Consider the following 143,560-nt stretch of genomic DNA (forward strand, 5'->3'; position numbering starts at 1 on the left):
ATCGATTCGTAATAAGAAGCGTCGAGAAAACAATTGGTGATTGTATGTTTTTGATTTCGAGAAGGCGAGAAGTGTACGGGACCGCACCGAGCCAGCTGATGATTTGATATGCTCGCGGGATGTGGTGAGCAGTCGCTTTTCGCGCACCGGTTCTAACCATGCTACAATTTCGCTTTCTGAGCTTTCCACCCTTCTTAAAGGTGAACCGGAATCATCGATTGGCTGCAACCGAACCTTAAAATCATCGGATTTGATTTATGGTCACCGATCTTTTTAATTCAATTGATTATCGTATCCCGCCCGATCTGGTTTTTGGTCTCGGGAAACATAATGAGGGAGCACCGGTTTGGTGTGAGTCCTGCAGCAGAGCGACTTCTTTGGCCGTCGACGACGAACGTACGCCGCCGGGATGGTTCATTAATCTTTCTAATGGATCAATTATGGTGGGCAAAAGCATCGAACACTTTAAGCAATTTTTTCAAACAAATGTTTATGCGATTATGTAAGCGGTGGCTTAAACCTGAGTGAAATAGGGTGGTTGTGTTTTCAGAATTTATTCTGAATCCCAAGCACGAGTCGTCAAAGCAACGCACTAAATAAATAATAGCACCGGTGCGTGACTTCTGAGCTCGAAAATCAATTGTCATGAAATGGCTTGAGTGTCATTTTTGGAGCCAATGTGTAAAATGATGGAAACTTTCCTCTACAGACGCTAATTGCTTGCTCAAACAAAGCATCACGTCAGAACTTAGAGTATTTACACGTATAAACGTGTGTTCCACTTGGAGAAGTGTGCTTTAAATGAAACCTCTCTATAAGACATTGTCCATAAATTAATCTTAGCTGTGATAAAAAAAATCCCCACTTCTCATCATTTTCAAAATGTCACTTCATGACACACCAAAAACTAGTCACCTCCAAAACTAGCTCAACCACCGCTAGTGAATGCGATCATTTATCATTTCTCCTGCCAAAAGGATCGTTCAACTAACCAGGGAATACGCGCCCAGTGATGTCGCATGTGCATTTGGCTCGATTTACGCCATCACAGCAAAAATCCCAAACCTGTTCTGGATTGCGAAATCTAGCCGAAAAGGATGTGCGTGGACACGGGCATGTATTTCTACCGGCGTTGGCATGCAGTGATTTTCTAGGCACGTTGATAAATCGCTTCATTGTCACGCCTTTCCGCTGCTTTCGGCCAAAGCGCGCTGTCGCTATCGCAGCTCGCGAGTTGGGCCCTGCTGTCAAACAGTCAACCCACGGAACCTTCCAGCCCGGGAGATGCATTGGTGAAAGTTTTGCCTACCCTGGACTCGCTCGAAGCCCTCAGGCCGACGAACGGGCTCACGTTTCGGTGGGCTTATTATTCGCCACCCTGTTTGAATCCCGCTGCTCGAAACGGGATGACGTTAAAGGGCTAGGATCGCGCATTCCAAACTCACGGGAAATGTGGCCTCACGCCACCCGTTCGAACCGGCTTCGAACGCGGGGAAATATAATAATAATTGACACAACATTAATAATATTATTTTCTAATTTCTTCACCCAACTCGTGCGCCGGCAGTCTCGCGAGGACCCACGAGGGATACGGAACCCGTCCGCTCGCTGGCTACACATGACTGCACAATGTTTGACCAGCGCGAGTTTGCAAACCGAGGGCGAGCGTTCACATCCGGGCAGCCCTACCAAACCCTTTTCGAGACCCCTTCCCTTTGAGAGGGCGCTCTGCTGGATCAGCTTTCGATTAGCCGCGGAAATGGCCCGGTTGTCTGCCCACCAGCGTGCCACGATCGTGAAGGGGGTTCCCAGTTGAAAATGCAACATCTCCGTTGATTACTCTGAAAATGGTGGAAGATGAAAATTTATGGCTTTCATCGCGATGCCGCAAATGAAAACTCTCCCTGTGGAAGGTCTCGGTGAACCACGCGACGACGCGGTCTATGTGGGAAGGCATTATTTGATAGCAGGCAGCCGAGAAAAACCGGGACTTAAGACGACTAGATCGCCGGTGCAACATCGAGGATCGCGTAGGATGATCGATCGTGTGCCTGGGATACCGTGCATTAGGTGGGCCGGGAAGATGGTTGGATTTGCTTTTTTATCGTCACCTTCGAGCAAGCGACAAGCCGGCGGGAATGATACCCGTTCGGTCGAATCAGCTCATTAACGCCCAACGTGATCAAATCCAATGAACTATCGGAAGCGAAGGCGCACAGCTGATGCGTTGACTCGCTCCACCCAGAACCACTGGACCACCCTGTACGATCATCCACTTCGACGCTCGAAAATACCGTCAACCACTTAATGGCACCCGGAATGGGCCATGTTTGCACTCATCTGCCCTTCGTCGGTGTTTCAAAGCCTTCAGCCGGGAGATGCGAGCCGCGCGCAATAACAATACCATTACCATTAGCTTTAAAGCGAGCCCTTTTTTCAGCTGCGCAGGGTGTGCATTTTCTCGCCCTGATCGGGAACGCGTCCCTTTCATCAGTGCACGCGCACACACGAGCACAGGATCGCATTTCTGGACGCAAATTATTCGCTCATTCTCTCCAATGCACCTCACGGACGAGCCAGATCGCTCTTTCTGGCTGCCTAATGTGAGGTTCTTAGCACGAACGATACATGCCCTTCTGTCCAACGGTACCGTTCGCTTTAATGGTGCTATGCTTCCACACCTGCTCGCACTTGGAGAACGGGTAATTGTCAAGGGCTGGCGAAAGCGCAGATTGCTCAAGTGCCGGGTGCATCCGATACTAAGCATTATGTAATGCTTTAAATTGGTCCATAAATCTGTACTCCCGCGTTCTTAGTGTTTGTTGGATGTTCATGATTTATGCCGCTCATTTAGTGCCGCTTAACGAAAAGCCAGCTCAAACCAGCGTCTAGCTGATCGGTGTTCATTTCTGTGCGAAACAATGACCGAACGGTTCAATCGTTGACCCGCAGGGTCGAGATATTAGGTGCACATTCAGTAGCTGCGCTCGAAACAGGTCTTAAGAGAGATGCCCTATTCTGTGAATCCCGCAAAGCTGCCATGCGGCGTTGAGCTTTCGCCTGAACCCGATGTAAGCGCGCACACTAACGCCGGTACGTGTACGTGTGCACTTTCAAGTTCACCCGAAGCGGTCACTTTCGCGCGTCGAGCTGAGTCGCGAAAAACCATCCAGCCAGCCGTCGCGCGGAGACACGGAAAATAAATACACGCACGGCACAACCAGCCGCCATTTGCATATATGCAAACAACGGTCGCGCAAAAGCGTGAACGCGCCATCACGAAAGGGGGATTAACTCGACCAATTCTGTCCTGCTCTCGCACCTTAAGCGTAAAACAATGGCACCCAACTTGACCAGTGCCTTCTCGCCTGGCTGCACACTCGCGAACATCGGGAAAAAGCGGTCCATTTGAACCACATTTTCCACCACCAACAACCACTGCTGACCAGCGTTTATGCTTACTTCCGGGCTTTGCACGACCTGTGCACGTGCGCACGACACATGCCCCCACAATTAGCAAAACTTTCTCGCAACACAACGACAACAAAAATCATAACAAACTGGCTGAGCACTGGCTGAGGTGGCGGTGGCGTAAAAAAAACCGTCAACACCGCATGTTTGCACTGCAACCGAAACTCAACCGAACATGGAGAAATAATTATTCCGTCACAAAAGCACCCTTCCAACCCTGGAACCGGGTGGTTCTTCCCGTCCAGCAGAACGTCCCCGCTTTCTCTCAACCCTAGAACGCAATCGCAGGGCGGTTGTGTGCATTAGAGTGCACGCGCAATGCAAAGTGCAACGGGAGGCTGGCCTCCGGTAGCCATTTGAATTGAATGGAAGGGATGATAATTTATGGTGGACACAAACGTAGACCGCTGCCACACCAAAATAGGTCACGCTGTCGGAGCATGCGGTGTCGCTGGCCCGGGGTATAGAACGGACACGGGACAAAAGTGGCAAAAAATGACCGGAACGCAAGGCTACTGGAGTTGGTGTTCCACGGCTTTCAACAGACGGCGACTTTAGCGTGTGAATGCGGTTCGACAATCGCACGCGAGCCCGCCATTCTCGGGGCGTGAATGCGGCATAAGGACAAGAACTTAATGGTGGCTTTGATCGGAGCACATTTACAAACAATCACTAAAATCACCTACCGCTTTTCGCGGCGCAACATTACGCGCCAAAGCCTTTCAAGGGGCGCAAAAGTCCGGCTGAGTTGGTCCGACGCGAGCAATGAAAAACCAATCAGACGCAACTCACCTGCGCCCGTTTGGAATGCAAAAATGCACTGTTCTGAGCCTCAATCACGGCCCTTAGAACCTATCGCAGTGTGGTTCGCTGAAAAAGAACGCTGAAAACAACACGCCAAATCAGGAATTTGTAGCCAGCGAAAGCGCTCTACGCGGAAAACCACACACTCAAACGTCGAGAAGCAAATAATCCACCTTGCGTGACTCATCGCAGAGACGTTGCTATTTTCACTCGAAATCTTTCAATGGCACCGATTTTTCTAGAGCTACTTAAACGGGCAGGAAAATGGAATACTGGAATCTCTTTAGGAAAGGAAGCAATAAACATGCTTTTCTCCGAGGCACCAAGTATAGCCATCAATCGCGACTTATTCGAATTTGAGTTCCTGTAGCAAGAACCATTTCATTTCCTTTGCATCCACCGGCCAACAGACAAGCAGGTCGGTTCGCTAGGCTTTTGCTTCACCCATTCGCCCCACGGAAAGGTGACGCGATCTAATAACACCTGAACGGAAATTTAATCCATCACTGCCGACATCGGAGCGTACCAAAAAGGCGACCGAGAGAAGAAGATGTTGCCCGCGAACGGCTACGCTAGATGGTAACCTGATTTTCGTTGGTTTTAATATGTATTCCTTCCGCCTGTCGTCTCGTTTTATGTTTCGTTACCGGTTACCCCCTAAACCGGCTTGCCAGACGTCGGATATTCGAGACGATTGTCTAAGATCTGCGCCTTTCATGTGGGTTGCCCGGCCCGGTTGTTATTCTCGCTCCAAAGCCCGCAAAATGTCATCTTCGAGCCGGCTCAAACTGCGCATTCGAACCATCGCTAGCCTCACCACGCCAGGCAGTCTGCGACCGAAGAGGAATGAAATGAACAAGTTTTTGGGCGATCTACAGCCACCTTTTCCGAGCACTCACAGCGTGAATCACCGTGTGAATGTGCGCTGTTGTATATGTTTAAAACTCGAGTTGCTAATTCTGCGCTATTTAAAGCACCCACCCACCCGTTGCATCTTATTATTTCAAGAGCCACCAAACGGGGCAACGCAAAAGGATCGCAAAAGGACCGCAACGAGCGCGCTCGGAACGGTCCATTAGCGGGAAAATGCGGCAACGGGATTATGACCTCAATTTTGCCACCCGATCTTTTCGCTCGAATCGCTAAACGATTGCACCGGGGTGCTGCGCGATCGCATCAACACCGGCACCAGCGGCAACCGGCGGCAAAGGGCGCCAGGAGCGAGCAGGAGCGCAAAAAAAAGGGAACTAAATCATCGAAGAATTTATTACCATTCGCCGAGATAACAGAGAACAGAGCTCATCCGCGCAAGCCCACTCGTGTGCTGCCGCAGAAGCATAACCGCGCGCACACCGGAAAAGTGCGCGATCATTATTGCAAACCATCGCACAAACGGTATCGCTCGCCGCTCGCACGATCACAGAGGCGATGAAAGGGACGCGTGCACTTGTGCGGTCACGATTTGTGTTGCGGGTGCAGTTGCAGGTCCCGCATAAATCGCATCGTCGCGTATGTCCGGCTTGCATCTGCACGACGAGTCTGGTTTTGTCGAAAGAAGCGGCATTCGCATCTCGCGCAGGAACCACAAACCGCTGGGGCTGCTGCTGGGGCTCGCATGAAGGTGGTAGAAATAATGAAAATCAATTTCACCGTAATAATCAGCTTCGCAGAATCCAATCGGTTACACCTTTGAAGTGTTTGTGTGCGTGTTTGCGGGTAAGTGTGCGATCGCGCTCCAGATGGGGCCATATTAACTGGCGTAACATCCTTTCGATCGCCGTTCGATTCGCGGCCACTGATCGATGGTTGATCGGATGGGAGGATTTTGTATTAAAATAAATAAATCCCATCATATCGCGATTTGGAATACACCTCAGAACACGCAATCCGCTTGCATATTCGCGGGTTATCTTCTTTCCAGCGCGATCTGCCAAAGCAAAATGATCAATTTCATCTCGTAAGCGTGGCCAATGCGCAACTCCGAGCGCCCAGATCCGAGCGGCAGATGGCAATAAATTGAAAATATTATAAAACAGACGTCTGGATCTCGATTCCGGCAACGTCTCGAAGCAATTTCACGCGTAACGACGATCCTGCATCGTTCACTGGAATTCACCCGATCGCGAATTGATAACGCAAACCGGAGTTTTGTAATAAATTTTATTGCCATTAAGCGGTTGCCTTACCTCTTATACACGCCCAAACCAGTGTCAGTGTGTGTGTCTGTGCGTGCGTGTAGGTGTAAAAATGACGGGAGAAGATTCTATTTCACCGATAGGCTTCTTCCTCGAACTCCATTACCACCCATGGGGTGCGAAATGATCGCAAGAAAACACGCACATTTAGTCGGTTTGGTTTGTTTTCCAATTATAGAAAATTGGATCAATTATTGATATTGCAGCAGAATTCGCACCACAGCAGCCGTTGCTAGACGCACGAGAGATCATGAGCATACCGCCATGTTATCGGCACGTTTTTTGCCCGTTTCCTATGCCGCGGCCGCTCCGTTAATCATCTACGGAAACGATCGTTAAAACTTAGACAACCTGATTAGCGATTGGCTACGTTACCGGCTCCTCTCCGGTTTGAACTCGGAAAACGGATTCGTTACAACGCCAGGAACAGGCGTTCATCGAAGAAAATCCTGCTCGAAGGCGTCCGAGCGCGGGAAAAGCGAAATACTTCGAACGATGATAACGATCTGCGTAATTTGCAGCGAATGAGAAACAAAATGGACAACAAATGAAAACGAAACGTCCGGGCACGGTTGCGCGGCGGGTTGGATAGTTGTTTAAATTCAAGTAAACAACATTCATTACTGTCACGAAGCGACCTGCGCCGGGTTGTGTTGGGTGCGGATCCGGCAGGAATGCATTCCTCACGCAAGTAGCACGCAATCTTCGATTCTTGTTTGTTCTGCAAATGGGCTGCACCGAGGCGAGCAAAGAAGCCTTCGCGTTCTGCGCTCGTTAGCAATGTGCACGAACACTTTGTATATAATTTATGCGATAAGCCGCCGGTTGCTTGGGCGCAAAGTAGCTGCAGACAAAAAGTAGACAACTTGAGCTACCAATAACTGCTTTAGTTGAGCGACTCATAACTCAACTCTTTTTATAGAGCCTCTTCAGAACAGGACACAGTTCTGCGCAGTCTCAGGTCAATCAATTCGCTATCCTATGCGATAGAAAAAAAATGCGAGCCACGTCAATGGATTTTCCGACAGACGACCGTCAATCATATGGCAGACAAAAAAGTCCCGCACTCAAAACCAAATGGAAGTCAAAGCTTCCAAAATGACTTAATTTGCGGGCATATTATCATTTCATACCACCAACCCCCGGGCGTCATTCGCATGCTCGGTGCGTCTCATCTCGTGACGATAAAATATGAAATTTTATCCATTTTGCCCAAAACGGATTCAATTCGCCTTCGTTTTTATGACGGTTTGAGATGGCCATTACCACAAGCCGACATAAGCGCCGCGCCTTCGAAAACCCCAGTGGAAAACGGACGAGTAACAGAAACCACCTCAAAATTGAACCATCAATGGAGGGCTTACGGATGACGAAGAAGACAAAATTATCAATCGTAAAGATTGCGACGTTTTGTGGGAGTGTTCGCGACTAGCCGAGGGCTTGCCGTTAGAGTTTCGGGGTTTTTTTTTTCTTCTCAGCACCATCTTGAACCGATCCTGCCTAGTTGTGGGGACAATTGTGAAGCCAGCGGACGTGGTCACGATCGGCTGATAATGTCAAGATGCGTAACCATTAATCTGCATGACTAACGACCCGCTGGCGCTTTCCTAGAAACCAAAAGGGACACCGAACGCAAAACGTGTATGCAAAACGAATGCTGAGGAACTAACGGTTGAATTTAGCATACTTTCCAATGCAAAGTAGGACGCTCAGAATCGTTGGTGTGCAGAACACATTTGTGCACGGACATAAACATCTGGATAGGTTTTTGTTTGTTTTTCTGTGCTGCGGCGAATACGCAGGCAACAACACAAAAAAAAATTGTTCAAGTCGCATCCTTCGCGATGTGATTGCGAAACACTAGAAAGCTTCACGATTGGACATAATTTCTATATCGAAACCGATGTTGATTCAATCAATTCGCGATCAATGCCCAAATCATTACGATTGAAACACAATATTGAAACGAACGCTCCAAAATGCCATCCGATTGTTTGCCTTTTGACGTTGATTCGCTGGTTTCGCCGGTTTCGCGAAATCGGAACATCGATCGGCCATGAATCAGTTGGAGCACGAAAACGAACCGTTGACGGATTTCTTTCCATTTTCAATTTTCGCTTCGCCCAAGGCCAAAACTGTCGGACCCGAACCAAAGGCAACCCATTGCGGAACAACGCATTTTGGATGTGCACCCTCTCGTCTCTTTGGCCAGTACGGCTCAGGTTGGTTCGAGATCACCAAACTGTGGCTTTCTTGCCCAACGTTGGTGGACTTGAATTCTCCCGTCTCGAAGCCGGTTGAGGCTGCAGAATGGAGTTTGAAAAATGGACCACTGCAGCCGCATCGACAACAGCAGCCTCAATTGAATGCTCAATTTGATTCAATTAAAATTCTTTTCTCCAGCTCCATTCAGTCGGTCTGTGCTGTGGCAATCGCGCTCCCGAGCCACAGCATCCAAAGCTGCTCTCGAAGGGAGCGCGCCGTCCGTGAGTGACATTTAGCTGTCATCCCAGCGGGACTGACACTTGACATATCGCCACAGCACGGCACCGGCGTGGAGCCATCAATGTTGGTTGATTTTTCAGCCTTTTACGTCCGCCGAATCCAAAAACCCAATGACGCCAAACTGTTAAACCATCTAACGACTCCAGCACCATTTCCATTCTCATGCTTCGTGCCGTCTTGGTGCCATTTCATGCCTCATCGTCGAAGTGGATTACAATCATACATCCTCACGTCTCACCGCACAACGTGGCTGTGGTCTGGGCGAGGTAAAGTACGCCGTTTCTCTTACGATTTTATCATCACCCGTAAATCTGAGCCGGAGGGTGTCCTCCATCGCTCTCAGGTTCCCTCTCGTGTGAGGTGCGCCATCCTTACCCACAGACCGACCGTTATGACACCTGTTGGCGTGTTGGCAGGCACTCTGTGGTCTAGCAATCGAGCCCGAGAGGGACTCCGTATGAAAGTGATGCAAGGTGACCACCCGAAAACGAACCAGGCGTGCGAAAGGAATTCAAAGCACCTTTCGAAACACCGTGATGATGCTGGCCTAGGAACAGAACGATCGTACACAATTTGTCACCGGTTAGACAAAAGCCATCCCTAACACACGCTGATGGGCTGGGGTTTAGGAACCTTGACTTTACGACAAGACATAAACGTGTTCGTTGAGCTACAAACGAAGCACTAATATTGGAGTGGGAAAGAACGCCACAGAATCGACTGCGGATCGCTGCGCATAATTAGGGAGACCGCCTAAGCGGGAGAGAACCCCCAAAAAAGATAACATACAACGCCATACAACGGGCTTACATGTGTGGGGAAAAGGTTTCAAAATCTTTCACCAACGTTGCCCGAGCGCACGAACTAGATGGAGGTTAAAATAGGAAAATTAGCATAATTAATTGCTTGCCTTCATATCGTGCCGCCAGAACTAGCAGCTTCACTGAGCAAACGGCCAATAGAGAATGGATGGCTTTGGGTCTGCGAGATTACCCGGCGTTGCTGTCGTTGCTAACAATTTTGTGGATGTTGAGTAAAACGCCCGAGCGCACGTTTTGAGCAATCGAAACCAAACTGGTTTCCGATCATTTTGTTAGCGCAATAAATAGAAAGAAAAGAGATCTGCTCGCCCCATGGCCAGGGCTATGACGTTGAGGCAATTAATCGATAAGAAAATCCTGTTCTATCAGCCTGCGAAATGATTGCTATCGCTTGAACCACGCGATCCGGTTCGGGCAAGGTTTTCGCTAGAGTACTGACAAGGTACTGCCGACGCAAGCAAGGACTAGAACAAACACATGCCAGCCGTGATGGCGACACGAGCGCTTGACGGCTGTGGCTGTGCGCAAAACCCATTTGCTTGACTGATGTGAGTTTTGTTGTGCCCCTAATGTTAATCTAATTAATCCATCGAAAGGCAAACAAAATGGACAGCGAATACATGGTACATTTGAATTGCAAATTCGTTATCCTCGGTCCGCACAATGCGAGCACAAAGGAAGAGCTTTTTTTTCTATTCTCCACCGTTTTCCCATATCGATGGTACGTCCCTCATCGTGTAAATTAAGACGTATTTCGATGGGTTCAAGCTAAAGGCAAATCGAACTGATCCGACTCGGTGTGGAGCTCGTTAGAGGATTTAGTCCACCATTTTTTAATAAACCTTTTTTATTTCGCCCAACACCGCCCATAGGTGCTTTATCATGCTTGAGCTGGGCTGTTGATTAATTGGAAAAATAACCTGCGTGCTACCTAGCCTGACCCGCAGCCAGATATTAATGAATCGAAAAACTTTTTCTGCATATTTTCTCAAATCTACCTGTTTTAGATGTAAATGTTTCTTTTTTCTTCCCCTCTCCTGTCGAACAAACGCGATCGAAACGAACGGTCTCTCTCCGCGGCGAATCTTCACTGTGACCTTTTCAAACCAGCCAAACCCAACCGCGCTCGCTAACGGAGCCAGCTAACGGAACGGCATTTCACGAAATCGATTAATAGACACTGCTTCGCTATTTTTCATTCCGAGCTGTCTTCCGATGCCGCCGACATGCTGAGCGCGGTAGTGCAAACCGATTCGAGCGTATGAAAGAATTTCACGCCCTGTGCATCTAACGCCATCTAAGTACGAGCCCGAGAACGACTGGTGTCGGCAGTGAAGAACAAAAGACTTCAATCACACCACAAGCGAGGAACCCGCGATCGACTTGATGGTGAATTTGAACGTCACAACCCACACTAGCTGGTATTCTAGGGGCATTTTCGATTGCATCCCCATCCGGCCGCGTTTAAAGGCAAATACATTAGACGTAATGGCTTTCAAATGTTACGACGAAAGCATCGAGTAGCACATTTCATTTGCTCTTGCCTAGCCTGAAGAATGGGATGAGAACGTAATAATCCCAGCCCGTGGTTTCCAAGCGTATGCCCTCCGGTTGTGCTAACAGATATCGCTTCCCATGGGACAGTTGCGGCCCACGATCATTAACGCAGCGCTCGCCGGACCATTAATATAACTGTTAGCCCAAATCAACGAGACAGTTGTCCTGGACCTCGGGAGGTCTGTATGTGTGCCAGTTTTTTTTTTTGGTACTTTTGGTACAGAAAATTTCAATTTACTTTTCATAACCCCATTACGGTGGGCACCATTATCTTACAGTCTGCGTCATCATCGCGCCATTTCTCTTACGTCCGTCCGCGAACGTTGCAAGAAGAACACAAACTACCACAAGAAAACGACGTAAGGCTTAAGCGAGAACGTACTCTCTCAGCTCGATGATTTGCAGGCGCAACGTGTGACTACCGACAAACGGGAACCGCGGCTTAGCCGGGGCAGCAAAAGTAATGAAACACCACGAGACACTACGGAGTGTGATAATAATTTATGAGCGATATAAATCATTCCCGCCGCCCAATTTCGGACCACATCGGGAACGAGTTCGTCGTGCGTGTATGCTCGATAATATCCGTGAGAAACGCATCACTGTGCACCTGTTAACCCGTAGGCACTCGTAGTTCCCGCTAGCGATCGCAAGTCAAAAAAAAAACGGCGCCCTTTAGATGACGCCAAAGATGTGTATATATAAATAAAGAAAACCAATCAGTTCGTTGGGGCCACTTCCGCATAGCTTCGAGCGGTGATGGGATTCCAATCGTAGCCACGGGATTCACGCGAAATCATGCCGTCTAGCTCGAGCTTGAACGGTCGAATCTACCAACGGGTCACCAGCTATGATGCAGGGGTCAAAAGTTGGCTCCTTTCTACCCAGCGTGCGTCCAGCCAAAGACGATCGTAAATGGCCGTGCGTTGATAGGCCAGCATTAGGCGACACACGAGGCACACCAAATGGCAGAGAGAAAGTGCACTAAGTGCACCAGGCATCGTAGATGGCTTTCTCTAGGCTTGCGTGATGACGCGAAACGTTGGGAAAATGCTTCTCCAGTGTTCCCTGATGTGCTGCTAGCGTGCCTGAACCCCGAAAGCATTAGATTGGCAGAAGAATTTTTAACGAGTCTTGGGGGTTGTTGCTGTCGGCGCATGATTCACGCTGTGAAACGAAACTGTGCCGTTTGGTTTTCGGAGTTTTTTCTGAGCGGAAAAGGTGCACGGGATGAAGCAGTATCGAGGGCACGTTCATTATTTATAACGGCTCGCTAAAATATTCATAAACTCGCTTATCACTTTCGCAGCTTGAAAGCGATTAGCAACGGGGGCTCTGTCTCTTTTTTCTTTACTAGTAACTCCGGTAACCCATAAATTGTCACTCGTAAATTAGCAAAAGCGTGCACGGCGAATGTGTGGCAAGTGAAAGAGAGACAGAGAGAGAGAGAGAGAGAGAGAGAGAGAGAGAGAGAAACACAGTGCAAGGGCAAAAAAACACTCGCACGCGAAAAAAATCGTGCCGAGAAGGACTACGTCGCGATCGCGCCTTTATCGTCGGCGCTAGCCATTTGATATAAATTTAATTTCCCTTACTGATTTTCATAATTCGCTCGATTGATCAGTTTGTTAACAGCTTTTCATGCCAGTCCGGCGGTCAGTCCGTGCCGGGAATGCAATAATCTAACGCAGAAGAAACACACAACCGTAGACAAGTGGCATATTTACAAGCCGATGGAGGCAAATTTATGAAACAAAATATGTAAATGAATCGATCGTGCGGAGCGATCGAGGTTCGTTGCCTTGCAAGTCGTTCGTGATCGCCTCGTCTCGCTGTTCCCTCTGTTTGCTTCTCTCTCTCTCTCTCTCTTTCTCTCGGACTTTGACGCCGTCCCTTAGCCGTTCGCCGTTATGAACGCTTGTACAGCGCAATGCTCGAACCAAACAGCGCAAAGCGGGGTGCGATGGGCGCACATGCGCATGTGTTGAATTTGCCGGCTGTCATTAACATCTTCGACCACCAACCCTCGGGATGAAATTAGAAAACATCTCACCTGCCACCACGACATGGGGCTCTAAAATCGAAAGCTTTCACTGGCGGACTCGATGGAAAAGAACATTACCGGATTTTAGCACCCCGACCTAACGATCCGGCGAAAGGAAGTGTACGTGTTTTGCTGGGTGTTTGTGCTTTTTTTTCTCTCCCCACACCGACATGAGTAACGACACTCGAAAACAAGTGATCGGCAAGTCTGGCAGGTCTGCGCCAGACCCACGGAGCTTAAGTTCACCAGAGTTCAACATAGCGTGCGCTTTTGGACGTGTGAGGCGAAAATATAGTCGAACGTCAAAACGCAAATTCGAAAGATGTTCGAATGCCATGCTGAGACGCGCGCGCGCGCGCGTGGTACATCTTTGCCCCTTTTGGGGTCACGTGTGACTGGAGCGTGGGCTGGCCAGCAACGTCGCTTCTATCAGCGGTGAATCTCCACAATGACTCCTCCGTTCAAAGGAGTCCCCTCAGCGTGGCATGGCGTTTCGTAAAGCGTCGGTTTTTAGTTTTGTTGTCAGTCGAAGGCTTCTTTCTTCGCGATGTCGCGCATCCACGATGGGCGGATGGGTTGTCACGGTGATGGTAATTTCTAATTTATACCCATCCACCATCGATCCCGCGTGCTGTGCGAGGACCACCTTCGTTTTAGGCTCGTTTGCGTGACATTTTCGATAATCGATGGCTTTGCCACACGCGCAATTATCGTCTTCTTTGGGCACATGCGGCGTTTTTTATTGGATTCATTTATTTTATCTACTTTTACCTATTCATATTTCACCTTGCGAGGGAAAAAAAGGGGATTCATAATTGGGCAAAAAAATCAGTGACTTGTACAATCTGGCACAGCCTTGGAGGACGTTGTTTGGTGGCATTAATAAATGAACGTCATTTACCGGATGTGCCGATCAAAAAATTCGCCTCTATGAAGACCTTTATGAAAAAATGGTAACTACAATTATTGTATCTTAAACACACTTTGACATAAATTATTTACTCTATCAACCCCGCATGTAAACTAATTATTCGTTCGCCGCACATTTTCCTGTTAACCCTTCCATTGACAGGCCGTGATCGCCTCAAGTGTAACTCTATTGACTTCGAAACCCCTCCTACCGAAATCAAAAATCATTACGTCGATCCAAATCGATTGTAACAATGAAGATCGAGATCGCATCAAGCGCTGATCGAAATGCGCTGATGGCCGCAAACTTCTTTCCGAATACCGTTAATAGAAAAGTGATTCTATCGTCACTCCAGGGTCCGAGCGGGACTCGAAACGGCTGCACAGCACGCTGGTAACATAATAGCCGAGGGAACACCGGACCGAAGAAAGGCATTCCCGGAGGTTCCCGTTTTTCCCAAATGTGCCGCAAGACGCGTCCCAGCGACCGATCCGATGACGACGAGTACACTCGATCATACTAAACGCTCCACTGGACATGGCTTGAACACCTTCTACTGTCGCTGAGTCCAGCAAGCGAACCGCGGAATTTCGCGCGAGAAGTCTACGCCGGCATAGAATCGTTCGTACCGTTCTGAACTGGTTCCAAGAGGCTGGAATAATAGAAGACAGACCTCCGCCTACTCTTCGCATCGGCGGCGTCTAGATCAAGTGAGGATTAGAAGCAGCACGGCTTTATTTGATTTTTAAAAAATCGAGCCGGCTCGATCGCGCAGTCTAATGGAGGATCATCTCGTTCGGGATCGCGGTGTTCGATGCACACAATATGAAAGTAAACGGTAATTTCAAGACGCTCTTCCGCAGATGCCAGACGTCTTAGCCGACGTCGCCGACAGGTTCGGTGGTCAGTCAGTGAATCGATTGACGAATCGCGATTACCCGAAACAAAGCGTCTCAAAGGAGCTCGCTGCCGTCGCTTCCAGCGTCGGTGCGGATGCACTTAACCAGAACTAATCCAATTTCCGCGGTATTGTATGCGCTCGCACGAAGCCGTTGTGGATTGAAAGATCATAATCCGGACCCAAGCGCGCGCTGGATGGTGAGGTACGGCGTACGAGGTGAAAGCCAAAACGTTATGGCCTTTCGAGTGTATGTGCGCATCGAATTCAAATCGAATCGAATTGTAGAATAGATTATTAGGCAATAAGAAACCGGAGCGGTCTAAGCAGCGATTGCCTTCCGTAACGAGCGAACCACTGGGCGGAAATTGATTCGATCTCCAGCGCGTAGCTGGGCTGGAAAATTTAACCAAACACGCTTCCAAAGCATCCCCTAAATGGTGTGTTCCATGTGTTCTCGCATGCTCACCAGGGGTTCGTCGACGCCAAGCGATCAAGATGCAGGCATCGAAGATAATGTTAATTAAATCATTAAAAGAGACTCCCGACCCGATCCCAGACCCCGACCACGATCACGACAATGACAACAAAACGCGTCCTGCCGCTGGCGATCATCCCACTTCCTGGCGACATGCCGTGCGTCATCGCGATCGGACGGAGCATCCCGCGGGCGTATGTTTGAACATTTTTTCTCAATCTCCCACGATTGTCTGCGCATCGCATTTCTCGGGAACGAACGCACCCCTGCCGCTAGCTTTTCTACCGGTTTCATTGTTTCGTCTGGGGTCCTCCTCAAGAACGGCGTCGCCTTCCGGAGCCTTTTCATTATTCCGCCTTTCGGCTACCGCGGTTATATCATTATTGCTCTTTTTAGTTCATTATTCTTCCGTTCCCGGGTTGGGTCGAAATCAAAACGCCATCGCTTTTCCGGTCGAGCAGCAACATCCCTGAACCGCTTACCGATAACTGGGGGTTTGGTCTCGGAAAGCGAACCGGACAGAACAGCGAGCAGGATCCCACACGTTATACACGTTATATATACGTGTGCGCATTCAAGAGTTTTGTAGAAAATTCGAGGGCGATGTGCACTGGCAAACCCTGCGTGGCGCGTGAAGAAAAGCGAGCATAATAACGAGCAGTTTAAGGGTGGCTCTTGCGAGGACCGCAACCAGGAGGAATGAACAGAGCAAAAATAAATAAAACAAGGTACATAAAAAATAATGTAAAACCCCAGCGCCCGATGAAACCGACAGTTAAGCATATAAAGAACCCACCGACAATTCCCTTCATCACAAATGCCAGGCCGGCCCTTTGTGGGGGGCGAGGACATTTGTGAACAAGCGCGTTTGCAGATAAAATGAAAATAAATTCTAATTAATGAACCGAAAATCAAACGACAGACAAACAAGTCGACCAAGCGAAAGATAAATCTAGCGTGATGTTGAATCTCCTTGCCGGACCGGACAAAGCTAATGTGAAGAAGTGAATCCCGTCCCGAATCCCGAATCGTAACACGGGAGAGAGAGATTGCTGATCCGCGTGATTTAGTAGCGAGCTGGTCGGGAGGATTTTCTGAGCGGCTCAGTTTTCCTTATTTGGGGTTCCGTGGGCGCATTTTTGTTCCTACCTTCGCAGGATGCTTCCCTGCAGATCGTGGCCAGACGGCGAGTGGCAAAGCGCCACAAAACAGCGCCGTCGAACATAGGTAATCATCATTTGCCCACTCGCGGTAACACATTATTTAATTTTATTAACATTTGCCCCTCGATTGCCGCAACGGCTCTCAAGCGCCCCATCCGGGTTCTAGAACCTGCTGCCACAGATGGATTATTGCGATTATCAATCACGGGAAGCAAGATGATGATGATCGTGCACCGTGTTGTAGTGGCCGTGAAGCCGTGCACCGACGAGTCTTCATTTTTCATAGACCGTCAAGCACCAGATTCGACGCAGGAAAAAAAGGGAGCATTGCGCATTGTGAGGAGAGTAACAAAAACATATCGACCATATGCTTCGGACGCTCGCTTCTCAGGAGCAGGAAAACGTGCGCGCATACGTGGAACGGAACAAAAAACCAACATACTTTTGCGCAATTAAGCGTTTATTCACATAACCTCCTCTTCGGCAGCTTCCCGATTTTGGTCCACTCGTGAGCCGCAGGTGCAAATGGTGGCCATCGAAAACCGAAAAGCTCGAGCTATTCCTTGTGGACTCTTAACATAGCGCGATTAGCGAACCGGGCCCTCCAGACGCTAATGATTCATATCGAAGAGTGTTAATCTCACCACACGGAGGCACAAACGAAGGCACTCGATCACTCCTAATGCCACTCGTCGCGAACGGTCGAAGCCCAATCGGTTCTACTGCCGGTCGATGGTTCGGATTGCCCGGATAAACTTATCAGTTCATTAAAATGTTTCACCTTGCCTGACCACGACGTAAGCCGCAGAAGATGGGCGGTGCAAAAAAAGAGCGACACACATGCCGGAGCAGCGAACGCTGATGGCCAAACATTAGTCAGAAATGAGCATAAATGTGGTCGGTCGTAGGGTCATCCTTTTGACGGCCAGCACATTCCGGACCGCTTCAAAGGCGCTGTTCCGCACATAGGCTGGACGTTTGAGTGTGTCGTTAGAAACGCGCATGGGCTGGGAAATACGTAAAGGACGATCAGCTTTGGTTGAGGGGGGAGCCAATAAATAGGTAAATAAACTCTTAATTACCACTCGAATCCGAGCTCCGGTTCGGGCGTCAGAGGCGGATCTTATGCTGCCCGCCACGTGGAGCAGCATGCGAAAGAAAGATCGATCGACGCGATTGATCGACGGCTCGCGCAATCGTCAGATCGCGCGATTGTGCGCCTGTCAAGCTGCTGGCCGGCCACAAATGAGCAGTTCTAAGTGTTTGACTTCACGAGCCGCGGTCAAGCTAACGGGAAACGTCGAAAATTCTAAAGCGCTCTGTTTTTTTTTATGGAAGGTGCGAAAATATGCTTCGTCTTTTATTCTGGAAGGCGACGGCGAAGATGGGCTATAGAACGTTTGATTTAATCTACAAGAACGCCAAAATCTAGAATTTTTATACACACATTAAAGTGAGAAGAAATCAACAATCAAAAACAAACAAACTCAGTTTTAAGCTCTCACAAGTTTGATGGCAACTGACAGCCGAGAGGCTGACAAAATTATACTCAAATAACCTTTCGTGAAATAATACATGCTAACTAAGCCAATGTTTGGTTTAATAATGTTCCTTTTAACTTTGGAAACACACCTCTAACAGGATCTAGGTAAGTTGCATTTGAACTAAAATACGTGACTTAACACGCCCTTCGATTCTGCATTACTCAGTGATTTTTATTTGACTATTACATTCACGTCAGAAGCGTCAAAAAGCACATCACAGTAAGTCGCCGATGAGTAGCTGCGGTAATGCAGAACTTCAAGGTTTATGTCCACCAGCGCGGCATTGCTAGACACCTCCGTCCGTTCGACGAACTTGCCGAGCAAAGGACTCCTTCCCCGAAAGGACATTAACCCAGCGCACACAGACTGCTTGCATCCGAGACCACAGTTCTAGGCTAAGACCAGCGCAGATCGAACGGAAAAGCGATGAATCATGGCGTATGATTTTCCATCACTCCAGCGCGTCACAACGCTGACGCGAAGGGTGTGTTAATGTTTCAATTTCAATCACAGCGTGAAGGAAATACCGAGAGTGGAAAAAAGGTCAACATTCTGTACCATTCTGCTATACGAACGCAGCGAAGAACGGGTTCGGAACGAGAAGAATTCCGGCCTGCAGTCGAACAAGAAGGAAATCGTATCTGAGGCTCAAATCAAATCTAAATCAAACCATCGGACAATGGATCGCAGATGAACATTCCAGCCACACAGCCGCGCAAAGTCAACCTCACTCGTTACGCAGGGTTCGTTTTTTTCCTGTCTCTCTCTCTCTCTCTTATTCCTCTCTTAGTAAGCATGCTTGTGTATTTTTAAATTTCTAACGCAGTCGAGCGACAACTAGATGGTCAAAGATTTCCCATTTCATGCTGCTTGCATTTGTTCCGAGCCCTCTTTCGGACACATAATACAAGTAGTTCGCTGGTGCTGTAACGTGAATTTGCTTTTAGCTGCATTGCACTGTTCAAAGCTTGAAACATTCCGTTTGGTCCCGCATTTCTGAACGTTTGCCTCGCTTCGCTTCCAGATTTTCCCGCTTCAAACGCGGGAAAACGCCGTAGGGAAGGTTGGTATTTGCTTTATTTGTGTTTTTGTCTTGTTGTAATGTTAACATAAAATTTTATGAGTTTATTGTGTTTACCCAGCCTGCGAAGTCGGCGTACTTCGTCCAGCGTGCACGGGAAACCTGATCCGAACAGCCTTTCGCCCTGCATACAAGGAGACGACGTTTCTTTGGACAATCGGCATCTCCAGCAGGACGGTTCCGACATATTCGATCCGCTATGCAACCGATCCGGTTGCGGGCGTAGAGTTGCTTGTTTCAATTAAAATTCTTACACCACCATAGCCGCCGCATCGCAGCTGCATCATTATTGGTAAGCCGGCTTAGGAACGCACTGTTCTGTTCCCTCGAGCAACACGTGGATAAGAAATATGCAAACAAAAAAAAACTACCTTCACTAAAATCAGGATCAGCTGATTGAAAAATAATTGGATGAGAAAAGCTCCAATGATCTCTGGATGAAACCATCGGATCGTGTGTGCGTTTGCTCCCGCTGGTTGCAGCCAAACCGTCGAGGTGGTGATGATGCTGATAGTACAACCATCCGCCCTGATACTGCAGCTCCCAGCGTACGGTTTCTTGGAATTTTGCCATTTAATGGTACGGTGGAATGTCCTAACCAAAGGCGGCATACGGTGCACTTGCCCAAATAGCAGGCGCGAGTAGCATATGCGAGTAGCAAAACAAAAGGAAAATTCACCGCACGCTAGCTCGCGGTTCGGATACTCCAAATCAGGAGATCAGGCCCTTACCGATCGTTCTCTTTCGGGTTGAGGAAAAGAAGAAAAACAAACAGGTTGAGATTGGGTTTAACACACGTTATGGCAAGCAACGTCTATATCGTTAGATCTCGTTTCGTTTAGAATTGTAATGCAATTTAAGCTTTAAGACCCTCTTCGCCAGCTACGGCTCGGTAGGGCGAAGATTTAACGGAATTTCGTTTGATCACTTGATTGTTTATCCCGCGAAAAAAAAACGCTTCTTCAGTGTGAGAACGGAATGTTTAAGACGTCAAAGCAAACAAGCATTATTGTAAGAACACTTGCGTTAATTGATATTTTGTTTAGTGCTGTAGGATAACAACTAATAACTAAACAACTTTTTGTTAGTGCAAACAAAAAATATACGAACTGCCCCTACCTAGATACATTAACATGTACAAAATAATCCAATTACCTTTACGAACATGCACTGTTATATGGCTTAACTTTGCAGATTGTGCTTTTTGCATCAAAATAACAGTTGTCAACTAAAATGACTTGAAATACAATGTAGATCGAATTACATTTTCCACTCAAGGGCGTCAAATGCAAGCGGATTTTTTCAATCCTTTAGGGCAGTTTAAAAATAATCCCTTTGAGCAAGGCAGATTCACAAAAAGCGTGGAAACGCAACACCCTGTTTCGGCACGGTGCGACACGGTAGGGCATCGCACTTGATCTGCCGGTGGCAACGATGTGCACCCTGCAAGAAATATCGAGCTGAAAATTTATGTAGATGAAATTCAAACACTAGCCGCATGCCCGAAACTGTTCCACTATCGATCGAAGCCGACCACAGTTCGGCTCATTTGGAAGGGAACGGAGATGACGATCGAATCCAGGGATCGGTTACGGCCAGGCGTCGGCCCAAGAGACAGACGACAAAGCGCGTGTATAGATTTCAGATCACGTTGTAGCGCTACCTTACCTATGCCTCTCTTTTTTATTGTTTCCATGTCATTTGTGAGACTTTTCTCTTATCGCCCCCTTCGTGGCGACCACAAAACTAAGATGTAGACTATTGGGATAGCGCTTTTCTTTTCTCCGGTTGTCGTGTGTATTTAGTTTCTCTTCTCGAAACGTACACGGAAGGCTCCCGTGTTTGTGGTTCCATTTCTAGCATTCCAGTGTCGCTTGATTGATGGGAACCATATTCGATCCCGAGCCACGCACGGAGCAGATGGGCCGTCGAAAAGCCAATTTCAACATGGAAACATTCTTGCTGCAATAAAATCAAACCAGAAGCGTGCAATGCACACCACCCGAGAGCGCTTGTCACCGTTTTTTGACAGGGTTGCCGTTCCTCGGAAACGATTTGGGTGGCCGCTCCCTGATCAGAAGCCGAAGGAACGCTATCGAGATATCCGAAAAAAGCGACCTAAGCTCTGGTGGCTTTACGAAAATTCGCTTAAAAACACCTCGGAAGTTTATTGGTTTTTTTTATCACACTTTACCGTAAACCAGAAATAATATTCAACAGCTTTCCAGCAGGAAAAATATCCAACGAAAATCGAGCAGGGGAACAGAGAAATAAGAAAGGGAATAATTTAAATATTTATGTGCACTAATACGCGGCGACCAAGCGTAGTGACGAGGTAGAAGTCGATCTATACGCGAGGGTTTTTTTTACGATTATTATCTGACGAATGTTGGAGTAGGCAAATTTTATAGGTACCACTGTGGCGGCGAACCAATGCAGAAAGATGAAAAGCATGGATTAGAAATTCGACACCACGTATACAGTGTGCCGCCTTTTTTCCAGATACTCTAAAAATACATACAAAGAAGTCCTAGGAATTTGACTTTCAAGAATCTCGCCTTATCAAACAAAACGATAAAAGCGATCGATGGCTTACACAAATTACATACAATCAATTAATTACCTCTTGAAAGTGACTAGCCTAATCCGAATTAGAGTAACTGCAGTGTGAACGGTAATCCGATTACGGGTGTGGTCGATGCAAGGCTTTCTCATGTGTAGCTAGGAAGACTGTTCGGTTTGCTGGTTGTGCTGTTATGTTCGGTGTTGAACGACAAGATATTGCACTTAATCCAATTTGTCACATGTACACGGTTGGTGCTGGATTCTGGAATTGAACATTTGTTCCCGGTGCCGATGGAAGTGGTTTGAAAATACTGCAAAAACACACACCCACACGAAATACACATAGCACACGTATTGCTCAGTGCCCTTTTCACGGTCATCCTCGGACGCACTTGCGCAGAAACCTGATTCTTTTTGTATGCACCTTACTGAAGAATGCTTTCAGAACGAAAATGGCTCCTCGGTGTCGGTAAATCGGGCAGGAACACTTGATTAAAATTCTTACACCAAACAAAACGATTCGCGCCGCCTGCTTTGTTACACCGAGCGGTTACATGAAAGAAACTGGACAGCTTTTGCTATCAACGAGATGCACTTTTAACCCGCACGAAATTCAAACATTCTTCACGGGTGCTATTGGCCGTCTTTCTCGACATTACCATACCAAGCTTCTGCAAGAGCTTGACATTCACCGGCGACCTGTTCTCTACACGCATCGATGTCACTCCCCAGTGGGAAAGAAATGTGTCACTTTCTTCGAACACAACACGTTGACACACTTCTAAGCGAAATGATCACGGTGACAGCCCGTGGGATGTCCGCAGCAACCTCGGTGAGTTGTGGACAAACATACTGCTTCCGATACGATTCTAACTGATTTTATAATTTACTAACAGCCCTTTGCTAATAGGCCAACGAAAGCACCAGTTTCGCAGTTTTACATTTGGAATAAACGATTGGATGCTGACCATTCAATTATTACTACATCAGAAGCTGCACAAATCCACTCCACATGCACGTGTATCCGACAACGAAACGAACAGGTGCATTTTGACCAAACAACACAATTATTAGATTCGAAGTACAACTTGCACAGAAACCCGAAACCGTCACTATTCCTGCACCTGTTATTGGTTTCCCCTGAAGCCGTCACGACCAGAGCGAAAGGCAGACCCTTCTTAGGCAATAACACACACCGTACGGCGTCTGTATGCTTGTTCGAGCTTTCACACGCGTTCCTGAAGAATTGCTCAACCGTCGTGGTGTCGATGCACACCGTACCGTGGTCTACGCTCGACTGTTTTCCCGTGGCGCAGTGAAGCCGGCGGATCACGGTCCCTATAGGCCAGGCTTGGCGGTTGCAAGCAACCACAATCCGACGGCACCCTGACAGGCGGTCAGCGGGTTCTTCTCGCGGACACCAACACATAGGAATTGGCCGTGCATGCGGTTGCGACTCCCGGACTCCCAGCCGGTCCGGTTTAGTGCCGGAGCAAAGCCCGCTTCGTGCGCTCAGGTGAACAAGCCAAATCCGATCGAGTGGGTCGCGGCTTGGCAGAACCGGTTTTCTGAGCTTTTCTGCGCGACTTTCTTTCGTATCTTTTCACATGTTTCGTCGTAGTTGTCGGATACGGTTTGTTCTCTTTCTTTCATGGTGGTCTCATGGTCTCGCTTCGGACCATTTCTACCCTCCGGTTTCTATTGCAACACTAAATAAGTTCTGGCCCCATCGCACATGGGTTTGTTTACGGTGCGAATGCGCTGGTTGCGTATCGAAGTAAAATACCGAATGTTACATAGGTAGAACATTTTTATTTTATGTTTGAACAGTATAATTCATATATGTACATAAATAATTCTTTATTACCACTTTGGTAAAATTTCAATGAGCTCAGTACAGGGGAGCTATAAAACTCGTGATGTTGTATTTGGTACGGCTTTTGCAATTCTTGAAGTTCAAGCTTATGCTTCTAGGTATCATTTTCATAGGAATATACCGTTGATTAAGTGTTTGAGTTATTTCAGAAAAGTTCATAAACAAATGTAGCCCCAAAGCCCTACACCAAAAAGAATTTTAATATTTTTTATTAAACTTTAGAGTTTATATTTTATGGTTACTTTCGAAGGTATTCGGAGATTTTCGATGACAATAATATAGAAAAATAATTTTAATATTGAGTGAAAATGTGATGATGAACTATCCTTAAAATCTAAGAAATGCAATTTAGAGGTTTTATGACGCCGAATACCAATGGAAAACGAAAAAAAAAACTAATTGAAAAATAACCATCATGCAGAATATTATTAAAGATAAATGAGCCTACACAAGACTATTAATCCTACTAATATAAATTGATCTGATTAACTTTATTAATGAGATTAACAGACGTCTTTCGTTCAACATATTAACCATTTCTTTTTTGAGATAAAATTTAAAAAAAAATGTTTTTTCGAAGGCACCTATTTAGCGGATATTTTGATTAACGATTTGAACTATTTATTAATCTCCTGTTGCTTAAAATAAATTATGATGTTGAACATCCCATTAGAATATACTTGTGTTACAGTCAGTCAATAAAATCAAACTTATCGACACCCCTTCTCCCCATTAAAGGTAATGCAAAAAGAGGTGTCACTTACAGTATTCTTGCTAAGCAAACAATAAATACTACTTTCATAAAGGAAACGTTACTTATGATATGGAACATACCAAGCAGCCAGTCGATACGCTGAAATCATTTAGGAAAAAATCCTATTTTTGGAGATACGACGTCGTAGAACTTCAGTACCATCGGGTTCTTCTCTTTCAAAGCCTGTGTAAGAACTTCGTGCGGTGATAGAGGGTAACGGAGAATAACAAATTGAACCTGCCCCGTTTCGTATTGACGAATCTCGTAATAAATACGGTACTGCGTAGCTAGTCTGTTGAGTGTAAAAATGTAAAAAATCATCTATAAAGAATGCAAAAGACACTTACTTAGCCAGAATGGTTAGTTCCTTATCGGTGAATTCGGGTGAAAATATGAGATCGTAGAAGGGTGTACGGGATAAAAACGCTTTCATCAGTTCTTCATAGAATTCTACATCTATGTTGCATCCATCTTCTTCCGTTTTTGCCGTTCGTTTCTTTTTTGTGATCTTGTTACAACCAAGCCCCCGGCGATCATTTTTGATGGTTATTTCAATCGGATCCACAATACCCGTTTTTTTGTGTCCTAGTGGGCCACCAGTCCAGCCAAGTTTTTGAAGCATGCGATACCCAATATTACTCTGCTTCAGGCTACCCACACTCTCCACGTTATCCGATTCATGCAAAAGCCTCTCGACGTTGTAGTAAAGGCAAGGGAAGGGTTGTTTATACTGAAAATAGGAATGCATTATTTTGTTTTTGTCAGTTCTGAAGCATGTTCCGTTGCCGTAAGAGATTCGCACTAACGTTTACTTGAAAGCAGTTACTTTTAAGTATCTCCAGTGATTGTGCGATACATTGCGCGTTCGCAGTATGATACGGACCGATTGCTTTTGCGATGAAATGGTTTGCTGCATAAATTCTTATATCGTATACGCTGTAAGCTAATGGGTTCATCATTAACGTAATACTACCTCCTCCTAGTCGCTCAAACCATTCATTTGTTTCTCTTAGTGAATTGTTGACCACTACAATGTTCTGGAATAAATCCGCTACAGAGCACATCGGGAAAATCGGACGTATTCTTGCAATCTGCATCTGAGATAATTCAACCGACTCGGGTTCGATTTCTATGTTGTCTTCGTAATTCTCGTGCGAGGATGCCATAGCTGCCTTCGTGGACACTAAGGTACGGGTGCACTTGGATTTTTTTAAATTGCGATAAACTCTTGCGATGGGTTCCCCGAGCTCTGTAACACGTTCCATTAGCTCAGGTGGATACGTACAACCAAACGCTTCAACATTAGCGAAAGCATGCGCAAGAGGAATCAGCTCATCTTCCTCAATGCTTTCTTTGTGCAATTCCATGAACCATTTCTTCAGATTCCACAACGATTTCATATCGCATGCTTGGCGATAGTTTTCTATATTCCAGGTCGTATCAATAGATTCCACGGAAAACGCGTCTGTTTGACGAATGACCACTATGTTCCTCTTTCTTACACGTGCTTTAGAATTCTTGCGTTTCCTACCCAAACAAAACGATTTCCAACCTAGTAAGGCAGTAGTGTGTTTGGGGATCTTAATACGGCGACCGTACTTTGCTTTTTTGGAACTGGAAAGTTTGACATTCATAGCTCACTCGTCGTTGATCTATTCAGAAGTACATATGCATTCGATATATCGCGACATTTATGCCGCGTTAGTGACAGGATCGTTACAATCAAAATTCAGTATGTTGGTAAACAAGGAGTCGATAGTGTGCGGAATAAGTAACATCACAAGCGGCCCTGACGAGTTAACAGTTAAAACACTGGCCCAGCAGTACCATACAACTTGACAAATTGTGCTATTTCTAATGAACATTCGCCAATATACACAAAACGCATATACTTTTCAGCTCTCGTGACGTCACGCTGTAAAATAAGCAAGTGTTATGTTGGATGGGTGATTCTTAAAAAGCTCACCTGAATACACAGCATACAGTAAAGGAAAGTAGTTATTTTTTTAATTTTCCTTTGGAATCAGTACCGTTTCTTTGAAAATAACAATTATCTGTTTTTAATTAACAAGGTCATCTTTGTCTTCAAATTAAGTTAGTTTAAGTTTAGTTTAGTTTCAAATTAAATCCTAAAATTTGTTTCAACGTTTTCTTCTATGGTATGTTAATTTATTATAAGCTTCCATGTCTGCTAGTGTAAGTCGTAATGTAGTGTGTACGAAGGCTAATGTCTCCTATATTTTTCATGTAAAATTACAGTGAAAATTTCAATAACTAAAAAAAAATGGCTAAAAAAATAAAAAGGATCATGATAAAAATGGCTGATAGACTACCTCATAAAGTGTGTTTCTATAAGATGGATGATCTTGGATGTATTTGTTAAATTTTGCGAAAAGTCTAAGATATCTTTGCATCACGTGAAAGGGCATTGTTATTCCATACTCGAACTTTGATAAACATTCCTTTTTTGTTTGCGTGGTTGCTATGTTTTGTTCAAGAGTCGGTTTAAACTTCGGCTTATCGATGACTTATATCTAATTAAGGTTTTTTTGCTTTCTGGTCGTATCAAAAGGCATGTTGAATGGTTGACGTTCCGCTGAAGCGTCAATCTAATCGTTTTTACAGTTCATAAGAGCAGATATAATTATTTCCGACGCAATGCCAAGATTATAAAACGCAAAAAGTACGTCGGATGTGGGAATTTTTAGCAACACGATTGGCCTCGACAGGCTTACAAACATGGCTGTGTAGAACTCCTTAATTTTTAGGGGAAACCTCCTATCGATCGATCGAACAAACATGATACTTTTTATCAACTTAAAATAAACAATCAGATGCCCAGAGTGATTTACATAAAGTATATGATAAAAAGTTCGAAGATAATTCGTGTTCGGATGTACAGGATCGAATGTCAACGTTGAAGATAGTTTAGTAACCAAAGAAAATGTTTTCCCTCAATTGGCCACTCGTCAGCAAACGGTTGCAGCATCGAGCTCATACCTTCATACCTCATTTTAAACGTTGGTTGCGATGTTTCTACCTTTTCTTCACGTAAACCCAAAACCTGTTCTAATTCTCTTTCATCCCAACTCCAAAACCATTCCCTAACTAGAGAATCGTCCAATATCATTTAGATTCAAAAATCTTTACCTTGCATGGATATAATATAATACGTTAAGATTGCTAGCGATAGGTGTGTTGAGGGCATTCATGGAGTCGATGTAACACCTGTTTTTTTAAGATCTTTAATGTCAATGCAAGGATCTGTAATAACCCACCCATTCCTTGGTGGGATCGAGAACATCAGGCAGCAATCTCAGCGAAGAGAATAGTCTTAGGTCTACACAGAACTACGAACTTCGCTCGATTAGTTCACGACATGTATAAAGAACTGTAGCCAATGTGGAATAACTTTAACCCATCAAAACCAGTTGAATCGTTTTGAAGTATGACTAGAAGTATTCGAAACCGCACGACCGATATTGAAAGTGAACTATTTCAGAAAATTTTATGTCAGTTCTTCGTGTTTTGTTACACTTTGAAGTTTAAGATAATCCGAAATCGACGGTGTTTACTTGTCTGAATCATCACATTCTAAAGACATTTAAACACTAGCAAAATTCAAAGCGTGGTTTAGCAAGGTTCATTTAGGTATACGGTTTTTGCAGGAGCCATTTCAAATGATACAATTCTGAAAAAATCTAATATTTTCTCTACAACACGGGGAGAAACAGAGCAAATGTCTTAATGAGTCACAAGTTTTTAGGTAATTTAATTTTCTTTATAGTTTAATTTTCTATATGATAAGGAGATATCCATTATGAACTTTTTTTAAGACTTAGGTTTTTAGTTTTCTAATACGAATGTTGAGAGCATATAATATAAACTGTTGGAACGTAAATGCTCAAAAAACGCATATTTTATCCTAACAATAACAGGCTCCTAAATAGAAGGGTGAACACTAAATAGAAGTTATCAGATCGTAGAAAAACGATACTCCCCGTGTTAAAATATGGTTGCATCTACATTTATTTAGCAGTCAAGACAAACATGATCACACTTAAAAGGATTTAATATAATTGCTTGAGGATCAGTTTGGGAAGCATAAAGTAAATATAAGTAAATTCATGTGATGTTCAGAGTTACGCCGGTTTAAATACGTTTTGAAGTAATAGAGGCACATTAATTTACTCATGATTCAGCATAAAACTCCTTGATAACCGCAACATTTTATTGTATCACTTTGCTGCAAAAGACTAGTTCCATGTGTAAAATTTTCCCTCTCTTTAGGTGCACCCTTGCCTGCTACTGGATGTAAATCAAGCTAGTTTTATAGATTCTCCTTATAGAGCTCCCTGTTAAATATATACAATTTATTTTCCCAAATTTTTCAAAAATATAACCTCTATATGATATGATAAGAAAAATTGTGACATTCGTGGACAGGACAAATGCAAGAGTAGGCATTTAGTATGATGAAATGAAAATTAGAGAAGAGATTGTAATGTGTAATTAAAGCTATACAGGGCCCGTAATAGTGAGACTATTAAATTATCACTCTTATTTTATATGTGTAAGTAAATTTAAACAGAATCAACATTCAAGCAATCTTTCAACATGCAACCGAAATTCAATTCCCAATTTACAATTATGTAAGGATTTAAAGCAAAGAGAATATCCAATATATTCGACCAAAAAGCATGTTAAAATAAACAGTAATTATGCAGATGATTATGACGGATTATATATTCAAGAGTTTCGTCTTAAATTTCAAATAATAAATTTGATAGTTACTATATTTATAGCAACTTGCATCGCTGTTCGTTATTAAGTTTTGTTTTGAACATAAACGACAAATAATACGTCAGGCACTTTAATTGTCATGCTCCTGTCATAAGGCATGGGGCACGCGTGAATTGTGCTAGCAAAACAGAATTTTACAAAATAAACTTACAAACGTGACTACGCAGCGACAGAAATGGGGAAGAAACAAAGCGTAGAAGCAAATCTAATCCCATTTAACCGCCGTTTTGTACTTGGTTCAAAGAAGAAAGCAAACCTTAACAAAAAGTCTAAATTAGGTTCGCGTGAGGTTGAAAAACCTGCAATATCCCAAAGCCCGCCAGAGCAAACGAATGGATCACATACAGTGGATAAGATTGTTTCAAAGAAACAAACAAGTGGAATCCTCTGTTCGGAAGCAATGAATAGTAAAATTGGAAAGAAAAATAAAAGGGCAAATGTAAACAAAATGATAACACCAAGCACATCCGTGCAAACGATTGAATTACATACGGTAGATGGGATTGTTTCAAAGAAACAATTAAGTGGAATCCTCACTTCAGAAATATGTGATAATGAAGAGCACAACATTGGAAAGAAAACTAAATTAAACATAAAATCGACGATCAATACGAGCTTGGATGATGATTCTGATACATCCGTATGCCAACCCGTTGTTGCGAATGGATCGCAGTTAGTGGATGATATAGCTTCAAGTAACGCGGATAAAGCTGCTAAATGTAGTTTTGATGAAGAAACCATCGATGGCGATATTATCAATATTGACCAGTACCGATTACCATACGAGCATGACGAGCACTGGCAAATTCGACGAGCGTTTTTGGAGAAAAATCAGCATGTTTTACCCTTGCAAAAGCTCCTGTCTCTTGCTCAAGCTTACATGAACGTAAAAACACTGGGATGCCAATATGCCCCATTAACAATGAAACGAATTACTAAATATTCAAAAGGCATTGACGATGACTACCACCAATCACGTGTTCACACGTTGAAGCGTGTGCTCATAACAGCATCAGATGCAGCAGCTTTTAAGGTGCGAAGAGAGGACCCTATAGTCTCTGCCAAGCTAAACGATAGCAATGTAAAACAAAATCTTGATCAAACCGATCAACATACCACCATGCCGCCGGCACATATAATGAATATTGTCCGCAATAAGATAATTATCCTTAATAATTGCTTAAACAACACAATGGAAGCGTTCAATAATCAAAACACCGGGATTAAAATGATGCAATACTCCTGTAAAGGGTCATCGGAACATTGTGGTTTTATCAAAATTGGCGGCTTCGTTGTAGGAAAAGGCGAAGGCATCACAGCAAAACGTGCTTTAAAATCAGCTGCTGATGATGCGATGATTTTTCTGTCCAAACACTGTTACTCTTTAACGGTATGCGGGATGCTTTACTTTAATGTTACGCTTATTGAAATACCTCTTTTTTATTTGGCTCTCTATTGCAGCGTAAAAAACAAGCTACAAAGGTGGAGAGTATCGCCGTTATATCGGTGGAGGATTCAAAGTCGTCAAGCTCTACAACTAACGAATACATGAAGATCGGATCTGACAACGTTGGATTTAAAATGATGGCGAAATTTGGTTGGACCGGTGGCAGTCTAGGTACTAAAGATAACGGCATACTTGATCCCGTGAATGTAGAACAAAAACTTGGACGAGAAGGACTCGGCCAGAAAGGAAAACTGAACAGGAATATGATAAGACAGAAATTAAAAGACTTGCATGATGGAAAATTGCAGGATCAAGATCATCTTGTATTCAGTAATGAATATTCCAAAGCGGAACGAAAGTTGATCCATTCGTAAGTAGAAATCAAACGACGTGTTTAAAAACAGGAAACTTGCATATATTTATTTCTTTTTTCAGGCTCGCTGCTTCATTTGGCCTAAAATCGCAGAGTTACGGCAGTGAACTGCAGGGTAACAGGCAGCTCGTGGTCCAACGAAATGTAAAGCCATTGGATCTGCTAAGAAAAGTCATGATTGATAAAGATCCTATCTACACCGAGATGTACGATGTCACCTGTCCTACTGAAAACTCTCCTCAATAAATATAAAAACAACATAATTAATTCTATACTCATAGTATATGATCTTGATTTACTATAGTGGCTTTTTTTTTGTACTGACGCGAGTTTTCTTACGCTTGTACTGCTTTTTAACAAGACGCATTGCTTCTTCAATAAGTTGCTCTTTTGTTTTAGTGATTTTACGTTTAATACTTATGTCGTAGATTAGCTCAACCGAAGTGTCAGAATCACTCAATGCAATAATGTCGTCTTCCGACTCAATTTTTACTACAGTAGTACCCATGGTGTTCTCAGTGGTAATGTTATTCGTAATTGTGGCCGCGGTAGAAAGTAAGATGTTTTCTTCACCATTTAATATCGAATTAGTGTGATTGCCTAAAACATGCTGCGATGATGGTAAGCAGTTTAGGCCTAGAGTATTATTAGTAGATGCGACATGTTGTTCTGTTGTTTCTACTGCTGAAGAAACTGCTGTATTTGCTTCATTGTGAAAAGATCCCTCGGATGTCAATATTCCACTTGAATCAAATGTATGCTTCACTACATCTAAATGCATTAGACAAGAGAAGCAGACTACAGAGGAATAATCGGACTCGGATGTGACCTGGCACCCCGTCAACGTATGAATGGCGTCGAAGTGACCCGGTTCCAATACTAAATCACCATTTGCATTGTAGCAAGGAATCCAGGCCGTGACCGGACGGCTGCATACCCGACACGTTTTGACTGATTCCTGATCATCTTCTGGTATTATGAGCTCCGGTTTTGTTATGATCTCTTCAGACCAGTTAGAAGTCTCCTGTGGATACTCTAAGCATTCTTCTTTGATAGTAGCGTGTTCAGGCCAATCCCCCACTGGATGCTCTACACATTCCGATACTAGATCGTCGGGAACAACTGAAGATTCGGAATTCAAAGTTGCGTGAGTTCGCTTAAGTCTCGTCATGATTCGGTCCAGAGGACGGGTGGAATGTACCCGATCTAAATTGGTAAAAATATGACAAAGGTTTATATGTTATGTACCTTAAACATATTGTTTATCGCTTACCGACTTGTCTTTATTTGGGCGACACTTTGTATAAGGAAACTACCTTTTTTATTTACTGAACCACAGTTTTGTTTATTTCTATTCTCTTCTTCTTCTTCTTTACTTAGGTTTTAAAACGGTACGATGCAGAAGTCCAGCTGCCTGGTTTGTTTTCTCGAATAATCTAACCTTCTAATTAGATTGATGTTGACATCTTCACTGTTATATTACGACGTGTTTACAATCTGGTGTGCGTTACTCAAGGATTGTTCTGTCTGTCTCTAATTTTTATGGGAGTGTATCTCTTTTAAAATTTAATTTTGTTGTCTCATATGAAACTTATTAGAGCTTTCATTTTCTTAGTGTCACTTGTTTTTCACGCTTTTTCAAAAGTTTGCTCGTCTATGCCCATGGCATTTCTTCTTTCTTACTTACTTACTTATCAGGCGCTACAACCGCTTGGCGGTCTTGGCCTGCTCCAGGAGAAATCGGAACCGCTCGCGGTCGAGCGCCGTCGTCTGCCAATCGTTGATCCCGGCCTTTTTGGCGGACGCATCCACGCCATCACTCCATTTCAGTTTGGGCCTACCACGCCTCCTCTGTCCATGTGGGCAGCCTAAAAGGACTTTACGGGCTGGGTCGTCCGGTGCCATTCGAATGACATGACCAGCCCACCGGAGCCTGGCGAGTCTAATTCGCTGCACGACAGTGAGGCTATCGTACAGTTCGTAGAGCTCGTCATTGAATCGGCTCCTCCATTGTCCTTCCACACATACGGGGCCAAAAATCCTTCTGAGCATCTTCCTCTCGAACGCGGCTAAGAGGGTTTCGTCAGTTTTGGACAAGGTCCATGTCTCAGAGGCGTATGTGAGTACTGGAACTACGAGTGTTTTATATAGTTCCAGCTTCAGCCGCCGCGACAGGCATTTTGAGTGGAGAAGTTTATTTAGGCTGTAGTATGACCGGTTGGCTGCCAGCACCCTTGCGCGTAATTCAACTTCTATGCTACTGTTGGTGCTGACTTTTGACCCAAGATAGGTGATGTTTTGGACGACTTCAAAGGTTCGCTCACCTATCTGTACGTCACCCCTGCGTAGACTCGCATTAGTATTTGTTAGCAGGGCCGCTGACGGTGCCACCATCATTTTGGTTTTTGCTTCGTTAATCTCCAAACCGAGGTTCTCAGCCGCCTGCTCAATCCGTTTGTAAGCTTCTGCTACATAGGAGAGCCGCAAACCAATGATGTCTATGTCATCAGCGTATGCCAGAATCTGAATTGACTTGTAGAAGATGGTCCCCGAGGTTTCCACTCCTGAGTCTCGGATGGCCCTCTCTAGCGCCAGGTTGAAAAGGAGACAGGCAAGCCCATCGCCCTGGCGCAGACCCTTGGTGGTAGCAAAGGGCCTTGAGAGTTTTCCATCCACCATCACCTGGCATGTGACGTTGGTCATGGTCATTTTAACAAGCCTGGTAAGCTTGGACGGGATTCCAAAAGAGCTCATTGCGTCGTAAAGTTTTACCCTGGCTATGCTGTCGTATGCGGCTTTGAAGTCTATGAAGAGATGGAAAGATTGGAGCTGTTGCTCCGCCATCTTCTCCAAGATCTGCCGCATGGTGAAGATCTGGTCAGCGGTTGATTTTCCTTTTCGGAATCCCCTCTGATAGTTTCCCATTATCTCTTCTACGAATGGGACAAGTCTCTCTTGCAAGACTAAGGAGAAGATCTTATAGGCGGTATTCAACACCGTAATATCCCTGTAATTGCTGCACTGTAGCCTGTCTCCTTTCTTGTATATGGGATAGATGATACCAAGATTCCAATCACAAGGTATCGATTCGCTATCCCACACCTCAGTAATTATTTGATGAATTTCGCGTTCAAGTGCTGCACCTCCGTTTTTGATCAGTTCGGCTGATATTCCGTCGGTGTCGGGTGCTTTATTATTCTTCAACCGACGGATTACTTTTCGGGTTTCGTCCATGCTAGGTGGCAGTAGCATGATATCATCCGCTAGTGGAGCCTCTAGCTGTTCGTTGAACTGATCATTTAGTAATTCATCAAAATACTGAGCCCATCGCGAGAGGACCTCTGGCTGGTAGCTGACCAGATTTCCATCCTTATTTCGACAACAGGTCACCTTAGGTATAAAGGTTTTTCGATGACCTGCTATCTCTTGGTAAAACTTTTTTCCTGAGCCGTATCGCACTCTGATTCCTTGGAGCTCCTGCACTCGTTGTTCTTCCCACTGATGTTTCTTGGTGCGGTGTACTCTTTTTTCTTCTTGTCTGAGCCGTATGTAATTCTCTGCGCATGCTCGCGTTCTATGCCGCTGCTGCATTGCTCGGTATGCGCAGTTCTTACGTTCCGTCACAAGTCTACATTCGTCGTCGAACCAGCCAGATTTGGTGTTGCCCCGACGTGGTGGTAGTGTGGATTTTGCACAGTTCAATATCTTTGTTTTTAGAGCACTCCACCGTTCGCTCGTAGTGTTGTATGGATTTGCTGGTAATAGCGACTCACCTAAAGCGGATTCGAATGCCTGTTGGACTTTAGCGTCCTTTAGGGAGTCCGTGTTGAGCCGGGCCTGCATTTTTCCCTCATCCCCTTTGTCACGGGGACGGGCGATTCTGCAACGTATCACTAAGCCAACCAGATAGTGATCGGAATCGATGTTGGCTCCTCTAAGGTTCTGACGTTTAACAGGCTCGACTGTCTTCGGCGGCTTATCAGCACGTGGTCGATCTGGTTGGAGGTGGCTCCATCTGGGGACACCCAAGTAGCTTTGTGGATGTCCCGACGCGCAAACTTGGTACTTCCCACAACCAGATTACTTGCTGCTGCAAGTTGGACCAATCTATTACCATTGTCATTACTGTGCTCATGTAGACTGTGATCACCAATGTATTGGCGGTACATTGGCTCCCTACCGACTTTTGCATTGAAGTCCCCCAAGATGATTTTGAGGTCATGCTTAGGGCACTTATCAATGATTTTTGCGAGGCGGCCGTAGAAAAGGTCCTTCTCCTCTTCGTCTTTGTCTTCGGTAGGGGCGTGAACGTTTATGAGGCTGATGTTGAAGAATTTGCCTCGCATGCGCAGGGTGCATAGCCTATCGTCTATAGCCTTGAAGTCGATGACTTCGGATTTCAGCCGCGGACCCACGGCGAGCATATGGTGGCGGTCGTGGCAGCTGTAGTACAAGTGGTACCGTTTTTCACCACGTCTGCTTAGCACACCATTCCCTAGCCATCGTATTTCTTGTAGTGCTACAAGGTCCATGTTCAGTGTGGCTAGGGCGTCATCTAGTTGCTTCAAGGCTCCGGCTCTGTGCAGAGTGCGTACGTTCCATGAGCCCATTATCAATGTCCGGGGGCGTTGCAGGGATTGGTTGCCGTTGAGTCCAGTTCGAAAATTCTCCTTGTTGCTTTCTGTAGTCGTATTCTTACTCGAGGCAGGGTGACTGGCCCCGCGCTCGAACCCCCAGTACCTCTGGAGGGCCTCGGGACAGTTTAGTTTAGCGTCTGGCTGTCCCCCCGACGTTCAGACAGCCCGGTTACCCGCACTGGCCACCCCCCCCCCCCTGTTTAGCCATGCGCCACCATCCGCCCAAGGGGTTGGAACCAGCCCGTTTACCCAAGCTTAGATATACGATGATACATGTTACCGCTCTGCACGTCGGGGACGTGACGGAATAGGAGTTGGAAAGGAGAGCCTGTGTAGCCTTCTAGAGGCGTCGGATCCTAACCCATTAACAGAGCGGCATTTCTTCTTTCCAATCTTAATTTATCACAGTATAATATCTTATGTCTTGCTGTGTCTGGGGAGTTACATGTATCGCAGGTTCCAGAGTCAATACGTTTCATTTTATGTAGCCAGTAGTTGCTGTAATTGTGACCCGATATTAATCTGTTTAACATTTTAATGTCTTTTGCTGCTAAGTTTAATTTTGCATGCCACATTTTCCTAGTAAGGTGCGGTTGGAATTTTTGGAATGTTCTTCCTTTGGTTAGGCACATGTTGCTTCTGTTTGGGCTTTGTTTTTAAATTTGGTTATGGCATCTACTAGTCTAATTTTTTTCTTAATCCTAGTTTCACAGTTTGTACCTTCTTTGGCGAGTTGGTCAGCAATTTCATTGCCCTCTACCCCCACATAGCTCGGGATCCATTGTATTTTAGCTTGGGTTGTATCACAGTAGTATAGTATGTCTCCTATGATTTCATCTGTCACACCTTCCGTAGATGAGTTTTTTAGTATGGTGCAGGCTGCTTTACTGTCTGTGAACACTGTTGGGTGGCTCATACCTTCGTTTTTTACAAATTCCAGTGTTTCCTTTATGGCATATAGCTCGGTGGTGCATATAGAAGTTGGTATGCTTAATTTGCGGACTAGATTTAGCGGTTCTTCATTAGCTTTTCTAATGTGTATGCCTATACCGCATCCATTTAGGTTCTTGCAGCCATCAGTGAATATTCTAATATCTTTGGGGTAGGAGTCTATAATTTCTATAGTAAGTAGTTTTGTAGTCGCCGGGTTCATCTGTTTTTTACTATTGACACCTAGAATGTCGGTTGTGATTCTTGATTCAATGTTGGAGTTAAGATAAGTGTTGTGATCAAAGTTGGCGATAGCTACATATATTTCTTTGTACTCCAAGTAAATATTTTCTTGCGCTGTGTGATTGTTTCCTGTTTTTTGGTTTAATAGCTTGACTAATCTGCTGTTATTTGGTTTGGAGTAAGCTATAGATTTAGCCAGTTGCTTAGCTATCAGGAATTTGGATCTGATAGGTAGAGGGTTTTCAGCAGCAATCGCATATAGTGCGTTGATGGGAGTACTTTTAGTACATCCCGTGACTCTTCTCAAGGATTGGTTTAATGTAGTAGCTAGAGCGTTTTGTCTCATTTTATTCGAGTTTAGACAGAGCCCACTGCCATATTCGATGCTTCCTCTTACAATCGCTCGGTGAGCCTGTACTGCCCGCATATGGTTTTCATAATTTCTAGTCTACTAATAGCCTTGAGTCTTAAGTTTTTGGCATGCAAATTGAATTTTAGTTTGCTGTCTATAGTTATTCCTATGAATCTATGGTTGCGGTCTTGCACTAAGAGCGTATTTCCTAAAGATATGTTTATCTTGTCCTTGTCATTGGGGAAGCTCATAACTTTTGATTTTTCTACATTAATGCTTAGATTTAAGGAGTTCAGAGTGTTTTTAAGCCAGGTGGCCGTATTTTGTAATTTTTGTTCAACCTCCTTTGTCGACTTTCCTGCTTCAATGATTGTGAAGTCATTTATGGCGTGGCAACAGGCAGCGTATAAGTTGAAGAGAGTTGGTGAGAGTACGTCACCTTGTGGTAATCCATTATTTACTCTTCTCTTGATCAACTTATTTTCGGAGTGCAACTCTAATGTTCTATTGGATAAAAAGCTGCCTATCCATCCGATATCTTCCTCCAATATCATGGATTGGCGCATGATCTCTAAGAGTTATATTGTTGCTACACTATTGTATGCATTTTTAATGTCGATAAAAATTATACCAGTGCGGAGAGAGTCCCGCCTGTTTGCTGATACCATATTGGTTATCAACTCTATCATCGTCAGCGTTGATCTGTGTTTTCGGGAGCCAAAGCTAGTATCCGGTATGCTATTGTATTTGTCCAATTGGTGGTTAATATTTTTTAGGATTGCCGAATTAGTGATTTTGGTAATTGTCGGAAGAAGGGCAATTGGTCTGAAGTTTTCGGTTTTTTTAGGGTCTTTGCCCATTTTATGTATGGCTACTATCTTGACTTTTTTAATTTAGCCGCAACTTTGCCAACTTGATACATTTTATTAACTTCCTTAATGATGGATAGAGTATTATTTTTGATTTTTTGATTTTTGATTTTTTTGACGATACGGGACCAACCATTTTTTTGACGAGGACACCAACGCTCTCGCCATTTTCGAGCGGCGGGTGCTACGGACTATCTTTGGCGGTATTTGTGAGCAGGGCGTGTGGAGAAGGAGAATGAACCACGAGCTAGCTGAGCTGTTTGGCGAGCCGGACATCCTGACGGTGGCGAAGGCCGGTAGAATTCGGTGGCTGGGGCATGTCATGAGGATGCCGGACTCATGACCCACCAAGAAGGTGCTCGCCAGCGACCCGTTCGGCACGAGGCGCAGAGGAGCGCAGCGAGTTCGGTGCCTGGACCAAGTGGAGCAGGAGCTGTCGGAGATTGGGTGCAGCCGGGGGTGGAGGAGAGCAGTCCTGGACCGAGTTTCCTGGAAACTGATTGGTAACCTGGCCATGTCAGCACGACGTGCTCAACTATGAGCGGGTCAAGAAAGAAGAAGAGTGTTATTTTTGCTTAGCAGACTTAGTGTTCTGTAAGATATGTTGTCAGTTCCCAGCGATGTATTCTTTTTTTTCTCGAGGATATTTTGCCAAGACTCATAATTAAGTATTTCTTTTTCAGATTCGTAGTTATTTGTTATTCTTTGGTCTCTTAGCTTAGTGTGTGGAAAGTTTATTTTCAAAAACTCTTTGGCTTTTAGTTGGTTATTTGTAATAATATTGTTTTTGGGGGCTATGTTTTTTTTTCGTGGTTTTATTTATTATATACCATAGCTGTGCAGTGGATGAACTTGCATCTATCGATTCAAGCCAGTTTTCGAAGTTTTTTCTTTTTTCTTGTTTCTTTAGAAATCTGAATTTAGCAAGGTCCTTTTTGAATATTATTAGATTTTCCAATGTTCGATGTTTATTGTATTTGTTTCTGGCAAGATTTTTTCTTTCCCAAGTCTGCTGCAGCTCTGTAGTCCACCAGCTCTTGGGAGTATGGACCGTGGTATATTTATTGTTTTTGATAATGTTTTGGATGTTTTTTGAGATCGTGTTAATGTCCTTTCCATGATCTAAGTTGGCAATTTGTTTGTCTATGTTAGCCTTGTTGAAGGCTAATCTTCGCTCCGGGCGGTTTGGGGTAATTAGTTTGATATTTATCATGCGGTGACCACTCCCTCCTAAGTGTTGCTCCGTTACCTCTCTAGTTATATCTAGAGTTTTCTTACTCGGTATGATAGTCAGATCTATGGCTGTATTATATTTTCTTGGGTCAGAATTGATGTAGGTTAGCTCTTTGTTATGCAGAATGGAAAAACTAGAATTATTTATGAGGTTTAATAATCCTCCTCCTCTAGTGTCTGTATATGGGTTCCCCCACGTTTCATGGTGCGCATTGAAGTCTCCAGTAATTATCGTATTATTATGTAGGTTGGTTGTATTTAGAATTTTTTGCATAGTTTTTTCAAATGTTTTCTTTGGAGTTGAGGGTTTTACATATATCGATATTATTATTATATTAGGGTTTGCCACTTTAATCGCGGTAGTTTGTATGAATTTATTACTCTTGCAAATATTAATTTCTTCAAACTTATACCGGTTTTTTAATATGATGCAACTATTAGCACACGTTTTACCACTTTTACAAATTTTTTTTGTGTGCCCCAGTTTTAGGCAGCTCACGCATCGCATCAGCTTAGGTATGTATAACTCCACTTTCAAATCATAGTAATAACCAAAGTTTGCTTTATGTGGGGTACTGACAGAGTCGAACGTTAGAATGGCCGTACGGGTATTGACCCATATGCCGTCCTTGTCTTTTCTTTTCATGATCTCTAAGTCTTTAACTTTTTGTTCAGCAAGCTATGATTTCCTCCTTAGTAGTAAATGGGATGGCATCACATCTTATTACGCCTTTAGAGGAGTTAAGGGTCTCATGCTTGTCAACTTTAGTTTCGATTCCGTTGGTAGATTTAAGATCGCTTTTCTTTAATCTGTTTGCTTGGTTTTTGTTTCTTACCAGTACAATAAGTCTGCCATCTTTTAAAATGGTGACCTTTTTTGGCATTTCGTTAATTGCTAGTTCAATGGCTTTTTGTACTAAGAAGGGATTAGCTGCTCTAAGAGATTTCTCGAGAGTACATCCTTCGATAACCATAAAGGTTTGCTCTTCCGCGAAGAATTCATTCAGAGGAATTCTATCCCCTCTAATTCTCCTTTTCTTCTGTTTTCTGCTAGGACTCTCATCCAAAGGCTCGTAATACGAGCCAAAAGCCGGCACTCCCCCGGGGTCCTCGACCCTCTTCGCACTAGTACTGTGTTATTATTAGTGTCTTAGTTGTGTGAGTTTTTGGGTCTGTTATTTACGTGTTCCTTTTTTGTTGTTGTCTTCTTTTTTTATTATTTGGAGATGAACGAATTCACTGTTGTAGTTAAGTTTATGTGTTCAGATGACTATTCGCCTTGAGTGATAAACTGTAACTGTTTACTGAACTACAGTTTTGTTTATTTCTATTCTCAAATCATCGCCATATTTATTTTTCTTCTTCTTTACTAGGCTTTGGCTACGGTAAGATACAATATTCCAGCTTCCTGGGCCCTCCTGTATTAATCCGTGGCTAAGAGGACTAATCCTACATCCTAGTTATACTACGGACCGGCAGCTATAGACCATATGTCCTTACTTCACGATCTTTGTTATCACTTATGTTTTATTGTGCAGGAAAGGAATTTATTTGAGGCTGTTGTCAGATAACTTTGCCTTTTCCTAAACACGTTTATTTTTTGGTGTTGCTTTTTTTTGGAGCCGTTGATTAGTGCTTGCTTTTAGCTGCTTTTGTTACCAACGTTGGTGATTTAAAACTTGATTTCGTTGTCTCTAATAAAATTTGTCAAAGCTTTCAGCATTTTGCTTTCCCTCTTTTTCCAAGCGGATTTAAAGGATTTTTCATTTATATTGGTGTTATTTCTCCTTTCCAATCTCAGTTTTTTACAGTAGAAAACTTTATGTCTTGCGGTATCCGGGACATTGCAGGCATCACAGGTTCCAGATTCTGATAATTTCATTTTATGCAGCCAGTAGTTGCTGAGATCGTGCCCGGAGATTAATCAGTTTAATATTTTTTTGTCCTTAGCATCAATGTTCAAATCAATCAACCGAAACTTCAGGACATATTTTTCACGAATAATTTTCAACGATTTGAATATGGAAAGATATGACATGCTGAACGACATTGAGGATTCTACGAGATGGACCACTTGCAGGGCAAACAAAAGCACCCTAGCAAAAAAGGTGCGGATTGTACTATTGAATTCTATGAAGTTCAACGGGGATTCAACGGGTTTTTTTCCACTATTATCCGTTCGGTGAGCTCTAACAAAACAATGCTATCAAATGTGGCATCGAAATAAAGAAACACCGGTTTTCCTTCTGTACGAAAGCAAAATTTCACTTTTCCCTAGAAAAAAAATAAACAAACAGCAAAAATATTGCTCTCCCGAGTTGTGGTGCCATACGACAGAGCATCAATTCCAGGTTCTTCTGCGAGCGATGGATGAACGTTTAACAGATCAAAATCCACCAATTTATTACAATGAGCCTCCTTAGATTTTCCCAACACTCCAACTATTATCATTGTTTTATCGTTTTGGAGCAACTTCTTCCTGTGTGCAGTAAAGTTAAATAGATAAATGACGCGTCGTACGCAGAAAATGTAGCACTCGCCTTACGTCCACGGGGACGTTGGAAAATGTAAAACTTTCGAATGGTTTCATTTTCTAAAATAATCTTAATCGTTTTATCACACTACGATATTGGATTCCCCAGCTTCATGGGGATTCCTGTATGGCACCGTAAATAGCAGTAATATTTAGTTGCAATTTTTGACATAAACAGCGCAACTTAAGTCAATATTTGTTTATCATCCTTTGCTTATTAATAAGTAATGCTTTCTGACCATACAATCGTTGCTTCTCGAAGTGGACGGTTGTATCCGGTGTATTTCACTGTAAGGCATATGACTCTAGATAGTCGAGCCTATGAAGAAGTGGTCAACCTTTGAATTTATTGGAAGTGACTCTTTGGAGAATTCGAATATAGATGGCTACATCCCATTTCGCAAAGAAGAAGATGCTTTCTGACAAGATCTCATTGCAAATACACATTAACATACCAATGTTTTGTAGGCATACGCCCAAATTTTCCAAATTACCTAGTTTCCAAAAAATACTTGGCACGCAAGGTGTTAAACAATCGAGGAAATCGAGGAAAAGAGGCAATCGAGGAAAGTGCAAGATTTTACCAACAAAACACTACGAAATGAATTCATCATTGCGAACAATAATGTAATGTCCCTGTTTTCGGTACCAAAAAGCAGGCAGTTTGTTTTCTACAACGAGTCCAAACAACAGCCTAACAACATGGAAATATGTTACCTGAAAAAGATGAGCAGGTCATTCTGGAGCAGTCGAAACCGTATGATTGGTTGGATTCCCCTTGAAATACAAATGTCCTTTGAAGGACCCAACGCAAGAAGCATTTTGGGCTGGATACAGGATCACGTCGACGATGGTTTGGAATGTGGACTTGACGAAAGCGATAACCAATCAAGACAAAGAATCAGGACACATTTTGCTGTAAGTTGATTGCTAATGCTAATGTGCTAACTATTTCAAACATTTCTGCGCATTATATTCATATCCGTCTTACCGACATAACTTTTGTAACATTTAACAGCTCCCACGGGCGCTTGGTTTGAGATGTTTAAATTTATGCATGAACTGTTTATCGAACACCCAAACGATCCGTACTACGATGCCTACGACACAGATTATGTAAGTATGTTCTAAAAATGACACTGCGACAAATATGCTAACTCAAACACACTTGCACGTTTTGTTTCAGGCCGCTTATTTGCAGAATTCCCACAATATTGTCGACATCGGCGAACATTTCTTCGGTAAAATATGCGAGCATGGGCTGGAGTTGACCATGATCAAGTACAAGGATGTGCTAATACCACACTATAGTGCCTCATTCCACGAAACAAAATACCAGGACGCGCTAAACTTGCTTCAAACTTGCTTCTTGCTGAAAGAGTACTGCGACGCGATTTGGCAAAATGGTAAACAGCAGTGTGAATTTCTTAGTTTGCGCGGTAACCCATGCGTGCTAGGGAAGCATAAACAATTGATCCTACACAATACGACAGGCGAATTACGAGTTTTTTCAAATTATAGCTAAAAACTGTAGCAACCGCAACCGTCTTGAACGTGTAAAGTTTCCCATATTCGAGCCTTCTATTAGCGACTTTCGTGCCGCGGAATTTATCAACAAAAACTTTTCCAACCTCATGTCTTTCGATAGTACTGGTCGAACCGCTTAGCACATGGGCAAATATACGGCACATGGGCAAATATAGCTGGCAAATATACGGCCCATTCGTGACCACACGCCTTTCCTCTCGGAAAATCAGCGAAGTCAGAATAGTTCGGCTAGTTCAAGCTTCAACATAGTATCTGTAGGAGATGAAGATGAGCTTGCAAATCATGATGCTCAAATGGATGACCGACAAACACGTAGAGAAAGGAGGCAATCTGAGGGGAAACACCCAGTATCGCTGGTGCATCTTCGTCTACCGAAATTGAACAGCCACACGGGCCAACCCGGCTACCTTCTACTACCGAGTATCTTCCGGGTATGCTGCATACCACCAGTCCGGCGGGACTGCTTCCAAGATTTCCTTTCTGGTCACTGGTGTGCCTAGGATCGAGCTCCATCTACACACACAGTACAGACCTGCCAGAACATGTGCAAAGTGGGTTTTTGTTTGGGTCGAATTTTCTGTTATCGTGGGACGTAAGCGTGCGGCTAGAACACGCATAATTTTGGGCGGCATCGTATGATAAAAATTCGCAAATGCAAGAAAGTCAATCCTCATTCGGCAAAAAGTGTTGAGCTTAACATAACCTTTAGCTTGAAAATATTCATCGGTGTTGAATATGAATGTCTCGTAGGCCAACGATTTATCATGAGCGCGCCAGATAGTATTCTTCCAAAGGTGAAAATTTGTCAAAATAACATGCAAAACAGCATTGCATTTACGACGGGGATGGGGAACTCCCATGCTCGCATATTTCACCGAAGAAATGTTCGTCGATGTCGATAATATCGTGGAAATTCTGCAAATAAGCGGCCTGAAACAAAACGTGCAAGTGTGTTTGAGTTAGCATATTTGTCGCAGTGTCATTTTTAGAACATACTTACATAATCTGTGTCGTAGGCATCGTAGTACGGATCGTTTGGGTGTTCGATAAACAGTTCATGCATAAATTTAAACATCTAACTTCTCAAGAGGAGAGTCCAGTGTGACGCTTGCGATGAATGATTTCTTGATTGTGTGTACGAGGATGAGACTGTTTACAGTCGTGAGTGGTTTTGCGAAGTTTGCAAACCGAAACCTTTCCAAGGTCGAGAAGCTCTTCCTGTTCATAAAAGTCAACCCACATTAAATACATTTTATTCCCTAGAAATTGATTCACGTCAATATAATTATTTATTTCCTATTGTATGGTATGAATTACCCTGATTTTTATTCCGAACTTTTTCAGAACATAACATTCCCCGTACGACTTTATTGAGGTCTTGTACAGGTACACGTAATTTTTATCATATTGTTATTGTTATTTATTTAAGAACGGCGTGGCCGTATTTAGATTTGAAAAATGATTTGTGAGCTGAATGGCATAACCTCCCAACAGCCGCAGAGAGAGATTTTTATCATATAAAAGATATATTTTATTGACCCATGTCTTTCAAGAGGAATTTGCACAAATTCTAGTAGGCCATGTTTAGTCTCAGTGTACCATAGAGCAGTAATAGGTTGCATAAATTTTCTCGCCCTAAACTTTATTTTAAAACTCTTATTTTGTAGCTGTGCTTTTTAATATGAAGAGTTCAAAGGTAAGTAGGTGTTGATGTTTGAAAGTTCACAAGCTAAATCTACTAAATTTCTTCGCGGTCTCGTTTAAGGACCAAGATAAAGGAAAACGCCCTAAGAAAATTGGCTTCGCGGATCCGCAAGACGATACTGATGGCAGGAAAAGCACTGTGAAAACATATGTATGTGTCATGCAAATTCAAAAATGCACTTAATGCACTTTAATTTTATTACTTTAAAGTTACTCATGCTCTTACAGCGAAAATCAACCTATCCACGGGATAGTGATGTTGCTGGAGCTGCGGTAAGTTGAATCCGGGCCCAAATCTAATCAAAATTTCAGCGCGTTTTGGAAGGTAAAGTTCTACTTAAATTTTAACTATATGTTTCTATATTTCTAGCGTAAATCTTCATTTCTAATACTCTCTCGGCTAGTTGGACCACAAATGACCTCCTCCAGGTCGGACAGGAGCTTGTACACTCGAACCAGCATGGTATTCCCGTTCGTTGTTGGATTTTTGATTTTGAACCTAGCATAATTCTATGCATTTATTATTGCTCGTCTCAACAGTACACTGCGCCACGTTATCAAAACTCGTATCGCATGGAGTCCTACAAACCGTTTCAACGGGAAAGAATGCAGATCTTGCTGGGCCGTTTTATGGAGACTTTTCTGGATGAGTACAAGTACGTCCCGAAGCGATCAAAACGGCTGGCGGAAAACCTCAGTGAAGAGCTACGCAATCAGTTCAAAACATACCAGTTCGATCGATACCGGTGTGTGGCTTTGGTTACGGTCGGTGACAAGAAAATGCAGGATTTTCGATGCGTTGCCCGAGCACTATGGGATCCGGAGAAGGACGATTGCATCAGCTACACATACGAAGCACCGAGCTTCTTCGTAACCGCTAGCGTATGGGCTGTTTATTTCGAGTGAATAGTCTGCCTTTCCATGGTTATACTGATCTGGTTAGTCCTCTGATTAGTCGCTACCGCGTGTAGGTCTATCATACGTTATAATAAATCATCTGCTAAATCACTTTTTTATAAAAAAAATCATCTGCCTCATTCATTAGGTGCGCTTGAGTTTAAGGTGACCTGATGTCGATGTAAGGATGGAAATTTGGTCATTTACCAGCCAGAGATCATGATGGGATCAGTGCTTTGATGAATTACTCAATAATTTGATGAATAAGATCTTCTCCCTGGTCTTGCAAAAAAGACTTGTCCCATTCGTAGAAAAAAATTGTTGGAAACTATGTTCTACATATTCTACAAGTCAATCCAGATCTTGCCATACGCTGACGACATGGACATCATTGGTTTGCGGCTCTCCTATGTAGCAGAAGCTTACAAACGGATTGAGCAGGCGGCTGAGAACCTCGGTTTGGAGATTAACGAGACCAAAATGATAGTGGCACCGTCAGCGGCCCTGTTAATAAATACTAATGGGAGTCTACGCGCGGGGGTGCTTGCAGCCCACCGGTCATATTACAGTCTGAGGAAACTTCTTCACTCAAAATACCTGTCGCGATGGCTGAACCTAGACTTATATAGAACATTCATAGTCCAAGTACTCTCTACACCTCTGAGACACTTACTTTGTCCAAAGCTTACGAAACCCTCTTAACCACGTTTGAGAGGAAGATGCTCAGAAGGATTTTTGGGCCCGTATGTGTGGCAGGACATTGCAAGCGCCGATACAATGAAAAACTATACAAACTGTACGATAGCCTCATTATCGTGCAGCGAATCAGACTCGTCAGGCTCTGGTGGGTTGGTCTCGTCATTAGAATGGCACCGGGAGACCTAGCCCGTAAAGTCCTTTTAGGCAGCCCACATGGACAGAGGAGGCGTGGTATTCCCAAACTGAGATGGAGTGATGGTTTGGATGCGTACTCCCAAAAATTCGGGATTAATGATTAACAGACGATGACATTCTACCGCGAACGGTTCCAGTTTCTCTTGGAGCAGGCCAAGACTGCTAAGCGGTTGAGCTTCTGATAAGTAAGTTCGATTTCATTTTATTTATAACCTGGTTAATACTTGAGAAAATAAGTATTTGATATTCTCCTTATAGGTATAGAGCTTGGCCATATTATCTAATAAGTATGATCTTCGTAATGATATGTTATGTTACAACAAACCAATACCTACCGAAAAAATATGGAACGTATTGCATTTCATTAAAAATATAATTTGTATGTGAAAATTAAATTACTGATGCATGGTCGGGTATTTTAGATAGAAAACAAATTAACAGACATCTTTGAAGTTTTTCTATCGCTTTTTTATAGGTATATGAAATTTGTGTAATTAAGATTTTTTCGTCAAATATTTTTTTCAATTTTGCGAAAATATACACAAAGAATTTATCATCTGTGTGTAAACTTGCCATTATCCTGTTTTGTAAAGAAAACTCTGACGTGCTCATAACTGTCAAGCGATTTGTTTACTTTTTTACTGTCACTCGTGATGTGATAGAATTCAAAATATATGGAACAAAGTGATAATCAAAACACAAACATACGGTCGTACTTTTGCGGCAGAATCCGTCGTGTAATTTGAAATTACTTATGATAAGTCGTCTCTGTATGGTTATTTATTGAATAGTCGTTTTAAAAATACATTATAATTAGGCTTGTTTAAACTGTAACGTGACATTGATAAACATCGGAGTGTAGTAATACTTTTTGTACGTGATCATTTTCTGCTGTAGTGATACATTTCGCAATCGTGTATGTTCAGAATAGATTGTCTACAAGACTGAAGGTGCAAAACTAAAAACCGACGTAAGATGGCATTAATGCAAGAGAACTGGCGCGATATTATTGCGGACAGGCTGCGAGAGCGAAACAAAAATGAATCGGCCCGGTTTGCAGATATTATACATTATAGTAAGTGTCCTTGCGAAACCGGTTCATTGACGCGAATGCTGATAAATTGGATTATGCGTGTGAGACCATATGTCCTTGATGTTACCTATTCAGTCGGGTACCATTGAATGTTTCCATTGGATTATGGAAGCGATGGTTCCGATTTGTTATCAACGGCTGAACTGGAACAGTATGGCTAATTTTCGGACGTTGCGCAAAGTTCATCGCAAGAAGTGTTAATGCATGTGATAGCCTGCCTCATTACTTTTCTCTTATCTTTCAGATAATCGTTTGTTCGATACGGCGGCAAAGCTAAGACAGGAGAACCTGGATTTGAAAATAGACAAGAAAATAAGGGACAGTGTAAATGTGGGCGGGCCGGCTGGAGGTGGCGCAGGGTTTGGAGCGGATGTTTCAGCAATCACTAACGCTCAGATTCAATCACTGGAAAAGAAGGTACTCGCCCAACAGGAGGAATTGACTGAACTGCATAAGCGCAAGGGAGAACACTCGCAGATGGTGATAAATCTAAACCAGAAGCTCGCCGAACTGCAGCACCTACTATCCGAGAAAGAGCGAGCACTGGCAGAGCAAATGACTCTGAGCATCTCGTTAAAAGAGGAGCTGGATGAGATGAAAGCATCACATGTTACGATTAAAGATGAATCGCTGGCTTCGCAGTTGCGTGCCAATACGGCCGAGGATAAGTTACGCGCCGTGCAGGATGAGAACACGAAGCTGCTCAACCTGTTGATGGAGTACAAGTCGCGCGATGCAGAGATCATGAACAAAGAGAACGATAAGTTTGTTAAGGAGAAAAAGGCGCGCATCGAAAGCGAGCTCGAGCGGGCGATCCGTGATATTCCGGGACCCTCATCGCTTGGAGCCGACATGGATCGGTTCGACTTTGATGGGTTGCCGGAAGGTGTTGAGTTTAAGTTCGATGCACACGACGGTGAAGTAAACGCGGTTCGCTGGAGTCCTATTGAGCGCATAGTGGCCACCGGCGGCGCCGATCGGAAAGTCAAGCTGTGGGACGTCGGGAAAGGTAAAACAGCTGTGGTGCGGCAATGTCACACACCGGCTTATACGATGCGGTTTCATTTTAGGGATTTGTGAACAGCGCGGTGTTCTCGTAGGAAGCAACCAAGGTATCAATTCAGTTGAATTTGATACAACCGGCTCAATGATACTGGCTGCTTCCAATGATTCTGCTAGTCGCATGTGGTCGGTGGTGGATCATCGATTAAGGGTGAGTTTGATTTTAGCATTCCCAAATGGCAAAAAACGAAAAACGACAAACGAAGCATAAAATCATGCATTTCTGGGGAATTGTGTACTTGTGGTGGATATGCTACAGTTAGGATGGAATATCCTTTTCCTAGATGTGCTGATAGCGTGCGCCCATAAATGATAAAATACGCATGATTTGATTTTAAATTTATTCACTTTATTAAAATAATGCTTCACATTACAGTAACGTGTTTCTATTTTCCGCTTGTATCCCAAGATGTTATTTGTTGGTTAAGCCACTGTTGCCGCTGCTGTTCTGCGGTAGTGTCTAGCGAATACATAGAAAACATATGCATATGTATTTTATGTAGTACTATTGCGTTGTGACACGCTGTCGCGATCGTGATTGGTTGCACAATCTCATTGCGTGGCCATTTATTATGTTTTGCTTTTCGTAATGTTTTTTTTTCGCTTCCTCTCTCACTCTCATTGTTGCTTTTTCATGTCTACTACTCTAGGGTTGTTTTTTTCGCAATTAAGTTAATGTTAATTTGATTTTCGTTATATTTAAGTTAAGTTAAATTATCATTTACTTTTTTGACTTTATACGGAGTGTTGTTTTCAAGATTTTCGTTTGATTTTTGTTTGTTCTTTGTAAACATCTTTTTTCCGTTGCTTATTGTTTGCTTTACTTCGTCCGCCACGCGGGTCTGTCGGTGTGAATGGGGTTTAAACAGTAGCAATTGGCAAAGTGCTACAAGCCCCGCGTGTAATACATGTGTAAAGAATAACCGAAAAGTCTTTTACATGTGCTGGGAAAGAAGAGCATCTGTAGAAGTGGTTGATTGTTATACACCCTCGCTGCATGTTCATTCTCGGTCTACTTTTACTATGTGCGATAGTATAACCTATTGTAATGAATGTCTTATTTCCAGTAAGGTTAGTAGCATATGCAAGAATCCTGTGACATACTGACGCACTGTGAGGCAGTTGTATGGTTAGGTAAATCGTTACACTGTCCTCTCGGTGTATGGTGTTGTTGGTTGGTGTGGTAGGACTTCTGGATGGATAAAAGAAGTATGTCCAGGATGATTCGTGAACCTTGCGTGATGAGTATGTGATGTGGTCGTTAGAGCTACAAAGTAATTTTGGCTGAAGCCAAAGGTCGATGTATGCGCCACTTGATCAAATTTCGTTCAAAGAACTAATAAAAGTTAGGGATTATGGAGTAAAAATAAATTATGATAAATGCTTAAAATTAAGGCCGCACAATCCACTGGCTGACGGGTGAACGAAATTAGCTATGGAAGGGGGGAGTCGTTCGGGGATCCGGTCCCAGAGACGCCCCGATTCCAGATGTACCGATGGCACAATGTCCAACCCAAATAATAGCGATTGTTCGGTTTCATTTGAATTGACCATTGCGCTCATTAGCTCGGCCCTATATCGCTCACGCACGGTCGCAAACACGTCCGCCGGCCTGAGTGTGGCCTTAAAGTCCGGAGAAAAGGACAAATGGATATACAAGTCTACAGATTGGTCGTCGTTAGCCCTTGCCCCTGTTTAAATACCGCTGTTGACCGCTCTCAAAGGAGGGCGGAATTTTCCCTACCGTAATACTACGTTACTTCACTTGTTTTGTTCCTAGCAAAATTTTGTCGATTTTCGCCATTTTTAGCCGAAATTGCTCCTACTAAAGCTAACTCATTCATTCGTCATCACACGTGCACTTGCGGGTAATAGTCGCCGCAAGCACATGGCAATGCACTCACTCACGCCGTTCGTCAGTCACACAGATCAGTCTCACTAACGGAAGATGCTTGTTGTGCGTTTTAATTCGTAATGCCTATCACAATTACGCGTTCACCCTCGTACAGACATTCCCAGCTAACCCTTTCTTAATGATTTGCTAATTTTTTTGCTCTCCCTGTTTTTTTCGACTCCTTTTGCCTTTGATAAATTTTCTGCACTCGTTTGCCTGCCCCTCTGTTTTATATTCTAGTCGTCCTTTTCTCCAATATGTTTTCAATCATTCGATTGTACGATCTTTTCATGAGAATGGTGATAAAATGATATTTAATTGTGTGTACGATTTTGCTCTAAACGTGAATATGAGTTATGCATTTGCTTTAAAAAAAAAAACTTCATCATTTAGGGCACTTTCTTCGTTGAAAATAAGTTAGTGCGCACTCGCCAGCGGTACAGTGCATATCCGCCGTGGGATCTGTGATCGTGGATCGTTAGAGAGGTGATGCACGTTATTCCTCAAAAAAGTACGATTTCCCTCGTCGTGAACCTATACCCGGTCCGGCAAAGATTAGATGGCAGAGGAAGATTTGAATCGTAAGGTGGCGATTTTGTTCCGCTTCTGCTCGCTTTAAAAGTAACTCTGGACAGTTCGGGCTTCGGGCTGTCCGCGCCCTGCGTGCCAGAGAATTACGTGAAAATTCACTGTGTCCTAAGCGTCCTGCGTATGTTCGTGGGGAATGGAAGGTATTTCGTTATCTAAATAATTCCGTCGCAAATTTGGTGGGGATGGTCAGCCTTGGCGTGGGGAGTTTAAAAGTGCCTGCCTGCGTAACCACTGTCGTACAGCTTGCACATCGAATCCGCCCGGCTTCCGGTCAGTGTTGGGGTCGGCACAACCGACGAGCCCATCGAGGCGTTCTCAAACTGACGCTGCTTTCGGCGACGTTGCCAAAGGTAGGTCCAGATGGCAATAACGGCCAGCTGGCCGAGCAAGAACACGGCACCGGCCACGATGAGTCCTGTCGGAAGATGGCGTATGGTGGAAATTAGTCATTAGCCGTTAGTCACACTGAGTGGCTTTTTTTTTCGCGTTCGCTTACCTAAACCATTCACGCAGATTCCTTGTCCATCGTTGGCCACGAACACGGTTTCACTGCTGCTGAGCTTCGGTTTGGCACCCTGCTGCTTCTCGAAGCCGAACTTGTCCGTGATTTGGATCGACTGTACCAGCAGCATGTCATCCTGTGGAGCCTGGCGAGTTGTTTCGCGACGATGACGTGCAACGGCATCCATCAGTGCGCTCGCCGTAGCGTTGACCGATCGGCGCTTACGTCCGTACGAAACCATCGAGCGCAGTTCACCACCGAAATCGTCCTGATCGCACTGTACTGGCTCGCAGGTTGGCATGCACGGTGTGACGAGTGCACGGAACTGTACCATCTCCGACGACGGGAACTTGAACGCGTCGAAGTGCGACAGCAGGATCTTGCCCGAGGAGGCGCTCTTGTAGATCGGGCCCATGATGAAGTGATCCGTAGGACATCCGCGAGCATCGATGAGCGTGATTTCGCTGCTGTCCACGCCATCCATCGCGACCAGTTCGCGCACAAAGATCTCGTACGGAGACTGCGGGTCCAGGATCTCGAAGCGCAGTGCCAGGGGATCGCCAACTTCGGCCGTTCGCATCATCTCGCTGCCATCGCGCGTGGTGATCTTCATCACAACGTTCGGTGAATCGACGACGACTTCCTCCGACAGAGCAGGTTCAATATCGCCAGTGACATCCAGATCGACATCGTTGGAGACAGTCTTGTTGGTCAGATCGTACTGGCAGGTGACGGCAAGGCCAAGATCCGACGACGTCACGATCGTGTCGTGGTGCTGGATGACCACATCGTTCAGGTAGCGTCCGAGACCGTTCTGTCGCACGTTGCAGTCGATGTCCTGGTAACCCATGCGCAGCTCGAACTCCAGCGAATTTTTGACGTCGACAGAGCACGAGTTCGGCGATCCCTTGGCGTACACCTTGCCATCGAACAGCTTGGAGGTGCGAATCTTGGCGATCATATCACCGGCACGGCACTCAATCGAAACGTTGTAGCAAGACGACAGCTCGTAGGTGGCAGCTTCCGGCACGTCCAGATAGGGATCCTGAATGTCGGACAGTGTGGCGCGGCTGTGATGCGACAGACGGCACACCATGTCACCGGTATCTCCGTAGTCGTACGAGTGGCAACGGTACGGCGAGCTAAGGCACAACTCTCGGCATTCATCCACACTGGCGACGTCCTGGTACACCGAGTCGACCGTCTTCAAGATACGTCCCGAGAGGCGCTTGAATTCGCACAGCTTCGTCGGTTCTTCGGCGCAGTTGTTCTCCAGATAGTCGGCACCGTCGTTCGTTTGGAAGGCGGAAGATCCTGCCAGCGTGATGCGATCCATATCCGACAGCTCGCAAGTCATTGTCGTTTGGTAGAAGTTGGCCGATCTGTAATCACACGAAGGAAAGCCAAACATTTAGCTGTTGTGTCTAGAACAGATCTTATTTTATGTGCAGTCATGTAACAAAAAGAGTTCCGCATAACAAATTGGTTGCCACAACGATCTCGAACGAACGAACGGCCGCAGTATGGGTTGTGATAATGATCGAGAAGTTTGCAATGCAGAAAACGCGACACCTTAGCGGTTGAAAAATCAAGCACACCTCAAGCGCACGCTACCGTTATGCTATGGTTGCCATATTCAAATCAGGAAAATATAATCTCCTGGCACTGGGACGCGATTGCATACGTGTCCCACATCGTGCCGGACGGTGCAGTAGCACGAGCAGGCTGCGTTTGGCGCAAACAAGGCAACAGCAGATTGCCCTAACGATCCTAACGGGGCGCGAATTCTAGTACAACGTGCGATGGCGCAAGAACTGGGGACAACACGTTAGCATAACAACCATCGCCACGGTGCAGAGGCCAATGTCTCTTCTTCGCGTGTCGCGGTGCTCGATGTGCGGTAGTAATTATAATAATTGATCAATTTCCATCGATAGCGGATGCAGGCTGCTCACCAAGCACACGGGGCTCAGTCATCCTACGCGCTGAAGCCACATCCCACACAAGATTCCGAGTACGATCGGTCGACGGTCGGCGATTAGTAGCATCTCAGGCACCTTGCAACGTCATTCCGGTCAGGCTGAACTTATGGAATCATAAATATCGGGTACGCTGTACGGACCTGATGGACCGATGTTAAGAGTAAGAGTACGACCCACAGCCTGAAGGCGATGGCACCAAACTGGAGCGAAGCAAATTGACGGCCACGTGCAAGTGTGTCGCCTTCACTTGGCCATTGTGTGGACACCAAACCGACGGCAACACAGGTTGGCTGCGGTTTTTCGGGTGCTTTCTATTTCACGGAGCACGCCGTCACGCTGCCGTGGATCGCTCAGATCCTCCACGGCTACTGTGGTTAGCACGTTACCAAGGCGACTGGACTGGAGAAGGTATGGAAAAGGAATCGTCCAGCAATCGCGAGCGAATAATGGAGTCGTTCGCCCCTCTGGAGAAGAGAAGAGAAAAAAAAGTAGGAACCTCGCGGCTGAATTCAGCCAAGATGGAAGATGGCCATTTTTCTTCGTCGATAAAATTATTGTTAATTTATTCCATGTGACGAAACTGGCAGCATTTCGTTCGTTCAAAAGTGGAATTGCGCCAAGAATAAGGTTCGATGCTCGAAACAGCCGAGAAAGTGAGCGAACGGTTACAGAAGGAATCAAACGGTTGCCGAAATGGCTTTTGGGAATTTTCGTGATAAAAGTGGTCTGGAAAACGAGTTTTTTCCTCCCTCTTCGTGTGTGTTTTGCCCCGCGATCGTTTGTGGTTGCGCGGCAAGCTTAACAAGCCACAGAATCTTAATTGAAAACAGAACGAAAACAAATCGAGGAAAAAAAAACACGCAACAAAAAAAAAACCCTCGATCCTTGCTTGAGAGATGTGTGGTAAAGAAGACACCGGAAAGGCCGTCGATCAATCGAGTGCCGGAGTGTGACGCGCAGATCTGCTGGTGCGATCGCCCGATGCTGGTGGTGCTATTTAGAAGGTTTCTTCGTGTCGCTTATCTATTTTCCAGACTTAACGGCACACTGGATGTTGTCCGTCACCGGCCCGGATGGTGGCACCACGGAACGGTCCAAAATAATCGCACAACCTCGCGGCACGATGTCGCCGATGGATGGTGGGAAAAGAAATGGAAAACACATAAAACTCGCGTTTGGCTGCACGGTCGGGCCCACCCGAAGGGAGAAAAACTCGCGCGCACGCAATTCGCGGTTTTCGCGCGTTGATTGGTTTAGGTGCTTGATCAACCATCCGAGAACCGAGGGGCAGAAAGGTCATCGAACCGGAACGTCCTTGAAGAGGGAAAAAGGGCCCACAAGCCAACCAATAGCTGGCACTTGGCTTGGGTGTGTAAATTGAGCTGTTTTAGGCGGACACGGCATCACAACCCGGCTGATGACATCTTGCTACTACCGCACAATCCACACCGTTCCGGTGGTTTGCGTTCGATGATTGATTACTGGTGGCGCTCGCGGATTGGCACGTTGGAAAAACCCCCTTCACTGATGGACGTTCATCGACAGTTCAGGACAAGGCCAAAATAGGCTCGGTGTGCGACAGAGGCTGGCACAAGATGGATTGTTCGATAGAACCATCGCGACGTGGTGGTATTCAGGCTGCTCAGGATTCGCCCAACCGTTCCTGGAACGATTTGTTCCTTGTCATGTTACAGGGATTATCATCCGACGGGGCGCTGCTGATCGCAATAATTGGCGATCATTAGAGTCGTCGCCGAGTCGTCGCCTTGGATTGTCGCCCAAAGCTAATCCCTTCCGCGCACGTTTTCTGTCGTGAACCCGCAAAAAGGCCACTCCCTTTCCGCGCTAGGCGCACGAGTATGCACGAGCCCTAAAGAGCATCCCCCGCGCGATGGAGACGGCCATCCTTCGGCAGCGAAATGGTCAGCAAACTTGAGGGAGCGCATTCTAAAGCAGCGCCGCGGAATGCTCGTTCTGCAGCTCGTTTTAACAAGCGCACAACACGGTGCTTTATTAAATCAAAATGGGCTTTCAATGGGGTGCCCGGGCATGATGATGCCGTGCTGCTCGTTCACGTGCATCGTTTGTGTGCGCTTCGTCCAAAAACCACCGCGAACAAACGATGGACCCTCGCGATAGGGCAATAATAATAGGTTCGCGGTACATCCGGGGATAGATACACATTTTTTTGTACTTGTTATTATTTTTATCCAACTTCCATTATTTGCCTTCACGGGTTGCAGTCGCGGTACCAAATCGAGCACGGCGTTTTGCCCATTTCATAAGCGCAATTGACAAGCGGAAGGGGCTCCTTGGTTTGGCCCACAATGGCGGGATACCTCCAGAACACCAAATTGGAAAACCCACCCCACTGGTGGGTGGAGAGATTCTTATCAGTGAAAGGAGTTCTCTCGGCGAGGCTCGGCGATGCTGTGGGGTCTAGGAAGCTCGGCTTCGAGCCGGCTGGTCACCGCTGGGGGATGAAGGAAAAATATAAAATATGTACGTCTTTACGGCGCGAGCGTGCTGCAAAGAGGAGGACGGGGTGGCTCGCCTTAATGGTCTGTGCCGCTGTTTGCTAACAATTGGCGAAAGATGTCCTCCCATCGGGAGGATCTCGTTTTTTTTAGTGTGTGTTGCCGCTTGCTTGTTTTGCTCGCTGGCTGGCCGCCGGTTCGCGTCGGTTTTTCACCAAAGGGCAACCGGGTGGGTGGGGGTTTGTGCCGGGTTTTTGAGCGCGTTGTTCGACGAACCGTTTCCGGCTCGAGCGCGTTCTACGAGCGGCCAGTCGTCGTCGGGGTCGTGGTTCAAATAGTAATTGTTTCCACGCTGCTATCGTCTAACAGTAATGATATAGTACGGTGCTTCTACAGCTGCAAAAGCGGAAGGTGATGGACCTGTGCATCCCTTCAGCAGTACCGGCGGAGTACGGTGAATCTGGCGTAGCAAAAAAGAGCTCACAGAGCACAGAGGGCGGTTGCGATCGAGCTGTTGAGCACGAGTCGAGATTTCGCGCAAGGTGTGTGCGCACAGGACTAGAACCGAACGGTCAGCTCGCGGGAAACGGGAAGAATATAATTAACAGGTTGTTATGGGTTCTTGTGGTCGAGCATTGACGCACGGAACGCGCGTCTTGAGGGCGTACAATTACGGTCGATTGCGGCGCTCTATGCCCGAGCGTAAGCCCAAACGTCCCGATCGCGACTGTGTGTGATCCATTTTGTGCTAATAAGACAAGAACGAGCAAGCTCACCGGATGAGGCCTGAATCCGTGCAGGTTGCTGTACGGGCTTGCTTCTCGCCCATTTCGCGACTCCTTTAGGGCACGTACCGGGGGTTGCCGTTTGGATGAATGGCGTACCGACCTGTGGCGTCCTTCTCGTTCTTGCGATCTCGCGATCGCATGATTGGGAAGTAATTGGAATGTCAGTGGAACCCGCGGAATGCCGACACGACAGGCATGGGGTGCTGGCTTCGACAAGATCTCTCGACTAACTGCTCGATGGTTATCATGCACCGCAGCATCATGTCGCAGATATCCGTACCGTGCGCGCGAGCCACGATCCAACAATGGCGCATGACGTCGGAAAACTCGCGGAAAAGTCATCATGCTACGGTGTGACCTTAGCGGATCCGCGACACTTTGCCGTTTGCTTGGTGCCGTTGAAGTGGTGTTGTCGAAGAACTACAACCAGAAGGTAGCTCTTTTATCTGTGGCCATCGATCGGTGATGGAGAAGGATTATCAGCAGCTCACCGTACGTAGCTGGTACGTTCTAATCCATGTGTGCTTGGTTTTACCGCTGTTTAGTTAATTGAGATCGAGCCGTTCTTGGTGCCGGTGCAGCGATTTATGGAAAATGTCGCATACATCGTGAGGAGGGCTTGTTTTTTGGCTTGCAGTTTAGCAGCGTGAGTGCAGTCGACCTCTAGGTGTTTGCATTTGCCGTGACTACACGAGGCCATTTCTAGCGTGTTTAACGGTACACAAGATGTGTGAGTTTTATGCTTTTGTTCTTTTAACAAACAAACAAAAAACAAGGGGAGCAACGGATTTTACATCATGTTGCCCATTCAGCCCTCTCGGGAGGGGGAGGACGCAATTAATTCACATGTCAAAAGAAAGTTATGGAGTTGTAGAGACGGTCGCAATGGTCACAATCCTGGACGACCTGACGCGCAGGCCAAGAGGTCAACATTCACATAACTCAGAATGCTGCTGTGTTATCGTGGTTTTCGTGGAATTTTTCGGCTTCGGACGCGTCCATATCGAATGCAGACAATTTAGATAAAATCACCCTAAGCGTTGAAGCGTAAAGCAGCCCCAGGCAGCATACCTTTAAGGCAACAAGCGCAACACACGCGTGTTGACAAGGGTAAAAAGGCTTGCAAACAGCGATCGCCCGTCGGTTGTGTGTCCTGGTTGTCGCATTCTTCGCGACACTCCGGAAACTGAAACCATTTGGTGCGATTTAATTAATGCCCTTTTGTGACGCGTATCGAGGGGTGGGGAGACGCGCGTTTGCGAGACAAAATAAATCACTCAACCCGCTCAACGGAAACCGGTGCAATCTGGGCAACTCTCGGCCCCGAAGGCACAGGTGTATCCGTCATTCCACCCTAGCGGACATGCGCGATGGATGTTAATTATTTGTTCGGCGAAAAAAAAAAAGAAAAACGAGCCGCTGCTTCCCAGCCAGCCGGTGTCGGGTTCGCTTCCACCTACTTTAATCGCAGACACTCCTAGGACGTGGCTTCGTTCGTCTGTTTTTTTCCTTTTTTCTTGTGGCTAATAATTGCAAACACACATCCAACACACGTCGTGGTGGTGGTGGTGGCGCGCGATCAGTTTAGTAGGCTAATTAATTTGCAACTATCTCGCGTACACGGCCCATTAGCAAATAGAGTATTTTATTTCTTAACACGCGCACTGGACCCGGTGCCGCCCATTAGGCCGTTTTCATCGTCACTAATGGTGTCCCTTGCGAAGGCCTGCTGCTTCCACGGGTACGCAAATACTGCGGCTTGTTCCCTTTTAGCGCCCGCTGATGGCAGCCTATATTTAGTAGATAAGCAAGTGGATGAGTGTGGGCACCGATTGGCCGCGTACCATCCGTTCCAGCTGTCTACGTTCAGGATGCCTTCTGTTCTCGAGGGCGAGCCTTCGGGATGGCCCTCGGGACATATGCTACTCGAAGGGTGGTAGCATAAGAAAACGTAAATCAGTAACACAGCATAAATAATGAATAATTGTAATTGAGTAATCAAAAGCCCTTCCGTGCCGCTCGGTCAAGGGATCTGGCGTTCCAGCAAATGGGGCTCACTCTTTCTCTCTCTCTCTCTCTCTCTCTCTCTCTCTCTCTCGCTCTTTCTGCTGCCAAGCGTAATTGGGTCAATCGAAAATGATGCCGAGTTTTCTACGCCACGGAGCATAAATGCGCTAACGGGGGTTGGGCGCTACACACACCCCATCTCGGACTCAGGTGTGTGTGTGTGTGTGTGTGTGTGTGGTAGTGATTTTCTTTTTCTTCGCCCGCTCGCTTCATCGTTTCGTCGCGGCGTGCTATCGGCGTGCGATTGCACCGCAACAGATCACAGCTGGAGCCTGCTTCATTAACACCTTCTCTTTCCGTGTTCGCTGTGTATGTGTGTGTGTGTGTGTGTGTGTGTGTGTGGAACACCCTCTTTTCCATGCTCTCCTTGCGATCGTGTCGTCGGGGGGTTTTCGCGAAGGAAGCAGACACCTCACAGAATGCCTTTCCCAACGTTGTTCACCGTTAACGGGGTAGCTCGTATGAAAAAGGAACCAGTTACAAGGTCGTAATGGGAGGGCTGGCGTTCCTTGTTTTTTTCCCACCCGCCCCCAGTCTCCTCTGTTTCGCTGGAGTTTGTTGACGAAAATTGGCCCACACGCTCGTAAATTATAGCGTGGCTCAGCGCGTCATGCGCCGAGACGCAAATGTATTCCACGTTTTGCTATATTTCCATGATCCGATCGGGGCGTTTTTTTTTCCGCAGCTCGGAGGGACGGTTTTTGTTGTTCCTTCAGAACCAGCTGGTTTTTTTTTCTTGCTACCAGCTATTGCGGACGGTCATGCATGTGTGTGCTTTTGCTCTTACGACTGCAGTAAATTTTGAACCGTCTATCTACAGCATAACCAAGGTGGGATGACAACAGCTTTGGCTTGGGGACAAAAAACCAGCAGCCAGTGAATCGGTCGCTGCTGTCGAGTCCAAAAGCCGAATCAGCCGCACCGGCGATGCAGAAGTATCGCATTTCCTCTTTATGCTAATGAGATCGCCGCGAAAAGCCATTGAAATAAATCCCCTTCAATTTTCAAACCAACCAAACGATCGTTGGTGTGCGAAGGATGGTGCATTTGCGCACACCTTCCCATCACACGTTGGCTCGTACGATCGGGCCCTTGGAAGGAAGAGAGCTCCCGCGATCGCAGCCAACAATAGATTGATGGTAGCTGGAGGACACTTCTGAATGGCAGCAAACTGGCTGGCTCGGCGGCAAAACACTTTACACCGATCGGTTTGCTGCGGTTAGATCGATCAATCGCAATATCGCATGACAGTGGAACATGATTTATGTTTGGCGCTCGATCGGTTAGGTTCCTTCGATTCCCGCTGGCAGGGCTTTTCGTGCCACCGTGCCAACCCCTGGCAGCTCCCGGGGCATCATTAGGGGTTCGATAGGATCCCCCCAAGGCGATCGCTACCCGGTCACGCAATTTGGCGCCAACCACACGGGGCGATCGCCGTTGGTGGTACAACGAAAAAAAAAAAAAAAAACAAAAAAGGAACGCCCGCGCGAAATCGCGAACCGCAAAAGCAGCATGCTGACAACCGTTTGACTAGCGTTGAAAAACGGACAAAACAGAACCACACCGCGATCGAACAATGTGTTGGGCCGCCGCCGCCTGTCGGAAGGCAGAGGGTCTGTGACAGTTTTTGTGAAACCGCCGGAAGGCTTCGGCACACAGCGCAACAGCGATTGTGGCAAATAATATGACAGCTTCGATATGATAACGCTCTCGACACTCGCGTTCGCGTCGATGCAGTCGCAGAGTTTTTCGCAGATCAGAGACCGGACAGCCGACGTGCAGGTGAGATGGTAGTCGGGAACCCCCTTTTCTGGCCATCGCTGTGTGCGGTGGTCACTAAGCGCACGCGAAGTTGGCTCCGTCGGTCCTTGGGATCTGGGCGGTTCCTGGCCGGTCCCTGGACGATGAATTCCCAGGAAAATGCTCTCCCCTCGGCGTCGTGCTGGCGGCATGTTGTGTGATAAATTCCACCCGTGGTGGATGGGCATTATTTTTAATTGGACGCTTTCTACGCTACTCCCCCGAGACGGTGTGGAAAAGTCCCCAATCGCCACTGTCCTGCGGGTGCGTCCTGCGCCGTAGATCGTGAAGATCGTCACAAGATCGCGTGGTGCACGCAGAAAATCAACCGTACGGTAAATTAATTAGACTTTCTCCAGCTTCTTATCCCGCGTGCCGTACTTGCCGAGTGATGCCGCTTATCGCTGCGTCATCTATCGGCGTGAAGGGCCGAACCCAGCGTGAGCCGCTCAAAATTGACGCGATATGCCAAACAGAGAGAGAGAGAGAGAGAGAGAGAGAGAGAGAGAGAGAGAGAGAGAGCATAGAAAAATCCCTTATCCCAGATGGTAGCGGGAGCTGACCCACAAAATGGTGACCGGATGGAGGGCGGTGTCCCAAGAAACCGCTAGAATTTTTTCGCACACCACCAAACCTCTGTCGGGGAGATGGGTGGGTGGGTGGGTGGGTGGGAAAATGCATCCGGGGGGAGGCGGTCGGTGGACGAGCTTGGCCTGAGAACGGCCACCACCGTGATTGTTGTTCTAGATGTGAAGGCTATTTTGATGGCTGTTGCGGTGTCTGCCCATCGGATAGCAATTAGAACCGAAGAAGACAACACCGCGACTGTAAACCGAACGGTACATTTTACGGAACACACGGGCGCTTCCCTGCAGCGGCCCGCAAGTAGATAGGATAATTAATTTTCTGCCAATTAATAAACACACACTAATTCCATATTATTTAGCGCGCGAGTGTCGTGGACTCGAATGGGCGCGTCTTTGGTCGCTACGAGATTCTCAGCGCGAGCGTGCGCGAGCGTGTGCGTGTGTGTGCGTTAGAATTAATTACGGAACGCCACAGAATGGAACATCTATTGTGCGACGGAAATCGCCGGCAAAGAGGAGCATCCACATCCCCAGGGGCACACGATAGCCGCCCTAAGTGCGCCCTAGCACACATACACAATATCGAAAGAGGGCACACTCGCTTCGTTCCCAGGCAGCGTGGAGCGCATTGTAAGGGGATGAACCACCGAGACCACGCTTTTCTTTCGAGGGGTGATAATGATAGCGAACGGCACGAATGCACGTACCAGTCCAGTGCACTATTGGGGCTGTAACTTTAATTTTTTCCACCGGCCGCCGATATTCCGCCGGACGATGGCGCCGGACTTGGGGCTGAATTCCGGCGACCTAAAGGTGAGCTAATGTAACGACTGACAACACGCCGGATTGTGTGCGCCACGGGACAATGGTTGTGTTCTCTCACGCAACCGCAAGCTCAAGCTCAAGCTCGTATTCGGTGGCCACGGTTGGTCCCACGGTTTCAGTCTCTATGGGTCGCGGCGAGCCCTTTTGCGGGCGTCCTCAAAATGGCCCGGAAAAAGCGACCAACAAATAATGGAACCAGGCTCTTGGAAAGGGGAACCACCATTCTGGAAGCTTTCTGCAGCGGGGGGGGGCCATATTCTGTGCAACATTAAGAAACATGTCGGCCCAATTAGCCCGGATGTGGGTTAACCAGGAGCAGCGCGCGCGTAATCAGGGCATCGATGCCGTCTTGGCGGAGGGAAAATTATGCTTATCGGATTTATGTAATACCGATTAACAGTGCATTCCGGCGGGTTCGCTCGCCTCGACCGTTAATCAAACCCGCCGACGTCGATCGGGGCAGGTGCGTTCCGGTTGGGTGTGTTTGGACAATCGATGATCGATCTCGTTTTCCTTCGATCGATCGCTCTTGGGGGTTGTTTTTTGCTTTCTTTTCCACCGCCAAAGACGCGGAGGCGCAGAGGCGGATCACTTGCTCGCTCGCTTCGATCCTCACTTCGAGCCGCAATTCCTCGATTGGGCTAATTTTCTAGATTAGTTGCAATCAAGCTCAACTCCGGGCGCCGGTTGCACCGGTTCTGGCCGGACTTTTGTTGTTCGCTTCGGCGAGTACCGCTAGCGAAATAACCACCATTCCAAGATCAACCGACCGGGCGTACCTGGGTCCATTGCCCAGCAGCATTATCGGCGGGAATCGGTGCCGGCCAGAGAAGTCCAAGATAACGTCCAGTCCTCCCACATGCGGGACTGCAGACTCCAGAGCTCCAGCGACCAGCTCCAATCGACAGAGCGACCAAATTGGTTAACTAATTTTGGTGCGCAAACTCAACCCGGGCTTATGTGGCTTTGTGGCTTCGGTCCGTGGCATGGTTCTGTCCGGAGCCACGCGCCTAAAGAATCACTGGTTCGTTTTGACCGAAGGCGCCGTTCATCCGTTTCGCCAGAATCAATCGGCAGAATGGCCAAACCGACCCAGCTTAGAAGCACTCCCGTAGCGCCATTTATTTAATCTCGTTTTGACTTCGAGTCGGGCGCGCGTCGCTTTTGGTGTGAATTTGTGCCCCAGAAGGAGGTCTCTCTGGAGGGGTGTTTTTTTTTCCTCTTCTCTTTTTTGTTCGCCACTGTAGCGTGCATAAATTTTGAACCGGCCTCACATATCGCCCCCGAGCCGGTTGGTCGTCCGATCGGTGGTCCGATAGCAAAACGGACCGTTCGTAATGTGAAGTCCCTGCGCGGTCTAACTGTAAACCGACCTTCAACCGCTTGGGTCTGTGGCATTCCGACTCCGCTCAGAGACGTGGAAAACCGCGACCTCGGGAAGCACTCGGTACTCCGATTGTACCACATTTACCGATGCCAATTGACGTTCGGACCCGGGCACCACCCTTGTGCCAATACACTTGTTTTAATATTTATTTAAGCAATCAATTTAAACGGCCCCGTGGGGCTTTGGTCGTGTTCTTATCCCTCTTCGCTTGGGGGGAGGGTTTATTTATTTTTCTTCTTCTTTTTCCACGTCGCTTATCACCCCCTAAGGGTAAGTTCTTTGCCCGGCTGGAGCTGCGAGAGTGCGGCATGCGCACGTCTGAAATCAGCGGCTTTCATCACGGCACATCGTTTTGTGCGCGGCGAACGTGCGCTGGATAATCTAATTTATGTTTCAGCGCCGCGATTCATTTTTATTTCTATCCATTGGGGGCTGAATTTGGACGGGACGCACTCATCGAACAGGCTTGTGCCAAACTTTGCTGTCGATAAGTTGGAAATCTTGGTCTGGAAATTAGGCAAGCGACATAACGACACCACTGAGCGAATTTTGCAGATGGCTGAAGATCAGACTACATTTGCATACAATGTTATTGTTGTGATATTTTCTCCTTCCGTAGATCCGACTGCTTCAATTGGGTTTAGAACATGGGCGAACGAAACTCCCATCAGTTTATGCTGTAAAGCTACATCAAACATTGCGTTGGACTGTTTGTCGTCCACCTGCTCGGTTTAGGCGCTTCAGAAAGCACGCTCTCGATCGCTCGCGGACGATCGCTCGAGAACTCGCGATTCCTACAACGCCTGCAAGTGCAGCGTCTGCTCGGTGACTTGTTTGAAGTGCTTTGAAAACATTCCCGCTTGAGTGTGTGTAATCACGCGGCAAAGAAAAAAAAAGCCTCCATATACCCCCACAAGGATAAGAAAAACCAACCTTCACTGCGACCAAGCTCGAACACCAAGTGGCGGCAGTTAGTGAAATTATGAAATTTATGCTCATTGTTGGTTTCTCTCACTCAAGCCAAGCCCCCGCTGCCGGTCGCGTAGATAATCTGCGACAGACTGACGGACTGCTGGCTGCCGGATGGAACGCAAATTGAAGTGAAACGTTTTGTCAGGTCTAACGATCGTTTAAGTTCTCCTCCAGGTCGTCCAGGTTGTTGCATTCTCGCCACCCTGCGCGAGATCGAGTAGTTCGCGAGCTGCGTTAGTGCGTGTGGCGTTAATTGCACTCGCAACCACGATTGTTTCGCTCGATTGCACTTGCCACGGTGCCGTCTGTCGTCTTGCAAAGTGCCGTTTGTAACGCTCCCGCAACCAAACGCCACCGATTATGGGCACCAAAGCGTGGGCACTGGATTTGCTGCAGCTCGGAAGGATCGATCGTTAGGAGCTTGTGCGCCCGTGCGTTTGACACCGACTCGCGCGGGTGAATGAATATAATGAGACCGATTGTACAGATCGCGGAGCGGAGAATGCAGACGATCGTACCGAGCTTTGCTTCTGCCGAGCTGCTGCGCTTAATGCGACAATCTCACCTATGCTCGTTCATAACTTCTGCCAACGGGTACTTGGGTCTCTCCATTTATTGGTTCGCCGCTGGTACACGTTCCACCGTTCTGGTTGCTGCACTCGCGCACTCGCGCACACACCAACACGGTGGTGGTGTAGTTTATTTGCATAAAAAGTGATCAAGTTGACAGAAATTACATAAAAGGGCAACTGTTGCAATTGTTTTGCATCGTACCGTTGGTGCGCGCGGCACTTGGCTACTTCACGCTGTTAGATTGACCGAATCCCACTTCCTTAATAATGTTCTGATTCGGGTTGCAGCAAGCAAAGGGTGGCGTGGTTTCGTTCGAATATCCATTCGAACGTCACTCGCTACATGTTCGATTACTTCTGCACTCGCGGTTCGCGATGGTCGTGGAATGTTCCTTCGCGCGGATTCGAAGGTAGAATTTCAGTGGCCAGATTCTTTGGCACGAGGATTGCCCTGTTCTTTGGTGTCGGTGGAAGAAAAAAAACACACAAGTGGTACCGAAACCGACACACCATGAGCATGGCATGTCCAAAGCAATGTCGACCACATTTTCCACCGTCCGTTGGATGGCTGGGGAAGTGTAGTGTGTTGGGATGTTGTTAGTTGAAAATACCGAATGGTGCCCCGCGAATGGACTGTAAAGGCGCAAGGCAAGGCGCAAAACATCTCACACTAACGGTAGCCAAGCGGTAGCGGCAGTTCCGGCGGGTTAATTCTCCATCTTGCGCGCTCCTGCTGAGATTAACTTTCCTCGAGTTTCCGCGCGCGCCCTGGGGCTAGGCTTTTCTTCCGCGAGGAAAGCATTCTTTTGTGAGCAAGAAACAAAAACAAAAAGCGAAGCTGTATGGCGAAGGAAATACGAGCATACGTGTGTGCTATGCGCGGTTGCGGTCGTTGATTGGTTCGGAGTAATCTAAGCGCATGGGATCCTGTGAACAAGATCGCGATCATGCGCGCTCAATCTGGAAAACGTGTGATGATGCTTTAGAAAAGGTTAATAGAACAGAACATGCAGCTGGGCATGGCAGCGAGGGCAGCTGGGGCAGCTGGGGCAGATAACGAAACAGCATGAAACAAAAAAAAAAGAAAGAAGAAAGACTAGAAGCACGTTCGATAGATACACCCAAGACCCAGAAGAAGAAGCGCGAAGGAGAAGCGACCGGGCGAGAAAGAAATGTTGCTTAATAGTAGCAATATCCGATGTTGTTAGTGTAAACGGTTGAGTTGTTTGGGTTGTAATCATAACAATAAATTCACCGCATGTTCGCGGGAAGAGCAGACCAGCGAGCGAGACAGGCCCAGAAGGCCGAGAACCCAGAACTTCGAACCTTGACCATCGTGATAGCCACCGAGCGGATGCTGGGGCAAAAATCGTTCCAAGAATCTCGCTCGCTCGTGTCATGTTCACTTCCGTCGAATGATCTTGAGACGGACAACGGCGAATCGCGCCGAAGCGATGGGCAGCACTAGTCAAGGAAAATGAACTACAAAAGGATTATCCAACGAGATGTGCTCACTCGTGGCGCTGAAGGTGTGCAACTAAACACAAGCGCAAAAAAAAAACAACACAAAACAAAACAAAATCAGCACAGTAGACCCACAACCGACGACACCACGGCCACGGACAAATGGGCAAAAAAGATTTACTTTTATTTTCCACCCGATACCCAACCAAGCAACCTCGGTGAGGTAACATGCTCGCGGAAAACAAAAAAAAAAAAGAGAAACGATCGAACCTCCGCCACGCCGAAGCGAATGCAGAGCGTTCCGGTGGGACGTGTTTTCGTGTTGGCAATTGTCTTTCCATTTCGATGCGGCTCGTTGGCCGATGCGGCTCCGGCGTCGTGTTAACCGTCGAGGGCGGCATAAGCACCGAATGCGGTGGAAAATTCTGCGAGGAAAGTGAGCCAGCACGGGACGACGGCAAATGGTCATGATTTCTCTATAAAGATGATGATAAAATTTAAGTTTTATGATTGCGCCTGCTAAAAACTGCACCAAGCAAGCAAAAAACGGACGCAGGAACGAACGTGTACGGGTGGACAAGACTTTCCTGCTCGTTTCGGGCATCGGAGCGCATGGTTAGATGCTCAGGTAGCCGCAGAAATGCTGCAACTGCCGCAGGAAATACGCCACTAAATCTAGTGGGGCCCATAAACGAACGGGAAAGTTAAATAATCCCAAGCAGGCATGCGGAACGGATAGCAAAAAAAAAAAAACGCTCACGGTTGACTAGTCCTGAAAATCTTGCACGCGGCCATTGCCCTTAGAACGGTGATCAGCTAAGAACACGCGATCATCTTCGACCGATCGCGCTTTTATGATCGCTGGACTGCTGAGGGTGCGCGTTAATTGAACGTTGAAGCACGGAAACGGATCGAACGATGTAACATTGCGGTGGAACTCGTGCGTGTGCTTACCTCTGTGTATGTGTGTGTGTGTGTGTGTGTGTGGTACGGTGAATGGCATGTTATTCATTTCCCACACTTTGCTTGGAAGGTGCAGCAACGGGGCACTCTGTTACACCAAACTCCCAATTATCGGTAGCGACCGCGTTGACAATTGCCGGCACAATGATTTAGCTGTCGGATCTCATCAAAAGAGATCGGTTTGGACGCGAACGGCCAGTCGAGCACGCCAACGGTGGTATGCCCACCCGGACATAAGCACCCTTGTTAATGGGAGTCATTAAGAACGCTCCCGTCGGTGGCTATTCTAGAGCCGTGTGTCGGTTGGGCGCATGAAGTGTGTCACTAGAATCACACGATCCAGTTTTGGTGTTGGAAGGATCACGAAAAGGGCCGTTGATTTCGTGCAGGCCACCGCATCGAACGCTTATCGGATTCGGGGTTCGCTTCCGCTTTAAACTCATCAGCATAAACGCGGCACGATCGCGCACCCGAAAGGACTATGAATAATGCATAAATCGCGCACAACCGGCGTGATTGCGTCTGGCATGAAAGCGTCCCGCGCGATCGATGCGGTGATGCTCCAAACACACACACAAAGGCTTCGGCTTGACTCCTGGCTCGACCCTCGTTACCGGGAAGAAGCCCCTTTTGCAGGAGGATAATCACTCGCCGTGAACGGGACTTTAGCCGCCAGGGAGTCCAGTCCTTGGGCGGCTGAATGCCACGTGAATACCAGCGCGCGGGTGGCTGAGAAATCCGACGGACAAGCGACGGTGTTGATTGCTGCTCGTCGAGGGAAAGGTAATTTTCCCGGCATCCATCCCTGTTGCAAGCGCATCCACTCGCAAGCTCCAGTGCCATTTGATGAGAATTGCCGGGCGATTGCCGGGCGTAAGTAGCAAGAAATTCACTGACTGCTTTTCTTTTTCACCCTTAACCAACTCTCGTTCTAGCTGTCGGTTGCGAGCATGAAGCCCAATCGATTGGTTTATTATTGACTACCCGTTGGAAAAGCGCGCGACGCCTTGTTTCGGACGGCTTGAAGGAGCTAAATTATATCCGGACAAAATTATCCGCTCAGCTTATGCCATCCCGGCGACGACGATGTCGACACTTGTTACTTTGTCTACGGATCGTTGTCTTTTTTTCAGCTGTTTGTTCTCGCTCACAATGCACAATGCAAACACAGACACACACACACACAGGGAAGCTGAATGCATCTCAGTTGACGGGCGCATTTAAGCTGCCTCGAAGATGAGCTATTAAGCCAGCCAGGGTGTGGGCTTTCATCGACCGGCCGCCTGGGTGCGATCGCAAAATGTGGTAATAATCGACGCCGAGTGAAGAAAGTGCGGTTGGAAAAGCAAAAACCAAGCGAACGGCGAAACCCCGCACCGTAGCATATTCTAATAATTATAGAACCAATAATTTTGCCCGCACCATTATGCCATTTTCTGCTGAAGTATGGGTTTTTAATGAGCCTTTTGCGTCGCGATTTGCTAATCCCAGCATCGGGCTGCCATCGGTGCCCATCTCCACGCGTTAGCACGTTGTTGCGTTGAGTGTTGAGTGCTGCCGGGCACAAGGGTGGATTAAGACGATGATCACTTCGGAACGGTTCTCGGCAATAAACCTGACAAAGATGATCTAGTGCGAAATTACCCGCTGCAAGGCGACTCTCGATGGTCGAATGTCAAATTTCAGATAGATCCTCGTTCATTCCATCTCATGATCTTAGCTTTCAACGGCTGCAATATACAACACACGCGCAAAGATGGCTTTGACAGGGCTCTCGAGCGTATTCACAAGCGTTTGTTAAAATAATGTACGCTACAATGTAATGTGCCGGGGAAATTTCTCTGCCCATGCGCTTCGAGCGGCTGACAATATTGAAAGTCATTGAGCGTGTTTGGCCTTCGTTCGTTCCGGGCTCATCTTTCGCCGCCATTTTCCAGGCTTCCCAATCGCTTTGTGAGACGCTGTACACAAATGCACAACCGAATATGATCCGTCCGTTCGAGATCTGACACGCTCGGTCGGCTCTGGTTGGACCGGTTTCACAAATTAAGCTGCTGCGATGGTAGGGTGAATGGTCAGTCAGTTGGGTTCTAACCGCGGCCTCGAGGGAAGGTATCGACAGCCACCAAACACCGTGGGGTTGATCGAAAAATTGGCTTTTCCTATTCATCCGAGAAACAAACGGTCGGAAATCCTCACCCGAAAGGTTCTAATCGCTAGGCAATCTTGGGCGTCCACACACGGGGCATTTAAACATCCTAACAAGATGACTCAACGCTAATCGTGATCGCGGTGATCGTTCACCCACCGTAAATGGAATGTTTAGACACAGTGCCGCGGAAAAGGGCGGCTAGAAATTGTGGTTCGGGTGGAAAATCGTACAAAATCAACAACCGCGCTCGGCCTTGAAAGACAATTGTTCGAGCTACCGAGTTTTAATCAAATTCGTGACTCGTAAGCTTCGTAAGCATCGGCTTTTCTCATCTCGCACGTACGACAGGAAATACGTAATTGTTCGGACTGGGAATTGTGCGAGCTTCGAGCTCTTTATGGGGCTTTGAACGAAGCGAACAATATGTCCTTCCGGTTGATAAATTGGTGCATCTCGCCCAGGTCCTGGAATCTCTGTGCTTTAGATGGCTTAAGCAAGCCTACGATGGAGACAATTCGTTCCGAGTGCTGAATAAATCGCTAAAATTGATTTCTTTGTCATTCTATCAGCAAGCACCCAGTGTTGTGGCGTGAACAACCACCGTCGGGAGGTTCCACTTTAACGCTCAATGCCACACCGCGACGAGCAACTCTCGCCAAGGGAAAAGGGAATAATGTTTCAAAGTTCGAGCCCGTTACGATTATCATTCATCATTAAAATGCCGAGCTTATTAATCTCCTGAGTAATGGAGCGCGCATTGCGTTCTCAACCCCAAGGGACCCACCGGCGGACGTCTTTTTGCGTTGACCCTCGCACGAGGCCCAAGCTAATCGAGCCAAAAGGGCCTTTTGCCGCCAATAGTTTGCTGTCATTGATTTTAATGCTGCAACGACTCGCATGTACGTAAGACCATTGCTGGCCAAGGATCCAACTTACCTGCAGGTGAATTCGTTCTCGCCGAGGCACATCTCGATGCAGTCACGGCGCGATACGACCTGGGCGGTGCGCTTGACGTGTCCGTTCAGCTTGTAACCTTGCACTCTGTCGATGCACCAGGCACGTTCGCATGGGCGCAGCTTCAGGCAGGACTTCTGTGCGTAGATCGTGAACACCGGGAACTGCGACTTTGTAAGGGCACCTGATCATGGGCGGGAGGAAAATAAAGAAGGAAGCAAAAAAAAAGAGCAACAAATGATTACTGGTTGGCGTTGGCGAGGCGGTAGCAGTGGGCGTGTAAATCTATGGTTAATATTTATGTTTTGTTGGTTGTCCTGGCTCTTCAGAGGAAAATATCATTCAGAGTGGCAAAGGCAAAAAAAGGGGGTTTCACTTTTGTTCGCATTACACGCTTTCATACGCTGGCGCTGGGGTACGGGATTTTATCCTGAACCCTTCGATGGTGCATCATGCCATGGTTTGGGCGGCATGAAGCTCAATTTTACTTTCTTTCATCCGCTTTTAATCGAGCGCTTTTAAAGACGATTAGTTACGCTCGCCGCGCAAACGGGAAAAGGGTAGTTATTAAATCCAGAAGGGAATACTGTCCGTGACGGTCCGTCCACTTTCTAATGCGGACCCGTCTAGGAACTGAAACGTGCCGCGGCGTATCGGTCGGCTGGGGAGTTTGTGATGGAACGAAAGCAAAATGATTGAAAAGCTTCGGGATTCCTCAAGCGACAGCCGCCGGGCTTAAGGGACAGCATCGAGCGGGATGACCTTTTATTGTGTGCTGGTGTTCGCGTTGAAAGCTTTTAGCGTGCGTTAAAAGCCCCCCAAGCGAATGGCGTGTCCGTGTTCGCGTAGGGTGCCATTCTAGGCTGCAGGCGCCGCCGTGCAGGGTCGTGACGCCCCTCGAGTTCTGGGGCGGTCGATATTTTGCCCGGTTTTTGCTGTTTGAAACCATTCATTCGTCACAGTGCCGGAGTCAGTATGACGGAAGCGCAGCCACCGAAAACCGGTGGCAACCACCGAAGCCGGAGTGTGCCACATTTCAAAGTGTGCAACCCACCGTATAGATCCGCAAACTCCAGCCGCCAGGTGAAATGATAACACGAACGCGGTTCGATCGAGGGCGCGCCTCAGGAGAAGCTTCTTAGCACGCGGCGTCAATTGCGCCGACGATCGCGTGGATTGCCGCGAACGAATCAATTGCCATCGGGGCGGCGTAAGTATAGCCGCATGCACTGGATATTGTATTTAATAATGGCCCAACCATTATTACCGATACTTCATGTATGCAATTTGATATTCTTTCAACCTCGGGAAGCGGCGTTCTTTGCGGTGCGGCGTTCGCTTCGAAAGCCCGCTCGAAAAGCAGCCTTTAATCAGTCTTTTCATTATCGTTCTCCTTCGCGTTTATGAAACAATATCTTAGGGGGTTCCTTTTTTGCTGCCCCAACGAGCCAACGCTGGCATGCAGTGATGGCCATGGCCGCTTGTCTATCGGCAGCAGGCAATAAGGGCTCAACTACAACATCGATCGATCGTTCGATCGATCTTTTATGCATGGAAATAGCGTACCGTCGGAAAGGATTCGCCCGCAATCCCGGAGGAGAAGAGTGCCGCGATCGGAGCGTGAAAAAAGCGCGGTATTATTAGCGGTAATTTGATAGTTGTTAGGTGGTTCTAGTTGTCTACGGCTCGAGAGCTTCGAGTGTCTTGGCTTCTTCCTTCACTTGCTTGTGCTGCATTTGTGCACCGGACTCGCGTGTAAATTAGTGCCCACGGACGTGCCCACAGTGAGTGAAATTTCGATTTTATGAATGAGCAAAACTAGGCTGCCGAACCATTTGAGTGAAGGTGCTTGTGCTTGAAGATCAGGGATCGTAACATCCTTTGCCCGATTTAACTAGATTAGATTCATCCGTTTCGAAGCATAAGCCGCTTCGAGGGTGCCATTTATCTAGTTTAGGCATTTTTCAAATCATTCCCACCCGGATGATAGCACGATCCGTACGGGAAATGGGATGTACATTGTTGAAGTGATTGAGATATTCCCCAGCAGCACCCGAAAAAAGCGGCTCCGGTTGAAGTGCGTTTTTAACTCAAGCCTTCCCCCAGCACGGGCCCAGCCCATTTGCCGAAAGCTATATTTTAGTAATCCCAAATCGATTTAGCGAATTGCGCGTTCCGAGCGGCAAGTGAGAGTGCACATGATGTCCGCGGCCAGCTGGTTTTGCCCCGTGCTCCCGTAGGGCATGCGTCGCGAAAGCCACGGATCGTGCACCGGAAACGATGAGCAAACGATAGCACATCGTCGTTAGAGGGCCCTTTTTCTACTACTGCTGCTGCTGCTGCTGCTTGATTTAGTGCGCCCATCAGTACCGTACCCTGCGGCTTTTGGGCTCGTCGTGACGCCGATCGTTTCGCGTTTCGAACCCATCAAATGGACGAGCACGGTCGTAGGGGCCCCCAAGGTGTCCACGATTTCTCCCGTTTTGCAAATAAATTATGAATTCATGTTCTTCCGTTTTTGCACCGCGGTCGACGGGCGGTCGGTTGTGTCCTCCCTGCTCTGGCTGCGATCTTCCGCTCTCAGAAGACAGGCCGCGGAATCGCTTTTGCTAGTGCAAAATGCCCAGCGCCTTGGGAAAATCAGATCATGCGCAAGCAGGCAAGCAAACACAAACAAAAAAACAAGACGAGAAGGCAATGGGTAGAAGGTAGCAGACCAAAAAAAAAATCGCAGACCAAACGCCGACTATTGGCTGAATTTACGGTGCAGATGAGACATCGGTGTTGGGGAACCCATTTTCCCATAAGTTTGCGGTTTTTCCTTTCACTTCCACGGGGTGGCAAAGAACGGCGACGGGCCCGATCGGGTGTGCATCCGGGACGGAAGAGTCGCTGGAACTTATAATAAGCATCCAGCGGCATCCGCAGGCATCCGAGCATCCGAGAAATAGAGCATCCTTCGTGGTGGCGTGGGCTGGTGCGTCGTTTACGTTGTGATTTTACAACTTTTCTCTAAATGGCGTGGAAATATGGCCGCCTGCACTGGGCGGCCAATAACTAGTTGGTGAATTCCGGCGCAAAATCACGACCGCAATGGCCGAGAACGGACGCGCGCACTCGCGCTGTGTGAACGAACCGGCCATTGGTGGGTTTTGAATGTTGTTGGTTTTCTTAATTTGCCGCGTTTCCCATCATTCACCGGCGGGTTGGCTGGCTGGCCATGGTGCGATCAGAACTTTCCAGCAAAGGCGGCATGGGAATGCACTATATATGCACAATCACGAACGATTCGAAATTCTTCTCCACGGATGAGTCGGTCTCACAAAGGGCGCTACCAACTGGCAAAGGTTTGCTGCTGCTGCAGCAAAGCGGTCCAATTTTTATTTATGTACTCGTCCGTCCCGATCACGAATTGCGCAAGCTTTGTTTTTCGCAAAGTCGCGGTTCGGTTTGCCATCAACGAGAGAGAGAGCGAGCGAGCGAGCGAGAGAAGGATAAAGAAGTAAAGCAAGACGACGTTTTGGCTTTGGCGGTCGAGTGTGACAGTAAAATGGAGATAACATTTCAATTTTTGCTCTAGGCCGCGAATCCGCGATTGGTGTGTGATGTTTTTCTTTTTTTCGGCATTCCCATCCAACCCGACCGGTCGAAGGTCCAGAAGCTGCAGCCGGCGCACATAATAGAGAAATCGTGTTCCATTTCGAAACGGACGAGTAATGGGAGAGTTTTGACAGCTTCACGAGTGGCCATCGCGATCTGCCTGCACCGTGATTCGAACCGGGAACCGGAATCGAAGAATCCCCCGTAGCCGCTAACGACGTGCACGTCCGATGCCGCCGGTGGGAAAGATAAATTACAAATTATTAATTATCGTCGGCGGGCACACCGTTGACGCTGCTGTAGGGCCTACGCCGAGGTCTGCGTGCCGCTAGCAAATTACGATCGAAAAAGGAAGCTACGCTTCCTGCTGCGGTTCGATTGCGCGGTCGAGAACGCGTCAGCGCCCCTACGGTGAGCTGTGCCGGTCGGCGGGTGGGCTTTTATTTAAATCGGTCTGCTTACGTGCGAGGGTTTTTCTTTTCCACCGCGGTCACCTGCTAGTGGCGGCGGCATCCCACATGATGCGCAGGAAATGATAGCCGTCTTGGTTTCGGTGGCGAATCAATCTAACGCCACTTGCGAGCGCATGGAATCGGAATTTGGGTTTTCCATTCGAACCGAGGGAAACCTGGAATGCTGCTACGGTTGGGATTTCGCTGGGCGAACCCGGTTTGTGGTACAGTTAGCCGTAGCTGTTCGGTTTTCCAAGCGCACACGTGAGAAAGTTATGTGGAAAGTTATGCCGATGTAATGCGTATTTTTCGATCCAGAACGTCCAGAAACAAACGGACTTTGCTCGTTCTTGTTACGACTTCTTGGAAGGGTGGTTTTTGTGTTGCGCTTAACCTTCGAAAAAAAAAGCGCTTGATACAATCCCGCAACCTTGTTTTTCTCAGCGCAGCGATCGATCAATGCAATTGCATGTTGCAGGAGCATTTTAACGACAGCGCTAAATGAGACTTCCCGCAAGGCACGCTCGGCTTGACGCTTCTGATTGAACGCGGACAATGTTTCTGTTCGACGAAGGCACGAAAGCTTTGGCCCCAGATGCCCCACAGGGACTCGCGGTGAAAGATGTAATGTACTGATTTATGCGATATCTCTTAATTAGCATCGTAAAGCCCGAGGCTGGCTGGCTGTTTATGGTGTGAGATGGCCATTTTCGCAGTAGCGTGACAATGCAATCGATTGCCTGTGAGATACATGAGATCTTGGTGATCTTGAGGGCTTAAAAGAAAAAAAACTATGCGCAACATCATATGCAGCGTGCTCGAGGATATCACCGCATAAACCACCACCAAAGGGCTCGATCTTGCCATCGAGAACACCTTCAAATCATCCACCAATAGGGGTTTGTAGCGCAGGTTTCCGCGGTCGTGGATTCATCGGCTTTTGCTTCATAATTTATGGTGCACGCAAGCGAGACGCCATTTCAAACCGTGGGCTCTGTTTTGCTGTCCTTCTCCCTCTTATTACCAGATCGTTTACAGAGTACGGATGAGCCCACGGGATGGTTTGCCTTCGCAAGAGCTTAGCTTCCAGTTGTCAAACGGTTGCTCGTGGCCAAATCGACCGACGATGGCGAAACCCCGCCGAGATATCATCGAAAGGATACAATTTTATTATGGTTGTTTGTTTTGTGTGAGATCGTTGCCCTTATGCGGCCTGTAGCACGCGGAAACCGCCACGATCTTCCCAGGGGAGGCTTCTTTTCTTTTCCTATCGTGGGGTCACACCGCGAAAGGTCACCGAAATCGGCAGCACCGAAAGGCAGAAGGAATGCTCGGCTCCCTGTTATGAGAGTCGTGTGGCGACAAGGCTTCCGCCTCGGAGGTCGATGTTCACCGGCCGTAAACGGTTGTTCACACGCGGCCAAATCGCACCACGCTAACGAAACGACACACCGATCGGGACGATCTTCATCGTTGGCTGCTGGTGCTGCCGTGGATGAAGAACGCCAGCAGGACGAAAAGAACGGGCGTCGTGAAAGCTTCACCCCGGGGGCTACCTGGGTCGGTGGACACAATGGCTAATTTATGAGTTTGGATAAACGAAAAGCTTCGCGTGCGCGCGTGGTCAAATGGGTTAAAGAGAAGAGGATCGAATAACTTTCGGTTGATCGCACATTGACCGCGCGCCGCGTGTTGGGGTTTTTGCATGTCGATAAAGTTCCCTCTCGATAGCGTAGCCGGAACCGGTATCGAAGGTGGAATCGCAAACTGAATGAAACAACTTTCCCCTGGGCGCGCGTTAGGTTCTGCAAGCGCAGAATAAACGTTTGCGCCACGAAACGCGCCATTGTGCGCTACGAGGGATAAATTACGAGGGTTGGTTGGCGCGAGAATTTAAACGCCACTCGCCACGTGGTTGAGTGTTAGCGTTGGGCACATGACGTACGCGGTTGTGGCTCTGTGGATGAAATCACGGCCAAGCGAAAGCGAACCCAGCCACAAGCCCGTTATGGCTCGAGGCGAAATGAAACAAAAAAAAAGCAAGATGGAAAGGAAGACGCAACCCCAAGCTAATGTCGAAACTGTGTCACGTGGAAATCATCACGACTTTTCTGTACGAATCTGGCGAGAGAATCTGGCATCTCTGCTTTCATCCCGGCTGAAGATGTTTCCTGGGAATCACCGATCGACGGGAGAATGATCCACGTCCAAGTGTGGAACCATCGGCTAATGACCACACACACACACACACACAAACGGTTTGGTCAGCAGCTAAGCGATCGCGATCGCGATCGACGACTCCAAGCCAATGGAAGCGCGCCCATTATTGAGCACGCCAAGGTTGCTTTCTCCCGTGTGGGCTAGATTTTCCCTTTTCCCGACCATACGGTCGGCTCGATCGACGAATATAAGTATACATTCTCACAGCTAATGGCAATAAATTTTAATTTGCTTTCTTCTCGTGCCCGTGGCGGTTCTCGTTGGCTGGTGGCCGTCCGTTGGGGAGGAAAAATAGTGGCAACTTAATTGTGGCGACCGGATCCGGCGCTCCATCTGTGATCGGTTGGGAAGTAAAATTATCTCTTACCACGCCGCGCGCGTGGTGTAAAAACATTCGTGTTCGGTTGTGTAAAACTACTGGCACGAAAATCTCGCCGGCTCGCGCTGAGGTCTAAGGGTTAACCGGCCTCTGCGAGTCTCTCGCCCACAGGTCTGGTGGGAATGGCCTGAAATGGGTGGTCGACGCCATCGCAGCCCAGGTCCATCATTGTTAATTTGATCAAGTTAATTGCTTTTCGATTAGCCATTTTCCTCCGTCGGAAGGAGAGGAAGCCGTAGAGTTTTATTACCGTCAGTTGGTGCAGCCCGCGTGCAGTGCCCGCTTTGACGAGTGGCCACATTTTTACGAGCAACCCCAACGGCGAGCCGGCCATATCTTTAACCTTTCCTGACATCATTTATCCACATTACGGGCCGTGTTTGGTGGATCAATCGCGCAATCGAGATCTCGGGCGCCGTTCTCGAGCACGGGCCCAATTCTTTAAACGGTCGATCGAACCGAGCTCGAGATTAACAAAACGTGATCGATAGAGACCTCCCAGTGCAACGAACGCGACACTCTAACGGGACAGGACCGTCATCGCTTAACTGCAGCAGACAATGTTTCGAAACGGGCGCGGGAAGAAAGTGATCTATCTCATAAAATTTCTTTCCTTTTGAAATCAATCAATCGATCATACGGTGAGGCCAAAGATTCCCCACCGGTGCTCCGGTGGGCGCCGTTAGTCGATCCCGTAGGGTTCAGACCCTTCAAGGCTCAAAGCTCAAGGTTCTGAGCTTCATTAGTCACCGGAGCACCCGGGAAATGCACCCGACCGGGTAGAAGAGCTTGCAACGCCGCGTAGGAAGGCATTGTGTGTTTTTCTCGACGGCTTGTGACGGCGGCAGCGACAACTTACCCGGTAATTTGTCAGAGTTTGACGAGAACAGCACACACAGGCCGGTTTCGTAGTTGACGGATGCGCATGAATCATTGTTCTGACAAGCTTCCAGGCAGTCGGTCAGCATCAGCGTTCCTGGCATCGAATCGAGCAGCTTGTTCGGGGCCGAGAACACGTACCTATGGGAACAGGAATGCAACCGTTTCAGAAGTCAGAAGCTTTGTGAGACTGCAACAAGCAGCTCCATCTACTCGATGGCTCAACTCACCCAGTGACCAGCTCAAACGCGATGAAGTCCGGATCGCACTCTTCGTCCGAGTACTCGTCCATCATTTGGCTGCTGTTTTCGGAGCTTCCGCTTCCGCTGGCATTGGCGGATGATTCCGTTTCAGCGGATGTGGCCGCACTGCTGGCTGCTGCCGGTGTAATGGCTGCCGGGGCTTCAACGCGTTCGTATGCCGGCTCGGAACCGGATGCAGTGGCCAGATTGTCCTCCAGTGGTGCATCAGCCGGTTTGGATATCGGCAGATCGAGTCGCGATCGTCTCTTTGCACCATCTATGCTTGGAGAGGACGCCAACAACAGGCACGTCAGTAGCACTGAACGGAACGATCTGAGCAGCATGTTGGTGGTTGGGATTTTGTAGATCTGGAAAGATGTCACACGGAGAGAACAGACAAACGGTCGATTATTAATGAGGCTTGGAGCCACGGAACGATCAGTCTAAATTTGTCATCTCGCCGACAGCCAATCAGCCGTCAAGCGGTTTCGAGCTCACAGGCACACGCAGGCTTATGATATCTCCTGGGAACGCATCGGTTATCGGTTGCCTCACATCAAAGGCTGTTCAGAAAGGGCTTCTGTCTGAGATGAGCGCTCTGTTTTTGTTTTGTGAGCATTCCCCTTTCCAGGACGCTTTTGTATTATGTTCACAATGTGGATGAAACGAAGGTACCTTTTTATATCGACTCATTTGGGCTCACGCACAACGGGTGCGCGCGTTGACATTGAGGCTACGTACGTACGTGGCTACCAATCGGTGAGCTTCACGAGCATTCCGCCCAGCAATGAGTCCCTTTTTCGCGTGCCAATGCCGTGCCAATGCCGCGCCAATGCCACACCGCTCGTGCCGGGTAAGGAAAGCAAAAAGAATTTATGTTAAATTCGATTCCACCCGATCTATAACATATGCTCGCGAAACGCTACACCACGAGCTCGAGCCCTCTCGATCGTCCCTTTTTAAGCTGGGGCATCCCTTTTTCCGCAACAGGCCCTTGTCCGGACGTGCTCGTTATGCCAACTTGTTGCTGCGGTCGCGTTTCTGCTCGTGCCCCAGCGTCCGCGCCTTGCGGGCGGTAAAATGTTGTTATTTTCCAATTTATCTTTCACCCATGCGGAAAAGTGGACTCGCGCGCGCGTGGTGTGTTTTCCCGCAAACAAGTTTCCGCACTCGGTTCCCGCGGTAGGTCCGACAGTTCAAAAATCTATAACCAATAGTATAAATATGAATTCAAATCAGATACGAAAGCCCACCGATCCGGAGCCAGGTGGAGCGTGTCCTCGGTGTGCATGTTCTTCACTGCCGGCTAAAAAAGGGGCGCGCACACGCTTGCGAGATCCCCCAAATGAGATCCGCTTTTCGTGCGGGAAATGCCGTCGGAAGGGAAATGCCGGGTTGAAACGTTGTCATACCATCGCAGGAGGCGCGATGGGCGATCGTGAGCAAATTCCGCGTTCTGACCGTCGTCAGGTTTGCCCGCGGGGAGTTGAACAGTTCGCGGCTTCGTTGTGGCTCGCGAGACGCCATAAAATCGCGAGCACTTGCCCGGTGAAAATAAGCAGCCCGAGACAACGAGCCGATTTTCCACTTTGCCCGGTTAGGGGTGCCGGTTTGTTGGTTCGTTAGCGCGTTCGACGCCAAAATGGTGGTCCCCGCTAGCCGAGTGCCGGTCGATTTGTTTTGCACTCCCGTTTTTGGCGAACCGTACGAGACCGTAACGATGACAGTCTCGGTGACCGTTTGATGGCTTGTTTGTGGTTCTCCACGCGGCCGGTGCTTTTTAATTAAGCATCAGCGGGCTATTGATTTATTGGCCACCAGCTCAAACGAGTGGTTTCGAGCAGATTTTTGTTCACCGCTCGATGCTGGCTATTTGCGCACTCAGTTTGCCGGCCGTACGGGCGCTAATTGATTGCTCAATTTTGCCAGCCAACATTCCGCGGCCATTGACCACTGGTTGGGTTGGTTGGGCCGATTGGAGCCCTCCAAACACCGACGAAGGTCTCCAAAAGGTACAGTTAGGTTTCGCGGTCTCGGAGCGCGCCCCAAAAACGGCCCGAACCGGCTAACGACCATCTAATGGACACATCTGCGCGAACAGCGCGCGAGAGCAAATAGCCCCAGGACGAGATCTGCACTGGGTGGAAGTGTACTGCGAGTGGGTAATTGACGCAATTTTCCAGCGGGGCCGTGTGGTGCACTACGCCAGGAAAAGAAGCCGTATCTTTGGTCTAAAAACGCGCCCCCAATGAATGGGTTTTTGAAATGAAAATCCCATTCTTGAGCTGTGCTCGCGAGTAGATCGCGAATGGACTGGCAATAAGGCTTGGTCCTGCGTTGATTCTGAAGCCCTCGAGTCGCGGTCTGTGCAACAGTGTACGCGGTTTGTTATCGCAAAAACGCAAGCCTGGGGCAGGTGAAAAAAAAAAAAAAAAAACGCCAAGCCGAGACCGAGCGATTATGAATGCAAATAATAATTTCAGTCGCTCAAGGCACACCGGGAATAAGATTAGCCGCGATGGCTCAAGTATTCCGCCTTCTCGCGACGCAAAGGACCCGCCTGTGGTCGCGGGTTTTGTTCCTGTGTTTATGGGCTCTTTTTTCGTTATTATTGTTGCTGCTCCCTGCCGACGGATGGCGCGCCAAGCGTTTCACGCTCTCGCCTCCGATTAGACGGCCCCGTTGTTAGCTCCGTGGGGCGTGCGCTGAAGCTCGTTCGGGGTGGAATTTTTCCACCGTTCGTGTCTGAACTTTGCGCCTTGCAGGCACCTGCGACCCAGATTTGTGTCTCAAAATCCGTCCGCACCGTGTGTCCTGCTGTGAGCCGTCCTGTGGTATTGTCACTAAAAACGCTGCGCGCAACATTGTTGCTTTTGCTGGCTGGGACGCCTCGCCTGGCTGGGTTGTAAATCGAAAAACTTTCCAGCGCGTTGGAAAACCGGTAGTTTTGCTGGTGGCGTGCAAAACAGCAAAAATAAAGCCCCCGTGCATAATGATTTGCCCCCGAAATTGTCGAGCCGCGGCAGATGCCATATTCGATTGCTAATGATGTTCGGTGTTTGGTTGGTTCTTTAGCGGTTTGATTGGCTTTTTATTTGCTGCTGCTGTTGCAATTTGCCACTCGTTTCAGGGAACGACTCTCGACTCTTCCAGCCATCCCAAGCCGACCATTCGCAGAAGTATTTAAAAGCGCAACTATCGGCTATCCCGGCCCACGATATTCGTGATGGCATAAACATTTTCTTGGGATCGTTTTTCGTTATTTTTTTTAAAGAAATCCACCCATCGATGGCCGCCGGGAATGTGGCGCAGAATTTAAAAACCGCTTGACTAATCGGTTTGACCTGCGCGAGGTTAATATTTCGCTATCGGCGCTTGGCAGGTCGCGTTGTTCACGAACCACTCGAGGTTATTGTATTTCCAATAAGCTTCACGAATCGACGACACTGTTGCATTTCAAATCGTTTCTCCCCTGAAGCTGGCCCATTGCGGCGTTGTGTTGAGAAGATATGATAATATGATCGGTATATTGTCGTGTTTCTTATGCTCTCGAATGGAATTTGGAGGTTGGTTTGGATCGTTTTTACGCCATCGGCCACTCGCGGCGACAGTAATGCTAATCAGACGCAAAAATTCTTGCCTTTCTTATGTAGCCTGGATCGTCACTGGTTGTGGCTAACTGCACACGAAACCATCGTCAATGCTTCCCGAACTCCCGATCCAAGTGCTAGCAGCAGGCACAAGCAACGTGCAAACGGCCCCACGTCATGCGGCCCATAAAGTTGAGCTGGAGCATGATTTATGGTGCCGATCTTCCCGTGTGTGATTTCGCCAGCTCGTTCGCTAGTGCAAAAGTGTCCGAGGGGAGAGTGTTTAATGTGTTGCATTATGCTTCACGGTGCGCGCCCTATGAATGGCCCTTTTTTTTATTTGTCCCCCCAGTGTTTGTCCGGGATGTGGTTGCGCTTCGGCGTTAATGCTTAATTACCCGGGCTGGCTTGGGTTGGCTGTCGAGCGGCATGTCTGCACCATCAGAATGGCCCAAACAGCGCTCCCGGGCTCCGAGTGGTTCCGAGCTCGCTCGACTCGTAATTAACATAAGAGTTTGCGAGATTGATGTCCACGGTTGGGTTCTTGGCCCTGGAACTAGTCGCGCAAAGTAGTTAATCGACACAGTAAGCGTACCCCTCGAGCTCGCGCTCGTGCAAAGGGAAAGTTCATTATTCCGCGCGTAGCCGCGACTTCTACGCGCGCGCAGGCAGGAAGGCAAAAGAACAAAACACGAACGACAAACTCGCGAGGAGACATAAAGAACTTCCTGTCAAGTGCACGATATGTCGCTGGCAGCAGCAACAGCCGCGTGAAACGACCGCGAGCGTGAAGAGCAGAAGGCGAAAAAAAAATCGGCTCAAATCAGCGGTCAAGAAACGAAGAAACGCACCTATTAACGGGCACATTCCTGTGCGCTTCTGGACTTTTGCTTTTAGTCCTCTGTGTGTGTGTGTGTTTTTTTATTTCGTTTGTTTGCTGATGGGGCGAATTCGCATCAGCACCATATGATGCCAATGCTGGATGGGGGTTTGTTTGTGGCTGCTGCCTTCACCGTGACGGCCAGCTCGTCGTGGCCAATGTCAAGGCCATTGACCTTCGTGCAGGCTCAGCCAACCGTCATCAGGCAGCAGGTTCGGCAGGTTCAGGGATGAGCGAACGACGGGTCAGTAACGGCTTGTGCGGTAACGTCTCTGCGATTATTATTTTTAGTTTTATTTCCTCCGACCACCTTCGCTGAGTTTGCGCGGTTTGGGACAAGTACGTCTGGAACAATAACAAGATCACTCTTCGCGTGCCCGTTTGGCGGCGAGCCTAGGGCGGGCTGGGGATCGGATCGGTGCAAAATGAAATATAAAAAAGGAATAATAAAATACCACGGCCCGGTGGAAATCATAACAAACTGGTTTATTGAACCCAAACGCTCAGAGGGTGCTGAAGGATGCCAGCCCCGATCCAGGAGCAACGATATTTAATGAGTTATTATATAATCGTTAGACCGGCGGAATCTTCGAGCCCCCGAATCGGTGCCCACATGGCAGCTAATGAGATAGCGATCGGTTGTGGCCGAAATAGTTGCGGTGGTAATAAATGGCAATAACAAAAACATGAAGCGCTTGTTGCGCTGGCGAAGAAAAGGTAGTCCATTCGAGTGATCTTCACTGTGAAAGCAACTCGACGCGCGCGGGTTGAATGTTTCGGGTCGAAAGTGAGGAGGGTTAGCGATACGCTCTTTCAAATCTCAAGCCCCTCAACCCTCCACTTTGGTTGAGGAGTTGGTGCGAATTTCGTAAGAACACATTCGGGCCAAGGATGATGGATGATGAGCATATTTGATAAGAAAATAATAGCCGGATCGACCTTGACGCCGGATCGTGCCATAAGCCAAAAGGTGCCAATGGCTGGTCAAAATTGACCTCCCACTGGTGAAATCAAAAGTGAAGAGACTCTGGCGTATGCGAGCTCGCTTCTTTGTTGGCAAGCTAACGCAAGTTGCGCCTTTTATAGGCGGATTTATACGAGAGAGTTCAACGCCCGTCTAAGCGACGAACCCTTTTGTGTGGGACACCCGCGGGAAACCCGTCATCTGGTGCTGGATTATGTTTGTTTTGCGCGAAAAGTATCCTCACCAATCACGCCGATGATGCTCGTGACCAGCAGGGGTGTGCCAATGCAGTGATCACTGATGATGACCTCGATCGGTGCGAAGAAGGAAGCAAAACGTACGGCGGTTCCGCTGCTTTTATGATAAGCTTTTTCTAAGGGCGCTCTTCTAAGGGGTATGTTTGTTGGCGCATGTTTGAAAGAATCCCGCGTCTTCGCGTGCCTAATCGCGCGACGAAGGGCTGCAGGGGCGAGAGTTATGTTACCCTTCACGTCCCGTTAGCCTGGTCCTGGTGGCTGGGGCTAGAGCTCGACTTTGTTGCGGGAGGAATCGACAACAGGCAAGATCGACGGGCACGATAAGCACTAATTCCCGTTGTGGTTCGCGCGCGCAACCTGCTTATTGAAACATTCTCGATAGTAATCATGCATGTGTAACGTATCCTTGGTGCTCGGGCTAATGGCACCTCGCCCTAACTACAGCTACCGATACCGATATCTTGCAAAAACGCTTGCAGCCACCGTTTCCAGCTGACCCACTCGTTTGGCCCACTAGCCAGTCGGCACATTAATGCTTGCTCATGGGCTCCTGTTTTGTGCAACCAGAAAGGCCGTCTCGTGCCGGTCAGCAGAGAGAGGCACGGTTTAAAGGGTGCTAATGAATGCCATGTTCTAATTATTCCACTCCTGCCGCCGGTATGCGCTGATATGCCGCATCGCAACGGGAGGAGTAAAAAAAAAATGAAGAAGCGGAAACCATGGCCGCGTTAAACGGCTCGTGCGCATGGCGATAAAGCGCAAGATGCGACGTGTTGAGGATTTATTCGATAACCATTTCCATTCAGCGTGCCACCGGCGGATAAGTCGTGTTGAGACAAATGAACTTTGCATACATTACGGCGCAAGAATGCCATCGAAATGTACGGCTGCTTATAATAAACGGGCCATCGGTTGACCTTTGCCTCGTCGGCGTTCCAGATCGCGACCGGTGCTCGAATCCCAAACTGCTGCAGCAGTTGAAGGCGAGAGGATGAATAATTAAACGACAAACCTCAATTGAGTCTTTGCGGTGGGTTTTGGTACACCGACGTTGGTTGAGGGTAAGACCCACAGATCACGAAGGATGTCAGTTGAAACCGTGCGGAACCTGTTGTATTGCGCGCGTTCCCCCAACAAGTCGTGGTAGCAGGCTCAAAAAAAAAAAAAAAGGGCTAAATATATAGGTAAGATTTTGAAGCCCAGATAAGCTGCAGCTTCTCGGTGGTGATGTTGTTGCTGCAGTGCTTCACCCTACCGGGACCGATCGATTGGAACCACCACCCTGTGCCCAACTATCATCGCTGGTGTCCCGTTGTAGATGTATGTGTGTGTGTGTGTGTGTGTGTGCACGAGGGGTTTTTCTTTTTCGCCCATCAGCTCTTTAGGTGGGTTCGCTTGAGGAAGATTTTCACGATTCGATAGCCATTTGAATGGTTGCGAGTTGTTGTGCTTTTCGTTCATGTTTTCATCCTCGTTTGCTTCGATTGCGAGTGATATGGGAAGCCTACTGCGATGGTAGCCCACACCGTGCCGACCTTCCGCAAGGGAATGAATGAGTGGGCCATGGGAATTAGAACACGCCGGGAGTCGCGCGCGATCGTTCGTTCGCGATCAACGACGCGCATCCGATCGGGACCGATCGGTGCAGTGAGGGTGCAAATACTTTCATTAAATTTCGCTGCAACGCTGCAGTTGAGCCGTTGTTGGGCCCTTCGTAGAAACAAACGAAAGAGAGAATGGTCGGGGGCCGGGCGTTTCACACCTGGGTTCGTGGCCCGTTAGCGCGAAAGGTAATTTATTTTCCCATCTTCACGTGGCCTCCGGTTAGCGATAGCAATAAGCCGGAGTTCACAGCAGCGTGTTTGTTCTGTCGGGAAGAAAAAACGCTCCAGGTGACGTGCGTCCAAGTCGGTGGCAAATAAGATGTGGCTGTGGCCTTTCGCTTTCTCACGTCTGTGAAGCGAGCGAAGATATACATCTGATCCGGGGGAAAAAGTGGCCTGCTGCAAACGGAATATAGACGCAGCTTTTCCGTCCGACCGCTGAATGGAGCATAAAATCGGCTCGACCTGTCACTGCGTGCAACGCATAAACCATCATCAACCCGTGGGCCGGTTGCGGGCCAGAAGCGAGTTCGAAAGGACACCGGGAAAAGTAGGTTCCGGTGGCGAATGATTGATACGCCGCGGCGCATTGTGGCCATTGTTTTTTTTTTGCCGACGATCTTCCGTCTGCCGACGTGTCCGGTTCGAGAAAAGCGGGACACGAAACAAACAGTGCCATACTTTGTATTGACAGACGTAACTGCACTCTGATTGCTTGATCATTTATTACATCCATCATTAGGGCGAACCACCAACCCAGGCGGTCGTTTTGTGGCGGGTTTGCGTGCGCTCGGTGGCGCATTTCGCGTTCAATCTTGTGCCGCTTGATTGCCGGAAGATTGGCTTCGACTTGCGGTGGTAACGAGATGTCGTTTGTTAGACGAAACCCGTGGTACCTGTGGTAGCTTGAGCCCGACTCCGGATGGCATGGATTTTCGCAAAGTAAAAGAGAGTTCTTCTCACTGCGACCGGACACGGTGTGGACTAATTTATCACAAAATTGCTCGCCTCTAAACGAGCCGCTGGAAGACGCTAGAACCGGAGCTGGTGTGACGGGAATCGCTAGGTCGCGATGTAGGTTAAGTACGACTGGAACCGTTAAAATTGTGATCTGTCGTCGCGGTCGTGAGAAGCAACACCGCCCGCGTGCGTGTGTGTTGAATTGCTCTGGGTTCGCCCGTTTTCATTTTCGAAACAATTGGTTCGGTCTTTGAAGTGGCCCGAATCGGAACGCGGTCGTCTCGTAGGCTAAAGAAGATGTTGGAAGTTAATTATCCTTTCCGAGTGAACCCTCCCGGTTCAATGGCACAGTGTGTGGGTTAGAACAACCGACGACGGAGGCTTTTGACACACTGTGGATGGTGTTAGGAGGTGGATACGTGTCCGCAACATGGCACCATGCCACGAATTCTGCAAAAGATTCACGCTTGCAGATCAAGTGCAACCGCCGCGCGGTCGTTTGCGAGGATAATCGCGCATTCCAAAGCCGAGGTCGAGCGTGAGCCGCCCGGGAATCAATTTCCCGAACGTGCGGCGTCGAAAACTCGATGATGATTTCGAATTCGTGTCCCCATGGTGGTGTGCCTTCACCGCATGGCTCTGGTTGGAATGCAAATTCCTTGCTGCTAAACCTCCCAACCGGAAAACTCCCACCCATCGGACGGATGGGTAGGGAAATAGTCGTGATTCGGTTTGGACCATTGGTAATGAATCTGCGCTCGAGTCTCTCCGACGATGGAGAGGCGTTTTTTGACGGTCAACACTTGATAAGGTACTGTGGGCGCGCGCCGACCCAACGGTGATGTTGCGTCGTCTGTTCCAAGCTGTACCTTTAATTAAGACCCCCTGTTTGGTGTGGCCGGTCGGTGGAAAACATCGGAGGAAATTCATCACGTTTCTGTCCGCTGTTCGGGGTCCGCTGTTGTGGTGGTGTTTGGCGTGCCGCAGCAATTTTCACTGACACCGGGCACAAACATTTGGTGGAATTTATTGTTGCTGTCGTGCTGCAGCCTATCGGTGGTGCAGGATCTTTTAATTTGGTGTAAACCTTACGACAGAGAGAGAGAGAGAGAGCGAGAGAGGTGCGCTATCAACGTGTCTTATTCACGGTGCTAGATGCAACCGTCATTGATTGGCGTTGGCTAGGGCCTCCAACTAGACTGTAGGTTTCTGCTAGCGAGTGGCGATCGCGAAGAAGGTCAAGACTTTTGCAAAAGCCGTGTGGAACGTGTGGCAAACGGCGACGACTCGCGGAAACGAAGCATCGAACCGAACGCATTATCCCGTGTGGCATCATCTGCCAGGAATAATTACCTTTATTCAGTCGTCCTCGGCAGGAGGCCAACCCTCTACCCATGGCCAGGCCGTACCAAATGAGGTCCGCCTCGTGTCTTTAAGAGATAATTTGAATATTTTTCATCCCCAGCGCGAGCTCGAGCGATGTGGCGCGAACGATCGATCGTGCAAGAATATCGCAGGCATAGGAAGGCGCGCGTGTAATTTACGGCCATCCTTCCACGGCGATCGAAGGCGGAAAACGGCCATTAGAATATTTCAATAATCGAATCATTCCAATCTCGTTGCAATCATCCTAATGCCATCGTCTAACGGTAGCCACCGATCGTTTGCTGTCGGGTTCGGGATGCGTGCATCGGCGTGCGCTATTAAATCTCCACCCAGCGCGTCGCGGAAAAGCGATGGAAAAACGCATCCTTCGCGTAACCGTGACCGTTCCATTAGCAGCGATGGGGCGGTGGCGTTCTCGGTCACGGTGTTTGTTCAATCTCCTGCCCAGCATCGGCACACCGGAAAGTGACCGATAAAGACGCGCTGCTTCACCCCACACGCTGGTCCGCTCGAGGGACTCGAATTATCGCCGCCCTTCGCGGTAGCGGGAGATATTTTTCCATTATAATTTCAAATTACATTTACGGTATCTGTGCGCGGTGTCGAGGAATGTCGGCTGCAATCGGCCACGATCTTGGCCACCGAGAACGGCACAACAAAGTTCTACACCCAACCGGGTTTGCGGTCGGTCAGTAGGCTCCTCGCCTGGTCGCAGCAGGAATCGATCGCTGACTGTGTAATGTGCCAGCTCTACCGAAACTGCGTCACGCTGAGGGCTGAAACTCGCAGAGGTGTGAACCGTTGGCCTAGATACGAAATCTTTCCCATGACCGCGTCGTGCAGACGATTATGCAGATCAAATTGACAGCAACCGAAAAAACGTGGCATCCGTAATGAAGAAATTACCCCCACAGCCAGTCTCGCTCGTGTTTCTCCTGGGGTTGGGCTACGATCGCAAGCTTCGCTGGGAAGCTGGCACCGGGATGGGTCCTTCCAAATTTGGTGAAAGACGTTGTTGGTGTGCTTCCGCCCCGACATCGATGAATTATTCATAATTTGCCGCTTCCTCGCAAGTGGCAGCCTTTGTTTTCCGTGTGCCGTATGATGGGCCGCGGATGCTGTGCGGATGCATCGTGCCGTTGTTCACCTCATTAGAATGTTCTCCTGCACGGTCTCGTTCGATCTCGTTTGGGTGAACAAATTATGAAACTTAGCACCTTAACCTTTGCGCACGTGAAGCGTTACTTTTATTGCCTGCAAAACGCTCAGCACTCAGCGCCCCCGAAGAATGTGCCCTTTTTTTTTTTTCACGCCCCAAACCGGCAGAGCACAAGTAACTGTTGTTTTCGGGGTGGCATGCGCGATGCCCTTTTCTTCACATTCGATCGTGTTTGGCGCGGAGTTTGGCCGAAAGACGATCACACCGGCGGTGTGCCTTTCCCAGGCGAATGGCGAAGCGAGCGTGAAACATCGCGCAGGAACGGTTCTGCCGAAAGCACCCAGGGCATCTGTGGGGTTGGTTTTTTTTTTCTTTTATTATTGTTCAAACCCTTCGAGTGGACCCTTTCTCTCGGTACAGCTCATTAAAAACATGTGGATCGAAAGTGTGAGCTCGCAATTACGGGTTCTGATGCTGCGGGCCACTTACCGGGCGAGACCGGGCCTTTGCCGTTCCTGCCCACGAAGGGCCCGCCCGGGATTGGCTTGTAATTTGAATCGAAACCGAAAAATATAGCCAAGCCCTGGTGGCGGTGGTGGCCCTCATCAACTCCTCATCACCGTCACGTCAGCACCCGGGAATGGGTTCGATCGGAAGAGATGAAGCGTAGCGAACGTTGGCGATGATCCATCCGTTGCGCCACGTTTCACGCCACAAAAGCCACTGGCCGCTCGGGGGTCTCTCTCTCTCTCTCTCTCTCTCTCTCTTTCACAGGTGCCCTTCGACACGGTTTTTCACGGTAGCCGGGAAATTTGTCCAAAACTCTCGAGATCGCCCGGGTGGGAAATTATCGCGGGTGGTGCAACCGCTAATGAGCGTCCTCGTGCAGTTCGTTGAACCCACGAAGCCGCGAGAGAAAGGTGTAAAATTGCACCACCGAAGGGGTTGCGTGGCGTGAGTGCGTGAAAATCCCATCCGTTTCCGATCCGGGGCGCAAATTAAAGTGTGTCACTTCCTGCCGAGAGAAGAAGCCAAGCTGGACATCTTTTTGCACTTTTCAAGCACGCTTTGTTTGCGTTTCCATCAGACCCTGGCTTCCTTCCGGGAAGCTGGCTGCACCGTCCGTGGTAATATACGTTACCGGATCGGTGTATGTGGCCGCGCTTATTTATATTTATGCGTTGCCGCTTTTTAAAACCAAAAAAAAACCGACAGAGGCCGCACTTTCAGCGCGTCGGTTCTGCGGCTCGCACCAAAGCGAAAGGCAATTCATTATTACCACCCTTCCGGTGCAGTAAAAATGGGGGAGAAGAAAAAAAGAAGAAAAACTGGATGGTGTTCTTCTTTCCGATGCGATGCTGCCCGGCTCGGGAGGAAACAACTTTATCTCTATTATCCGACGATTCGGTCAAATCGATGAGCAAAGGCTGGGTTTCCCTTTCCGCACCTGATTATCGCCTTGGCGTAGGTCGCAAAAAATATCGCTTTTCCACCCGCCGAGGGGTGTTATTTTTCCACATCTCGCGCAACAAAAGGCGCATACGCGGTTTCCGCTCCGCATGCTGGTTTCCCTTTCGCAAGCTGCCTGTGCGGATGTTGACAATTACGCTGGGTAGCTTCAGCTGTTCAACTAGTTGCTCATTAAATGTTGAGTAATTGAATTGTCGGCCCCCGACGATGGGGGCACCTTTTGCGTCGCTGCAAGCAACGGGCGCACCTCCCATAATGGCCATAATGGTGAAAAACGTAAAGAAAAATGATATTTTTCTCGTTTATTGGCCGAAGCTCCCAGCGCACCCAAGCGGCGCACCGGAAGTCACAACTAGACATTTTTCTAGTCTATTTTTCCCGCGCTCGAATTCCGATGCCACCACGCAGGATCGGTCCCGAACCGAGGAAAACGTAATCGACGACCGGAAGCCCACGTAATCCTTGTGGGCGCGATTGCAGAGGTTCCGTTACGCGAAAGGGGCGGCAAGGGCTATAATTTCAGGAAACATTCGCCTGATCGAAATCTGTCGACAAATCGTCTCAAGATGACAAGTGTAAATAGGCTGCTGTCCAGCACGAACAGGGGATGCCTTTTCGTTTTCGTTACAAATAAATCAACGAAGGGCAACTCGCTGCGTCATGTACGCGATTGAAAGTGAGATAATTGCGACTGCACTCGCCCAGCGAAAGGGCACTGACCGGCGATCTCGATCTGTGTTGGCGCGATCGCGCGATCAAACCACCGGGCGTTGTAATTGAAATCCAGAATGATTGCTCTCGACTCACCTGTTCGCAACGGAAGGGCTACGTGCGGTGTACGATTAAATCTGAAAGAGAAAGTAGAAGGGAAACGGTCTGGTTAGAGCACTGGCAGTCTTAGCATTTGGTGAAAGATTTTAACGCCACTATAATTACGGGTGTTCGTGATAATCTTGCAAAACAGAAGTACTTAGGCAGCGTTGCTTTTGTGAAAAATGCGTTTTTTCCTCGTGTAGTTCAAGTTCAAGTTTTTTTTCCTTCTTTGCTTTATGCGCCTTGAACATCTGCGCCCGCGTTTGACCATCTGATCTAAAGTAAAGCACAAGTGCTAGAGCTTTTTTTTCGTTACTGCTGCCTTAAACTGCTTCGTGCACATTATCAGCAGCATGGTAATGGATACGCCATACCCACCACGCGTGTTACGGTATTCTTGAAGGGTATGAAATCATTTTCGCAAGAGCGTAGTTGCTTGTTTCGATTTCATTGACCTTCGTTTCGCTAGTACAAGGCCTCATGCCCATTTCGCAAATTCCACGGCTTCCATAGCGGCTGAGTGCAGTTTTTGTAGCTTGCTTTAACTTCCTCCCCGTTTTTTTGTTGGTGGTTATTCGGCGTGTAAGTACCGCGAACGCACTGGCAGGAAGATGATGATGCTAAAAGTACCACCATGTGTGTAATATGAATTTGCGTGCATAAATGCAAGCAAAAAATAAAAGGGAGAAAGCTAAAGAAGATCCTTTGCCGCCGGCTCGTGTACTGCCAACTGGTGGTAACGTGCAATTAGCTAACAAATCGTGCAAATGAGTGCAGAATGATGTGGAATCATCCCACGTAGAAAGAGGGCTCAATTCTGGGCTTCATGCGGCTACCTTTTGTCAGGACCGCACGATTTATGCGCACTATCACACACCGTACATCGTACAAACCGGCTCATGGCCACAATTACGCCCGCATCGGCGGGAAAAATCAACGACAGAGAACATAAATAAAGGATTAATTAAAATGTTCAACGACGACGGCGGGACCCGGGACGCATCGGCGAGATGATGCGTTCTTCCGTTCGCCAAACCGCTGCAGGTCAGGCTGCGCTGCAACAACGCGCTCGTTCTTGTGCTGCGAAAACGGGTACGATTTCGTTTGACTTATCGTTTCCTTGCTGCCTTCCCGGTTGGCTTCTGTTCACCGCTATTATTAGCCACTTTTTATCGTGCTTATCCTCGCTTCGACCGGATCGATCGACGCCGTTTGGAAGCGGAAGGATTAGGGCTTCCTGCAATCGCGGTGGTATCGGTTTTCGGATCATCGCCGCCGAGATTGCGAGACCGGTTGGATGCGCGTGTGCAACCGAACTGCAGCCGTAAGCCAGCGAAACGATGCCCCGGTGGCGATGCAACAGCAAGCGAGTCTTTGTGTGGCAGGATTTACGAGCCTCGAGATTCTGGAGCAACACACCACTACGATGTTCTGGCGTGCGTACGTGGCCGGGTGACGATGTATCATAATAAATCTGTCATGTAACGTGGCATTAGTGTGGAGCGTTTTGAGCCTCGGATACAAGCGCCACAAGGCTTTTGCAAGCGAGACGAACCCTTGTGGTTCTGCGCGCTTACACGTGCTGGGTTGCTGGGTTGCTGGGTTGATTATGATGTCTTGCATGGCGACGGCACAAGGCCAGCTGCCCACTGGGGGGTGCGTTTTTGTTTTGATTAATTCAGTTGATAATTTAATTAGTCAACGTCCGGCGGCTGTGTTCTCGAGCTGACCGATACGCAGCACGCGGCACGATAGAGATGGAACCGTCGGCTTCCGTTGGCAAATAAAACATCGCAATCATAACGCGGCATGAGTTATGTTGCTGTCTGCAAAGCTCTGCGTGTCTGCTGGGCAGCTTTAGGTAATAAAAATGGGAAAATTGATCGTACGATCGGTTTGATGGATGCGTATCGCACGTACATTCCCTGGTTTTCCCCCTGGTCGAAGGCGTGGACAAGCATGCCATCGTGGATCGTGGACGGTTTGAGTGATCGTTTCACTGGGATAATTCCATCGCAAAACCCGAGGCAATAGGACACCAACCCGAGGACACCCACCGAGCACCGGCGTCGGGTGGACTTTCTCTCGACCGCGAATCGGGACGTTGCAATCAACTTTCTTTGCGGTTTTGGGGACGCTTTGTTGACAGTGAAAATGCGACCGATAAGGAATGCCCGAGCGAGTGAGCGTGATTGTTGGTTTTTGCTCGCACGCTTTTGCAAATGCGCCGTATTTGCATCGTTGCCCACAAAATGCCCAACCGCAATCGGTCGACGTGTGGCGACATTTGATAAAAGAAAACGCTTTTCCAGACCCGCGTGGTGCCATCACTTTCTCATACTGCCGCAGCCGCTTTGGGGCTGGAATTGGTCGGTCACGAGCTTTCACTGGTGTGGTGGAAATACGCGCAGCAACACAGTGTCCGTCCATCTCGCGATATCAGTTGGCATCATTATCGAGGTCTTCGGTAGCGCCATACATCGATGCAAAACGGAGTTGGAAAAACGGACCGCCTTATGGTAATCGGTTGGTGGCATCGCCGCGTTTTCCAGCCCATTCCCATTGATGAAAATGTCACCCGGTCAAACGGGAGCTAAGAGACCACGCCACGGCGATAAAGGGACGCGAGGATCGCGGACACGATTATGCTAAAATTTCAAATACACATCCACATTGGGTTGGGGTGGGTTGGCCCCATTCGCAGGGAAGAGCGTTTGCGAATAGCAAACAGCACCACCGCAATTGTGTCCACTTAGTTGGCGGGAAATTAAAGACCCTAAGCTGCCAAATGGGAAAACCGCACCTCCATTGTTGGTGGTCCAGGGATGCGTACTGGGTGGAAGGGCGCACAAACGTGGCCACCCTAAGGCGAAAGAGGTTCTTTTCATGGCCCTTTTCGCGGAACCGGACGCGAGAATGCGCTGGGAAGAGGCCATATGTTGCTTCCTGACTCGCGCCAGACAGCCTCGACATGTTTATGATCATTCGCCACGAGTTGGCATGAGCTCGCTCGCTGGAAAGCGCGACTCGCTCGTAGTGATAGCACAACAATGTCTCCACCGGTCGATCGGGCGTGGAAGATTGTGAATCCCTTGGAATGGGATTCGGGCGGAAACAATGTTTCATGCACAGACACCGAACCGGCTTCCGTACAATCCCGCGTAATTAACTGCAATACCTGCAATTCCGGCCAGATATTCATGCATGCACGCGGCGGACGAAGAGCTGGGCGACTCGTCAGCTGGAAAAAGGAGGTCTCGAATTTGTCATCTTTTCCACACAAAAACACACACAACGGTGGTGGATACACGTGATCTTCATCGCAACGGGATTAGGTGGCGATGTTGCTTTCCGTTAGCCTGCTTGCCCGGGGAGGGAATTTTAATTGTACGCCCATGTTTTCTAACGGCGATACAAGATATGGCGAGTTGGGTTCGACTCCCGGCAGGCCTGGAGCCCGATTCCAATCAACCCAACCGTGGTCGCGTTCGTAAGTGCGGTGTCGTTTGTATGATTACCAGAAACATATCTTCCACGGAAACGCCGTGTGCTCGCGGGTTCTTTTATTTTCGCAACCCCGCGAAAGGCAGAACGAATCAAGAGAACCCGTGGACCGGGGCCGGAAAGTGGCCAGCAAAACCACTAGATTAACCCACGGGAAGGCCACTCCGACCGGGTGTTGAAGGGTGTAATTACAGACCGTTCGATCACGGGCGCGTAGACCCGTACGGGGTCCTCGCGGGATTAGCTAAATCGGCATCGGGTCCGTTCTTGATGGATTAGAAAATCAAATCGAAAGAAACTAACTGCAAACCCAATGACTACCGACCCTTTTCAGCGAGAAGCGCACCCTCAGCTGGCACTAAAATCCCATCTCCGCTAAAAAAAAAAACCCCGCTCGGCCCTTTCGCGATCGGTAATCAAATTGAAACAATTTCCCGCCCAACGGGAAAGCTCGCACTCCGTCAGTCAAATAAGCGGTAACGTCGATGGCATTTCCATTTCCGTGTGGAGCGGTCACTTTCGCGATGTTGGGACGATCGAGCGAGAAAATTAGCTAATGATGGGTTTGTTAAAGGCTGTTAGCCTTGTCTGTGTGTGCTTAAGCGGTGTTGCTCTAACGTGTATCCTTCTGTGAGCACGCAAAGGCACGCAGGAGGCGTGTTTTTAAACCCTCGTCACTTGCCAAACGGCCAACGGCGAAAATCAACGTCGCGTCACTACAGGTGCGTTTATGTTCCCGGATTGGTAGCTACGCGCGCGTCTGTTGCCCACACATTCCGAACGATGGGGGAATTGGTGTAATTGTGCGATAGTTGAATTAACTCGTGTTGCTTTGTTACCCAATGTACCACGAATCTTCGAGCCTACGTACCGTTGTTTAATGTTAGTTGCCTCTTGTTAGAGACCGTTATCACTTTTCAGGCAATCATTGGCGCAGGAAAATTGAAAGAAGCTAGCAAGTTACGTTATTGGGAATATGACGCCACGTGGTGTTATCAATTTATTTGTTGCATCAAAATTTATGCTCAACGATTCAGTATACAAACTATTCATATATCTTATGGGCCTCTTACACGTTCATGGCTACGCTTAATGTTCCGTTGTGTGGTCCTTCAATTTTTAAAGCATACATCCCGCTTGATCCTTTCGATTTAATGATCGCGGGCATGTTCCAGAGCAATAAAACCGATAACGATGTTTACGTAGTACGGCTGTAGCCGGGTTTGCTACGGCAAAGATAAAACGGCACAGGCCTCCTTTCCCAACGCGACATATCGACCTAATTTGAGGAAACCGCGTTGTTAGCTTACTGTGACGCACAACCGACCAATACCAGCAGAGAAAAGCTAGCCCCAGCAAAGGGCGCTGTAACATATAAATTATCACCAATTAATACGGAACCTACGGTACACGTCGGTACTCAAATGGGACCGTACGGTCCAACTCTAACGCTGCCCTGCGTCAAACGCTCGCCCAGCTGTTTGAGATTAATTTATGCAATTACAGGAGAAAAGCAGCAACCCTTCGCGGTGGCCGTAGGAGGGCTGCAGCTTTTCCAAGAGGCCCATTTGGCAAGGAAAGTATTTTGTGCCGCCCGAAAGTGGGCCAACGGAAGTAATCACGGTTATCAGCGGGAAATAGGTGCGTGCGCTGGTTAAGGTGTGTTTCCCTACCACACGCAATGCAAGGACGTTGTAAGAGGTCGTTACACGGTGGTAAGATGTTCGCGAATGAGTCGTAATTGGTCGCAGATGGGCACAGAATTCGCTTCGGATTGACGTCAAAATCCCCACGGGTGCAATCATGCAGGAGAAGCTTGGTTTGTGAGCTGTGGTGGCCGCAATGCATCTTCCTAGTTCAAGGTTAACCCGGTGCTAATTAGAGCCCTTATGGCGTGAGCACGCGCGTGCGTTTCCTTCTGACCGTTGATGCCAGCGACCACCATCCGCGAGAGACGCCGTGCTAATTGGTTTATGGCAAATAACTGCACGAACTTTGACTGCCAGGACTTGGCCCCGGCGTTGGTGAGCTGCCGTTGTGCCAATATTAATCGTTATACGCGAACGATTAACATTCCCCGCGAACGATGCGCCAATGCGCCAGGGCCGACCGTCGCTCTGGGCGAGTTGTGTTTTTTTTTTCTCTTAATTTTATTTACTCTACGTTTCCCGCTGCGCTGCGTTAATGCTGCCCACGAAGGGCTTTGCGATCGATTGCGCGCGATGCCTGTCGCTGGCGGTGACTAGAAAAATCAATTAAGTAGCATCTGTTATTGGCGTCGTTTATGCGCGACTGACCGACCTTCACGGGAAAGAGAATCGCACCGTAAAAAGACCGTCAGGTTGATCGTGATATGAGTTGTGGGTGCCGCACGAAGAAAATGACGATTTTAATGGAAAACGGCGTAAAACGATGGAAACAAAACCCGAACCCAACTCGCAACGGGCTGCACGCGAGAATCGCAAGGTGATCAAAGGTTCCCTTAATGCCTTCCATCATTAAGCATCGATCGTGTTGGATCGTGGCGTGAAGAAATCTCATCCAACGAAGTCGCCGATCTCGGGTTCCGGTTCGCTTGGACAGGTGACAAATATAGTCGACGATCGTCGGATGCGATTGGATGCTATTTTTAGCCAGAGCCGGAGAGCCAATGGCTCGCATCCAGACAACCGGACAAGTTCTAGTTCCCTGCACTGACCGGTGTGAATCATCGTCTGCGAGCGGTTGATGCCTTTCCGAGAAATCATGAAACGTAATAATTAAATTGAAAAAAAAAGAGCATTCCTTCACCTTCAATCCGTAGCGTTTGTTAGCGCGGTTCATACCGATCTTCGCACATGCACCCCAGTGGCAGGTTGGGATTGCGTTTATGCGCGATAAAGTGGTAGAACCATGCGTGACATGATGGCGATGTTGATCAGCCTGTGGGAATGTGCATTATATTCCGCATCATGCGCGCTGTTGTTGACCTTTTGCGGAAAGTGCATAGCCCAGGGGCTCTGCTCGAGATCGGCGGGTCGGCACGAGTAATTATAGCACGCATCCACGCAACCACGGTGCGATTTCACACTTCCCATTTTTTTTTTGTTGCTCCCTTATCTCTAACTCCACTCTACGCCTATAGGGCCGTATACGCGGCGTTTCTGGCATGGGTCAATCAAAATCGCTCCCCCGGGGTCGGTTGGGTAGATAGCGGCTTTTCGCCAATGCACCGGGCACCGCGAAGGCTTCCGTAGTGCTCAGCGGGACGCGAACAAGAACATGCCGACCAGCTGGCAGGCGTTTAATTAAATGCAAATAAATCTCCCAATCCCACACGCTTCGGAACGAACCAGCGCACCATCGCGTGTTGCGTCCGCGAGAAAGCAATCGTCTTAACCGTCGTATCGATTAGAGCATGATCGCAGAATGGCTCCCTTGCGGCTGAGGAGCGCGATGTGATTGACGCTAAAATTTCACGTCAAAACACATTTTCTTCTCTGCCGCACCGAAGCTGCCCGCGAGACGTCATTCGTCTTGTGCTTTTGACACGACACGTCGTCGAAGGCGAGACGTGGGTTTTCAAGGTGAATAATGAGGTGGCTGGACGCGTTTTTTATTCCTTTTTTTCAGGTAGTCCTAAGGTCGAACACCCTTGGGAAGCCATCGGATTGCATCAGTGCATTATTCGCTCCAAAAGTCGTGTCTCGGAAGTAGCGTCTTTCGATTCATTCAACACACAACGGATAGTGAACGGCTTTCACTTAATTTTCACCACTCTTAAGCCACTCTTAGATGACTCATTCGTGGAGCTGAGCATTCCTCATATCAAACGCATAGAACAGGGCTTTCCCAACCGCATAAGACGTGTCCTGCCTACCGATCAAGCAGCTAACCTACACCGGCACGATCGCAAGACCACGCCACCGCGATCGTTAGCAATGCGGTGTGTCACTTGATTATTTTCGTCTCGCCATGCTACACACCACCCATTTGGCCCATTTCGTCGCTGGTTGCTCAGTTTTCTTCTCGAGCAGACAGGTGAAGCAATCACCGTGACGTAGAAAATGTTGCTGCAAGCATTTTGACGATCGACTCCCGATCGCGGTCAACAGCGCATTCGCTTGTGTCGATGATGCGCATCGACCGGCTGAAGCTGGGTGGTGGGTCATAGCAAGTGAGCGCGGGAGTACGAGTTGCAAAAAAAAAACGAAAATCAGGTTAATTGGAGCAGGAAAAACCACCCGGATCGTCCACACAGATCGCCGCCGTTCGGTGGAAAAATACATTATCATTGCGCGACGACGCCGTGCGCTGATTCGAAGCGGTAGGTTGTGCGGGATTTATGTTGATCTGATTTAATTTTTTCTTCCTCCACCTTTGGACGGTGTGTCCGAGGGCGGCGTCCCTTTTTTGTCCCTTTTTTGTCCCTTTTTTGTTGTTGTTGAGCCGCCCTGAACGAATGTGACAATGTGTACGCATCCGAGCGACGGTCACTTCCGCTTTGGTTTTGTTTTTATGGCATTGGACTTGATTTTTTTTTGTTGTTTCGTCTGCTTGCCACATCGCTCCCACAGCCAGCTTCGATTCGCATGAACGCGTGAGATCGTTAGTGAAAACGGGTCACAAGCTCGATTCGAATGCGAACACTTTTTCGCACCTTCCCTGTGCTCCGTCGAGAGCGAGAGCTCTTGGTTCTATGTGTGTCAGCGGACGTGTGTGTGTGCGTGCGAGTGTGGGACTTATTACGATCGTCCGGTGCATCGTGCAGGGATGCTGGTTTTTTTTTTCGGAGTGAGTGTTTTTTTTTCTTCCTCCGTTGGGTTTTGTGGGAAATCCTTCACCTCATCCGTCCGATAGAACCAACCGCCGAAAGTGCCGCTTTTAGCAACTCCCTTTTGGCACATTCCTTCGGTCACCTTTCGTTGCATCCCATGCACGCTTTTCGCACATTCACATTTTGTCCACGGATCGCCACAGATCCCGTGTACGGTTGTACAGTGAAATCCGCTCGAATTACATCCTTTTAGTTTTTCGTTTCACCAACAACTCTCCCGTTCGCTTCACCGTAGGAAGCGTTTTCATCCAACCCACCAGCATCGGTTGCTCGTGCTCAGCTCATGATTATGCTCTCAATTTCTTGTTTTTTTATTTCGCCCAGCTCGTTCTTCGCGATCATGCGAGAATTTACAGTTACGTCTCGACGTTCGCTTTTGCCGTGTCGAAAACTCAACCGATCGCGAGTCAATCGTTCGCATGACGCAGACGGCAAAATGGCGTGGCACGATTCGAGACCCAACTACCTGCTACATGTGTGCCACGTCCTTCTCAATGGGGGCGGTTGTTCGCGACCGCGTCACAAACCGATTCCCCCGAGATGTCCTCCACGCAGCGAGGAAGCGTGCTAAGCGCCGTGAGTGGTTTTTGATTTATCTGTGCGTGGCGCAAAAAGGGCCTAGAAAGGGACCGCGTTTGCTTATCGCGACGGCCTCCGAAACGCAACCACCCTACGGGTGGAGGTGTACCACCACCCAGCAACGAAACAAACGAAAAACCAACGCCGGCACGGTTCCCTCGGAACGGTACCTCCTACACACTCTGGTTGCTTAACCCAATTCCGTGCCGGTCGCGGACGAGTTCTGCTCGCTTGGAACCAGAATCAACGCGCCGGCGGGCGTTGATTATCGCCCATCGGGAGCAACGCGAGCTTATCCACGAAAAACCGGCCCAGCCGTGAAGAAGTGGATCGGTCCATGCTTCGGGTGTAGTCCTCGCCAAATAACTGGGCAAACAACTTGTTCGCGCTCGGCACGCATGCCCGCGCTCCATCGCAGATGCAGATTAATAACAATCAAAGCGAGGGCGCAATTTATGCACCACCACCGTGAGTGAAACGGGGCACACTTTTGGACCAAATTACCCGCACGGCCGGGGGAAATAGATCAGCTGGAAATAGGTGCAACTGCAACTGCAACTCCGCTCCGTTGCAGCTTGATCTGATTTTCAGCTAGCCTTATCGGGAGCGATGCGATCGAATCTGTGAAGGGTTTCGTGGTTAAAAAAAATCGGCAATGCAGCTCGAGATCACCTCACTCCGAAAGCTACCAATTTGCGCTGGAATGCATCCCTCCAAAGGCCAATAAATTGTGTGTGTGTGCGCCCGGTTGTGTGTCATAATTTTTTATGCCTCCCAAATCAGGGAGAGCTCGCGGGTCTTCAAGAACGGCCGATCCAGTTGTGCACGCAAACGATCGTCCGATAGGGCATCATCCTGCAGCCCTGGCCGTGTGGTGTAAATTAAATTACCCACGGGGTGAAACGGGGTCAAACAGGCTTCTCACTTCTTATGTTGCTGTGCTGCTGTGGTTGCTGTTGCATGACCGATGCAGCCTCGCCTGTAGACAGATGTTACGTACGCGGCTTTTCCGGCTCCTTCTACGGCGCCTCACTCGGAATAACGGGAGCCCACGGGTCAGCCAGCCGATCGTGTGTGGTTGTGTGTAGTTGGGTCTGTACTAGTACGGCTCAATCCCGGTAGGGGGCGCTAGTGCAGAAATCTTGAAGGTGCTGTACTTCCTGCGATAGTCTACTGAGCCGGTGTTTGGTGATTCTGTTCGTCGAATTGTTCTGCCTCGTGCGAGCCCGCGATCGTAGCAGCATCCCAGCGCACGGAGCATGGAAAAGGCACGGATTGAGCAGTGCAATTATGATTGAATTATGGTTAGCCGGTGAAATGGAACATCATGAGCCGCCGTCTGAGAGTGAGACCGACCAGCGGTACTGCGATCGAACGAGGGATCCACCGCATCGATCTCGGGCAGTGTTGCGGTTCGCTTCCAGGAAGAATGAAATTAAAACATCTTCACGGCGTAGCGATCGCCGATGGGCGGCCGTGGCGTGAATAAACAAATCCAATTTGCCCCTGACGCGCGGATGTTTGCCTTGTGCGGTTTCCTTTCTCTAGGGCGCGCACTCCCGGCCCAAAGAAAGTTGCTTGCGCATCGTTCGTTTGGCTCACTTTTCCAGCGCTCCGTTCCCACGCAAAACGGTCGGGAAAGAATCGCACCCCTCCGGGCGAAAAAAGGGAATCTCAAAGATCGCTGCGTAATGAAGGCATTCGGGCGTAAGGGCGTACGAAATTTTCCGCACGGTATCATTCGATTGAAGGGTTTCAGTTGTTGTGTTGTTGTATCATTATGTTTGCCCATTCGACCGCCCGGTGGGTTTGATCCGTAAATTAACTTCACACAATTAATGCTCAATTTCGGAGTGCTATGACTGCATGAGTCGATCGATGTGTGTTTGTGTGTGATCGAGCCTTAGCTTCTTTGTGCGTCGCGGTTTCCAGCGGTTTTTGCGATGGAAAATTGCCGCTGATTTCTTATGTGCGGGAAAAATGCGAATCGTTCAGAATGACCGTGTCATAATCGGCTTTAGATCTTTTCCGACCAATTCGACGTTAGGCATTCGCTGCGTGTAACTGTAAACGTTAAATGCATTGATGCATCTAGCCATAGTGTGTGGCATTTGAACGCTTGATTGTCACTAATTTTAGCTCTTTCTGAAGCCCAAACCGTCTCTTTTGGTCACTTTTGAGAGATCTAAGCGATGCTCCGTTCGAAAAGGAAAGTTCGAAGATCTTTTTGCTTCTCTCTGTTCGCACTCTCTGCCGATAGAACGGTACTGCTGCTGCTGCTCTTCGGAACTACGGCTTCGTAGCGGGACATTTGGATTTGAAGCTCCATTTTGTGACTTTTCCAAGACCACAGGCAGGAAAATTGGGACCGAAAGAAGGTGGAAAAACGGGACCAAAAAAAAAAATTAGAACGATCCGATGCACCGTGAACATCGGACAGCAGAGCTTCCTGCTCGCCGAGGGCCAACCGTGTGATCGACAAACCGTGATCGTGGCTCAGCCGTTAGGCGAGATAGAAGAGCAAAATAGCACGCATGACCGAGCCGTTTAATTAGCCCGGGAATGTCCTACCCTAAAGCCTAGGCTAATGCTACGTGTCCGATGTCACCGGGCTTCGTTCGAAACGGGCGCTGGACGTGAAGCCGACACCATGGCTGAAGCGGGTCACCTTAATCGAGCTCTATTCGATGCATCTTAAGCCGGGTAGCAATTAAAATGCGGAACATTGAGCTTATTTCTCTCGCCCTTCGGTAACGGTGCTTTAGCGAGACGAACATGGGCTTTTTGGTCAAACTTCCTCCCAGCGCACGCTGACCGGTCATGCGTAATCGATTAGTTATTGTTAAACTGCATGTTTTCTTCCGCATTAGTCGGAAATGTAGCCGTGTCGTAATTTCTTCCCCGCTCTGGTTCTGTGTCGTCTTTTGGTCGCGGAAAACGCTCATGACCAACTGACACGCAGACCAACTCGCGTCCTGGCTCGCCAGCTGGGCTCGCCAATGCGAATGCGTGTGGCCGAACGATCACATTTTTAACCAGCCGTTCGCCAGGCCGTTCTGGTAGGGCGCAAAAATTAGCCCCAGTCACGCAGCCACCCTGAGAGCGCCCTTCTTCGGACACGCCAGTCGCGCCTGGTACCATTGCAGCTCGTACGGTACCGAAAAATGCACTCGTCTCGGTCGGTCGGTGTCATTATCACATTGTTACCGTTAAAACAAGCGCACCCGTCGTGGCATTCCAAAACGCAACGGAGCCTACCAGTGATGCAAGTGCAAAGGGCCACATTATGATGGTGGTGGTCTCCCCCATTTGTTTGTCCTTTTTGTGGTTGTGCTTTTGCGCCCTGTTCAAAGAGGATGCGAGGCTTTCGCGCCGCGAAGATGCTGGAAAACGAAACCACCGATCGATGGCGTTCGAGATCGTCAAAAGGGAACGAAAATAAAAAATCGGAAACCACCTGAGCCCGCGAGTCAGCGCCGTGTAATGTTTGCCTGCGTATGTGGCTTATTACACAACCAATTTTCGAGGTTATCTTTCTCGACCAGACTGGACCCTTGCCGTGGAGGTAGATGCTTTTGCGCTTTCTCGTTCTCACACGCAGCGCTTTTACGTTGAGGGCTTCTCGTTCTTTTCCACGCCTTCCGAATGTTGGCCGTGGCACGGAATCAAACAGAGGTTCTAAGCGATTACGGATCGGCGTTCTCGAATTCAATCACCAAAAAGTTCGGTCTTGAAGGAAAATTGAAAGAGAGAAAAAAACATCCCAAAACAAAAAAGAAATAAAACCGTTGCTTCACATCTTTTTTTTCGTCTGGACTTTGGGAGTCTGGAGTGCACCAGCTCACCCCATCGGGTGTGTGTGTTTGGCGGTTTTGTTTGCTTTTAACTTCGATTTTAACACTTATTTCGTGGCAATTTGAGCAAACACTCGTCGGTGCACGTCCACCGAGCTGTGTGTGGTTTCCGGTGCATCGGGGTGTTTCGAGGTGCAGAAAGGCTGAAAGTTTAGCTCGTACGTGGATGCATCTTTCGTAGACTTCGTTAGGCTTCGACTGACCAGTGTTGACCCCGGTTGAGGAGTGAATTAACCACAACCATGCCGCGTGGGTACTTAGGCATGGTTGGCGGCGTCGTGTTCCTGGGATGTTCCCTATTCCGGATGTGCTGGACGAATGTGAAGGTCATAAAATTGTACGACTCTGCAACGAAAAACCCTCGAACGCAGACGAACGCATGCCTTAGCTTGTGAACATAATTCACGTAATGTCGACGTGATGGCGTCCGTCAACGGGCCACGAGAAAAGCCAACAGGTGCGTGTGGCACTGAGTCCGCACACCACGATCCACGAGTGGCGTTTTTAATTGTTGGCCATGTAAGAGAGGAAAAACACTCTTAACGAGCCACCCAGGGGTTGGGAAAAATTCTTGATAAATCGCTGCAGTAATCGCTCGAGCGCGTTGGTGACTGATTGCAGGCGGATGCATTCTAGCTCGAATCAAAGCTCATCAATCTAACGGACTCGGTCTCACGCTTCTTTCTCGTGTGCCTCATCGAGCCCTCGTCGTCGAGGCTCGTGGTTCAGCTTAATTTCCATGCGGATTATGTAAAAACGGTAGCCCCGTGGGTTGTCCCCGGCGATCAACGCCAAAGGGGACGATTAAAACTGTAGTCGCTGCTGGTTTCTAGGTGCGCTTTTCCCGGGCGACGATCACACTCGCGCCAACCCAATTCTGGGGTCCCGTTGCAGGGAGAACATTTGCGCATGAACGTTCCTTTGCCAAATTTATGCCACTTTCTCGATGATGATTACCCCCGCGTGAGCGCATGGGTCCGTGAATTGTCTTCGAGACGGCCCGCCCGATGGAGGTTTTCCCGAGGGTTTCACATCGAGAGGGACCTACTTTCCGTGGGCCGGGACCTGCTCGAACCTCAGAACCGTGCGGATCGTTGGGCTAGGTGGGGCGAAATTACTTCAATCGCTGCGCTTGCTGCGAGTAAATAAGCCCAAATTACAGTGATTTTCGAATGCCTCCTGGCGAGCCTCCCGGTGGCTTCCTGTGTTGGGGTGCTTTTTTCTCCAGCCCTCGGGTGGCGCCACGAGCTGAGGCCGTAGTGTGGGGCAGAATAATGATAAAAAATCAACGTTTGCGTGTATGACCGGGCTTGATAGTGAAACAAGGCAAAAGTCGTTGCGAGAGAATTAAACTTCACGCAAACCGACGCCCATGAGTGCGTTTGTCATTCGCGACTTCCGACAGCTTTGCATATTGATAAAGGTTAGGGTTGCTATTCATCCTACCTTGTTTACGGATTCGACTCTCAGAGGCGCTTCTCTTAAGCGGTGCTGCAATGAAAAGAAACATAACACGGTCATTAGAATAATGGCTGGGATCATGTTGAACTTATCATAAATCGGAATTTACAAATTAAGATCCCTTTAGCAATAACTGCTTATGAGATACGATTGTTTGAGCTTAGAACAATGAGAAAAGCTCGAGGCAGCTGGTGTGCATTATTTGTCGACTTATCGTTTTTTAAAGCATTATCAATACACAACTAGCTCATGTATATATTTCCCATTCCAGGTACGTATCCATTGGCCGCTTGGCAGACTCTACGTTAAGGCAGATTTACGGATCCGCAGCACGTTTGGGGATTTGGAGGTAGGCACTTTATACACTACAGTCGTACAGGGATGTCAATCCCCTGATGCTTGAATTCGGTGCTTGTGATTCCCCCCAACGAAAAAAAAGCCAACTCCCGGGGCTCCAATATCACTCAGACGTGTTTTATCGCACTTCTAGCGTACCTCGCAAGAGCGCACCGTGTCAGCACTTGTCATAATGACAGCAAAATGGCTGTCCCGTGTGCTTCATGTCCGCACCAAAGTCAATCCATCAAGCGCGGTGGCAGATGAGTGGAAAACTCCGATGCATTTGCGATCCATCATGCCAACACGACGATCCGAATCGTGCCCCATTGGATGATGGGGTTCGATCTCGTCGGTGACCTACGGCGCCAAACGGAGGTCCACTTTCAGATATTCATAGATAAATTCTTCCGCCAATGATGGATGGCCGATGATGGACGATCGGATCGGATGTTCAAAAAAGCGTGCGTCGATCAACTTTCGAGCCACGACGAACGAGTGTGGCCATCGGGCGCCGTTGGGGTTTGCTATTTATAGCCCGCGCGACACTGTGACCCAAAAAGAACATGGGTACAATAAATGAAATAAGCATAACATCCGAGCGGACACGAAACCTCGATCCCGAAAAAGGAAATTTGAGGCTTTGTTTTGAAATTCCGTGGCTGCTTTCGGTCGCCCCCGGGGCGCTTCTTGAAAGGCGGACGGTCAAAGAAGTGTGCTGTGGTGATGGTTTTTTTTCCCGTGCCCCGGTCAAAAGGCATAATTACATAATTAGATGAAATCTCGTTCTGCTTTTTCCGCCGGGCATGCGCGTACAGACACACACACATGCTGGAGGGAATCACTTTTCTTGAGATTTTGGACGGACACTTCTCGAGCGGCACGCTGAGTGTTCGACGATCGGTGATATGTAATGATGATTAACACTGGCCACTATTTCTGGCATCGTTTAAGCGCTCCATCAATCAGCGCGCGCAGGATTGCACTTGTGGCGGGCGATTGTGGAAATGCGTCGGTGAAAGTATCCACCCTCTCGTGCGCCTGTGCTGGCCTGTCATTAGCACGCGGTTGTGATAAACTATCGTTTTTTTTTTGCTCGCCTTTGGGCACCAGAGTTTTGGGAGTTGCAGCACATTTCGTGAGCCGCTAGTGCCACCTGATGGGATGCGTTTTTTTTCTCTCTCTCTCTCTCTTCTACCCATCGACGTGGTTTCGTCGAAGAATGCACACACACACCGCGTGATTAGTATTCCGGGGAGACACAGTGGCTCGATTTCGGTATGCCTCTGGTGCAGGAGGTCAACCCACGATGGAGCTTTTTGGGAAGAGAACCCAAAAAAAAGCAACAACAAAACTCTGGAAAACGAAACACGGACACGGCGGACCGACGAATGCCGATCGTTAATCACTCACCGCCGCTGCCAGGAGGCGCTGTAACGGGAAATCGTCTTTTAATATGACAAAAATGTTCTGCTGTTACAAGTGGCCTCCTTAAAACGCCCCGTGTAAGAGAGCCTCGATCCGGTTGCCGTCCTCGGGCACTGGCTCTTCATTTGGCTTAATCTAATTGCCCTTTTTATCCCCCCGGAAAGGCCGGGAAAACAGTCGGTTCGGCTGGAAAGACGGTCTGCCGAAGAACGGCCCGATTCAGCAGCCCCGACCGTTGAAAGCCCAATGTACTCGTGGCGGCGCACCTGATGAATGCGCATGGCTTGAAGAACATTTGAATATCAATGGATGACAGGTTGAGGAGCACCAAAGTGGGTGGATGGTTGGCTGGGTTGCGAGGGATCGTTAGGGATGGTGAAGTGAATGTTTGAAGCGAGTACATCGTCGCAAGGTGCCGTTAGTAGCGAGAAGTGCCCGTTTTTCCTTCTAAACCGCCCCAAGCCGTCCTACTCGCGAGTTGAGGATTCGGGCGCACGGAGAGTCGCAGAATCCTTAATTCGTTTGGTTCCTTCTTTTTGGGTCGAAGGTGGACGTGCTCTGACGACGGTACTGTCATAGCTGACTCGCATCATGACATCATTTCGAGCAACGAGCCACTTGGCACGTCAAAACGTACATTTGCACATTCGTTAAACCGCGCCTAGGCTAGCTTTCCGAGTCCTTACTTTCCACTCTCAGCTCCCGTAGATCGAGCCATCATAGCCGGGCACGTGGTACGGGAAATGATAACACCATAATGAGCTGGCGATTGCTGATCAGCGCTCTAATTATATACCGAAAATTATGCACCACAGGTTGAGCGAAATCAGGCGCGTTGAAAGCTGCTCGCTCGATCGAAGCAGACGGGAATGAAATTGAGCAATCGAGACTGGCTTTGGGTGAGCATTTTTTGGGGTTTGTAGATTACTCAGCGGCCCCAGTGCACCGTAAGCGTGTTGTGCAAGGTGTTTGCAACACTCCCAATCGAGAGGTGCTAATGGTGCGATAGATTTCACATGGATTTATGTTGCCATACTTGGAGCCTGATTTCACTGAAGCCTGCTTTTTGCACGTCATCAGATGCTGACTTTCAAATCGATTTCGTTGTAGAATGAAGCAAGTAAACAATGAAAATGTCAAAAGTGTCAAATGTCATGTCAAGGGCAACGCTTGCTGTGGGTTTAGGAATTCTTCTTATGTGTTGTTTTAAATAGAGGAGGCTCTGTTAGTTTCACGAGTTTTCGGCAAAAAAGGGAAAAAACGAAATTTCCCAGCTAAGACCTGATTCAGTAGCGCAATGCCAATGCGTAATGCGTAATCGTCGGCCAGTGGGTCAGTTTTTGAGAACGTCCTACTATTTCTCACTCTTTCCTTCTCGTCCCAAGCAGATGCTCTGAGGGAAGCGGGAAAGTAACACCGTCGAGAAGTACCGACTCGTGAATCGTGATCGCGGTAATTCGGTGGCTCACGTTTTGTCGTGTGAACAACAGCCAAAGAGACGCGGACGGGAATTCGTGGAACAGCATTCCTTCTGGGCAATGGATCATCAAATTATCACATCCACAGAGCTCCACTTTCGGGTGCGGTGTCTGATTGATATCAAGCGACCCGCGATTAAATGCGATCGTTAGCGTGCACGGCGAGAGCGTGAGTACGAAAACGGTGAAAACGCCCAAAAATGCAATGGGAGTTTGGCGGTTTGTTTCGGGAACGTCTAGCCACCAGCATTACGGTAAACCGTGACGCCTTTCTCAGCCGTTTTAAGCGCCCGCGGTGGAGTTATTTGACATGTTTTAGTGTGCAGATCCTGTTTCGGTGCGGCCTTAGCTATTTCTTTCACCCATTTCGTTTGGGTAAACCCAACCCAATTACTGAGTTAATACAGTAATTTTCTCACATAAATTTAACCCAGAACGTTTTTTCTTTCTCTTCAAGCCGAAGAGAACCGGTGGGGACCTTCCCGGCGGAGCTGATCATGCCGCAAGATCAAGCGCCCGGTGTCCATCACTCACTACAATAACCCCTTCCAGTGTTTGGCGGGCTGGCGAGCGATGAAATTGATAGCCATTTTCGATTTAATTGCATGTAATATGTCCTCTTTCTGCCATGAAGCCATACGTGCGCGTTGCGATGAAATGCGTGGCCCGAGCCAAGCAAGAGAAAATGGTCGAAATGAACGTAGGGAAGCGTACAGAAACGGTACACTCAAATAGCATTATTTCAGTACGTGATCCCGTTTTTTTTTTCTCTCACTCGTTTTGTTCGCCACTGACCCTTTCCACGCTTGGTGCTGATGGGTGCAGGCGATGAGAAAGTGGCAACCTCCCCAAACTAGCACGTTTCTTTCTAGCTTTTTTTCTTCCTTCTTACGTTTGAGTGCTTCTGTTGCCGGTGATTTGTATGCCATGTACGCGAGGAACCGCATTCTGACGCAAAGGCGCAATGACGAAAAAAAAAAAGGAACTGAACGCGAGGGGTCCACTGCTAGATTTTCACAGTGTTTCTGGCTGTCGTTGAGCACTACTTCCACAAGGCGAAGAGAGAAAGCGAGAAATTCAGAAAGAGAGAACGATGGCGGAACGTGCGATGGCACCGTTGTCGAGAACAATGAATCCACACCACAATGGAATGTGTATTAGGACAGCAGCGAATTTGAATGCAGCAGTGGATGAAAATGTTTGACCATGAAAGTTGAGCCCAATAATTAATCATCTCATTCTAGCGAGGAGAAAAGCTCTTTCTATTCGTGTTCAAAATTAGCATAAGGCAGGTAGATTGGCACGTGGTTTTTTTTTTCATATTTGCTTTCCTGCTCAAAGCCTTCAGCAAATGGACGCGATCAAGCGAGGTCGGGAAAATGTGTCCAAAATCGGGCAATCAAGCGAGCGTCTTAGCCTAGTTTTAGCACCTACCGAGCCGCTCCGGCACAGCCGCTTTCCGGATGGGGAGGTATGTTTTGCTTGGAAATTCATCAACCCCTTTCTCACCGTGCGATGCCGTAAGCAGAAGGAAAATCCCGCTAGGCCCACGGGGCTTGTTAATACGTTCTGACCGAATTATTTCGATGCTGAATATTAGATCGATTCCGCGGTCCGATCTACTTCCGCTTGGCCGCCCGTGTGGGAAGGAAGTTATGAAATCGTTACCAACCAGCCGTGCTTTCATCGATTTATCCATTTCCCACCGTGAGCCGATTTAAATCGATTACATGGCTGGTATTAATGGGCGCTGCTGCGCCTAGCGAGAACCGAAGAAGCCACTCGACTCGCTTGTAGATCGTTGTCGTTCTCCCGTGACTCTTGCGGCGCATCCGCAGCCCTTGATTTGAGCCCCATTCATCTTGTGCTGACTGGCGATTTCCCGTCAGTAGAAAAAAAACAAGCGAGAAGGGGAAAAATTTCCCAAATTATCAGACGGTACTGGTCTTCGAAAAAAGAAAAAAAAACAGGGGGAAAACGACGACCTCGAGGGCGATGTTTTAAGGCGATGTCTCTGATGGCGCCCTGAGCTTTCCAAGCTTCGTCGTCCCAGTCGCCGAGTGTGCGGGCGTTGACGAGGGTCGTAACTGTTCTTTTATGGTGCCGTAGCCGGTGATTATCTTTTCGGGCTGATGGGGTGGAATGTGGACGCCCGTCTGACTGCGTGTGTTGCGTGAATCTCGTTGCTATCGAGCCAGCCAGCCACGATCGTTCGACCAAATGAAGGCCTAATGCAGCAGAGTGGTCGATCGGTGTATCATTTGCCGAAGCCATTTAACCGTCGTATCACCATGCGCGTGCGAAGGCCGTGGGGTGTCCGTGCGAAAGCAACATATTTGCCAACCCGACGATCTGCTAATCGACCGACCCAGCGCTGACGTTGCGCTTATGATCGATATGCAAAGCGTGCTGCCGGACGGGGAAGATTCATTGACTTCTTGCAGACCGGCGAAGGGCTCTATTTATAGAACCGTATCTCCCCACCGTGTTCGTGCAGGCTCGTCCCATGTTTAGCTGCATTTAATTGCCCCAGCATCCCGTGGTTCTTGCGCCACATCGCCGCCACCTTATCGTGCGTCTTGGAGCGCACCTTGAGCCTGTGCCTGAGCCGCGATCGATTGCAGAGTCCCGCTTCGGGACATTATTTATACACCACACCGGTGTTTGGGCGCGATGGTGTGCCTGCCTGCAGCACCTTATCGCACGAGGCACGCCTTGCGACGAGATGACAGCACCAACAACGGGCTGAGGGATGAGTCCATCATCTTGCCAGCGCTTCCGTTTATCGGGTTGCGTGCGTCTCAAAGTAGACGAGTTTAAATTTATGCCGCTAGTGATTCGCGCCAGGATAGCTGCGCTAGCTCAAGGTTGTGCTGGATGTCAATACGTCGATGCAATTGCCAACGTAGCGAGTACAAGATGCATTGAAATTAATTTCTGGAGTCTCCCGCGGTGAGGTTCACCGTCACATTAACGGCAGGAATTATTACGCTCCGTTTTGCCATCGTTCCCGTTCATTGTTCGCAAAGTAAGCTTATCATTAACGCGCGCAACCTGTTGGCATCATCGGGGACAATGAAATATTACGGCAGCAGCAGCAGCAGCAGCAGCAGCAAAAAAAAAAAGCGAATGAAAATAATTCCCGAAACAAACAGTCGTTAAGCGGGCGAGCTGCTGGACGCTGGAAATGGTTCCGAACCCGTTTTCGTTGGCCTAGTTTTACTTTTGCGAACCTAATGGGCTTTTCTTCCCGGCACTAGACGACGCCTAGCTGACCGCGGTATTTTTCCCCGACCAGCGACGAGATCGCAATGGGAATAAAGTTGTACTTTATCCCCTGGCCTGCTTTCCAAAACGCGAGCGCGAATGTTCTCATCGTTATGGTGAATGATCTGAAAAAGAAAAAAATTATGCAACCCGCTCCGGGCTTTTGCTTGGGAACCCTACCGGTGTGTGGGAATGTGCTCGACTTCGGAAATGAGAGCACCCAAGAATGCGCGTCCCCACTGGGGCGCTGGGACAAATTGTGAATCGTAAAGCGATGGCAATCAATAGTAATGACCGTCAGACCGCTTCGTGACGGGCGCGTGACGTATGCAGCACTACGTTGGTTTCGTGCGTTTCATGGGGGTGTTTTGAACCCACCCGGGATGGGTGGAAAGCCTTTTAACACAAATTATCTCCGTGATGCATGTGCTGTTGTTTGTTGCATGCGCTGACCCCGAACGCAAACTGGACACTTGCCGGTCGTTTAGCAAACAATGGTCGAGGAATAAACCGTACACACGCGGGCAGGCTGTAAAGGAGAGTTATGTTTTCAAACATTTAACGGCAAACGAAAAACCACGCGCAACATTCTCCCCGGTGCAATGTTAGAGGTCTCGGTCATCGCAGACAGGGCATTGTGTTACGGTGTAGCTTAACTGTAGTTTCCTCGCGTCTGCCGGGGGAATGATTGGTGCCCGAGATCATCGTCATCATCAGCAACCCAGCTTCCCGAGGGTGTGTGTGTGTGTGTGTGTGTGTGTGTGTGTGTGTGTGCTGCATGCAACCACAATGCACCAGACCCCGCGGGGCCCAAGACTCGCTCAGACTGGAGAAATTGTTCCAATAAAGCATGTGAATAAGGTCTATTAATAATGTTTACAGTCGCATTATATGGGTATATAAAATTATGACGATAGACGATAAGAAATTATGATGTAGGTTTACCGCAACCCAGCGCTTTCTCCCAGGCCAGAGAGGGTGTTTGTTGCGGAAATCGGCTCACCTACTCTTCCTATCGGCGAAGGGTCTTGCAAGCGAGTGGTGCAAGTGCACCGAGTTGTTCGGTTGGGGTTGATTTACTCCGCATTGGCGCTGGTGATGGTGCGGTTGGCGAACGCGGAACTTGCTGGCCTATATTGGCCGTGCTGGATATTCTGGTTTTCGCCCCCATCAGCGAACAGTGCATCCCGCATCCCGTGGACAAGTGGGTCGGACGAGTTCCGCAAGGTAAGCGCACACAAACCGGAGCCGTCCCAGATGCACTTTCCCTTCGGGATGCGAGGGATGCGTTCCTCCGGGTCCTTGCCAGGAATGCGATCGTGCGGTTTTTTTGACAGTGCAACCGCTTCAGAGACAATAATTCGTCAACTCGCCACTGCTTTTGGAGCACCGTAATTACTCAATTTCGGGAAATAACCTCCACGATGCGTGCGTGTGTTTCAGTCTGTCTTCAGTGACACAGAATGGAAAAGGAAAACCGAACGGCTTGCTGCGCCTGCGTGTGTGCCGAAGAACCGGAGAAAGTAACGCACAACGAAATGACGACGACACGCGAGGGCTTGGCGGTGCGTGACTGGAATCGGCGGAACCCGTTTAGAATACGGTTTGCTTGGGATGCTTTGGGCTTAATGCCGGTGTCGTGCGGACGTTTCCGTGCTGCTGATGACGTCGAGCATTATGTGACGTGTTTGTAAAGTGAAGTGGCGATGTCGTCGCTCGCACACACACAACCGGTAAGGCCACACAACACAACAACAGCAGTGCAGCAGTGCAAAGGCCCGGGAAGTAGGTGAGTGTGTCGCGCCTTTTGACGCATCCACCGCGCCAGTCATCTTCTGCCGACGATGCTAATGACGCTGACGCGTGATGTGCTGGCTGCCGTATGCTGTGGCACTGCGGCGCGGCTTTTTCTCAATCAACGCCTGCTTCGAACAAACCCCCGGGGGAGAGGGAGTTTGGCTGTCATTAGGCGCCAGATGGGTGATGGCTGCTGTGACTTGAAAGACCCCAAACCGATCGCGTTGGGAAATGGAGAGGCTTTTCCGAGGCTTCCTAACGGCATTATGCAATTATTTTGCCCGCTTTCGGGTCGCTTTTCCTGCGAGCGAGCTCAAGCCGGAACGGGGTCACTTGTCGATCGGGTTGTCAAATCGCGATCGCGGTAGAACGATCTCTTCTGCGGGTTTTTGAACAATTGGAACCGCCGCTCGATCGAGATCTCGTTAGGGAGATGCTCGTTACTGGGTCCGCTGGGCAGTGAAAGTAGCCCTGCATCGTTGAAGCTAATGGATTTATTATTCACGGTACGCAACGCCCGTGGAGAGCCTCGACAAGGCGCATAAATTTTTATGGTCGCTTGTTGACGCGAGCCTTGGCGTCGATCGAGGACATCGAGCTTGGAGTTGGCCTGGTTGGCTGGTGTGGTCCCGCTATCGGCGGATGTGATTGATACAATTCACTCAAAAACACGCGCACGCAGTTCGAAATGAGGTTGCATCCGCAGGGAGTGCATACTGGTGCTGCAGTCCGCCCAAAAACCGCTATAAATGGTCCCGAAGTGTTGGCAATAAAAATGCAGAATGAAACTCGAACGATCGGGTGGATCGGGACGAGCAATTAAATTGTTCCGCCTATTTTCCCGAGACCGAGAGAGTTGGTGGTCGATCGATCGACCTGTGGATCATGTTATTTTGTGTGCTTTTTTTTCACTTGCATCGCAGCATCGATCGATCGACCTGTGCTACGTCTTCTGGACGCGCCAATACCTCCTAGGGATGAGCAATTATTTAATAGTCGGTAGATTATGAAACTCATTCCCGAGAATGCACGGTCTGTGGGTCATGCGGGTTACGTTACGGGGTTCATTACTAACGCTCAAAGGTTGCGGTTCCTGACCGTGGGAGGTACGTTTATTTCAAGTGCTTGTACTTGAGGGTGGCATTAGACACGTTTGAGTTGAAAAGTTGCAAAAAAAGATGTAACGATGTAATGGAAAAAAAAGGCAAAGAGATCATCATTCTGCCATTCCGATGCCAACTGCATCAGGTAATGTTGGAATGTGCTGCTCTACGGAATGCGGCAGCAAGAACAAATGACTCGAGAAAAACGCCTGACGGCTTGTCAATAATTCATTCTGTCACTGGCGCTGTGTATTTCCGATTTTGGGCAAGAACCAAGGTACAGTTAGGTGCGCTCTAGCCGGCTCGATCTTGTTTTCACATCAAGCAACATGTGTCGCGCTGCAACTCGACGAATAATTCATTGATCATGTGTGTACCTCGAGTCCTCCACGAGCGTTGTAGCGCCGGCTCTCCCATCGAACGGTTTTCCTTTTCGTCCCGTTCAACGCAATGATATCCCGAGAGTCGGTACCCAACGGTCCTCTCGACGCGCAAAATCAACTTTTGCGCAAACGCAATCGAAAACGTGCGCACGCGAAAGATGTAAAATAGAGCGCACAGCAGCACCTGTCCCATTGTGTTCTGTGCGTAGCTAGCGTGCGCCGTATTTGCGCCAGCTTCAAGCCAGCGTTTTCCCGCTCCTAGTGCTGTTTGTGGAGCAACTCGGTGCAACGCTTTCGCTCCTTTTCTGTCGTGATTAGCATCGGCAAGGTTTTGCAGCCTCCCCGCCAGCGGGTGCGTCTATTTAGCTTTGAATTATGTAAATATTCCAGACAATCTCCCGCAGGCTACGGACAGAAAGCAACCCCGTTTGCGCTCGCGCTTACACTTGCGTGTGTGTGTGTGTTGGTTAGCGTCAGCTTCTGGCGATGCGACAGCACATGCGTGCGCATCTTCCGGTTGCACTTGCGATCGGAATGCACACACCGTTTAGCAACAACACCACGGTTTGTCGCCGATCGGCAACTTGCCCTTCCCTCGGTTTCCCTTGATTCAAATAACTGCACTTTTCTCCCTCGAGAGCTGGGCCTCGTTTACATGGCATGGTGCGTGGCTTGGACTGACAGCAATTTTCCCTTTTTCATAAAATTGAGATCGTTTCGATTGGGGTCATACTTTTTTGTTTGTTCGTTTTCTCGAACACCACCCAAAAGCTTGCTCAATGGGAGAGTGCCAAAGTGCCCGCAATTACCTGCAGGATTGGTGCTTTTCCAATGCGAGATGTATCGTTTGTTTGCAATGAAGTTAGTCGCTGGCGCATTTACATACCTGCAATGGAGGGAAAAAAAAGAAAACACATAATGGTTAGAAAGGCTTGCACCATCAGAAGAGTCCGTGTGTCGTTCGGTGTATTTCGGTAAAGGATTGAAGGTGCGGTCTTCCTCGAAAGAACGGTAACAAGAGCGTTTCCATCAATCTACGCTGCCCATCGGTACGATTTCAATCAGAGCTGAACCAGTTTTCCAACCACCACAGCCTCCGTTCCGATCTGTGGACCCCCCGACGAACAGGTTCTTCCACATTGGCTTCCCATTCCCAGCCCTTTGGACGGTCCGCTATTATCAGTCGGGCACCTTTTCCCGGCCCCTGCGCAGGCCTAGGCCAGTGCATCCCATTAGATCGCGCGCGCCCGGTAGTACGCGGACATCGGCTCGGAACGACAAATGAATGGTACGGGCAGCAGCAGCGCATAGGTTGAGAAAACAGGTTGGAATGTCTAAATCCCGCTCGTTGTTCTCAATTATCGGTATCGGGTTTTCCGGTTTTCTGCGCAACCAGCTTTCCGCTTCCGCGCTAAGGGATGCAGCGTTTTGCCTTTTGAGAGCTGCTTGCTTGACGGTTGCTTCCTAGCGTTCGGAGTGAAGCTGGACCCGTTTCTCGGCGCCGGTCTTTGATTTACATTGTCTTTATTTGGCTTCGGAGCAAATTGTTGCTCACCGACGAGTTGCGGGCGATTTTGCATGCATTCGGTGACTCGGTGAGTTTGAGCAGCCGCAAATGCGGGAAATGCGCACGAATTGTAAATGCGCCCGCAAACAAACCCCACTGGGAGATGTTTTGCGCAAACAATAACGGGCCCGAATGGTAATGGGTCAAATAATAAATGCAAATACGCCATCGAGTACTGAAGCAAAAACCGGCTGCTGCTCGCGAAGACGAATAGTTTCCTGGCCTGATTCTCAACGCGAGTGAACGCGTCATTACCGGTGCAAGCTGCAGTATGTAAGCCAGCGATGCATGATGGCAGGATGTGCTTGGATCTACACATACGCGAACCCACGGGACGGATGGAATGGATCATTCCATTCCACGCACCCGAGGCGACTTTGAAAGGGCTCGGGTGGGTTCTGAAACACTGCACGAGAACGCTAATTGACCGGATGTGCCCAGTGTACGCCGGGGTGATGATAGCTTTTTTCATAATTTATTTATAGCACATAATCAGAGAGTCAGAGTGTTAATGTCACTGACCCGTAAGGGACGGGGGCTTAATTTCAAATACCTTTTGCACTTTGGTTTTTTTTTCTCTCTCTCCCATCATGGTGACACTGCGGAGATGGCACTGAATCATTGTTTGGTGGAATTGTTTCAAAATTTCCACGAAAGCTAATGGGCCACTGTCTGTAAAGTGAGAGAAATTCAAACGACTCGCTTTCAACAGGAACTGCATATGGGCACGGCTTGAAGGCGTTCACTTGCCACGAACGATCGCGTTAATCGGGTCAGAAGCGATGGAACACGTTTCGGTTCACTTTTGCACTGTGGCGTGCCGAATCTGGGCATTCAATTCGGGTCCATCCGTCTTCATCAGGCGCCATCAAATGCGGCGCCACGCTTTTCACACGCTTAAAAAAGTACTTTAGGGCTGCTGCGAGGCGTTGTGTAAAATGGGCTTACACTTTCTCGCATCGCTGATGCCAAAAAAGAAATGAAGCAAAATGAGAAAAGAAAAAAAAACCACGCTCACGCTCACCTCAGTGAACTTCTCCCTTTCGTGATCGCTTGTTTTAGGGCACCGCCTGTCCAAGCGAGGGCTGGGAACTTTGTGAAGGTGTGCTTTTATTTTTTTCCGATTTCATTCATAAGTCGACATTAAAAATCCGAACCCGATTGCTTTGGCTTTTGCTTCCCGTGGCAACGGGCGCTCCGTGCGAAGGGTTAATTTGATGAAAAGTGAAACTGCAACGACGGAAGGTGCCGTGGGGCGCTATTTACGAGCCCAAGAGCCCGCTTTATCCTTTCGCACGCGGGGTGCGCTTTTAATGATGATTTTTTATTTTCCCATACATCGCTCGCGAGCGCTCGCCTTCCAACGAGCGAGGGTGGCTGAGAATGGGAAATAGTTTTTCACTTTCGGCCGCTGAGCGGAAACATTTCCATCCGATCGGCATGCGGCATTTTAATTAGTACCTTCCGGAAAAGTATCCATGTCGTGTTTTTTCCTTCTGCTGCTGTTGTTGTTAAAACCAACCCCACGAATGGTGGGATTTCTTTCGACAAAACGAGCCCTCCAAAACGAACCCTCCCGGTGGTCAACAGAAGCCCTCGCCAGGCCTTGGAAGCCTTGTTAATCAATCAAACCGTCAAGTGTCAAAGACGGCAATGAGCGAAGGTTTAGCGTAAATAGTGCAATCTGCGATGCATTCTTTCGCAGTCTAGCCAGGCCATGGGGCTGACAAATTGCGAGCTACCAATCAAGCGTTCATGAATAATTTATTACCTCCTCCTATCAGCGGGCTGCATTTCGCAGGTCTCATCCCGTCGGTGGATGCAAAAAAAACCCCTTCTTTCCAAGGATCGGTTACAAACGCCGAGAATGGCCCATTATCTAAGTAGGCTGTCGACGAGAAGCACAAGAAGCGCACAGTTCGTAAAGACGTCTGCCTGCACCACGAGTGCAGAGAGCAGTCAATTGTGTTGATTTGAATGTCAGCAAAAGGCGAGGCAAAAGGCGCCGAACAATAAGAGCATAAATAAGCCCACACGCAAGCCCTCACAGCTGATTCGAGCGGATCGTTCTGTGCCAGGAGCGCCTTGTTAGGTGCTTTCGTTGAGCAAGGTTCGAACGAAGAATTAAAAAGTGATTCATCTCGAGACTCCAAGTTTTTGCACGTCAGTGTCACTCGCGGTGGGTGAATTTCGACTCAGGTGCAGCGGCACAACCATTGAAGCCGTAGCAATGTGTCAGTCCGATTGTCGGTTGCGGTTTGCGGCTCGAGCACACACTGCAGGGAGAAAAGGATGCATTATTTATGCGGCGTTGAATCCAAGCGTTTCGATTCGCTCGTTCAAAGCTAGCCCCAGCGCTGGCGTGTGTCTGCGAAAACATGAGCCAGTCAAATCCCCTGAGTCGATGATTTATTGCAATACCGCTGCGGTGGACCGGTTCGCAAAACAAATGCAGATCAAATTTCCAGCCCCATCACCCCAGTGGGTTAATCAAATTTAGTGATCAGCACCGGTGACAGGGTCGAATTTGCATAAATATTTTCCGAATTTATGACTCACTCCGTGTCCGGGACGGCGTGTTGTTGTTTTCGGTTGGACCCTGGGGGAGGTCACGTTAATGGAGCCCGATTCCGCCATCCGTCATCGCGAAAGCCGTCACCACTCTCCCATGTGTGTGTGTGTTGGTGAAAAATTCCCGTTAGATAATCTTCTGAAGCATCCCTGTGCGCCATCGTGTCCTGTGTCGTCGGTTAAGCTTGTGTGACCGACATAAATCAATATTTGCTAGGGCTTGTTTCTCTCCGTTTTTTTTATGTGCTTTCTGCCGTCGTCTCACACAAAAAAAGGTAATATTTTTCGTTCGCTCTCTCGCTCCGGCGCGTGCGGGTTTCTTTGACGTTTGAGGTGAGTGTCAAATTAGCTGTGCGTCACGTAAATCTCCAGCAACGGTAATTCACTCCTCGCGGTGAAAAAAAAAGAAGAAAAATGCTAACCCGCGTGAGGGCCGCAAGATCGGTGGTATTAGAAGCAGCCTAGTGATGCTTCCAACGAGGCGGCAAGTAATTTGTCATTGTGAGCTTCGCGCAAATAGCTTCCTTCGGGGGCGCTTATGATGCTGTTTACATGTGGCCCCAGCATCTGACTTCTGACATTGGACACTCGAGTCAGGCATGGCGTCATGCAGCCGTAGAATGGCTTTGTTTGGCGACGGCGACGACGACGACGACAAAAAAAAAGCATAATACCTGACCTCCTTTTATGTGCCGTGCATCGGGTGTCCGAAAAATCCGATCGGTGGCATGCGATCATCTCAGCCATCGCGTCCCCGTTTCGGTCATCGAGTGAGAATGGCGATTAACATCAGAATGGCCGGTGGTGGCATTTTACATTCGAAAGTTGGCGTCATTTCGATCCGCGAAAGGCAAATCTTCGAGAACGAGACACACTTAAGTGTGTGAAGAACGCGAAATGAAGGTGCGACAAAGAAATTTGCACACTCCAACCCACAAAAATGACTCACGGCAGAAGCTGAAGATTCTTTTCGCCTTCGCTCATGACGGGAACCAGAATTTGGTCTCGTTCGATCGGGCACGCGGAAAAAGAAAACGTGCGTCGCGCAAGTGGTGGGAGGGCCTTTTCGCGCCTGACCTTAATTTCACGCGAATGTTTGTCTGGTTTGGTCACTCGCTCGCTTTGGAGGCCGCTGCGTTGAGTCACGGTCACGAGAACGGTTGCGAGCAAAAGTGAAACAAGTTTCACCGGTTCTGTTGCCGTTGGATTATTTCCCGCACCATCGATTCGTCCCACGGAGGGTTCCTAGAAACGGACATTCCTACTAGGTCCATCGCTTCACAGCACGTCCGGGAATCGAGGACGGCAGGATGTTTTTCTACTTTCGCTAGGCGCAACTCTGGAAGCTCGCTTTGTGGGATATTTAGGTGCCTTTTTTTTCTGCTTCTTTATTTCATGCCAGGGAAGCCACCCGCATAGGGGAAAAATGGGGAACCCACCCGTTGGAGGAAAAATGGGCGGCTGCCATCGCTTTTCGCCACGTTTTTCGCGCATGAGGGAGAAAACAATTAACAAGCCGTGGCGCTCGCGCGCGTGTGCTCACGAAATGGAACCCCCCGGTGGGACGCTTGTTCAGTAGCGAAAACAAAAAACCCCAGAAACCTAATTTTCATTTATGCAAATTTTCAGAACCAGCAGGCCCCGTGTGTGCTGGTGGCGTATCGCGCCCGTGAAGCGTGCCATCCGCGACCCGGTGTTGTACGGTGTTGGTTGTTGTTTTATCCATCTCACCCACCAACAACGTGCCAGTTCTATCCTCTCTTTAGCTTTTCAGCTCAGCCTACCCTTGTCACGTGGTGCGATGTGTGGAAAACTCTTCTGCCAGAGGTCCCACGGAGACTAGTGGCGCGAAATGTTTCCATTTCTAACGAAACAGCACACGAACGCGTCCGCGACTCGGATGCACGGAGAAAGTGCAAACCGTTTGTTTGCCGTGTCGGGGACGGGTTTTCAGACGAGATGTGGTTTTTTTTTGGTCGTTCCTGCTAACGCTAACGACTCGCATGCTGTGCTCACCCCATCGTCCATCGCGTTCTTGTGGTGTGATGAGGGAACCACGGTAACCCCCGGGGCGGAAATTGAAAGGGTGTCGATTTGTTTTTATTATAATCAGCTTTTCCCGATAAATGCCCCGTCCGTGGGGTGCCCCAAGGAGCTTGCGGGAGCTGAGCAGTACGACGAAGCACGATGATACCACCGGCACTCGGTATTGTCGACCGGAGAAAGGGCCCATAAGCTGCCTCGATCGCTGGCAGACGACTCGAATCGTGTCGTCCGGATGGGAATGAGGTATGTGAGAAGTTATTCGACCGCTAGTGAGCTACCGGCCGAAAAACTGGTTGGAAAAACTGGTCAATGGGAATGTCGTGGTCGCGGGTCGCTAGTCAGGAAGCTAGGGCGAAAAAAAAAAATCTTCCCAACCGGACACCGTGCACGGGAGTCCGCCGGGTCGATCCGTGCCGTGAATGTGGAAATTTCTCCGTCCTTCTGTGTGGCGAGAAAATGCATTGCGCGCTTTGTGGCCTTGCGACTGGCGTTGCGTGAATCGGTGGGAGTCGATCGGAAAAGGCACTTTCCAGCACCGATCGCGGCCTCGGGACGGTTGTTTTCTCTTCCATTCGCGCACCGTTCGCAACGTTCCTGTGCTGCTGTTAACATATTTCAAGCCGACAAGGCGACAAGCGACACCGGCAGCAGCACCGAGCGCGTCTCCTTTGTATCCCGATTGACGAGCGAACGAGTGCTGGCCGTTGGTGGGGGATCGGAAAATCGTGGTAGCTTAGCCTTAGACCTTGCTTGGGGAGATCGAACACAACAAACAACCGATCGAACCGGGCGAAACCGTGGAAGCAGCGCACGCGCGAATGGCAAATTGCAAATATGGGTCATAAGCGGGTGAACGTCGCAAGCACAGCCAAAGGTTTCTCCGTTCTTTTTTTTATGAGCTGCATTTATTCAAATGGAGACGTGCGCCAGCGAGATATATGAGGGATATGGGACGCATATGGGACGTGAAATACGCGCGATTCGCGTGCACAAGAAGGTGTTCTACGACGTCGTTGTACCCATCGAAGTAAATCGATGCAACGCGCCGTTTCAAAAGGAAATGCGCCCTCAAGGGCCTGCTGCCGTACGGTACTTCAAACCGGATCGTCCCATGCGTGCTGAATCGGTTTTCGGGCGCTATTCGAGCGCTTGAATGGGTCTAACGATTGACCTAAATAGTTGCTCGAGATGGCTTATTGAGTGATTGTGGGGCCGAGCTCGAACCGTGCGTAATACGCGCCTTCGTTTCGGAAGCCTTTTTTTTCGAGGGGAGTTTTCCATTTTTGGATTCTAATTACGTTTTCTACCGCAGGCTATGGAGGTGGTGGGCACAAACAAGGCAAACATCCCGTGAAAAACATAACTGCACTTCATCGCACCGCGAAGGCAAACACTCATTTCCTGCCTGGTTTGGGATAAACTTCTGGCTGCGTTGGGGTGGCTTGATTAGGTGGATTGTTTGTGGTGGGTTGTTTTTCCGGATCTGGCCCTTTCACCCCGTGGTCGAGGTAGCGTTTTGGTCTAGAACGACTTCCTGCGATGGGTTCATCTCCGGGCCGGAAGATCATGCACCTTTGTGGTCCACTTTGAGTCCGAAACAGTGCGGCAGAACACTGAAGTATCGCACTGAGCGCCACCCTGGGGAACGGCCGGAAAAATCTAAGTGTACACGGCACATGAGAATCCCGTAAATGAGGATTGCTTTCCGGCACATTCGGTTCTCCACCCCCAAGAATGCCGACCAGCCGTACGCACCGTATGGCGCACTTCACAGAGCCTCCCCATCTTGGCTCGAAAATCACCGGACCGCGAGCCACCAGCCAGTAAACGGTGCATTTCGCTTCGGTTTTTCCGATTACCGTTCGGAAACGCTGCGTGAAGTGAGATTGTAATCACCTAATTAAGAAGTTTTTCCTCAATTTCGCCCGTCTGGACGAGATATCCAGTGCGCTTAATATGTTGCTCTTTTTTTTCTGGTTTTGTTTTTTTTGTTCCCCGAACTCTTTTTTGGTTTTCCCACTGGTGGTTCTGAACCGCGAGCCGGGTGTCTGTGCTCATTCCCATTTGCCCATTGGTGGCGTTGTTTTGCGCCATCTGCCCGTGTCGCTGGTCACACTGGCGTAGCGCCGCCGAAGCAAACGTGCGAACGCAGTTGTAACTGTAACACCGTGGAAAGGATAATTGCCACCCGAGGCTTTCCCGGTGCACTCGCTGCTGCATTCTGCATTCTGCATGCATGCAAATCACCCGTGAATAATAATTCATTTGCCACTAGCTCCCGGGCAACGAGTCCCAGAGCGTACGGTGGAATTTGAAATGCAAAACCAACCGCTCGGTTTTGTAGCCGGTGATTGGTAGAATTGATTCTGCCATCACCAATCATTAATCCTTTTTCCGGGCAGCATGCTCCAATTTGTACCTTTTCCATGTCGCGGAAGCCCCACGGCAAGGGGCTTGATCGTGTATTTCAATGCGATCGCGTCCGATAATTATTTAACTGTTTATCACCACGAGCGAACGACCGGACTGGGCGATCGCACGTTCGCACACCGATGCGTGATCTACATTTCGAGCGGCACACGGAAGCCTCGGAACCGCCTGGAACCGCCCGGAACGGTATCGACCATTATTAGTAAGTTCTGCGAGACGCGCGCGCGCGGGCTCGCGCTTCGATGCACTGATGATTATGGCACATTCCAGCATCATCCTTCTCCAGCGCCACCGATGAGCATCCCATCCGGTTGGTTCGGTGCGTTCGGTGGTTTTCCCCAACTTCTCGTGCTTTTCGTTTCACGCCCGTTAAGGAGTGGCATTAATCCCTCGTACGCCAGTTCGCTCGCGCGTAAGCACGTTCAACGTTCAACGCAGCATTCTTCCTGACCCAGTGAGTCTGGGCGAGCAGATGGACGAGCAGAAGACCATCGCCCGCGTTAGTTACGCCACTCGCGCGAACGTTCGCTCCCTGATGGGAACGGTAGCAAAATGGTAGCTAAAAGGGTTCATCTGTTCTCAGGCTTGTCGCATGGAAGCTGGCCGTGCACGGAGAACCACGTGCACAATCCGAAAGACGTAGAAAACGTGGCAAAGGTGTCCCATTCGAGCGTGTGCAATGAAACTGACCGGCGGTGAAGACTGCTACAATTTGTGGCTCGACTGGCGATTCCTCACGTTCGCCGCCGTAATCAGTTCTCGTATGACCGAATGTGTGCTGTATTGCGTACAACGAACCCGAGTCTGGTGGTCGAGCCGGATCAACACAGCCGGTGAGCAAGGTGGCAAGCGCCTTCAGGCCACTTCGTTCTCGCTGGACGCTGGCACACGGTGATGCACTTAGCGTGTTTCAGCTGCGGTGGGCGAGCAAGTGGATAAGAAGAAAAGCACACAGGCATGGATCGCGCAACTGGCTTGCTACGAGAGGTCAGGGAAACAGTAAACGAATCTCCGTGCACTCACTCTGCTGGGCGTTTATTGTTTCATTTTCTGCTGAAATGTTCTGACCGAAAGGCGGCAGTGCCATTAAACGGTGGCCAACTGGGTTCCGGGCTCGCCAAGTGGGCTCGCCGCAAAACGGAAGCAGGAAGAGATCGTGTACTCGGCAACGAGCGCCATAAATGTGAAATGGTCCAGTGGCGCATAGCGATGTATATGTATATAAATTTCAAGCGGCGAAAGAAGCGTCTGCAAACCAAACCGCCCGATGTCTACTGTAGCGCAAAACTGGCGGCTCAGAAGCCTCTCGGTTTGGTTCGTTTACAATTGATTACATTCTTGGTGTTTTTTTTTGCTTCCTCTGCCACGGTGCTCACTGAATGTATCCGGCCGAGCGATCGCATGGTACCGTTTTTTTCCCGTTCACATTCACGTTCACTTCGCCGCATGCTGCGTTACTGAGGTGGTTTGTTCTGAGCGCAGCTCGGGTTCGTCGCCTTGCCGTTGAAGTCTTTTGTGTCTTCATCAAGGTGATACTTTTCACTGCTCGTTGCGGAGTCGAATAGAAATGGTCGTTTAATTCAGCCGCACTGTAACCGCTCTCTAATGGATTTCGAAATTTACCGGACCACTTATCACACAAGCAGTGGGTTCTGGGGAAGCTAACCTGGATGCATAAACCTAGTTCTATCCAACACCCAATCACGCGCCGTACTAGCCGCATTATGGCAGCCACACAAACAAGAGAAGGAACGGAAAAAAATGTACTCGCTCGCAGCGAAGGTGAAAAATTAAACAGGTGAACTCAATTTGTGTTTAATTTTGAGCCCCTCGCGAGCCTCCGACCATTTCCACAAAATAGCAACTAGCACCAAACGAGCCCAGTTGGTACGGAGCGAAGGTGAGAATTTGAATTTGTTTTTTTTTCTTTCTACTCGATGAATGTGTTTCAGGTGTTCTTGGCTACGTCGCATGTGTAGTACGTTAGCACTTATTTGGTTTGTTTTTCTTCATTCTTTCCTTCCTTCGGTGTTGCTTCGTTGCTCTCTGCGATCGACTCCTCGGAGCAGGGAGTCTGAGATCGATTACCCTGGGGTTTATTTGTTTTCGCCTACGTTTTTTTTTGTATTTATAACCTTTGTGTACGCTCATGGAATCTTATGTTTGCCAAGCGTCTGCACGGCATTTTCTGCCTTGCGAGCAATTATTCACTTTGCTCCAATATTTGACGCCCGACTTGAGCTTGCTCTGTCCCAAGCACGTCGAGTAGGTTCGAATCATCAAGTCCGTAAAAGTTGCAAATGACAGTCAATGGAATGCTGTGCGTACGAGGCACGAACGACGTGGTCCATTCACCACGAAACAAGTTTTACGTGACAGCATCGTCTTGATCGTAGCATCGCTGCGACTGCGTTCTTGCCTATCGCGCTCTGCTTTACAGTTGCGATCTGGTTCTAGGTTGTGTTATCACTTGACAATCACATCAACCTGAACGAAGCGAACTGATGAACGCTTCTGCGATCGATGGACGGATCAGGGATCGCACTTGAACCGGTTCACATACACACAAATCAAATGCGTACATCAACAACACGCAGGAAACCAGCCATGCACGCTGCAGAAACCTGTTGCGGTCGCATCACTGCTCCCTGCAGGCGTTTGGAACGAAAAACCTAGAAAGCACTGTCCATGGAGGAGGATGGAGTCTGTACTGTTATTCTACTGGTAATGTGGGATCTGGTTTCGCACTGTTTTGCTCGCATCAGCACATTTTTCAATGTCCAGCCTCCGTGCTTGCGTTCCATGAAGCATTTCTATCGTGTGTTCTTTCGCTCAACAAATAGTTGACGCCACAGATGCTTCTTGAGAAAGCAAAGGTCAGGTGGCTGTTGAAACCTTTCAACATCAACTTACATTTCATTTCGTTTCCCTTCAAACGACGCACTTTCTATAGAAAGAAAAAAAAAACGTTTAACCCAATTATGCTCATGTACCTTTCTCACCTAGGCCACTTTCCTGTGAAACAAATGGACTAGACTTGAAGTGAGCTATTTCGGGCTCCGACCTTTACCTCGATCCAGCATTTTACGTGACTGGAGTGGGTAATTACAATTTTACTCGATCAAGAAATCAATTCGTGTGAGGTTTGTTTTTCTTAGCCGAAAGAAGCCACACTTTGGTTGATGGAGTGTTACTTTCGATTCACGAAAGTCGAATTAACCTATCTAAGTTGCTTGGTCTGGATTAAAAATTTTTCTACCAGCCTAATTGCAATAGGCCAAAAAAGTTTGCAAATTCATTCGTTTTAAAATCCATTTTCACACGTTGCTCGATTGGCAACATGCAAAAAGCATCAGACAGGTTTCGCCGACAACGCGAATAATGCCATCTGGTTATCTCCTGTTGGGTAGAATGATCATCATTCTACGATGAAGTTTGCTGCTGTTAATTCCCTGCGGTCGATTACAATCAATAGTATAACGATATCTACCGAATCCTAATTATTCACCATGCATTCTAGGCAAGCGCGATCGATGCTAAGCCACCGCAATGATGCCGACCGGTGCAAATCAGATCGCCCGAATTGGGAAACCCCTCGGACAAGGCAGAACAGCATGCCAAAGCCAGCCCGACGAAAAAAGCGTGCAGAAACACATCGAAAATCCTCCAATTCCATGCCGCCTCGGCTGGTAATCAGCATAGCGCTCGTACACACGCAGCTAGCGATCTACCACCACCCAGTGGCTAGCAAGTGATCGCGCCCGATCGCGGGATGCGATCGTTTCGCGAAATCATTCCGCGGTTTCCCGTTTTTCTGCGAACGGTACGCGTGTGTACCGAGGTCAAAAATCTTGTTCCGACTTACCTGTTTCGTTCTCTGTCTCTGCGGCTATCGTGTCGGTTCGCTTTGCACGTGCATTCACTTGGGTATCGAGCACACAGTTCGGGTGTACGGGGTGCTACTCCGAGGCTTTTAGGGGAATTTTTCAGTAAAACGAAATATGTTTTCACTGCTCCACACGCGCCGGCGAAGGGAAGAATGGGGAAGAGGCCGCAACAGACACTGTGCTCACACTCAGCCACTTATTCCGTCGAATGCTCTATTCCCAGTGCTCCGGGTGTTGCCGAAGATGGGCAGCAAATTGTTTGCAGATGCAGATGGATCAAACCGCGCAGGAGGCGATGCAGGAAGTCGAACCGATGGGAGCTGGGTAATTTTCACTAACAGTATTCTGAGTCGATCGGTTTGCCTGCCACGGTCAAATCACTTGGCCAATTTTCATTCACTGAGCGAAACGGAATGCGAGAATTGCGATCGGGATCGGGAGGAAGATGCTACCCGATCGTTCGATCCGTGTATCCGTGGATCAAATCCGCACTACACTTGCGGTCACCGGAACCGAGGGAAAATGTCTAGCCAAAGAGGGAACCTTCGACACACCAACCCTCACCAAGCGGAAGCAAGAAGTCGATTGTGGATGCTTGCTCCAGAAGACACCCAAGTCGGTGTTGGGTAGCTGGTAGCTTGATGACGAATGGATTCGCTGGACGTCCTCGGCCGGTTGGGAGTCGCTTCCAAATGATCTTGACCGTACGAAGGTCGTCACTTAACTAAAGAGCACTGGCTGGCCGTGGGTTGTTATATAAGTTTTTTCCTTCGCGGATCCCGCGCGGAAGAGCGATCTTCTTCGGGATCGCGATCGCACCCGTTCGGGTTGTGATCGCGCGGTCCATTCTTCAGAGCGTGCGCTTCTCTCGCGTGAGATCTTTTTCCGCGAGAGACCTTCGCGATGCTGCTCCGTTGCATAATGAAGATCAGACCCGTGGAAACCCCGGGAACCGAGACCAAGACCGAGACCGAGATCGAGACCGAGACCGAGACCTCGGCGCAAACGAAACAACCTTGGTCGTGAAAACTCACGCGAGCGACCGAAGCACGGCTGCGATCGCTCAACCGCACACTCTCCGGTTGGCCCAGATCGCGTAGGAAGTTCAACGAACGACGCGGAAGCGAAAGAAAGCTCCAAAGCGAATGGGGAACCTTTGGGAGGCTTTGGCGCGCTCCCAAGCACCACAGGGGTCTTTCGCCCTTCTGCGAGTTTCAGAAAGCTTCCCGAGTGCGCTCGCTTCTTGGAGCTCATTTCTCCAGCCCGTGCTCCATTCTCGCTCATTCATCACGCATTCTGCTTTACGCGCTGCAAGTTTTCCGACCCGACCGCTTTCACTGAGTGACCGGGCGCGAGTGCCGCGATGTTTCGCGATTGGTTGCAGCTGGCTCCACGAGAAGGGTTGCCGATTTTCTCCCAGACTCAGCGGGCGCGGAATTTGGCGCTGGCTGCAAACCTGCAAGCGGAAAAGCCCATCTTCTGGAGGAGGGAGCAAAATGAACGGAAACAGCGCGTGAAACATCTCGGAGGCGTGCAGCTGCGAGCGGTCACTGCAAGTACTTTAACCTTTTCCTCGATCGTTCGATCGTTGCACGCGTCCAGTTGTGGTTGTCGGTCATTTCGGCTGGAAAAACCACCCGCTTTTCGGAACCAACGTGGACAATGCGCACCGCGATGGCCCTTGTTATCACGTGACCGATCATTTTCGGACACAAATGACCTAAAATCCTGACACATTGCCAGCGACCGCGACCTGACGTCGAACGGCAACCTCATTGTGTCCGCGTGGTGCCTGCGGGAACATCTTTTGTGCGCGTTCTTTACACCTCGCGGCTGAAATCTGACACCGCGGGCAAGCTGACGTGTCGCGGTAGCGCAAAAGAACCCCCAAAACGGTTCCACCGGTACCGCTAGCTTGGGAATGCTTTATTTTGCGAACGGCTCGTTCGTTTGTTCGTTCTTATCAAAGGCGACATTCCGGCGTGCCATTTCGCGTCGTGGGGCTATTTTTTTTTTTTTGATCATTTCGGTCGAGCAAATGGCGCGCTCGCAAAACCCTTCGACGTTGTCGGCGGATCACATTAAACACACCGGCGGCCAAGCTGCATGCATAAGCGCTGGGCTAATCTCAAGTTCCGGGCGCGCGTTGCTTACAGTGGATCATAAATCAGGGTGAATTTCCCAACGACCGAGCGCGCTGCAACCGGAAAGACGCTGTGTGTGAGCTCGCTCGCCTGTGTTTTTCTAGCGATAATAATAGAGCAGTGCGACAGTGAAATGCTAATTGACGGTTCGCCTCAAATGGAAATTTCTTGCGTTATATTCAATCAGATTTCCGTTCTCGTTCCATTTTCGCCCATTCTGATGCATTCATTTACGCACGCGGTGGTATTTCTTCAGGCCAGCAAACAAGGCTGGTGGTGGCGCGTAGAAAAACAACCCCAAGCAGATGAGTAGTTGAAGCTCCAAGGCACCAGCTTATTGGATTGAAATCCCATAAATTAACTCGTGGTTTTAATTGCTCTCAGCTTGCCGCGACCGAGCGAGAATTATGATTTTTCAAAGGCTTTTCAATCCGGCACAGGTTTTAGAGGTATTTTTGAGTTTTTCTTCATAACCCAGCTCGAGTAAACGTGCTTTGGCATCGTATCTTTGAAGTGTGTCGTTTAGAATGCACCATGCTTAGCGTTCTTTTGCTAAAAACGCGCATGATGCAACACCACCCGGAGGCCGCTTGGTCAATCATAATGAGTTCATTAAACCAACAAAGTATAGAATGCCGCTGAAAAGTACCTGGTTGGGATTTCTTATCGATGCTCAGCGCAACCGCACGATCGACTGCCCGCGAGCACTTCGATCAGTTGCGCGATTGCGATCGATTTGATCCTGATCGGAGTGGGAAAAGGCAACGATCTTGATGCGTTTTCCCTCATCCATAGCGGTTTCATGTACCCATCTGCATCGAATGCACCCATCGCTTGCACAAGCAATGCACTTCCTATTGTGCAGCCACCCTTTCGCAGCAGTATCGATCGCACACTGGCTGGCATTCCATAGCGCAGACCCACCACGAGGCCGATGCGTGCAGAATCTCGATCATTTCGCGAGCTCGCAGCCGGTTGCATAGCGCGATCGCACAGTGCCAGCGATCAATCATCCTTGATCGCATGTTCGTCCGGTAATGGCACGATCGAGCCCGGTTGCACCCGCTAGCCGAGCGAGAAATGGTTTGTTTTGGTTTGTGCGGAGGAATTTAATGAAGTTGCTTGCGCTACGGGATTGATTTTTAACGTTTGCCACCGTTGGTGCCCGTGTTCGGTCGGTGTTCAACAAAACCGCCGATCACCAGCTGCGAAATAAGGGCTCGTGGCTCGTCACGAACCAGAAGCCACCAGTTCGCGGCAACCTGACGTTCACATTGCGCTTGAAAAGGCGCAGGCAGCAAGCTCCTTCCACAGAGAGATAACTTCAAACGATTCTCACCATCGCACATCGGCCTCCTCCGAGCGTCACGAACCACGGAAGATGGTGTGGAGATGAGTTTATTAGAACGATACCGCTTCCGTCGGTGTTGATGATTCTCGAGATAACAGCGCCCTGGGATCGCTGGCGCATTAGGCAGGTTGGTGAAATTGCGGTGGCCAAACCGCACGACGATGGAATCCCGTAGACTCATATCGTATCATTAGACACCGCGCAGTACTCGTGGATTCTCGATCTTTTTTTCGCTCGAGTTCAATAACACCCGTGCGCGGGGATCGAGCTTCCTTTAAGAAGCGTCGTGGAAGCCCATTAAGTCATGCACGAAATCGACCAACGGCGGCAAGTGAGCCCAACCCAGCGGGATCCGGTAGTGTTTGTTTACGATCATTTCGCGATAGACTAATAACAGGCGGCTGCGCGTTGGCGGCTTTTCCGCGCACCAAGGAAATCGATCGACCGCGCCCGGATATGGCCGGAAAGTTAGTTAGCGAATCTAATTGCCATCACTCTCGACATCCCTGTGATGGACGTGCGGTGGCGCTGGCGTAATGTAGTTTCGTGCACATAAACCATAAACGGTTTCGTTGCGCGTGTTGCGGATTCACTATTCTATCGCTGTATGGGGTTCTTGCTCTGATCGTTGATTGGATCAACACCGGGGTTCTATTTATTGATATTTGGAGAATGCTCCGAACCGTTGGCTGGTGGCCGATAATGATAGGGTTCTAATCCTTTTCCTATCTGCTCGAGCGAGGGTGCGCTTTAATCCTTTTCCATTTGCCCAGGGGTGTTCGTTAATCGCCCATCGGCCGTGCGGATCAGATCACCTTTCGTTGGTTCGTGTGACGACGCTGTTTATCGATCGAACGACAGAAGCGCGACCGTGCGCGGAACTAACGGTGGTTTGCAGCCGCCCTATTGCCTAAGGGACTCTCGTTCTCTCGCGCTTTCCGCGGTGCAATGGTGCGCGCAATAAATCAAAGCCCGCGGAAAAATACTAATTTATTATTTTATAGCAACTAAATCATGCCGCCCTGTGCTGGTATCGCTCGAGTGGGCTATGGAAAGCTCGCTAGGGTACTCGTTTCCACCCGACGAGCCCATAAATCCTGCCGACGCTGCCGATCCGTGGTGCCAAAGTGGTGCCACCCTTTCGCCCGGATGCGTTCGATCAATCCTCGCACCTGAAGACAGCCCTTTTCGTGGGACGTGATTGAGACGTAGTTCAATCTCGGCCTCCGCTTACCAGCGACACGAGCACATCGCACGAGCGCGACCCGTCATGTAACGTCCAGCGAAGGGTGTTATGATAATTACCCTAGTGCCAAGTGGAGTGAATGCTTGGCGTTCCAAGTGCGTGGCCGTGGCCCGTTGCTTTCTGCGGGTGGGGATTTTCCACCCATTCCGATGGCTCGTGAAAGGAGAAGAGATCGGGTAAAAATTGCAAATTTAGGCTCATCATCGAGGGCACTCCACTCACTGCACGATGATCCTTACGCGCCGCGGATCGCGGGCTTGTAACAGACACAGTGTTGAAGCTGCTACTTTGTAATGTGCCGCATAACTGTTCCATCCGGTCTCCGGATCGAGGCTGCTGTCGATGCGAAAAACGATGATGATGGTACCGGAATGGCAGCGTTTTGATAGGTTTGTGTTTTAGTAGGGCAAAGTTGATGGTCCCGCGGGCTTCAGCTATGCTGCAGCTGTTGCTCACATGTCGCGCCTGTATGCATCACCAGGGCGACGAAGTGTCTTGTTTTTCATCTCACTTTGCAGCCTTTCACAACCAGGATCGGCAATATTTATCGCACATATCCATCCCTTCGGTTATTTAGTCTAGACACGTTTTCGGTCCCCACAGACCCTCGAAGGCTCAAACGCATCTGTGGCATGGCATCCCGACACATAAATCATCGCGCACGAGTCGCAAGGTTTGCGCGTTAAAAGCGATTAAACGCATGGTGCCCGTTATCGGAAGCCGAACCGTGACATGGGGTGCATTGTTGTGTTGTTTTAGTTTACTTTATGTGTGTTCTACACCAACGCGGTGGCCTCGTTCACGATGGTGCAGTACCGATTGCGGTTCGCGTTTAATGAAGATGATTTATGGTGCTTCCGGTGACATTTGACCCGCGGGCTAGTTTGGCTCGCAGTGTAGAATCGGGGTGATGGTTTTGTTTTTTTTTTATTTGCTGAAAATAAAACACACAATCGTGTATAGAGACATAAGAAAAAAGTCATATTACTTCACAAAAAATATTAGTCATTAGAATTTCTTTTCAATGTTGAGTGATTTTTTTTTTTTCAAAAAACGCCATGTGACATTTGCGCAATGTGAAAACTCGCCTTTACACTCACGCGTGCAATTAATCAATGATATTTTTCGCCTCACCTACAAAGCAGTGCTAGGCAACAATCTTGGGGTGTGAATTAAACTATCATTTCTTTTTCGACGGGTTTTCTTTACGATTTTTGCGGCTTAAATTTTCCAACACCGCATACGAACTCTTATGGCGGAATGTGTGAAAGCGCTGAAGCAAGCTTTTGAAACCATTCCGCCACTTACGGTGCGGCTTGGCCTTGGCGAATCGAGTTTTCTTTCCACACACACAAAACCCTTTTTCTGCCATCGCTTATATCAATTGCAAAAATCCTGAATCGGGCGCGAAAGTTCCTTTCTCCGGGCTTCCCCGCATGTCTTACCGCATTTATGCCACCACGGTTTGTCCATTAATCCGATTTCCATCAAATCATATTAAACTAATCGGCTAACAATTCCTGAAAATAGAGAACCAAGCGCGCCGTTCGTACACGCCGGGTCGGGTTGTTTGCCAGGCGGCTGCTGCACGATGGGTCGATGAGAGCGTTCGCGCATTCGAAAGCTGACGAGTTCGATAACGAAAAAGACGCACGTCGGCAGCTCGATAAAGGCAGCTTGATTTGAGGCATGTGTGGAAAAAGGTGCGCGCGCGCGTTCCCGACTACCCGGTGTTCGCTTCGCCAGACCGTCAGTGCGAGCTGGGCTCCGAAAATATCTTCCCACCAAGTGCGGGCGCACCGATCGGTCTATCGATCGGTTTGATCGACTTTCCTCCGATCAGACTCCCCGGGTGGAACCGTTCGGGGTGGGAGAAAAACTGCGTTGATTGTTACTATCAATCAACCGGTCGTCGTCGTCGTCGTCGACATCGGCTTGGTAGCTCGCAATTGGCGGTCGCGTTCCGGCTAACCCGAGCTGCTGGATGCTCGAGAATGGAGCTCACTCAAGGGGTCGCGCGCATGATTCCCGATGGAGCCATGATCAGGACGCGAATGCTGTCAGTGGAAGGTTTTTCCCGAGAAAGAGGCGGCCCCCGGTGAGAGTTTTGTAGTGCCGAAGTAGGAAATTCAGTTCACCAAATGCAGCGGACTGCGGGTTCGTCGCCTGTTTCTCATCGAAATCGATCGTTCGCAATGGAAACTGGGGTATGTTGCTGTTGATCTCGAATCCGATGCGCGCTCAGCAATTTGCTGTTCGATACGCAAGCCCAGGTACACGCGGTGGTGGGTGACATTACCACATTCGCTGGGGTAACTGGTCGTTTTTTTTCGTCATGTCGCTTCGTGGCTGCATGATCGAATGGAATCCAATTGATCAAAACGATGGGAATCGGGTAGCGATCGTTAATTTTTATTGGCCATTGGCTAGCCAGCGAACCGTAGCCTTCAAATGGACCAGCTGTACCCAGTTGCAGTTGTGCTGCGGTCAAAAATTACCGCCCGATTTGATACAATGGCGATTAGCGGGTGTTTAGGAGTATCGATTTTTCCGTGGTTCCGATTTGTCTTCGTGACGATTTTTATTACCTCCCGGAGTAACACTAATGGCGTCAGACAAAACATTTTCAAGAGCCCCAATTCGTACTCCCCATTCTCTTGAGTTTTGATTCTCGAAAAAGGAAAGCCCTGATCGGAAAGATAATCGGCGCGCCCTTTTAGTTAACTGATTCCGGCGAATGCGGACTGGAACTAAATTTCCGTTCCATTTGCCAGTGGTGCGTGCGCCTAGCACATTATACCCCGTTCAGCCAGCGTTCGTCGCTTCTGTATCATTATCAATCACCTAATCGACGCATGCCACCCTCACAAGGGTTGTGTGTAAATACCTGCTGACCTGCGAGGGCAAAAGGGCTCATTAAGGGTGACCCTTTTCTGGTGCTGATTTTAGTCCGCTGATTTTGTGCCACTCGTAAAGCCGCTCTACAATTTGTTAAAAGCTTCATTCCAAAGGTGTCGAGTGGTGAGGTGATAATGAAATGAATTTTAGTAACGACGAGCCTTCAAAATATGATGTCGGTATCGTTACTTTCACTTCGATTTGAATGAAATTTTATAATTTTTTTTTATTACTTAAACTACGGTTCTGATGTGCTTCCTATGCATGATGCAATACACTTTACTGATCTTCGAGTGCTTTTAAATGACACATGGAAAATGTACCGGTTGCAGCTGTGACAGTGTTTCATCATTTAATGTTGATTCCTTTAAAGCTTGATTAAGCATCATTACGGTTACTGTTATCACTCGCTAATAGATACGTCCACAATTGATGGCTTTTCCTTCGACTGCGGGTCATCATCAATCGACAGCCACCGCGGTGGCTCATTGAATATCCATTCCGAACGAAAATGCAATAGTTGCAGTTTCCGCCTAATCATAATCCATTCCTCGCGATATGCACAATCGCGTGCGGCGTTGCGTTCTTCTGTAGGTTTCTGTGTACCGTGGCAGCAGGCGAATCATCGGCTCCGTCAGAGCCCGCTCAAGCCACTTAACGTCGGATGGCAATAATTTGACAAATATTCACCATCAGCCGTTGCAGTCGTTCGCATCTCGAAGCCAGCCATCCCAAAGGGTGCGCCCATTCGCCGGCCGGAGTACGGTTTTTGCCACCCGGCTTGTGTCCGATTACCGACACCGAGACAACGGAACATCCGCGACACTTTTCCCGGCATTCCTTCGCTGGTGATGACCTCGGCCGGTTGGCGGTGGACCGGGCAGGTACCGTTTTTCCTTCGGCCTCCTAACACACGATGGCGGAAAAACGATCATAAATAAAATGACAATCTCGAGCCCTTCGCTTCCCGGTTGTGTCTGCCACTTTCCTTGGGTGATGGCTTTTTTTTTTGTGTGTGTTGTTGCTGACTCTTCCATGCGCTTTCGCAAAGAGGGACAGCCTCACGAAGTCCTTTTTCGCCAGCATAAGACCGGTCGGTTGGCCACGATTGGGTTTTGTTGTTGTGTCCCATCCGTCCGTGCAGTGGCTCACGGAAACCCGGTAAGCATATGCCGCCATCACGGTCGTACCGTTTCCCAAACGGTATGCATCCTCGCACAATGCCACACAACCAAAGAGAGTGCCGGTTCGTGCACCAACCAATGCGCACTTATGATTGAGCTTTTGTGTGCCGTTTTTCCAATCCAAGTGTTGTCCATCACCGGTGGCTTAGCGCGGGAAGCAACAGCTGTGCCATCGGCATCGTGTGATCCCCTCTGCCATCGGTTCCAACGGTACGCGGAGTCCGCGCTCTTAGATGAAATGAATAATGCCACGCCATTCGCCGTGTGCCATGTGCAACCGTGGCTGCATCACTTCCGGACCGGGGCGCACTCGTTGCTATCGCGAGTTGCTAGATACGATTACAATTCGGTGCTCCCATCGAACGTTATTTATCATGCGCCCCAGCCAGGCGACAGCAACTAGGCTCACATTCCGCCGCCGCTTTCGAATCTCATCCAGCGCAAAGTCGGTGCTAAGGGATGTTTCTGCTCTGCTCGCGACGGTGGTAGAATTACCGCATCTTTAGCTTCGCTGCTGATGCTAATGATGAGATAGAGCCACCGGCAGCTGGCAGTTCCGTGCGCTTTATCGGTGTTTGCGGCCGAACGGGGAGAATTATTATTGTGCTAAAGGCGTGCCCCATCAGCAGCAGCTAGCTTGGACTCAAAGGATCCCACCCCGTGATGGGCGTGAATTGCGTGTCACTTTTTGGAACCACCGCCCGAAACGGGGTCAGTTTCCGCGAGAACGCCAGCCCGTGAATTTCTCCACACGCTGAAAACTAATCCTTTCCCAGCGAGAAGGTGTTTAGTGTCAGCACGCTTTAGGGATGCCATTCCGGGTGCTATCTAATCGAAACTTTCATCGTCGCGTTTCTCGATCCACGCCACGCCACGGGTGGGTGTTCAGGCGGAAATTATAAGGGTCGCTTTTAAATTCGATACACCCGCCATTCGAACTAGTTGTGTTCGCTCGCTGGACACGCGCTGTCGGACACCGGAATGGTGCGAATTTATAGGCTTATCGTTTCGCCATCGCCCGCAACCTTTATCCTTTGCGCACGTTGCTCGACTTTCGGTTTTGTTTTTCTTCTTCTGTTCTCCGGTGCTAATTTTCCCCATCTCGTGATCGCTTGTTTGCTAAAGCCGGTGGCCGGTCGTCTGGTCAATAGTGCAGTGGATCATCGAGCAAATCCGCGCTCGCAGCACATGACACACATTATGCCCGCTGATTAGTGTCATTAAGACGGCGTAGTCCAAAACTGCCCACGTTCCCGGTTGCGAGTGCGAGTGAATTTTGGGTAGAAAGCGAGTCGTGGAGTCGCTAAAGTGTGCCAGCTTTACGAGCACTTATTGCGGTACATCGACGTATGTCACACGAGCCTCCAGGCCGCTGATATCGGTGGGTCATTGGGCTGGCTCCGCGATGCTACGACATGAATGCTGCCTTTGGCTTTGGTCATTTCGGTCATTTTCCAGGGCAGGCAATTGCCGCCCGGCGGCTTATTGCCAAGCACATTTGGAGCATCGGAAGCTCACCCGGGAGAGTGCGTTCACGCATTTTCACTCTTTCCGGTAGAATTTGCGCCGTTGGCCTTTTGGAGGGCCCTCGCGTGCCGGAGCTTGGAAAGTTTTCGTGTGAGGGAAAATTGCTTCATTGAAAACGAAATTTGAAGCATTGGGAGAGGAAAATTTGTAACGGAAAAAAAAAAACTTCCCCATATAGCGCCCACCGTAGCGTCGTGTTGGTGGATAATGGGGTTGGGCTGATTTGTTGCGCCGATGTTTGCACTAATCGGTTCGGGACCGTTTATTGCAGCAAACTTTCGTCGACCTTAATTGGCAGGAAGTACCGCGATCGTCGATATCAGTGCCACGTGTGACATCACCACCAGGCTATGGTGAGGGTGGCGAATTCGAGATAGGGTTGAATGAGTTCAGTTACGCTCTGGAAAGGCCCCCCGAGACCGTTAAACTAGTGATGGGATTTATTTTCGCATCGCAGGGCAAAAAATAAAACCAAAAGCTTCAAACCGCTTCAAATGGCACGTTTCCTGTCCGCTATTTCTGTTCGAGCTACGTCTATTCTTGGGCCCCGTTAAAAGCGAAATTGAGCGTCCTTTCGTACGATTCTCTTTCGTTGGTAGGACTCTCGCCTTAAGGTCAACTTTATTAGAGTAATTGTCAACGGCGGACGTTTGGGCGTTTTGTGTGGTTTGGAGCTTGATTTTTGCAAAAGAAGCATCACTCCCATTCACATTCGAACACACATTGCGCCGTGCCGGCGCGTAGTTGGTATAAATTTGTGCCAATTTGCGCCGGTAGTTACTGTTTTGCGAACAACAACAAAAACAAAAAAAAACCCTGAACGAAAATTAAGTGACCAGGTCAGTGTGTCTATTAGGGCTCATTACGCAGCACAAAGCGTGCGTTTACACGTGCTCGTCCACTGCTCGGATGCCGCGGTCAATGCCGCGGTGCACAGGAAGCTCATCGCGAAATGAGGGAGAAGCTGAAGAAAATTGCTGCCAAAATCGAAATAACGAAGAAATCAAGTTTGCAAACGCCCCAAGCGAGTTTGGTTCTCTTCGAGCGGGCGTAGGAAACATTATAATCACGGTGCAATTGTCGGCGGCCGGTCGGTTGGTCGTCAACGAATGTCTTGCGCCGGCGCTCGATGCGTGGTGGTATCCAAACGCGCACAGCGAGAGGGAATTTCCCAATTTTCCTCCGCGGAGAAAGTAACACATGAACCCCCGAAGTAGTAGGCTCAATTCCACCGTTCGGTTTGCGTTGGTGCCGTTGCCGCGGGAGGATTTTGAGCGTTTCCCCTTCGGCGAATGGCGATGGAGAAGACTCATTGTTTCAGTGTTGTGATGGTCTTGTTCATTGGTTTTTAATGATGCTTCACCAGAAGGAGAAGCCCACTCCTCCGGTGCTTCCGGTGAAAACCAATGTGGAACGGTGGTCTTGCGGTGAGCCACTCCTTTCTTTGTTTGGTTTGGCTCGGGGATCCGAACCACATGCAACGTCCGGCGAGATGATGTGCTGTGCGACAGAAAATCGGTGTCGCAAAATCTTGACCAGCTGTCTCTAATTTGCTTTTAATTTCTTCGTTTGCCCTGCGGCCCGGCCGGAAATGCATGTTTGCCCGCTAGCCCTTTAGCGTGCCACAGATAAACCGAGGGAAAATGGCACAAAACATACGCATTACGCATTAACCGATTGCTGGAGGGGATTTTCGTTGCGTTTCTCGGTTTATCCACGAAGGTTTATTGACGGTTTTTTATCCTGTTTTATATGGGAGATAGTTTACTAAAGTAAATAGTGCTTCTCTCCAAATTTCGCCTAAATCATTGGAACTAAATCGAGCACTTTGAAAACGTGCTTCGTTGAACATCTAACTGCTACTGGAGTGAGCGAGTAATATTAATTACTTCCTCATCATTCACGACGAGTACGGCGGCGTGCCAGTTTATGGCGTGTTATCAGTGCAATGAGAGGTAATTACTAGCTTATTGGCACGTAGGTGGAACTTGTGGCACATTATTCACGACCCAGCAAACGAGACGGCCGGGAAAATGACACCGACGTGTGTGCGTATGTGTCACTCTCGTATCAGTTTAAGCGGCGATTAGACTTTAATTGCCTTATACGGGCGGGAAGAGCCCAGTCGGGACTGGTTTCGCAGGCTGGAGTCGGTAAAAGACGCGCATCTTTAAAACCCCGACGGTATGCCGAGAGTCTGCTGCCCATATCGGGTGCAGTGATATGTCCCATTCCAATCGGGAAATGGTTAACCGCAAGCTGCACGAGTTGCATCGAAGCGCGCGCACATCGTCGCTTTTCCGGCACGACGGTGGTCGGATAACGCGCACTTCAAACACGTGGAGTTGGCTTCACGCAAAGCATACGCAAGCCAGCACGATGCCCACACGGTTGACCTCGGTCGGTTGTTTTAACGCCCCGAATTCCGACATCCGCACACGGCGAGAAAAGTGCTGGAAAAGAGAAGAGAGCTGGCCGCGCGGCCCGGTGAAGATCTTAAAACAATCCTCATCGGTGTGACCCACTTCTGCGGGGATCAAGTTTTATGGCCGTCGAGCTGCGTATGCGTAATTCCGGTATTAACGCCTCGCGCGCCCGATCGGTCTCGGCAATAAACATTTTTCACTGGCGCTTATCTGCGGCCGGGCGCGTTGGGAGTGGAAACAAAAAATCCTTCCGGGTCGTGTGAATTGGAGGCTTCCGTCGCGCTCGCTCGGTGGCTGAAGCCGTGGAGAGATTTTGGCTATGCACTTTTCTGTGCTGGTTTCATTCCATCCGTCAAAAAGCAGACAAAAATGGCGCAGGTCAATCGGAAGCCAGCGCTTTCGGCACGCACATTTCATCGACTGCTTATCGGTTTCGGGAGCAACGGGAAGCATCGAGCGCTGGTTTTTCTTCTCGCCATAGCTGACCTTTTGTGCCGAACCAAAATCGAGCCACGAAAGCCACGTGAAAATGCGCGATGAACGCACGCACGCACGCACGCACGCACGCACGTGAGCAGGCGACTTTATCGCGCGAACCATTTACGCCATTAGCCATGGGAGCTATCGGATGCGGATTTCCCGCGAACTGGCGAGAGGCCCACCGACGGGTGCGCTTTTGTTTTAGATTTTGGGCAATTTGTCACACTTTTTCCCTGCTGCTGGTGGAAAGCTGCTTCACATGCTGTGCGCGAGCGAGCTGCATCCGGTGATGGTCGGTGCGTGAGCATCGAGCTGAAGGTAGATAAGGTCTTGCTGCGTCTTATCGGATGAGGCTTAAACGCGACAGACTCCGGTGGAAGGAAGAGGCGTTTGCACATGAAAGTGAACGCGATCCATGCGCTTCATATGAATGATCGTCGATTCCGAGCCGCGTTGGTGGGCTCGTCTCGCAAAAGCAACGCTCAATAACGCCCGCCGGAAAGGCTTTCGTGACTAGCGTGTGCGGTGCTTGCAAGCATTGCCCGCGGGGTGGAAAACTTCCCGAAAACAATTTTCTACCCCCTCCCCCTCCACGGATCCGGCATTAATTCGATCTTGCCTCCCAACGACGCGCGAGTTTGCAACGGAAGGGAACGACGAAATTTTCAATCTTCTCCCCCTGACCTTGATATAATTTTCACTTTTCAACGGTGCGCGAGTTTTCACCACCGAAGCTCCCAATGAATTGGCTAAATGATTTTCCCAGTGAATGATGAGATTTTGAACCGGCTCTCACAGGCTTCTGGCCTGGGGGGACGCACCGGGAGAAGGCTCCGTGGCCATGTGCATGTTTGCCACGCCGTTGTGTGCGAGGGCTGCTGATGAATGGAATAGATATCGTTGAAAGTGAAATGCAGCGCGGGTCGTTTTGGGGCTTTTTTTTTAATTTTTTATTTTCGGCCGACTGTACTGTACTGTGTTTTTTTGTTTTCTCCACACGCCACGAGTAATCAACCCCCGGTACTACTGTGCTTCGATTGCCCTCCGATCTCTCGTGTGTGCACTCTCTCTCTCTCTCTCTCTCCCTTTCGAGCCGTGTAAAAACGTCACTCTATCCCCCCGGAGGGCGGCACTATCGCCGACAACCGGTGGCTGAAGGAAGTCGAATTAGGGTTAATTATAATACGAATCGTTTGTCTCACGCTTCGCGCACAAACGAAGGTTCTGGCCAACTCGCCGGAAGAAGCAGCTTTTTATTGATTATTGCCAACCAAAACGCGTCCGATGCGACGCCCTGCGAAAGATCCGGTGCGGTTGGTGAAACGAAAACGAATGGCCGAAAATCGCCTACGGTGCGATTATCAGTGCCAGCGGGATGCTCGACATTTCGTGCAGTTCCGCGAAACCTGATCGAGGTGAAGGTTGTCAATTGGCAAACCCACATTAGTGGTTGGTGATAATCTACGCCCGTCCGGGGATAGCCGTGAGAAAGTCAGCCTAAAAAGGTCCAAAATGTCGCCACGAATCGATTACAAAGCGAGCTAAAGTGTCGGTAACATTGGCTGAAAGCTGTTATTTACCGAATCGTTCCAGTTTCAGATCTGTGCGATGCATGCGTCTTATTTCATTGAACTAACCTTAACAAACGCCCATGTGCGTATCACAAACTAGCGAAGGTGAA

General features: G+C 48.6%; 5 protein-coding genes and 1 pseudogene across 5 annotated transcripts; 4 read left to right on the forward strand and 2 right to left on the reverse strand.

Annotated features, from left to right (window-relative positions):
- Positions 1-24,771: 24,771 nt before the first annotated feature.
- LOC128724000 (uncharacterized) lies at positions 24,772-27,679 on the reverse strand. The gene is made up of 4 exons (XM_053817769.1): positions 27,667-27,679; positions 25,473-26,131; positions 25,014-25,396; positions 24,772-24,958 (listed from the first exon to the last, which is right to left on the reverse strand). The coding sequence occupies exons 1-4, from the start codon at positions 27,677-27,679 to the stop codon at positions 24,772-24,774; spliced, it is 1,242 nt and encodes a 413-aa protein (XP_053673744.1).
- A 2,413-nt stretch (positions 27,680-30,092) lies between these two features.
- On the forward strand, positions 30,093-31,535 carry LOC128724011 (uncharacterized). The gene is made up of 4 exons (XM_053817780.1): positions 30,093-30,109; positions 30,193-30,859; positions 30,931-31,286; positions 31,352-31,535. The coding sequence occupies exons 1-4, from the start codon at positions 30,093-30,095 to the stop codon at positions 31,533-31,535; spliced, it is 1,224 nt and encodes a 407-aa protein (XP_053673755.1).
- A 1,150-nt stretch (positions 31,536-32,685) lies between these two features.
- Positions 32,686-45,008, forward strand: LOC128724022 (nonsense-mediated mRNA decay factor SMG8-like; annotated as a pseudogene).
- Positions 45,009-45,315: 307 nt separating this feature from the next.
- LOC128720771 (dynein light chain Tctex-type 5-like) lies at positions 45,316-46,244 on the forward strand. The gene is made up of 5 exons (XM_053814465.1): positions 45,316-45,330; positions 45,400-45,489; positions 45,567-45,611; positions 45,709-45,801; positions 45,879-46,244. Exons 1-5 carry the CDS (start codon positions 45,316-45,318, stop codon positions 46,242-46,244), a joined length of 609 nt encoding a protein of 202 aa, XP_053670440.1.
- Positions 46,245-48,104: 1,860 nt separating this feature from the next.
- LOC128724033 (autophagy-related protein 16-1-like) lies at positions 48,105-49,495 on the forward strand. Its single transcript, XM_053817801.1, has 3 exons — positions 48,105-48,204; positions 48,467-49,231; positions 49,293-49,495. Exons 1-3 carry the CDS (start codon positions 48,105-48,107, stop codon positions 49,493-49,495), a joined length of 1,068 nt encoding a protein of 355 aa, XP_053673776.1.
- Positions 49,496-51,975: 2,480 nt separating this feature from the next.
- On the reverse strand, positions 51,976-79,410 carry LOC128730502 (uncharacterized). Its single transcript, XM_053823552.1, has 5 exons — positions 79,022-79,410; positions 78,772-78,932; positions 71,244-71,445; positions 52,266-53,653; positions 51,976-52,184 (listed from the first exon to the last, which is right to left on the reverse strand). The coding sequence occupies exons 1-5, from the start codon at positions 79,375-79,377 to the stop codon at positions 51,976-51,978; spliced, it is 2,316 nt and encodes a 771-aa protein (XP_053679527.1). The 5' UTR covers positions 79,378-79,410.
- Positions 79,411-143,560: the final 64,150 nt, after the last annotated feature.

This window comes from Anopheles nili, chromosome 2, assembly GCF_943737925.1.
Source record: "Anopheles nili chromosome 2, idAnoNiliSN_F5_01, whole genome shotgun sequence".
Lineage (NCBI taxonomy): Eukaryota > Metazoa > Arthropoda > Insecta > Diptera > Culicidae > Anopheles > Anopheles nili.

Excerpts from the sequence above, each read along its gene's own strand:
- LOC128730502 (XM_053823552.1), bottom strand. The coding sequence starts at position 79,377 with ATGCTGCTCAGATCGTTCCGTTCAGTGCTACTGACGTGCCTGTTGTTG. Across the intron at positions 78,933-79,021 it reads GCGTTTGAGCTGGTCACTGG|GTACGTGTTCTCGGCCCCGA; the intron begins GTGAGTTGAGCC and ends CTGTTCCCATAG. Across the intron at positions 53,654-71,243 it reads GAGAACGAATTCACCTGCAG|ATCGGCCAACTTCTACCAAA; the intron begins GTAAGTTGGATC and ends GTGTGATTACAG.
- LOC128724011 (XM_053817780.1), top strand. Across the intron at positions 30,860-30,930 it reads AACACTGTTACTCTTTAACG|CGTAAAAAACAAGCTACAAA; the intron begins GTATGCGGGATG and ends TCTCTATTGCAG. Across the intron at positions 31,287-31,351 it reads GAACGAAAGTTGATCCATTC|GCTCGCTGCTTCATTTGGCC; the intron begins GTAAGTAGAAAT and ends TTCTTTTTTCAG.
- LOC128720771 (XM_053814465.1), top strand. Across the intron at positions 45,490-45,566 it reads AAAGCACTGTGAAAACATAT|CGAAAATCAACCTATCCACG; the intron begins GTATGTGTCATG and ends ATGCTCTTACAG. Across the intron at positions 45,612-45,708 it reads GTGATGTTGCTGGAGCTGCG|CGTAAATCTTCATTTCTAAT; the intron begins GTAAGTTGAATC and ends CTATATTTCTAG.
- LOC128724000 (XM_053817769.1), bottom strand. Across the intron at positions 25,397-25,472 it reads GTAACTGCTTTCAAGTAAAC|TATAAACAACCCTTCCCTTG; the intron begins GTTAGTGCGAAT and ends TCCTATTTTCAG. Across the intron at positions 24,959-25,013 it reads GAACTAACCATTCTGGCTAA|ACTAGCTACGCAGTACCGTA; the intron begins GTAAGTGTCTTT and ends TACACTCAACAG.
- LOC128724033 (XM_053817801.1), top strand. The coding sequence starts at position 48,105 with ATGGCATTAATGCAAGAGAACTGGCGCGATATTATTGCGGACAGGCTG. Across the intron at positions 48,205-48,466 it reads TGCAGATATTATACATTATA|ATAATCGTTTGTTCGATACG; the intron begins GTAAGTGTCCTT and ends CTTATCTTTCAG. Across the intron at positions 49,232-49,292 it reads GCTGTGGGACGTCGGGAAAG|GGATTTGTGAACAGCGCGGT; the intron begins GTAAAACAGCTG and ends GTTTCATTTTAG.